We start from the raw sequence: 144,179 nt of genomic DNA, 5'->3' as shown, positions 1-144,179 counted from the left end.
CCACCACCACCACTGATCCCATCACCCCCACCATCACCACTGCCAGTGATCTTACCTCCTTCACAGCCACCACTTATCCCATCCCCCACCACCGCCACTGATCTCACCACCCCCCCTACTGATTCCACCACCACCACGATCCCACCACCCCGCCACTGATTCCACCACCACCACTGATCCCATCACCCCCACCATCACCACTGCCAGTGATCTTACCTCCTTCACAGCCACCATTGATCCCATCCCCCATCACCACCACTGATCTCACCACCCCCGCCACTGATTCCACCACCACCACTGATCCCACCACCACCACTGATCCTATCACCCCTCACCATCACCACTGCCAGTGATCTAACCCCCCTCACAGCCACCACTGATCCCACCCCCCCCACCACTGCTGCCACTCACCCCATCCAACCCGCCACCACTGATCCCATCCCATTACCCCATCACTGTTACCACCGTTCACTGTCACTCACTCCAGCCCCATGCTGCCAGTGATCTTACCTCCTTCACAGCCACCACTGATCCCATCCCCCCACCACCACCACTGATCCCACCACCCCTACGATCCCACCACCCCCTCCACTGATTCCACCACTGATCCCATCACCCCTCACCGTCACCACTGCCAGTGCTCTAACCCCCCTCACAGCCACCGCTGATCCCATTCCCCCACCACTTCTGCCACTCACCCCATCCAACCCATCACCACTGATCCCATCCCATCCCATTCCCCCATCACTGTTACCACCGCTCACTGTCACTCATCTCAGCCCCATGCTTCAGGGGACCCATGTCTCACCCCTGTACACCCGGATAGGAGGGGCAGCGGGCGGTATATAGAGGAACCAATACCCTCCATTTTCCTCCTGCAGCCGAGACTGCAGGAGGAAAATGGAGGGTACAGTGAGGCTGCATTCATTGGCACCGTAAAGGTGCATTTGATGGGCAGTGAGGCTGCATTGATGGACACAGTGAGGCTGCATTGATGGGCATAGTGAGGCCGCAATCATTGGCACCACAAAGCTACATTTGATGGGCACAGTGAGGCTGCATTGATGGGCGCAGTGAGTGTGCATTCATGTGCACCGTAAAGCTGCATTTGATGGGCACAGCGCGGCTGCATCTGATGGGCACAGTGGGGCTGCATTTGATGGGTACTGATATGCTTTATGTTAATATTGTTAAAGTTGTTGTTATTTATTTTTGGAACTTAATTCTGCTAAAAACATTTAACAGTGTAATTTCATGAGATAATTTACAAGAGCGTGTTTAGGGGTGGACTTAGGGGTGGGGCAAGGGAGAGGTTGGGTGGGGCAACTGGTGGCGAGTAACTCTTAAGGTCTGGCTAGTGGCCCAGAACTTGAAATTTTGAGCCCTGCTGTATGGGTATATGTCAAAAGTACACACTTTTTCGATAATAAATACTACTTTAAAAATGTATTTATTTCACTGCCCTGTTTTATCACAAGCGTGTGGACTAGAAAGCCTGCAAATGAGATAGCAGTGACCCCATCTATCCACGCTGTGTCAAGCTATCAGTTTCAGCTCCAGCTTTCTCACTCATTTGACATACTAACACAGGGCAGTGAAATTATCCATTTCCTAAATATTCTTTGTTATTTTGATGTATTCATGTCATTAATTTTAAGTCAATATAAAGTGTTGTTTTTAATGTTTTCTAATTTAGTTCAAGACTAAAAATAAAATGATCTGTTTTGATCAAATAGGTGTGAAATTTTGCGTAAGAATAATTTATATTTACCATTTGCAACCAGCAGGTGGTGTATTTAAAGGAGTTGACCACCACCTCTGTTAAATTGTTACTAAACCCAGGACCCTGCATTCACTATATCTTGTCTCCCACAGTACACAGAACATGGAAATTATTTTGGTAAATATAAACTGCTAAATACCCTTTCTCATCAGCAGTATATAGCAGTCTTGTGACTTCTATCAGTGCCTGGTTAAAGCGTGTAGGAGGAGTTTTCATACTACACTGGCTGTCCTATCAGAATGCAGGACCCCTGACCCTCTGTCTGGACAGTGCTAATTGGCCCTGTGCTGAGCACATGTACTCTCCCAAGAAAAATAAATACTCTCTAGAAATCACACCAAACTGAGCATGTGCAGCCTGACTCCATTGACCCAGTAACTCTGTCTTATTCGTACATGTTTTGGGGACAATGCAAGAAGGGGAGGATCTGTGCATACAGGATCAAACAGCCGTTATACACAATGCAGAGGAGTAACCCCTTAGGTTCCACAGTGAGTATAACAAGCATGCTTTACAGACTGATTTTACTGTTGCGGGTTTAGTAACACTTTAAAGTGGTTGTAACCCCCCCCCCCCCCCCCCCAAAAAAAAAAACCTGTAAGACAAAGGCATAACAAGCTAGTATGCATAGCATACTAGCTCATTATTAAATATTTGCCTTAGATCAAGACTGTTGCAGCGGCCCCGCACACCGCTGTGACCGGCAACATGTCTCCCGGAGTTATTTCTGGATTTGCGGCTCTGGCGATGTGATTGGCCAGAGCCGCAATGACGTCTTTCCCGTGCATGCACACGCGAGCCGCCAGTCACAGCACGCTGCTGAAGAAACGTGTGGGCTGTTTCTTCAGTGTGCATGCACCGATGATGCTGGCGCAAGCGTAGATGGTAAATATCTCCTAAACCGTGCAGGTTTAGGAGATATTCACAATACCTACAGGTAAGCCTTATTATAGGTGGTGTAACAGGGTTTACAACCACCGTAAGTAATTTACTACTATGCTGCTACTAGGTTATAATTTGTTTTCCTGCTATTGAGATCTATTTAAAATATATAGCTAAATATTCCTCTTAGCTCTTACAGCACATATGGCATTTCAATTAGACAGGGGAGATTTACTAAACTGGTACAGCTCTGCATAGTAACCAACCAGCTTCTAGGTTGTATTGTCAAAGCTTAACCACTTGAGACCCAGAGGACGTCCTGGGACGTCCTGGACTTTGTGCGGTGATATCTGAATGATGCCTGCAGCTGCAGGCATCATTCAGATATCGCCGTCTTCAGCCGGCGATTCTGTGCACCAGAAGAACGATCAAAGCGGCGGTTCCGCCGCTCGATCGTTCTTCTAGGCAGCGGGAGGGGACGTCCCCCCCCCTTCCGCCGCCATCCGGTGCTTCTCCGGGCTCTCCCGTGCCATCGGGGGCCTGGAGAGCGAATCGGCCGGCGCTCGTTGGTGAACCATAGAGATGACTGGTGACCTCACAGTTATCTCTATGACCATCGGAGGACCGGGCGCGACGTTATGACGTCACGCCCGGTACCCGGAAGTAAACAAAGCCGCAATCGCGGCTGTCGGCATGTAATCAGTGATTTTTTTCACCGATTTCATGCTTGTAAGCCTGTAGGAGAGATGTGGGGTCTTATTGACCCCACATCTCTCCATAAAGAGGACCTGTCACACTGATTCCTATTACAAGGGATGTGTACATTCCTTGTAATAGGAATAAAAGTGATCAAAAAAAAAAATGTCAAAAAAAGTGTAAAAATAAAAAAATTAAGTAAAAAAAAAATAAAAAATAAAATTTAAAACACCCCTGTCCCGGTCGCTCGCGTGCAGAAGCGAACGCGCATGCAAGTCCCGCCCACATATGTAAACACCGTTCAAACCCCACATGTGATTTACTAAAACTGCAAAATCTTGCAAAATCTTCAGCTTGTTCAAATAAAGGGGTTGTAAAGGTTCCTTTTTTATTTTCTAAATAGGTTCCTTTAAAGCGGAGGTTCCGCCAAAATTACAAATACAGCAGCTGCTTACTTTTTAATAAATGGACACTTACCTGTCCAGCACGCCCCCACGATGTTGTCAGCTGAGGGCGAGCAATCATTCGTTCCTCGGCTGCACCTGCCGCAATCCTCGGTTAGGGAATCGTGAAGCGAAGCGTTGCGGCTCACTGCCCGGTTCCCTACTGCGCACGCGCGAGTAGCGCGTCTTCTGTGTTTCCCAGAAGACAGCGGGGGCTGTGGGTAGAGGCGTGTTTGCCTCAGTCCTGTATTAATGGAAGTGGGTGCAAATACCTGTCTTAGACAGGTATCTGCACCCCCTCCCCCCTGAAAGGTGCCAAATGTGACACCGGAGGGGGGGAGGGTTCCAAAAAGCGGAAGCTCCATTTTTGGGTGGAGCTTCGCTTTAAGCTAATGCATTGTTGGTTCACTAACCTTTTCCTTCTAAAAAAAAAAATTCTTTGTCTGAATTACTAACTTCCTGTTTCTCCTCTGTAAGCTTGCCCCCATCATCTGGCTAGGGGTTAGTCAGCCAGAACAGCTTACTGAGGAGGAACAGGAAGTGATAAATTCAGACAAAGAAAAAACATCTGGAAGCTGATTGGTTTCTATGCAGAGCTGCACCAGATTTTACATTCTCCAGTCTTAGTAAATCAACCCCTTTGTCTTTTTAGGTCTACTCTGGCTGTTTGCTTAACACAGATATAATGCATTTTGCTATAAATAATTTGTATTACTTTTCTCATAAGTGCTGAATATTTCTGTACCCTCTGCACATTTTCTGTCCTCTTCCAAAGACAATGTAATCTGACTGAAAGCCAATATGTCTGTAACTACATTTTCTCCATCTTTTATTACGTTAATTATATTTAGGAAGAAAATGCGTTCATATGTGGAAAAATTGTCTTTTATCCGGCTTCCTCTGGCTGACAGATGGTTACATCCTATCGTGTAATGGGATTTAAGTCACAGGAAATGACACCAGTTCTTATCGGGGTGCTTTGCTGTGTAATCAGTTGACTTCCCCACATAAGGGGGCAGGGCACTAAAAGTAACGCTCACATTAATACATCAACGTCTAATAGATTTATTGCCGAAAAAATAGGCAATGTAATGTGCATAGTTTCAGTGTAAAGAGAAGCGATAATTCATTTGGGCTCATTCTAATTTACATTTTTGTTCATGTTTTACTGTATATTATTTTTACTGTATAATAAGTGCATTAACCCCTTATGCCGCGTACACATGATCGAATTTCTGATGGAATAAAATCTGATGGAACTTTTTGTCGGATATCCGATGAAGCTGACTTTCATCAGTCCTGCATGCACACTATTAGCTAGATTCAGGTAGAGTTAGGTCGGCGTATCAGTAGATACACCGACCTAACTCAGAATCTGCGCCGACCTATGTTTAAGTGTATTCTCAAGCAGAGATACGCTTAAACATATCTAAGATAGGACGGCTTGCGCCGTCCTATCTTAGGTTGCAATATTTAGGCTGGCAGTTAGGTGGCGCTTCCATTGCGGTCGGCGTAGAATATGTAAATCAGTAGATACGCCTATTCACGAACGTACGCGCGGCCACCACAGTACATTTACGCCGTTTACGTAAGAGATAGGCCGTCTAAAGTTAAAGCTGCCCCCTAGGTGGCGTAGCCAATGTTAAAGTATGGCCGTCGTTCCCGCTTCGAAATTCAAAAATTTGACGTCGTTTGCGTAAGTCGTCCGTGAATAGGGATTTACGTCGTTTACGTCCACGTCTAAATCAATAGGCCCGTGCAGCGGACTTAGCCGCAATGCACACTGGGAAATGCAGGCGCCCGGCGCATGCGCAGTTAATAAAGAACGTCAAACACGTCGGGTCAAGCCTCATTACCATAAAACACGCCCCCTCAGACAAATTTGAATTAGGCACCCTTACGCCCGCCCGCTTTAGGCTACGCCGCCGTAACTTAGCAGGCAAGTACTTTGAGAATCAAGGGCCAGATTCACGTAGAACTGCGGCGGTGTAACGTATCGTAGATACATTACACCGCTGCAAGTTTTCATCGCAGTGCCTTACGTGTGCTGTGTAAAGTTAGGGCACCCAAAACGACGACTAACTTTGCGACGGGAAACTAGACTAGCAGCGACGTAGCGAACGCGAAAAACCGTTGTGGATCGCCGTAACTCCTAATTTGCATACTAGACGCTGATTTACGACGCAAACTCCCCCCAGCGGCGGCCGCGGTATTGCATCCTAAGATCCGACAGTGTAAAACAATTACACCTGTCGGATCTTAGGGCTATGTATGCGTAACTGATTCTATGAATCAGTCGCATAGATACTCTGAGAGATACTCCGTCGTATCTCGGCTGTGAATCTGGGCCCAAGTACTTGCCTCGCTAACTTACGGCGGCGTAGCCTAAACACGCTAAGCTACGCCGCCGCAAAGTTGCGGCCATCTCTCTGAATCTGGCTATATCAGACTAAAATCTGACCGTGTGAAAACGCTGTGACGTAAAACACTATGACGAGCCGGAAAAAATGAAGTTCAATGCTTCCGAGCATGCGTCGACTTGATTCTGCGCATGCGTGGATGTTCTATTTTTCTACACCGATGGAAAAAAGCCCGATAGGGCCCACACACGATCGGTTTGTCCGATGAAAAAACTCCATCGGACTGTTTTCATAAAATAGTAAAAAAAAAAAAAAAATATGTATTTATTTTTTTACAATTTAGCTGTATATTTCTTGCTATTTCTATAGTTTACCACCAAAGAATAACCCTGACGATTGTAGCAATATCCCATATGTGTATGTTATTTGATGTTTGTATCCATGGTACTACCTAAAACACACTAACTGACACTAATTACATTTTTTTTTTTTTTACAAAATCTTACCAAAAATATGCTGACCCTGATCCTGACCTTTGATCCTTGCCGGGGCCCTAACACTGAGTGAGTGAGTGAGAAACTTGTATAGCGCAACACATGCAAACTGAATCACCTCTGGGCGCTGTATCCAATTCCCTGGGTAAACTTTTATTCCCTCAGAAGAGATGGGTTTTAACCACTTGAGACCCAGAGGACGTCCTGGGACGTCCTCGGCTTTGTGCGGTGATATCTGAATGATGCCTGCAGCTGCAGGCATCATTCAGATATCGCCGTCTTCAGTCGGCGATTCTGTGCACCAGAAGAATGATCAAAGCGGCAGTTCCGCCACTCGATCGTTCTTCTAGGCAGCGGGAGGGGACGTTCCCCCCCCCCCTCCCGCCGCCATCCGGTGCTTCTCCGGGCTCTCCCGTGCCATCGGGGGCCCGGAAAACGAATCGGCCGGTGCTCGTTGGTGAACCATAGAGATGACTGGTGACCAGACGGTCACAGTCATCTCTATGACCGTCGGAGGACCGGGCGCGACGTTATGACGTCACGCCCGGTACCCGAAAGTAAACAAAGCCGCTATCGCGGCTGTCGGCATGTAATCGGTGATTTTTTTTCCACCGATTTCATGCTTGTAAGCCTGTAGGAGAGATGTTGACCCCACATCTCTCCATAAAGAGGACCTGTCACAGTGATTCTTATTACAAGGGATGTTTACATTCCTTGTAATAGGAATAAAAGTGATCAAAAAAAAAATGTAAAAAAAAGTGTAAAAATAAAAAAATTAAGTAAAAAAAAATAATAAAGTAATAAATAAAAAAATTTAAAACGCCCCTGTCCCGGTCGCTCGCGTGCAGAAGCGAACGCGCATGCAAGTCCCGCCCACATATGTAAACACAGTTCAAACCCCACATGTGAGGTATCATCGCGTGCATTAGAGCGTGTGCAACAATTCTAGCACTAGACCTCCTCTGTAACTCAAAAATAGTAACCTGTAAAAAAAATTAAAGCGTCGCCTATGGAGATTTTTAAGTACCGAAGTTTGGCGCCATTCCATGAGTGTGCGCAATTTTAAAGCGTGACATGTTAGCTATCTATTTACTCGGCGTCACATCGTCTTTCACATTATACAAAAAAATTGGGCTAACTTTACTGTTTTGTTATTTTTTAACTCATGAAACTGTTTTTTTCCCTAAAAAAAGGCGTTTGAAAAATTATTGCGCAAATACCGTGCGAGAAAAAAAGTTTCAATGACTGCCATTTTATTACATAGGGTGTCTGCTAAAAAATATATATATAATGTTTGGGGGTTCTGATTAATTTTCTAGCAAACAAATTGTGATTTTTACATAAAGGAGAAAAGTGCCAAAATAGACCCGGTAACGAAGTGGTTAATATTTCTTCTGAAGGCCAAGTAGTTCACCTCTAATCGGATGCTGGTTGGTAGAGCGTTCCAAAGTCTAGGTCCTTGGACTGCAAATCTTCGTTCTCCTAACCCTAACACTAACCCTGGCTCTGACCTAAATCAAATCTTGATCTAGCTATTCATTTATTTATTTTTTACACACTTTTGTTTACATCTTCCTCTCCTGCAAGGAGGGGAAGATACAATGTATCTGCCTCTCTATTTAGAGGAGGAAGTAAACACAGGGGTGGGATCACAGCAATCAGGTGACCTGAAACCAGGTGTCCCGGGTCCCCATTGTTAGTACAAGGCCCAGGGCTCTCGATGAGGAGTGTTGGGAGTGCACTGTGCAGTGTGCTCTTAGCACAAAGAGAGGTACGCATATATGTGGCACCACGGAAAAAAAAAAAACAATTTAGTGAGGTTGCATATGTGTATACCTTCGACGGGAAGGGTAAACATTGGGGGCAACAAAGACATTAGTGTCAGAGCATTATGGTCTTTTCCAAGTAAAGCATGGCAGTAGCCGTTTTTTACAGAGCAGAGAGAGAGAGAGGGGTGCGTCACTTTTCTTATCCAGCTGTGTGTAAATCCTTACATATACACATTGAAGAGACTAGCCTCAGGTAATACACAGATATGAAACAAATTCTCCTACATATGTTGTACATGTTTATCTGCTGTCTTCTCTTCTCTACATCCATTGTAATTACAGAATTTATAAAGCTTGTCCAAGCCGTCAGAAAAAAGGGGGCGGAGAGCTGAAATTACAGTCTGCAGAGCTCAGTGAGCTGACTGGAGGGAAGGGACACGCCCCCTTCACACAGCACACAGAAACAGAGCTGAGGCTGACAATCAGCAGGAGGTCCCTCTTCTGTCACCATTTTACTCTTGATGTCAGGAAAACTTGTCAGGAGTGACTCATGCTGATAGCAGAGAGATGAAGAAGCAGACAGAAATGACACGTAGTGCACTGTATTAAGACAAGTACACACTCTAGAGCTTTGTTTATATTTCATGTCTGAGCTTTTCAACCACTTTCATTCTTTATTTAATATCAGAGATTACAGTAAAAAAAATGGGTCCAGCCCTATGAAAAAAGAATTGACTTGTAAAATGCAAAAACACAGCGCATATTACAGACAAAGTTTTCTGATTACCTGTGTAGCGCCTGTGTACTTATCAGTACAGGTGCTATGTTAAATCTAGTGGGATGAGAGACTTACTTGCTCTCATCTGTGTTTGATTTGGTTAAATTTGGCTGTCGCCAGCCCCGAGCTGTCCTGTAGGTCACTCTGTTCTCCAGAGATGCTGTCTCATCTCTGGACGGTAGGTGGCGCCAGAGGGGTTCGGGCGGAGCCGCTTCTTCCCAACAGCCAATTAGAGGAGTTTTCCCTCGCGGAGCATGCTGGGGAGGAGTATTTCTGTGGCGGAGGCCTTTGCTAGGGGTTCTTTGCGGGTTCCGGGTGCGGCACCCACCTTTAGGGTGTGCGCACAACACGGGCCCCGGCGATATGGCCTACTGGGCCGGGGCGCACGCGCTACATGAAGTTCCTGACTCTGGGCTCTCATGGCCCGGAGCATCTGATGCTACAAAGGGGCCCCAGTGACTTACTGGGTCCCCCAACTCTATTGAGAAGATCCCAAGCGAGTTGTGCTGTTCGATGGGGAGTTGGTCTGAGGTGAGCCCGGAGGCAGGTAATCCAACAGGGCTGGAACGAACCATCGGGGATCTGGGTGACCGGACACTGACAGGTTGTATGCGGCAAACTGCCGGTCGGTAACCCTAAAAGTATATACTGGGAGGATTCTCTCTACTATCTGAACTTTCAAGCACTAGGCCTGTGGCCTTGTACTAGGCCTGTGGCAGAGGTCTCATCTTTAAACCTTGTACTAGGCCTGTGGCAGAGGTCTCATCTTTAAACCTTGTACTAGGCCTGTGGCAGAGGTCTCATCTTTAAACCTTGTACTAGGCCTGTGGCAGAGGTCTCATCTTTAAACCTTAAATTCTTTAAGAGCCAAGTCTGTGGCAGAGACATTGTTCCTTTCCCAGAAATTTAAGTGGCGCTCGGGCTGCCAGGCCTGTGAGAGGTCTGTCCAGGGGCACTTTACCCACTCCGGCTCCGCCGAGTGGCGACGTGAGAAAGTATAACTATTGAAGGCAGGACTGCTTTATTTATCCAAGGCCTGAATATGTGAAGTTTATTCTTCTTTCACCAACCTATACTGTCTACCTCAAGTTGACTAGGAATAATAAAAGCATTGAAAACGTCGGTCAACTGTTTGGATATTCCGTCATTGCTCTCACTGCCATCATCACCCCTAGACACATCACAGAGGTAACTTAAATACGCCGATCCCAAATCTAATCAGCGGCTCCTCCGGGGGTAGCACTACACCTGCATCCACCCACTAGGGGTTGAAGACAAGTTCACCTTTTTGCTAGGTGGCTCTGATATCAAAGGTTTGTTTTTGCCTGTTATCTATAATGATGGTATAGTGAGCGATAATGAAGGGGGAAGCTTGGGGATAAGTGCACCTGGGAAGGGTCCATTATAAAAGGACAAAGAAATGGGGGTATAATTTTTACTTCAGCCATTGAGCTCCATAAACAATATACATTTTTTTAATCAAAATTGTTGTACTTTGCCAGTACACAAAGTAAAAGGAGTTTAGCGCTCCATCTGCTGGCTAGACAACCTACATACAAAACACACAAATGCTTTATTTGTGCGTTAACACTAAATTACAATATTACTTTTGTAGCAATTGCATATGCTACATTCTTTTTTTTTTATTTGCCATTTTGTTTCCCACAAAAGTGAAGTTACCCTTTAACTTGACTAAAAAAAGTTAACTTTTTTTAGTTCAGAAAAAGAAAAATGTACAAAACACAATAAATTTCCTTAAAAATAAGTCTCTGCATTGCCCATGCAATTTAATGCTACACTCCTCAGCAGCCCATACATACTCTCCCCCCCCTTCTACAGGAAGTGAGAAAAATAAGCCCAATGTCAGTTAAGCATCAGTTGTTTTTTTTGGAGCTTACACAGGTCTATAGCCTCTACCCTCCTCCCTCATGAGAGAACACTGGTGTTTGACAATTTATTTATTTACGTATTTATGTTTTTTTTTTTTTTACAGGTACTATAGCGCCATCAATTTATGCAGCACTTTACATATACAATGCTGTAAAAAGTAATTGTCCCCTAAACCTAATAACTGGTTGTGCCACCCTTGGCAGCAACAACTGCAATCAAGCGTTTGCGATAACTGGCAATGAGTCTTTCACATTGCTGTGGAGCAATTTTTTCACACTTCTTTGCAGAATTGTTTTAATTTAGCCACATTGGAGGGGTTTCCAGCATGAATGGCCTGTGTAAGGTCATGATACAGCATCTCAATTTGTGTTAAGTCCAGGCTTTGACTAGGCCATGCCAGAACCTACATTTTGCTTTGTTTGAACCATTTGAAGGTGGACTTGCTGTTGTGTTTCGGATCATCGTCCTGCTGTATAACCCAAGTGCACTTGAGCTTGAGGTCACAAACTGATGGCGGGACATTCTCCTTTAAGATTTTTTGGTAGAGCTCAGAATTCATAGTTCCATCAATTATGGCAAGTTGTCCAGGTCCTGAAGCTGCAAAGCAGCCCCAGACCATCACACTACCACCACCATGTCTGACTGTAGGTATTATGTTCTTGTTATGAAATGCTGTATTAGTTTTATACCAGATGTAACGGGACGCACCCCTTCCAAAAAGTAGAATTTTTGTCAGTCCACAGAATATTTGTCTAAAAGTCTTGGGGATAAGCAAGAAGTTTTTTTGGTCAATGTGAGATGATCCTTTGTGTTCTTTTTGGTCAGCAGTGGCTTTGGCCTTGGAACTCTGCCATTGATGCTATTTTTTCCCAGTCTCTTTCTTATTGTTGAATCATGAACACTGATCTTATCTGAGGCAAGTGAGGCCTGCAGTTCTTTAGATGTTGTTCTGGGTTCTTTTATGACCTGGATGAGACTTTGTCATGCTATTGGAGTCATTTGCAATGCAAAGCTTTCACCCTGGTGGGGGGAGGGGGCGAGCAGGCAAGTCAGGACGCTCTCTACTTTGCAGATAGAGAAAGGAGCTGTGTGTAAGGCCTCGTACACACGACCAAACATGTCCGATGAAAACGGTCCGCGGACCGTTTTCATCGGACATGTCTGCTGGGATCTTTTGGTCTGATGTGTGTACAATACGCGGTGACGATGACGCGGCGACGTGCGCGAACCAGGAAGTTCAATGCTTCCACGCATGCGTCAAATCACTTCGATGCATGCGTGGGATTTCGGGCCAGCGGACATGTCCGATGAGTCGTACTAACCATCGGACATGTCCGACGGACAAGCTTCCAGCGGACACGTTTCTTAGCATGCTAAGAAACTTTTGTCCGCTGGAAACCTGTCCGCTAGGCCGCAAAACTATCCGGTAGGCCCTACACACGGTCGGACATGTCCGCGGAAACTGGTCCGATGGACCAGTTTCAGCGGACATGTTCGGTCGTGTGTACAAGGCCTTAGTGGGCGTCCTGACACTCCTGCTCGCCCCCTCAAGAGGCTTTCTCCACACCAGGGAGAAAGCCTTGCATTACTGTGTGGAGTTACAGACAGAAGAACAGGAAGTGAGGATTTCTCAGAAGAAATAAGGACATTTAAAAGCAAAATGGAAGGATGAGGTAAGTGGAGGAGGACTGCACTAAGGTAAAGGAAACTATTTAGGGAAAAAAAATTCCTTTACAACCCCTTCAAGACGCCCATTCAGATGCATTGTGGGGCATTATTGTGCGTTGTGGTAAAGCAGCCTATTCGTTTAGAATGGGTTGCCAACACACCAAGGTGCAGGTTTTATTGGATATGCAGCATTTTTGTCACTCACTTCACTGTATGTTGCGTTGTGCTAAAATGCTTGTGCATTATCGTGTGCTAGAAAACTAGTAACATTGAATGGGCATTTCAAGGTGAAACCAAAAACGCAAAGGTGAATTAGTTCGAAAATAAGTATTTTATTGTATATACATTGTAAATACAAAATAAAAACCATCATTAATTTGTAAATGAAAATATTTGATACTTTTAAAAAGTACTTATAGAATGTGTTCGTTTACGAATTAAAAAAAAAAATCATTATTTATATACAATAAAAATATATTTTTTTAACAAAATTTGGTGTTGAAAGTTCCATTCTATTCAATGTTACTAGTTTACTTATATTGAATCATTGATAAATACAACCACATTGTGTTTTTTCCAAATTTATATATAAATATGTTGTATATATAACATTTGTCTGAGCTTGCAGAGGTATTATCTTCGAATATATCATTTTAATCCACTGGTAACATAATGACATTTTTGCTATCTAGCAGCTGTTATTTGCTTTTTTTAGTAAATAATAACATTATTTGGTCCACTTAATCTTGATTGTTCTATGCCCTCTAATAATTCCTCTGTAGTCATCTGTCTCCATAATAATATAAATTATAATGAACTGTGTGCTTTTGTTCATGGTCAAAACAATCAGGAAAACAAGGTTCTTACTTGTATAAAGTCTAGTAATCGTCCACGTTTTTTGGCACGCATGCAGATTTACTTATCGTCTATTATTCCAGTGATGTTGGTGTGTTGTTATTTTTTTTTAAAATGACTGTACAAATAAACATACCACTGTATCCACAACCAGTCACCCACTTTCAAATCATACCAGGGTACAAGTGAAAACAATAGTAAAACATCTCCCACTGTGCATTTCCTCTTTGGCTTACCCAAAATGACGATAAGCACTCCACCCAACAGAAATCGCTTGTGTTTCTCTGTTCCAGGGTCATGGCCCATTCGGATGCAGGGCATGGAAGATAGAAGCAGGAAGACACCTGGAAGCCCCAGGAAAGAGGCCGTTATCATCAGGGCACGAGCTGCTTGGATATGGGCTGTCAACAGAAAATGCATTTTATTGAGTGAAAAGCAACACATTTACAAACACACCTGTAAAGAGCAGTTCTTTGATATTGAATCATAAATAATAAACAGGATTACATCAGAACCAAAGCACAACGAATTATACGCACTTCTGTTATAGGAAAGACACTGTTGTATGTGAACTCACCACTACTCTTTTTCACAGGATGAACCCCCGATAGGCATAATTCACAAATGAGTAAAACGTACAAAAATAATAATAATGATAGGCGCAACTTATTTGTGTACAGCTCTGCGCATTAGGATGTGAACTCAAAATTGCACAACTTCAATGATGAAATACCATGGATAAAAGCAGCTGCTGAAAAGAAAACAGTCCAAAGAAAAATAGCAGAAAATGTAATGAATGACTCCCACAGAGTCCAATACAGTCCTGCAGCAGCGCTGCAAACTCTACGCTTGCTGTAATCCTAGTCAGTGTTGAGGTAAGAAAGATGTGCTCCAATCACCACTGTTGTTCACCACGTGGGGGATAAGAAAACCCCTTCAGGGGATACACTTACCAGATGGTAGATGTAAAACAGCATGTAATCCACCTCATTGGTATCCGTCAAACTTTCACCATATCAGTAATATTCAGCATGCATGAGGGAAAGAAAGCCCATATAGTGCAGTCCGGAAGTGACGAAACGCGTCAGGGCGTGACTCTCTAAGCACAGAAACCGGAAGTGACATTTGCGCTCCACAGGGAAGGAACCAGGAAGTCGCCGGGAGGAAACTGTGTACAGCGGTCTTCAGGGTCCAGAACCGTGAGGCAAACAACACCATTATACATGCCTGTTTTTTTCATTATTTGTGGTACACATAGCCATTGAAGGGGAAAGTCTATTTGGGGGATTTTGATAAATAAAATTTTCAAAACATTACTGCACTATATGGGCTTTCTTTCCCTCATGCATGCTGAATATTACTGATATGGTGAAAGTTTGACGGATACCAATGAGGTGGATTAAATGCTGTTTTACATCTACCGTCTGGTAAGTGCATCCCCTGAAGGGGTTTTCTTATCCCCCACGTGGTGAACAACAGTGGTGATTGGAGCACATCTTTCTTACCTCAACACTGACTAGGATTACAGCAAGCGTAGAGTTTGCAGCGCTGCTGCAAGACTGTATTGGACTCTGTGGGAGTCATTCATTACATTTTCTGCTATAATTCACAAATGAGTCCAGTGAGATTTGGAAACTACAGTCACATGACTGAATATAAAGATCATTATTTTTTGCATTAAAGGTTTTCTAACTACAAGTGTTATATGGTTGAACTGTTTACAAAAGAATGCCAATTTAATTACAGAGGAACCTGACTCCCACCACCTCCCATGCCACCATATTTGCTCATCATATCATCGGATGTTGGCTGTCTCTATCTGGTTCAGACAATCCGGCCACCTACATACATACATATCCCAGGAGGCTTCATAAAAAATATTTAAAGTAGTAGTAATAAATAAATATATTAATTTTAATTTTAAATAATAAAGATATGTTTATATTGTTAGAATTAAGTAGCTGTGCATATTTAAGCGGAGCTCCACCCTAAAGTGGAACTTCCACTCATCGGAACCATCCCCCCTCCGGTGTCACATTTGGCACCTTTCAGACAGGTATCACCTACTTCCGGGAACACAGTCTGCGGGGACCTGCGGGTATTGCGTCACTCAATCCTCCCCCCCGTTGTGTTCTGGGAAACACACGGCTCCCAGAACACAGCAGGGGATCAGTGAGGACGGTGCAGCGCGTCTCCCACATGCGCAGTAGGGAATCGGGCAGTGAAGCCGCAACGCTTCACTTCCTGATTCCCTCACCGAGCTGGAACTACAAGAGTGCAGAAGGTGAACAGCTGATCCATAGTAGAAAAGATAATTGAAGAGTCAAAAAATAAGGAGTTGTGTTTGAGTTGGCCTGACTCATTCTTGAGGTGAGCAAGTAAAAATAGCTGGTGGAGGTAAGCACATGTATACAGTGTTTAAAGAAAAGCACATGGTGATAGAATATCACAGAAAATCACAGCAATCAAGAATTGTGTTTTATAATAAGGACTTTTTTTGGTTATGTGATTTTGCAATGACTGATTATTTTTATTATTTGCGCAAGGTGTGATATTTGAGTTACCATTACAGCAGCACTGCACTATATATATTTTTATATTCACAATTGTATTAAAAGTGAAGTGAATCCACTTAGAGTGTACAGCAGCTGCGTTATTTGATTATATATACAGTGTCATATTATTTTTTGCACTTAGCACTTTAGTAAGAAGTAGGGTGGCACTGATTATCCTACACATATAAAGCTTGCCGTTGGCTGACATCAGAGAGCCGGTCCAGGCTTTTGCAGGGATCCTGACAGTAATGTCGGGATCCATCCATATGCTTGACCAGCAGCTGGCTCAGCTTCTCAGCAGGCCGCTGAGAGCCTGAGTCAGCCACTCCCCCCCCCCTGCACTGTCTTGCGCTCCAGTGAGCGCTGGAGGGTCAGAGCACAGAACAGTGACGGACAGTAAGCTCAAAACGGACCCAACAACTGAGCAATCAGTAGTCTTTGATCACTCAGTTCTTGATGTGGATCCAGTGGGGGACAGTTGCTGCATTGGATCAACGCTGCATCTACAAAGATGAGTATGTATGCTTGTTTTTTTTGTTTTTTTTTGGATCCCATACTTCTCTTTTAAGAAAATTAAGTAAACATAATATAGAACACAAAGAAAAAGCCCCTTAGTTCAGACTTTAGAGGCAGCCTTGGACCACATGATTAAAAAGCTATATTTTTTTATACATATAAAAGACATAAAATAGACAACCATAGACACAATTAAAAACATGTGTACACATGTGTGCAAAATACAGCCCTACATGGCCAAACATTAGCAAATTAGCATTACATAGTGTCAGGTGAGTGAGTACCCTGTGTCAACGCGTTTCATTGATCTGCTTCCTCAGGAGACACATAGGGGTGATATAAGAAAAAACAGGTCTCACTAAGTAAATAAAGAAACATACCAGTTTTAGTATATCTGCTTGTTATTCACACATAGCATTTATAATTGTGTCTATGGATGTCTCTTTTATGTCTTTTCTATGTATAAATAAAATATAGACTTTTATTTACAATTATGTGGTCCAAGTCTGCCTCTAAAGTCCAAATCAAGGGGGTTTTTCTTTGTTTCTATATTATAGTTACGGATGTGGCAAGGAAGTGATTTCATTATTTGTATCTATAGCAAACATATACCGTATTTATTGGGGTATCGCACGCTCCGGCATATAGCGCGTACCCCTAAAGTGGACCCCTATTCCTGTAAAAAAAACATTTTAGTACTTACAGTTTTGGTGTCTTGCGCGGCGTCCATCGGCAGCCTCGTCAGGTCCGGCGTCCGTCTGCGACTTCGGTGGTATCCTCCTCATCGGGTCCGGCGTCCTTCTGCGTTGTCCTCCCCGCTCGATCCCCGCTTCCCGCGCTGAGTTTGAACTACTGCGCCGGCATATACCGAGCGCAGTACACTCGTGTATAGTCGGGCAGGCTCGGCTCCTCTTGCGGTCACGTCCTGTGCGTCCTGTACGTCCAGGACGTGACTGCGAGAGGAGCCGAGCCTGCCCGACTATACACGAGTGTACTGCGCTCGGTATATGCCGGCGCAGTAGTTCAAACTCGGCGCGGGAAGCGGGTATCGGCGTATATCGCGCACCCACGATTTTGCCCTGAATTTCAGGGCAAAAAAGTGCGCGATATACGCCGATAAATACGGTACTTTATTCTGCCTCTTTAATTTCATTGATGAAAGCTTACCAGCTCTATTTTATTAGGGAAGTCTGGATTTTTTTTTTTTTTCAATGCTGCCTTTGAGAAATTGTAAAACAGACACATTTATCATACCTTTATTGATATTATGTCTGAAATTATGTTGCCAAAAACGTATTTTCAGCAGTCTATGATTATAATTATACATATTGACAAAGCATCTTGGCTGCTGTGTTTTGACAGTCCTAGTCAGCCTTCATTATATTCTCTCTGCATACAAACAAACAAAAATTATGCCAGGCTCTTGGATCTCCTGTCAGAATTCCTCGAAGGCCGTCTTATGAAATAGACTTCAATACTGCTTAGAACAACACATGTTTTATCAGTTATCATTGTATCTGAGAAGTCTTTGTTCGGTGATTTATTTCCCTTTGGATTGATTTCCCCTGGACTATTTACTGGAACAAAATCCTAGGCAGAAATTATTAAACTGTTGTGTCTCTCAGAGATGAAGAAAGAACACAGTGATCCTTTAAGGCACCAAGGGGATATCGACAGCATTATGGGAAGGTAAACTGGCAAAGGAAATGAAGCAAAGCAAAGGAAACTATTAGTTTGATGACAACGAACTGATGAAAAGTGATCTTTGACTACTTTGTAGCACAGTGGAATTTAATTTAACCACTTGCTTACTGGACACATATACCCCCCTCCTGCCCAGGTGAAATTTCAGCTTCCGGCACTGCGTCGCTTTAACTAACAATTGCGCGGTCGTGCGACGTGGCTCCCAAACAAAATTGACGTCCTTTTTTCCCCACAAATAGAGCTTTCTTTTGGTGGTATTTGATCGCCTGTGCGGTTTTTAATTTTTGCGCTATAAACAAAAAAGAGCGACAATTTTGAAAAAAATACAATATTTTTTACTTGTTGCTATAATAAATATCCCAATTTAAAAAAAAAAAAAAAAATTTTTCTCAGTTTAGGCCGATACGTATTCTTCTACATATTTTTGGTAAAAAAAAAAAAAAAATCGCAATAAGCGACTGGTTTGCGCAAAAGTTATAGCGCCTACAAAATAGGGGACATAATTATTATTTTTTATTTATTTTTTTAATAGAAATGGCGGCGATCTGCGATTTTTATTGGGACTGCAACGTTATGGCGGACACATCGGACACTTTTGACACATTTTTGGCGCCATTCACATTTATACTGCGATCGGTGCTATAAATATGCACTAATTACTGTATAAATGTGACTGGCATTGAAGGGGTTAACACTAGGGGGTGAGGAAGGGGTTAAATGTATCCCTGCATTGTGTTCTAACTGTAGGTGGAGGGGGTGTGACTGGGGGGGGGTGACCGATCTACAGTATGTCCCTATGGACAAGGGACACAGATCGATCTCCTCTCCAGAGACAGCACCGCTGTCTCTGTGTAAAACGGCAATGAGAGATGATCTCATATGTTTACATATGAGATCATCTCTCATTGGCCGCACAGATCGCATCGCAAACGGCCACTCTGATTGGCCGTTCGCGGCGATCTGTAATTGGCTGTGTCCAAGGGACACGACCAACACAGAGTTTCCCCGCTGCGCGCTCTGGAGCGCGCGGGGAACGCCCAAAGGGGCGGACGTCAATTGACGTCCTGTTGGATTTTGGGATCCGCGCTGTAGCCGTCATTTGACTATAGTGCGGGTCCCAGGAGGTTAAAGGAAATGCTAATCAAAGGGACAGAGCATATCTCAAAGTCATTTTGTCACGGAGACAATATTAATGCTGCGTACACACAATGGAATTTTCCGTCGGAATTCCAATGAAGCTGACTTCCATCAGTCTTGCAAACACACTGTCAGACCAAATTCAGACCGTCCAAAATGCGGTGACGTAAAACACTACGACGAGCCGAGAAAAATTAAGTTCAATGCTTCCGAGCATGCGTCGACTTGATTCTGAGCATGCGTGGGTTTTTTTCTCCGTCGGAGTTGCACACATATGATAGTAATTTCTGATCGTTTTTTCTTCCATCGGAAAAAAATTAAACATGTTTTATTTCTGAACACTGATGGGAAAAGTCAGATGGGGCCCACACGCGATCGGAATATCTGATGAAAAAAGTCCATCTGACTTTTTTCATCGGAAATTCTGATCGTGTGTACGCGGCATTAGAGTTTTATGTCTAAACAGCGCTTGCTATAATGTGCAAAAACATACCAATATGTATAACATATGTGCTCTTTAACCGCTTAAGGATCGCCCACGGTATATATACGTCGGCAGAGTGGCACGGACAGGCATAATCATGTACCTGTACGTGGCCCTTTAAATGCCTGCTGTGTTGTCCCGAGCGCGCTGCCGGTGGCGCGCTCGTGACCCTGCCGCCTTCCCTGTGAGTCGGACCGCGGGTCCCGTGGACGCGATCGTCTCACGGAGGTATAGAGCGGGGAGATGCTTGTGTAAACAAGCATCTCCCCGCTCTGCCTAGTGACAATGACACTGATCTCGGCTCCGTGTACTCGGAGCAGAGATCAGTGTCATGTGACACAGAGCCCATCCCTTCTACAGTAAGAAACACTATGCAGGGAACACTTAACCCCTAAAGCGCATAGGGGTTAACCCCTTCACTGCCGGTGTCATTTTCACAGTAACCAGTGCATTTTTTTATAGCACTGATCACTGTGAAAATGACAATGGTCTCAAAAATGTGTCAAAAGTGTCCGATGTGTCCGCCATAATGTCGCAGTCACAAAAAAAAAACACTGATTGCCGCCATTACTAGTAAAAAAAAAAAAAAAAATACCATAAAACTATCTCCTATTTTGTAAACGCTATAACTTTTGCGCAAATCAATCAATAAACGTTTATTGCGTTTTTTTTTTTACCAAAAATATGTAGAAGAATACGTATCGGCCTAAACTGAGGAAAAAAAACAATTATATATTTTTTGGGGATATTTATTATAGCAAAAAGTAAAAAATATAGAATTTTTCTCAAAATTGACGCTTTATTTTTGTTTATAGCGCAAAAACTAAAAACCGCAGAGGTGATCAAATACCACCAACAGAAAGCTCTATTTGTGGGAAAAAAGGACGTCAATTTTGTTTGGGAGCCACGTCGCAACGACTGCACAACTGTCAGTTAAAGCGATGCTGTGCCGAATAGCAAAAAGGGGCAAGGTCCTTTACCTGCATAATGGTCCGGGTCTTAAGTGGTTAAGAGCACATATTTAATACATATTGGTATGTTTTTGCACATTATAGCAAGCTCTGTTTAGGTATAATACTCTGCTTTAGACTTCTTGTTAGAGACATTAGACAGCTGTTTTTGAATCTTTGTGTAGTCATTCACAGGTGTTTTCTCAGTATATGTAATATTTAGAGTTGCTTTAGAGAGGACCTATTTATGAAGCTGTCCTCCAGAAAAAAGTAGCTGAGGTACAGTGGTAAAAGGACTAGTCACCAATATTGTCACTGGACTTCCTGCGGCTTCCTACCAATTACTGACTTACCATGCTGCATTCCAAAATGTGTCTGTCTGTGTGAGGGCCCCATTTAGGTAAAAGCAGGGCTTATCTTTCTCAAGTCAGAGCTGCCCACCTGATGACTGGTCATCTGATAACTACAGTAGTTAGCCAATACCCAAGAAGCAGCCAGTGAGATGAAGTATGCACAGATCCACAGAACAGATGAAGCAAAAGCAAGGAAGATCATAGCACCACTGGTCCTCAGGTACAGCTTTCTCTCCAGCAAGGAAAACAGTGAGCAGTACAGTAGTGACATCACCATATCTCACTCCAAATCTCACGAGACTAGTGCTCATAGGCAGCAGCGCCTTCGATAATTTTACGCTGCCGTTATACCGTTATAAGGCTCATGACACTGGAATGCCTATATGGTATTGCTATTTTTAGGGGCATTCACAACAAAACAGAAATCTCCTGGGGTGCTGCTTAGGCACAATAAACATTTCCAGATGTTCCCTATAAGGCATAAAATCTTCATGTTTTCATTTATATCCATTTTAAGAACAGACCTAATAGGCAGACAATAGATTATATATTACAACAATTAAATATTAAGCCCTTAAATCCAGGAATTCGACTACATATAACCTTGCAGTGGGCAACTCCCTGTTTGTTAATTCTAGGACAAGATGAAAAGGCTGTAGCACTTTTACCTTACCCCCGCTCCAGTCCACACAAGCACTCTCTTCCTTTCCCTCTGCCACTATAGGCTGTGGGCAGTCCCTCAAATCATCATGTACAATGCAAGGCTATTAAATCTACGGAGGGGGTTGGAGTGTGCAGGAGGCTTAGTGGACAGAATGAGCAGGTATCCCTTGCATTGTGGAACCAGTAGTGCAGCTTAGTAAAAAAAAATAAGTACCAAACTAATATATACTCCCATCCCATCTCCCAAATACACAGTTTAAAGAATTCACACTACATATATAAATGCCTATTGATCAACACATTGTAGACACCCTAGAAGTACAAAACCAATTTTAGGGTTAACTTTTTAAGTGAAGAAATGTAAAGTTTTAAAAGTGATTTTAAGCCACTCTAACCTGTATACACCATCAGCACTGCCTCCTATTGTAGTATCCCCCTCTGTGTGTGATTTATAAAAATAAATGCTGCAAATACCTAATTTCACTGCCAAGATTGCGATCACGTGACCAGCCAGCTTTCTCCTTTTCCTTTTCTCCTCTGAGAGATGCAGAGGGTGGGTCTGAGATTCCTCTGCTGCTGTCAGTTTGGAGGGGAGGAGGAGAGAGCTGGCTGCTCATCTGATCACAATCTCGGCTCTTAAATTAGGTATTTACAGCATTTATATTTATAAATCATTCACAGAGGGGGACACTGCAATAGGAGGCAGTGCTGATGGTGTATACATGTAAGTGTTATGAGAGAGCAGCAGGAGGGGGGAGGGGTGGCTCACACACAGACAGAGAGGGGAGCAGGGAGGAGAACACAGGAGAGAAGAGAGAAGAACAGAAAGCAGGCTGCTGATGGCGAAGGCATGTAAACTGACCACAGTGTTTGGTCTCAGCAGCCATGATACACCGTGGTCAGTTTACAGAGGGGAGAAACTGGCAGGATCAGCCAGGTTTTTTAGCTGTTACAGGGGGCCAAATGACACAGGACAAGCACTGTGTCATATAACACGCTTTAAAGGAGCAGGAGCCATTTTTTTGGGGGGGGTTAACAAACGCGTTAATGTGTTGCTGCTGTACCACTATCTAAAAAAAATAAAATAAGATTATATAACACATTGATGCGCCTTACAAATGTGCAGTGAGCTCCGCAACAGAATTGAAATACGTTTTGGTAAATAAATTAAAAAGAAGGGAGTAAAGCCCAGCCATGTAACTGGTCACATGACATGACCAGTTCTCCTCCAATCACACAGCTCTCAAATTAGCATCAATTTATACACTGTATTTATTGGCGTATAACACTCACTTTTTTACCCTGAAAATAAAGGGTAAACTGTGCCTGCGTGTTATACGCAGGGGGCTGTGGAAAGTTTTTTCCCTAAAACTTTCCTCTTAAAGTTAGGGTGCGTGGTATACGTTGATAAATACGGGTAACTTGTATATGTTGGTGTATTTACTGCAATTATGTATTTACTGATGCAGTGTGTAACAGAGAGCAAATAGCAATATACACTCTCCGTTATCTATATGCTACTTAAAGTGTTAAAGGAAGAAGGTCACTATGACATCGTAACACCTTGTATTTGGACTTCTTCCACAGTGAATGGACCTCAACTACTCCTTATTAAATGCAAGACAATATATCTCCACACACACACACAAAGATGAATTCCAGGCATGGTACATTTTTCCAGCTTAGACCAGTGTAACTGCATATAGATATCTATGGGATCCCAGTAGAAGCTGAAAAATCATCGATGTAGCCACTGTTGCTCCAGTGATCTCCACTAGCTTCCTGGTCCCATGCCGAATGGCTGCCCTGCTGTATTCCGTACACAGAAAATCTCCCACTTTGCAGAGGCACCAATCTGAAAAAACTTTGCATTTTCGCAAAATAAATGTAAAGCATTCTCTGATTGGATGAGGTGGAGAGGGCGGGTGGTGACATCACAATCTCCTTGTCCAATCAGAATGCCTTCATTTGAGGTGCTCTGATTAGCAGGTGACCTCCTGTGTTCAGTAAGCAGCAGGACAGCTGCTTGGCATGGGACCCAGAAGCTAGAGGAGATCACTAAAGTAGCGGTGTCTACTACAGTGATTTGCAGCTTCCACAAGGTTCCTATAGGTATGGTATATACATACCGTATTAATTGGCATATAGCGCCCCCCGGCGTATAGTGCGCACCCCCAACCTGGAAGGGAAATTTCCTGAAAAGAAGAAAAATACTTACAGTTTGAATGCCCCTCGTCGGTGTCTTGCCCGGCGTCCATCTGCGGCCCTGGTGGTGTCCTCCCCGCTTCTCCCGCGCTGTTTCTGAGTCGATCCCCGCTTCCCGTGCTGTGTTTGAACGCCGCCGCCGACATATACCGAGCGTAGTACACTCGGGCACGCTCGGCTCCTCTCGCATAAAGGCTAGGAGGCGGCACAGGGCGTGACCGCGAGGGAAGCCGAGCCTGGCCGAGTGTACCCAGCTAGGGGATCGGCGTATATCGCGCACCCACGATTTTCCCCTTATTTTAAGGGGGAAAAAGTGCACGGTATACGCCGATAAACGGTAGTTACATTGATGCAAGCAGGCCAATATAACTAGATAAAAATATCCACAACTGGGATTATTTTTTATTGTTTAACATGTGGCTCTAATTTCAGCTGTTTGGCATGAGTGGATGAAAATTGGTTAGATTTCTTTTATTTAGCCAGCAGAGAACAATATCTGCATGTATGGCCAAAGCCTGCCGGCCATTCCTGTGCATGTGGAGTCCTTCGTTAGCTCTGTTCTAATGACTCCAAATTCGAAAGAAAAGCCCTTGGATAACTATAGTAACCAAGATAACCCTGTGCAGATTGGCTGTCTTCAGTATTATTGATAGTCATAATTGAATATTATTATCTCCCAGGTTTTCTATTGTTCAATGCTATTGTCTGATAAGAGAGCAGCCTCACACTTTCTTCACATCACCCTGAACCTGACGAAATGTTTGTTCTTTGCTTCGGGGAAGAAATTTTGTTTACTCTAGAGCATTAGATATAAATGCGATGTTATCGGCATCAATAATGACACAGTAAATTAGGTGCACAAGCTTAGCATTGTGCAGAAATCACTAGGGGTATTGATTTTGTAATCCTTTTTATTCCAGTAGATATACCAGGAGGGTAACACAAGGAACAACAGAGACATCACACTAAAAGGATGAAATCTTGTCTTGCACAGACAGAAGAAAAGCTTCATTTGTACTTGTGGTCTCCTGACAGAAGAACATTAATGGTACTGTGCCATGCAGGCTGATAACGTCAGCCCTGACTGCTGCTAATGTAAGCCTTTGTTCTACTCATGCTGCACACAATACTGATGAAAACAGATACAACATTGACAGCTAATGTGTAAAATTAATGGCAGACAAAACACGCTATTAGTATGGGTTCTGCGCTATAGCTATATTTCAAAATCTAACAACCCATAGTGGTTGTCATGAAAAGAGATTTATGAGTGTGGGTGGCTGCATTTGTTATTTTTATACAAAGAAACACCCGCATGAAGCGCTACACCATAAGGACGGTAAACCACAGTGTGGTCAGTGGTTAAAGAAGTTTCACTAAAACACAATCCGTGCAGCTGTCAACCACTAAGGAGACATGGGCAAAAAGCAAAAGAACAAAAACATACAGCGCACAAGGGTTAAGTGAATGTCACTTTATAGTCTGTAATGTGTGGAAAAACATATATGCATGAAAAATTGAAAAGTTGAAAAAAAAAATTGAAATATTTTTTTTTTTTTTTTTTTTTTTTTTTTAAATAGAAGTAGCCACTAATAGCACACAGGAAAAAAGCACATTAAAATTTTTTAAAAATACTAATAACAATAGTCCGCATAACATAAGCAGCAGTTCACGTGGAGATGGTAGAGTGAAAACACATACACTTCGGGGGAGATGTTTAGGAGTGAATCCAAGTAGTGTGCATACACTTGTATGCAGAGGTAATGCAATACCTCAACAAAAGCAGCCGCTTCTACGTCTCAATGCAGGGAGATGGAATCCGTTGGTGGGATGATGACAGCCACACTGGGAGCAGATGTAGAAGTTATATCCATGCAGAGATGGATACTGCCGTTTAAAGACCACTAGCTCAGGGGCTGATGGAAAGGAAACCTTCCTCGCAAACAGAGATCTCCAGCGGCAGGGGAAGTCCTGGAGGGGAGCCACCAAGCCGGTTCAGTGACGCAGCCGCGTCACACGGGAGCGAGGAAAGGGGGATGGTAGCCTGATGGAGTCACACAGAAAGCAGGAGGTGTCCGGACACCTTCGATCCAGCGTCAGGTGACTCAAAGCACCAATCAGTGTGGGCAGAAAACGAGCAGTAGAGATGCTGGCGCTAGTGTCACTGAGAGGATTTCCCGAGTGTCGGCACTACACATCAGCTGCAGTGTGCTTGCTGCAAACATATAGGGGCATCAAAGATTGTACTGGTGAGCCGTGACTGACATGTTTCGCGTGCCAGGACGCTTTATCAAAGTCACGGACAGGCTCCACCATCTAGTTAATAAAGGGGAAGGAATAATCCCATTGGACAATAGCACGGGGAGGGGGAGGGGGAGGATTCATAGTCTTAACCCTACCATCACCACCACTTTAATGAAAACGTTTAAAAACATATAATAGAGTATATATAATATGTATAACATGACATATATGTATATAGTAATCTCTCTCATGGAAGAACATATGTACATACATAGAAGATAGTCTGACATACCTTCAATACAAAAATAATAATAATAATTAATAATAAAGGGAAAATAAATGAAAAAACTGGAAAAGAAAATGAAAAGAAAAAGAATGATAATAATGATGACGGTGAATAAAACTAAAATAAAACACTATACATACATACATTCGCTCCATATATACCGCCTATACCACAAAAATCAAAAAATAATAAATAAATAAATAAAATAAAATAAAATAAAATAAATCAAGTAAAATAAATAAAATAAATATAAATATAAATAATAATAAAAAAAAAAAAAAAAAAAATATATTAAGTAAAAATAAAATAAAAATAAAAATAATAATAATAAAAAGAAAAAGAAAAAAAAAAAAAAAAAAAAAAGAAAAAAAAGAGAAAAAAAGAAAGAAAAAATAATACTAATAAAAAGAAAAAATAGTGTGTGTACCCAGTGTACTAGGTTAATTAGTGATGCTGAGAATATCCAACTCCTCGTTAAGGCCACCGGGCGACAAAGTGCCCAGCCGAAAGATCCAGAAAGTTTCCCTCTTGCATAGGAGGGAAAATCTTTCGTTCTCAGTCAAAGAACCCAACGGGATGGACTCAATAGCAAAAACCTCCAAACACTTAAAATCTTTATTGTGGACATGCAAAAAATGTCTAGGGACACTATGCTTATCACAGCCCTTTTTGATCAGGCGTCTGTGTTCTCCGATACGTATGCGTAGGGTACGGATCGTACGTCCAACGTATAATAAATTGCATTGACAGCGTAGTATGTAAACAATATATTCCGTAGAGCAAGTAAGGAATTGGCTGATCGGGAACACACAATCTTTGGTTTTAATAGTATCAGGACCACCTTTTGGAATGGACTGACAAGTAAGGCAACCCCTTTTGCCGCATCTAAAAATGCCGGTTTTATTGTTAAAATAAGCCCGAATATCTAATGGGCGGGTGGGGTTGATCTTGGATACTTTACTGGGTGCAATGATGTTCCGGATGGTCCGGGACCTTCTAAAGGTAATCTCAGGTTTAGATGGAAGAATGGGAGACAAATATTGGTCAAGATGAAGAATATTGAAGTGTTTATTGATAATATTTATTATATTTTTATGTTTAGTGTTAAATGTCGAAATGAACCTTACATTATTCTCAACTTTATCCTTACTGACCTTATTAATTTTATTGATGGTGATACTAGCATTAAAAGCATCTTCTAATAATTCTGGAGGGTACCCCTTCTCTCTAAATTTAGTCTTCATAATAAGACCCTGGGTCATGTAGTCCTCAGTTTTGGAACAGTTTCTGCGCAACCTATTGAATTGGCCATATGGGATGTTGGATTTCCAAGACGAGTGGTGACAACTGTTAAAGTGTAGATATGAATTACCACTAGTAGGTTTAATATGATTGCTGGTGGTAATTACTTTCTGATCATGTGACAAAACCAGGTCCAAAAAAATTAAATTGTCCTCGTCATAGACATGTGTAAACGTTAAGCCTAGCGCATTGTCATTACAATGGCTTACAAATGAGGAGAACAAGTCAGCACCACCACTCCAAATAAGGACTACATCGTCTATATAACGACCATAAAAAACGATGTGTTCCAAAAATGGATTATTGTTCCAAATCTGCAAGGTTTCCCAATAACCCATAGTCAGATTAGCATACACCGGTGCGAAATTTGCCCCCATTGCGGTCCCCTTCCTTTGTAAAAAGAACTGATCACAAAAAGAAAAATAGTTGTGGGTAAGACAGAATTCTATACCTCTACTAATAAACTCAGACTGGAAAGAGTTGATATCGTTGTTCTTACTTAGGAAGTATTGTACTGCCGCTAATCCAATATTATGTGGTATCGACGTGTATAGAGAGGCCACGTCAAGTGATGCCCACGCATAGCTATCTTCCCAAGAGTAATTCTCTAGGGTCTTAATGATCTCACTAGAGTCTTTAATATATGAGGGTAATTCGCAAACAATGGGCTGTAAGGCATGGTCTATATAAGTAGATAAACCACTAGTAAGGCTATTGGTACTTGCAACGATAGGGCGACCCGGTGGATTCACCAAAGATTTGTGGACCTTCGGGAGATGGTAAAAGTGTGGGGTGCTGGAAATTTTGGGCAACAAAAATGCCTTCTCTCTCTTATTGATGACGCCCTTGCTAAAAGCCGCATCAACAAGAGTGACTAGTTCTGCTTGGTAGTCGGAAAAAGGATCTGCAATCAGTTTTTGGTAGGTGTCACCATCTGATAGCAAGCGATATGCTTCTCTCAGGTACTCAGTCCTGTCCTGCACGACAAGGCTGCCCTCCTTGTCAGCTTGTTTGACTACAATATTTTTGTTGGCCTTAAGATTTTTTAGTGCCTGGCGTTCGTCGTGACTTAAATTGGGGGTCCTTGACTTGGAGGGGTTGTCACATAATTTAGAAAAATCCTTGTACACCGCTTGGTAAAAAGTCTCGATGTAGGGCCCTTTGGATTGAGTAGGGTTGAAAACGGACTGTGGCCTAAAATTTGTGTGGACTATGTCAGGGTCTAGGTAAGGACAGAAAGTTTGACTCTCAACGTTACCCTCAATCCACAACTCCTCTAGGATTTGTAATAAACCATCGGGGTCGTGTTCCTTGACTAGATCCTCACTTTTACCCGTTGTGGCACTATCAGAATCCACAACCATATCGGTGTTGGTAGTGTCACGTTTGGCGAAAAATCTTTTGAGGGTGAGGAGTCGGACAAATTTGTTGAGATCTTTAAAAAGTCCAAATTTATTGGGTCCAGTGGAAGGGCAAAAACTTAACCCTTTGCGTAGAAGGATAAGTTCAACCGGAGATAACGTATGACTAGAAAGATTAAAAATTTTGATAGTACTCTCTTTTAGTTCAAATCTATTTTTTCTTTCTTGTTCAATCTTGGATCTAGATCCTCCTCTTCTACCTCTTCGAGTTTTCTTTTTTCTTTTTGTAGTGAAGTTCCCCTTGGAGGTAGGTCTAAAAAACCTTCATCAATACTATTTGCAGAAAGGGGCGGCCCATTGACCCTAGGGCGAGCCCCTTCTTTGATGTAAACATCTAGATCTTTAGATAGGGGGCTGTATTTATTAGAGGTACTAACTGAAAAACATATCGGTAGCTGTGAATATGACATGTTACACTCAGAATTGGCAGTGGCATTCACTGCTGGTGGGCTAGGATTAAGATCGACCAATATAGTGGGGGGATTAGGTACAAGAACAGGAACGTCCTTAAGTTGACCAGTTGGCCCCTCCGAGATAGGCAACATGGATTCAGAAACATAGCCATGGGGACAAGATGACATTTGGGATCTACCTTGTTTAATTCTAGTATTGTTAGGATTGTCTCTCACATTCCTTGTCCTTCTATTGCCTCTATATTTATTCCTATTCTTGTTCTGTCGTGGTTCTTTATCGTCATTAAAATAATTGGAACGGGTAGTCTGTGGGTTACTTCCCAAACTTGATTGTGTGTTGGGCTGTTTGGTTTCTAAAACTGGGCGTTTCCATTCAAAGACATTTCCAGTCTTGTAATCAGAAACATCTCTCTCAAGTTTATTGGTCTTTTTCTTTATAAGCTCATCTTCATCTTTTTTTATATTAGAATCCTGTATCGAGAGCCATTTTTGAAAAAGACAGGAGGAGCTAAAAAGTTCTACTGTCTGAGCCCTTTCAGCAACCTGTAGTTCAGCAAGTTTTAATTTTCTTTCTCGTTGCTGGACCAATATCCTTATCCACTTAGTGGTGCAGAACTCTGATAGGAGGCGCCATTCTTTCGAGAGGTCCTCATCAAGAAAACTGCATTGTTTCTTAATGCGAAGCCCCCGTGGCGTAATACCTAAATCCAAATATTTCTGCAAAAAGGCAAGATCCCACCACTGTGCATTCTCATACTGTTTAGCGTCCTGTAATTTCAAAAACGCTTTCCTCATCTGAATCTCATACGCCTCTGAATGTGGAGGATTGTCGGGCGCAGAAGCATTAGAACCAGAATTCGAAGGATCAGTGGTGGTGATGCCATATAAATCAATCTTATCAAAGATTGATTGCAATCTGCTGGATCTATCAGCAGCCATAAGAAACACTAATTATACAAGAGAACACACACACACTCACACATACACTCACTATCCCACGCACACACGCGCACACTCAAACACACACTCACAAACAGAAGGTGTGACAGACTATCTAAATAATCAGATGCTGGAGAATGAATAAAAATAAATATAAACAATAATGAATAATAAGAGAAAAACAACTAGAACAATAGCACTGGTAAGTCTAACATGTGCCTGAAGACATAATTCATGCAAGGTCTTGAAAAATATATGTATATATTGAACCGTAAACAAATGTGAGCTGCTCCGCGGGAAACCAACAGAAACAAAGTATACAAAGAAACACCCGCATGAAGCGCTACACCATAAGGACGGTAAACCACAGTGTGGTCAGTGGTTAAAGAAGTTTCACTAAAACACAATCCGTGCAGCTGTCAACCACTAAGGAGACATGGGCAAAAAGCAAAAGAACAAAAACATACAGCGCACAAGGGTTAAGTGAATGTCACTTTATAGTCTGTAATGTGTGGAAAAACATATATGCATGAAAAATTGAAAAGTTGAAAAAAAAATTTTCAAATTTTTTTTCAACTTTTCAATTTTTCATGCATATATGTTTTTCCACACATTACAGACTATAAAGTGACATTCACTTAACCCTTGTGCGCTGTATGTTTTTGTTCATTTGTTATTTTTAGGCTTTTTTTCTTTATTTTGCACCGGGGATCTGGCCAGGAAACACATCTCCTGATTTAGGGTGATTCCTCTCTGAATGAGGGATCAATGGAGACAGCATTGTCAAATGTAGGGGGAAAGTCGTGATTTGGATGTGCTAGCAGATTTCCATGAATTTCACTAATAAAGTCATACTCCAGCTAAAGCAGAGGTGCCCAACCAGTGGCCCGGGGGTCACATGTGCGCCGCGGAGCACTCTGATGTGGCCCGCAACTTCCTGCTCTAGGATGCAATAGAATAGAATACTGTTATTAAATGCCAGTTTATTACTAAAATCACAGGGGCAGATCCACATACATTTGCGTGGGCGCAGCGTATGTGAGATACGCTACGCCGCTGTAACTTACTTTGCAAATCTTTGAATCCTGAAAGAATTTGCGCCGTAAGTTACGGCGGCGTAGTGTATCTCTCACGGCGTAAGGGCGCGGAATTCAAATGCAGCGAGTAGGGGGCGTGTTTCATTTAAAAGACAAGACATGCTGGTAGGTAAATTGGATCTCATCCAAATTGGCCCAGTATATATGTATATATGTGTGTATGACTGTGTGTCCCTAGCGTGTCATGATCCTACGGGGTAAAAATGACCGCACCAACCAAGCAGATACTGGCTGGAAAAAGCGCCCAGAGGCGATTCAGTTCGCATGCGTTGCGCTATACAAGTCATTCATTCATTCATTCATTCATTTAAATGAAGCGCGTCCCCGCGCCGAACGAACTGCGCATGCCCCGTCCGTCAAAACTCCCAGGGGGCATTGCTTCAAATGACGTCGCAAGGACGTCATGGACGTAAATGGCGTCCACCCCCATTCACGGACAACTTACGCAAACGACGTAAAATTTTCAAATTTATACGCGGGAACGACGGCCATACTTAACATTGAGTACGCCACCAGATAGCAGCTTTAACTATACGCCGGAAAAAGCCGAACGGAAACGACGTAAAAGAATGCGATGGCCGCTCGTACGTTCGTGGATCGTCGAAAAAAGCTAATTTGCATACTCGACGTGGATTACAACGTGAGCGTCACCCAGCGGCCGCCGGAAAATTGCATCTTAGATCCGACGGCGTACTAAGGCGTACGCCTGTCTGATCTAACACAGATGCCGTTGTATCTTGTTTGGTGGATACCAAAACAAAGATACGACGCGCAAAATTTGAAATTACGCGGCGTATCAACAGACGTAATTTCTTTGAGGATCTGCCCCACAGTGTGTATATATGGGCATATGTGTTCTGCAGTGGTTACTGGGCTGCTTTCAAACTGATCCACAGGTGCAGAGTAGTTTACTTGCACTGAGCCATAGGCCCCGTACACACGACCAGTTTCCTCGGCAGAATTCAGCTTCCGACCGAGTTTCTGGCTGAATTCTGCCGAGAAACCCGGCCGTGTGTACGGGGCCAGAGACTTCTGTTATTACCTGCAAGTTTTGTGAGCTTTCTGAAAGTGCACCAATCCTGCAGAATGTAATAGAAGTCTATTGCAAAGTGCAGGAAAGCCAAAGATACACTGCGTTGCACCCGCGGTGTGGGTAAACCGCAGGATATGTGTGTGAAAGCGGCCTTTCACGCGGTCAGTCCAACAGTCCGACCAATTGGACCCTCCATTCACCTCTAATTAGTGGCAGACAAGAAACCGACTTGTGTCCTACCTCCAATCCGATCCACTAAACAAAAGAGTATAGCAGAGTAGACACGGACATGCCATCCACCTGCTCCACTCATTGTGGCCCGCGACCGGTTACCAAATCGCTTAAGTGGCCCTCGCTCTTCAAAGGGCTGGGCCCCCCTAAGCTAAAGCCTCAGGCCTCGTACACTCAACCGTTTTCCTCGGCAAAATCCATCAAGAAAAATGCTGGCAGAGCATTTTTGCAGAGAAAAACGGTTGTGTGTATGTTTTTCGTCGAGAAAACTTTCGTGAATCTCGGCGAGAAAAAAAGAGAACATGCTCTCTTTTTTCTCGTCTGGGGTCTCAATTTCCTTGTCGTGTTTCTCGTCAGGCTGGTTTACGACGAGAAACACGTTCGTGTGTGTGCTAAGAAACCCGCACATGCTCAGAATAAAGTATGAGACGGGAGCGCACCTTCGGTAAAAGTAGCGTTTGTAATGGAGATAGCACATTCGTCACGCTGTAACAGACTGTAAAGCACGAATCGTCTCTCACCACGTCTCTCACTAACACGCAGTAACATGAGATTAGCAAAAGCAGCTCCAAGGGTGGCGCCAGTGGAATGGAACTTCCCCTTTATAGTGCCGTCGTACGTGTTGTACGTCACCGCGTTTGAGAACAACGAGATTTTGTCTTGACAGTGTGTACGCAAAGAAAGCTTGACAAGATTCTCGTCAAGCCTGACAAAAACCTCGTTGAGGAAAACGACGTTTCCTTTACGATGAGATTCTCAGTCGTGTGTACGAGGCCTCAGACTTTCATCGGACAAATCCGTGAATTTTTGTCCGAAGGGTGTTGTCAGTGAACTAGTTCTGCATACAGACAGCTGAACATTTTCAGACAACATACACTAAACCACAGTTTTTTTCAGCTCTTTACCGCCACCCTTCTGCTATTGTTGTCTGATGTTCAGCATTGGTTCGGAGCATGCGTGTTTGTACTTTGGATTTTAGTCCGACGGGCTTGTGTACACACGATCGGATAATCCGACATAACACATTTATTGTCAGACAGTTGGTGAGCGTGAACAGCCAACATTTGTTGTCGTTAATTCCGCCAACAATTGTCTGATGGAGCATACACACGGTCGGATTATCCGACACAACACATCCATCAGACAAATATTGTCCTAAAATCCGATCGTGTCTACGGGTCTTAAGACTTTTTAGCAGTTACAGCAAAAGTTCCTTTTTTTTCACTTTTGGATTTATTTATTTTTTACATCGATTAATAAAAGCTAATCATTGTAAGCGCCCCTGTCAATAGTAAATGGTTTAATGCAAAAACGAGGCTAATGCTGCGCTAGAAAAGAGGAAATAAAAATTCAGCTACCAACACCTAAAGTCAGGATACAGACTCCACACATAATGATAAAATACAAATAGTGCAGCGCCAGACCAACAACATATGACTATAAACGCAAATGACAAATATACCATACTGAAATAAGTCTAATGAAAGTACCAAATCAAAAGTCCATATATTGAGGAATGGATACAAAAACCAACATCCGTGCTCAATGTGGATAAAAAGCTGTAAGTGAAGGGTGATGTTCCTTCACACCAGACAGAATCCACACCCAGTGATAGTAAGTATAACTTGCTTACCAGCTGTCCATGACCACAAAATTACACGTGGTCTCACCAAGCACAGGGAATTGGGTCTCCGAGAAACTTTATTAGCGTTAGTTCTGTATGATATCTTTGTCATTTCCTTTTATAGTCATATGTTGTTGGTTTAGCGCTGCACTTATTGTATTTTATCAATTGTAAATGGTTTGTCTCAACCCTGCATACTCAGTATGTGATTAAATCAGTTGCTGAAAGTGAGGGTTTAGTTCAGTGATCTCCAAACTGCGGGTGCCAGATGCAGGCCTTTGCTTGCTTTTATCTGACCCTTGAGGGACTATGCTTCCCACTGACACCAACAATGTAGCATCATTCCTCCCACTAATACCAACAATGGTGCACTATTCCTTCCCCCTGGCACCAACAATGGGGCACTATGCCTCCCACTGACACTAATTGTTTGGCACTATTCCTTCCATTGATACCAACACTGGGGCACTATTCCTTAGTCTGACACCAACGATGGGGGAATTTTCCTCCCAGTGATAATCATCTTGAGTCACTATTCCTTCCTCTGACACCAATGATGGGGCACTATTCCTCCCAGTGATACTAATTTTGAGGCACTATTCCTTACCCTGACACCAACTATGGGGTACTATGCCTCCCAGTGACACCAACGATGGGGCACTATTCCTTACAATGACTCCAACCATAGGTGTGCGCAGCCTATTGCATAAGGGTGTGCACCCCAAAGCTCAAACTCACATGTGTCTGTATATATATATACTGTGTGTGTGTATATATAAATAAATAAATATATATATATATATATATATATATATATATATATATATATATATATATATATATATATATATATTATATATATATACAGTGTCAGTATGGCAGAGATTGGTGTCAAAGGTTTATTTTAAATATTTGTTTATTTTTACTATTTTACAATTACATTTTTTATTATTATTATTATTTATTTACTTATTTTTGTATTATTTTTTTACAATGTTTTTTTTATTTTAATTTTTTTTTTTAGGAGCCTCATTGGGGGGCTTTGGTTTAATATCAGGGATCCAAACAGACCCCTGATGTCTCACTTTTGACACAAAGAAAGGGACAGAGGACAAAGATTCCCCAGTCTCTTTCTCTGCAGCAAAGCAGCAGGGGGAATCTGCACAGCACAGGGTGATTAGGGTGTGCCCAGGCACACCTGGCACACCCTGTGCGCACGCCTATGACTCCAACAATAGGGCATACTTTCTCCCACTGCCTCCAACAATAGGGCATAATTCCTCCCACTGACACCAACAATGTGACACAATTTCTTCCACTAATACCAACAATAAGGCACTATTCCTTCCCCTGGCACCAACAATGGAGAACTACGTCTCCCACTGACACTACTCCTTCCATTGACACCAAAAACGGGGCACTAATCCTTCCTCTGACCAACGATGAGGCGCAATGCCTCCTGTTGACAAAAAACGATGTGGCACCATTTCTCCCACTAATGCCAATAATGGGATAATATTTCTTCTTCTACTGACCACAGGCACTATGTAATCTTTTTACTGCCACTGACCACTAAGTCTGAGACATTGTCCACTCCCTCTGATGATGGGGCATTTTCTAATCCCACTAATGTCTGAAGGACAGAAAACTGTCACTTTAGAAAGTTTGGTTTAATATAATGTTAAGATCACTGAAAGAACCATGCAAGCAATGTAAGCATTTTGAGGATCACTTTGTAAAAAAGAAGAAATCTTGTACAGCACACTTATCCATCAGAAAACGTGGGTGGGTCTCAGAGGAGCATAACTCGTTTAACGATGAGCAGATGTGCCAGCACCCATGTTCTGCAAGCATAGGTGTGCGCAGCCTATTTTATTAGGGTGTGCACCATTGGCGGCGGCTCCATTAGAGGCGCAGGGGTGCCGCCACCCTGTCCATCCATCTGGCCGACTAATCTACACGCGGTGTACCGGACGCATGGATTACAATGTTTTTTTTTGTGTTTGTTTTTGAAACACATGATTAGGGCCTGATGCTCTAATAGGCTTTAAAAATGGGTGGGCTCGGGGCACAGAGCACTGCGCCCCGAGCCCACCCATTTGTGTGAAAATAGCAAATTAATATTTGCTGTTGTCACACTGATTCTCTTCCCAGCCAATCAGTAAGCAGGTCCTGAGACCCGATTGGCTGGAAGTCCAAAGACCAGATTGGCCGGGAGTCCTAAGACCTGATTGGCCGGGAGGAGAAGGGACCACCAGAACTTGGGAGGGGACCAGGTATGTTTGCCACCCCCCAAAACATGAGGGAGATGTCCCGCAGGGGAAACCGTGCCACCTTGAACCAGAGGAAGGAGGATGCAGTGTGAAGCCACTGCCTGCCATTCCTGGAGGTAGCCCGCGCCATAGATGGGGTTAGTTCTGCTGACCGACCGACTGGGGGGGTTCAGTGCACTGCCATACAGAGCAATAATGTTAATGCAAACTTGGGTGATTAGGGTGTGCCCAGGCACACCCAGCACACCCTGTGCGCACACCTATGTCTGCAAGTTAACATCTATGTATTGTTACCCAGAGAAAGCATCTAAGTATGAGCAAAGTGCTATATGGAGTCCCACCAACAGCAGTATGATGGTGTGTGGGGGTTATTTAGAGTGACACTAAAAAAATATTCTATTCAAGTATAGGTTCTCAACTCAAAAAGTTCCTTCCATTGCTCTCAGCCTGCTCCAAACCTCCAAATTCCTTTTTTTTGCTGCTGTGATCTGATGTCTTGTTAGAGGATGGCTACGTTTGTTCCCACTGTATGTAGGAATATACCACAGACAAAAACCCTAGACTGAAAATCTTAGTAGGTACCACACCAGGAGTATATTTAAAGTTATTATACTTTATCAAACCATTCCATTTTGGCATGCAACAACTTTTAGCCATACTACAACATTTGGTAGGACACTGACAGATAATATTGCCCCAAATATAATGTTTCATAGGAGATTCCAACAGATAGGATTCTTCTACATGTTTCGCAGGACAAAGCCTTCATTTTTCGGCATGAAAAAAACATTGTTTTTAAAAAATTTAATCTAAAATGATCGTGTGTGGGCTTCACATCATTTTTCGGCTTCTGAAAAACGACAAAAAAAAATTCGAGCATGCTGCATTTTTTAACAACGTTTTAAACTACGTTGTTTTTCGGGTTGTAAAAAATAATCGTGTGTGGGCTAAAACGACGTTAAAAACCTGCGCATGCTCAGAAGAAAGTTATGAGACGGGAGCGCTCGTTCTGGTAAAACTACCATTCGTAATGGAGCTAGCACATTCATCACGCTGTAACAGACAGAAAAGCGCGAATCGTCTTTTACTAACAGGAAATCAGCTAAAGCAGCCCCAAGGGTGGCGTCATCCGCATGGAACTTCCCCTTTAGAGTGCCGTCGTACGTGTTGTACGTCACCACGCTTTGCTAGAGCATTTTTTTTAAACGATGGTGTGTGGGCAACGTCGTTTTAATGATGAAGTTGGAAAAACGTTGTTTTTTCTACATGCCGAAAAACGTCGTTTTTTTTCATGCCGAAAAATGATCGTGTGTACGCGGCATAAGAATATCAATGAGTACTTTTAATTGCTTAAAGTATATCCTCAAAGGCCTACTGAATTCCCTCTATGTCATTTTAGGCCATTCACGTTTAAAATGAAGTAACTGCTCAGGATAGCTCTGCAAACTGTCTGCCAGCTGATGTTCCAACCAGATGGTAATGGCTAAGAAACTCAAAGTAGTAAAGTTGCACCATCAATCTGGAGGCTTGGCCTCGAAAGGAATGTCCCAGTTTAGAAATATAGAAGTTTTCAGTGATGGATATTTTAGAGTTGTTATTATACTGATCATTTAGTACTGCGTGAGTCACAGACCTGGAAAAATAATGAGGGACATTTATCAATGTTGTTGCATTCACTGTATTTATAATGCATTGTAGAAATTGGTCGCAATTTGGGACATTTTTACAATTTGAGAGCTTGTCACATTCAACCATTGTATACATATGAGACACCACATGTGACAGTGATATTTATGTGCAGATGAGTAAGCTCAGGAAGCCCAGAAAGGAGATAGTGTTGGAGCCCGTCCAGAAGACAGTTTAGGAGCACCGCCAGAAGACAGTTTAGGAACCCTGCCAAGAGACAGTTCAAGAGCCCAGCCAGAAGAAAGTTTAGCAACCCTGCCAAGAGACAGTTCAAGAGCCCAGCCAGAAGAAAGTTTAGTAACCCTGCCAAGAGACAGTTCAGGAGCACGGCCAGCAGAAAGTTCAGGAGACAGTTTAGGAACCCTGCCAGGAGACAGTTTAGCAACCCAGCCAGGAGACAGTTCAGGAGCACGGCCAGCAGAAAGTTCAGGAGACAGTTTAGGAACCCTGCCAGGAGACGGTTTAGCAACCCAGCCAGGAGACAGTTCAGGAGCCCGGCCAGCAGAAAGTTCAGGAGTCCTGCCAGGAGACAGTTTAGGAACCCTGCCAGGAGAAAGTTCAGGGGCCCTGCCAGGAGAAAGTTCAGGGGCCCTGCCAGGAGACAGTTCAGGAGCCCTGCCAGGAGACAGTTCAGGAGCCCTGCCAGGAGACAGTTCAGGAGCCCTGCCAGGAGACAGTTCAGGATCCCTGCCAGGAGACAGTTCAGGAGCCCGGCCAGCAGAAAGTTCAGGAGTCCTGCCAGGAGACAGTTTAGGAACCCTGCCAGGTGACAGTTCAGGAGCCCTGCCAGGAGACAGTTCAGGAGCCCTGCCAGGAGACAGTTTAGGAGTCCTGCCAGGAGACAGTTCAGGAGCTCAGCCAGGAGACAGTTTGGGAGTCCTGCCAGGAGACAGTTCAGGAGTCCAGACAGGAGACAGTTCAAGACCCCAGCCAAGAGATAGTTTAGGAACCCTACCAGTAGACAGTTTAGGACCCCAGACAGGAGACAGTTCAGGAGCCCAGCCAAGAGACAGTTTAGGAACCCTGCCAGGGGACAGTGTAGAAGCCTGGCCAGGAGACAGTTCAAGACACCAGACAGGAGACAGTTCAGAAAACCTGGACAAGAGACAGTTTAGGAGTCCTGCCAGGGGACATTGTAGAAGCCAGGCCAGGAGATAGTTCAGGAGTCCAAAAAAGGAGACCGTTCAGGAACCCTGCCAGGAGACAGTTCAGGAACCCTGCCAGGAGACAGGTTAGGAACCCTGCCAGGAGACAGTTTAGGAATCCTGCCAGGGGACAGTGTAGAAGCCCAACCAGGGGGCAGTTTAGGAGCTCAGAAAGGAAGTCTTTAACGATCAAAAACATGCCTAAACGCACATAGACATGGGAATGTGTTGTAAAAAAAACACTTATAAAAGCAAATGCCCATAAACTCTTGTGCAATATGAACCACCATGAGCATTTTAGCTACATTCAAACCACCTCTATTATGCAGGAGATTACACCAATGGTTGGCTGAGTACTGTGGACATCTTCTAATTTATATATATGTATATACACACATCTTCCCTCCTAACAATAATCTCAGAAGTTAGGGTTCGTTCACATAGAGGGCCTGGGGGGTGGTGAAATCAACCCCTAAAGGCTGTAGACATGCCATGACCATAATGCTTTGCAGCCAAATTTAAACAGCATGTTACATTTAACAAAATGACTATGGGCCATATTCTCAAAAAATATCCGCCTGCTGCGCTTAGGGCACTTACACTCCGCTGTCCCAACTTACTGGAGCAGGTGTTGTATTCCCCAAACACTTGCTCCATAAGTTGGGACAGCGGAGTGTAAGTGTCACGGCGTAGCCTGGCGGATCTCCAAGGGGGCGTCTTCTATTCAAATGAAGCGCGCCCCCGATGCGAAAGAACTGGGCATGCGCCGGGCTGCAAAAAGCCCAGTGCGCATGCTCCAGTTCTCGGCGGAAAACGTCAATGACGCCGACGTGTGCATCATTGACGTAAAGTCGTATTCAAGAACGACTTACGTAAACGACGTACTCGACGAAAAAACACGACGGGGACCCGACGCCATCCGTAACATGGCCTATGCGAGACTTGCGGAAATTTAATCCTCCATATAGCAGGACTAAATTTCCGCTTACGCAAACGACGTTAGCGACGGTTACGCGACGCGAACTCGTTCGGGAATCGGCGTAGAAGGATCATTTGCATATGCAAATGACTCCTTCACGTAAATGCCATCTAGCGGCGGCCGGCGTCATTGCATTTAAGATCCGCCAGTGTAAGTGACTTACAGATGGCGGATTTTAAGTGTATCTATGCAAAAATGATTCTGAGAATCAGGAGCATAGATACACTGGCCAAAAAAGGGAGTTACGATGGAGTATCTGACTTACTCCATCGTAACTTCACTGAGAATATGGCCCATAGTGCTTGCACAGCTGATGTCTAAATTCCCTCTTACACCTAGTGTCTAGAATCAATGTAATTCACTTCACAAAATTAAAAAGATAAAAAATAAATCTATTTATTATTTTAATTGTATTATTTATTTCTTTTTTGCGTGTCATCATTGGCTGGAGGTACAGGCACTGATAGTGACCCTATTAAGTTTATAGGACCCTGCCACAACCATCCTGCAGCCATGTGCCATTGTTCTATTGCAGTGGAACAGCATTTACAGGGTTAAAACAGGTGGTGAGGAGGTGACATATCTCCTAATCAATGTCTGTCAAATGCATCTGAAGAGCAATCCATCGAAGATCACCTTTCAGTGGGACAGCAAGGGCTGCTGCAAATAGCCCAAACACCTTAAGCTCACCACACAGATTATAATCTGACTTTACAATCGTCTTTATGGTGGCCATATATCCTTTTATTTTTTAATTTTTTATTGATGTGTGATTGGATCAAAGCGATCAAATCTGCAAACAATTGAATAGGCATTACTGCCCTTCAGACCGAGCTTAAACTCTGTTTAGAACGGATTTAATCAAACTGAGGTGTTTGCCGAGGGCAATCAAAAATGTTGGATATTGATTGGCAGCACTGAGATACTTTTTCATGAACGGAATCATGTTTTGATTGATCAGATTATGAGATTGCATAGGAAAAACAGGGATGTGATCAATAACTGAGCATCAGATCTATGAACAGACTTGCAGTCCAATCAACTTCCCCAATGGATACCAATTGATTGGATACTTTAAACACTGTGTTTCCCCAAAAATAAGACCGGGTCTTATATTAATTTTGGCTACAAAAAACACACTAGGGCTTATTTTCAGGGGATGTCCTATTTATTTACAGTATATACAATGACAGACTTCAGCCTCGCTCCGAGCACTGCAGAGGGAGAGGCCGAGATCCCTACTGACTTCAGCCCCAATCTGAGCACTGCAGAGGGAGAAGCCGAGATCCCTACTGACTTCAGCCCCGTTCCGAGCACTACAGAGGGAGGGGCCAAGATCCCTACTGACTTCAGCCTCGCTCTGAGCACTGCAGAGGGAGGGGCCGAGATCCCTACTGACTTCAGCCCCTATCTGAGCACTGCAGAGGGAGGGGCCGAGATCCCTACTGACTTCAGCCCTGTTCCGAGCACTACAGAGGGAGGGGCCGAGATCCCTACTGACTTCAGCCCTGTTCCGAGCACTACAGAGGGAGGGGCCGAGATCCCTACTGACTTCAGCCCCTATCTGAGCACTGCAGAGGGAGGGGCCGAGATCCCTACTGACTTCAGCCCTGTTCCGAGCACTACAGAGGGAGGGGCCGAGATCCCTACTGACTTCAGCCTCGCTCTGAGCACTGCAGAGGGAGGGGCCGAGATCCCTACTGACTTCAGCCCCGATCTGAGCACTGCAGAGGGAGGGGCCGAGATCCCTACTGACTTCAGCCCTGTTCCGAGCACTACAGAGGGAGGGGCCGAGATCCCTACTGACTTCAGTCTCGCTCTGAGCACTGCAGAGGGAGGGGTCGAGATCCCTACTGACTTCAGCCCCTATCTGAGCACTGCAGAGGGAGGGGCTGAAATCCCTACTGACTTCAGCCCCGTTCCGAGCACTACAGAGGGAGGGGCCGAGATCCCTACTGACTTCAGTCTCGCTCTGAGCAGTGCAGAGGGAGGGGCCGAGATCCCTACTGACTTCAGCCCCGATCTGAGCACTGCAGAGGGAGTGGCCGAGATTCCTACTGACTTCAGCCCTGTTCTGAGCACTACAGAGGGAGGGGCAGAGATCCCTACTGACTTCAGCCCCCCTCTGAGCACTGCAGAGGGAGGGGGCGAGATCTCTACTGACTTCAGCCCCCCTCGCACCCCCCCTCTCGACCCCCTCCGAGTACTGCAGAGGGAGGGGCCGAGATCCCTACTGACTTTTGCCCCGCTCCAAGCACTGAAGAAGGAGGGTCCACTGACATTACCTGGGAGGAGAGGAGAAGATCTGTGGTGGGTCACGTGATCGGCCAGTGGTGCTGTAAATAAGATATTTATCACAATAAAGTTACATAAGGTAACACTGCACAGTATATATTCTTTTTACAGAATGGATTACATGTTTTTACAAGGACTTAAACTAGGGCTTATTTAGGGCTTGTATTGCAGCCATCCCCAAAGATCGTGCTAGGTCTTATTTTTTGGGTAGGGCTTATTTTCAGGGGAAAAGGGTAGGTCATCAAATTACATCATTTTGGTAGATCTACAGTTGATTGTACAGAAATTGAATGACTTTAAAAAAGGCTCCTGCACTAATTTTCTGTTGAATGAAGTCACAAGCTGTAGTGAAATCGCACATCAAATTCGCACTGATCGGGGGCTTTGAAATCACGCTGAAGTAGCATGATTTCAAAGCCGCACTTTTGTGAACCAGAGCTAAGGGTTATCCTTATTCTCCAAAAATAATCCATACACAACCACTACTTATTGGCCCTGTAATATTTTTTTCATTAAATAGTTTCTTGCTGTGTTTTTCTGCCTCCTGGGAACATCTTCTGTGAGCTTCTGAACCTCTCTTTTTCCCCTCATTTCCATTTGCTTGAAACAAACAGTGCACATTAATTGCAGTAATGTGCAGTGCTCTATGAACACTACAAATCCCATAGGGGCAGATCCACAAAAGGATTACGCCGGCGTATCTATTGATACGCCGGCGTAATTTTAAAATTCCAGCGTCGTATCTTTGTTTTGTATCTACAAAACAAGATACGACGGCATCTGGGATCGATCCGACAGGCGTACGTCTTAGTACGCCGTCGGATCTTAGATGCAATTTTTCGGCGGCCGCTAGGTGGCGTTTCCGTTGAATTCCGTGTCGAGTATGTAAATTAGCTAGTTACAGCGATCCACAAACGTACGTCCGGCCGGCGCATTTTTTTACGTCTTTTGCGTTCTGCTTTTTCCGGCATATAGTTAAAGCTGCTATATGGTGGCGTACTCAATGTTAAGTATGGCCGGCGTTCCCGCGTACAATTTTGAATTTTTTACGTCGTTTGCGTATGTCGTTCGCGAATAGGGATTTGCGTAGAATGATGTCACCGTCGTGAGCATTGGCTTGTTCCGGGTTAATTTCGAGCATGGGCACTGGGATACCCCCACGGACGACGCATGCACAGTTAAAAAAACGTTGTTTACGTCGGGTCACGACGTATTAACATAAAACACGCCCCCATTACATCCATTTGAATTCCGCGCCCTTTCCCCGCCAAAGATACACTACGCCGCCGTAACTTACAGCGCAAATTCTTTGTGGATTTGAAATAAAAAAAATAAGTTGCGGCGGCGTAGTATATCTTAGATACGGTGCGCCCGGTGGAAGATTACGCGCAGGTACGTGGATCTGCCCCATAGTCTCTAGTCCATCTCAGGAGCAAGCAAGAAAGGGTGACTATGTTCCTACATACAGTGGGACCATGGGGAATGAACATAGTCACCCTCTAACAGGACATCAGACAGCAAAACAGGGTTTGGAGATTTCCAAGAGGCTGAGAGCAATAAAAAAGCATTTCTAAGAATACATACTTTTATTTTTATATTTAACCACTTCAGGACCTCTTTTTGAGGGATATCTCGGTAATGGCAGCAGCTGCTGCCACAACCGAGATATCCATCTCTTCAGGCACCGGTCCTGTAAACGATAATGGTGGTCTGCGCGGTGGATTCGCCACAAGATCATCGTTATCGGCGGCGGAAAAAGGCCCCCCCCCCGCTCTCCTGCGCCCTCTGCCGCTTACTGGAGCCGTCGGCAGCGTCGGAGGTGATCGGGTCCTTCTCCCTCTGTGGCATGGATACGAGTGAGGGCAAGATGGCCCCCACCCGTCTCCATACCATAGCAGGGCGGAAGCTGCGTCAAAACTTCACTTCCGCCCATACGTCTTAAAGGGCCAATTTATTTTTGTCATTTTTTCAAATTTTTTATTATTGCATTTTAGCCTAAATATGAGATCTGAGGTATTTTTGACCCCAGATCTCATATTTAAGAGGACCTGCCATGCTTTTTTCTATCACAAGGGATGTTTACATTCCTTGTAATAGGAATAAAAGTGATCCACATTATTATTTTTTTTTAAAAACAGTGTAAAAAAAAATCAAATAAAATAAATAAGAAAAAAAAATGTAAAGCGCCCCTGTCCCGACGAGCTGGCGCGCAGAAGCAAATGCATATGTGAGTAGCGCCCACATATGAAAACAGTGTTAAAACCACACATGTGAGGTATCGCCGCGATCGTTAGAGCGAGAGCAATAATTCTAGCCCTAGACCTCCTCTGTAACTTAAAGCATGCAACCTGTAGATTTTTTTTTTTAATGTCGCTTATGGAGATTTTGTAAGGGTAAAAGTTTGACGCCATTCCACGAGCAGGCGCAATTTTGAAGCATGACATGTTGGGTATCAATTTACTCGGCGTAACATTATCTTGTACAATATAAAAAAAAATGGGCTTATTTTTAAATTCAAAAAAGTTAATTTTTTCCCAAAAAAGTGCGCTTGTAAGACCGCTGCGCAAATACGGTGTGAGAAAAAGTATTGCAATGACCGCCATTTTATTCTCAAGGGTGTTAGAAAAAAAATTATAATGTTTGGGGGTTCTAAGTAATTTTTTAGCAAAAAAAATTGTTTTAAACGAGTAAACACAGAGGGGCAGATCCACAAAGATCTGCCCCGGCGCAGCGTATCTGAGATACGCTACGCCACCGTAACTTACTTTTGTTGGTTTGAATCTTGGAAGAATTTGCGCCGTAAGTTATGGCGGCGTAGTGTATCTCTCGCGGCGTAACGGCGCCTAATTCAAATTGGCGAGTAGGGGGCGTGTTTCATTGAAATGAAGCGCGTCCCCGCGCCGAACGAACTGCGCATGCGCCGTCCCTAAATTTCCCGCCGTGCATTGCGCTAAATGACGTCGCAAGGACGTCATTGTTTTGACGTGGACGTAAATTACGTCCAGCCCGATTCACGGACGACTTACGCAAACAATTTTTTTTTTTTAAATGATACGCAGGAACGACGGCCATACTTAACATTGAGTACGCCACCAAATAGCAGCTTTAACTATACGCCGAAAAAAGCCGACTAGAGACGACGTAAAAGAATGCGACGGCCGCTCGTACGTTCGTGGATCATCGGAAATAGCTAATTTGCATACTCGACGCGGAAAACGACGGGAACACCACCCAGCGGACGCCGAAGACGTACAAAGACGTACGCCTGTCGGATCTAACCCAGATGCCGTCGTATCTTGTTTTGAGGATTCAAAACAAAGATACGACGTGGAAAAAATTTGAAAGTATGCCGGCGTATTAGTAGATACGCTGGCGTACTCGCTTTGTGGATTTGCCCCAGAGTCTTAAAAACAGGCAAGGCCCTTAAGTGGTTAAACCAGAGTTTAGTGTCACTTTAAACACGGATCACTACAACCTAATTTACACAGAACCCATGTAACTTAAAAACAACTCTCTTTTGATATTTATCTTAATTATATATGATTATTACTATTCTTATTATTACTAAATATAAATACGAGAAATACAATATAATAAACTATCATAAAAAAAAAATCTGTAGTATTAATAGGAGTAATAATAATAATCAGTAGTAGTAGGCACAATAATAATAATAATGGTACATTAAATAAATAGTTTGAGAACATAACTAGTGCTGTATCAGTTTGCAGCTCAATTACATATGATTATTTCTACTATTATTATTATTTCTAAATATAAATAGAGAAAAAAATATAATATAAAAATTATATATATTAATAGGAGTAATAATAATAAGTATTAGCAGTAGTCAGAGCAATAATAATAATAATAATAATAATAATAATAATAATAATAATAATAATAATAATAATGGCACATTATTAAATAAATAAATAAAAAGTTTGAGAACATAACATACTGGTGCTGTGTCAGTTTGCAGCTCTATCATATATGATTCTTTCTATTATTATTATTATTATTATTATTATTATTATGAAAGATAAATAAGAGAAATTAAATATAATAAACTATAATATAATAATAATATGTAGTATTAATAGGAGTAATTATAATAATCAGTAGCAGTAGCAACAAACATAATAATAATGATACATGAAATAAATAGTTTGAGGTTATAACATTACAGTGCAGCTCAATCACGTATGAATATTATTTTTATTAGTAAATATAAATATAAAATCTATGATATAAAAATAATCAGTAGTTGTAATAGGAGTAATAATAATCAGTAGTAGTAGGAGCAATAATAACACTAATAATGATACATGAAATAGTTTGATCCTGATGCTGTGTCACTGTGCAGTAGGTGCCCGGGTTGGGAAGTACTTACCGGGCAGGGTGAGTATGTCGGCCAGGGGTTTGCAGTGGTAGAGCCCTATGGCGATGACACAGTCCGCCCAGAGCCCCCTGGAGCCCAGCTCATCCAGCTTTCTGCAGGTGTTGATGCTGTAGTCACAGGTCAGTACCCAGTCATTGGTGGAAGTGGCGATCAGAACCCCGATCCAGCCGACAAAACTTGTGATGAAGCCAAAAAACTGCAGACAAGTGCCGGCCATGTTCTGTGCGGTTCCCCGGAGCTCGCAGACCGGAGTGGAGAGGAGGATCGGAGTGATGAGAAGCTCCGGTCGGTCACTGCTACTGGATGATGCCCACTCTACACTCAGCGCATCCCATACCTCTGACCCCGCCCACTGTCACCCAAAATACACTCCTAGCCAATCACAGGACAGCAGGGGCAGCAACCAAGTGTCAGTGCTACTGGAGATCACAGAGTGGGGGCACTGGGGGGGTCACTGATCATGGGTACAAGTGTACAGATGTGTCTGCTCTGTATTCACCACACTCTGCTCTATAGGGAGCATCCGATTTATTCCACTACTGTTCATCAGAAATAAAATATCCCGGGTGTTCCTTCTCAGAAGCAGACATGAGTATTCAGATCATTTTATCTTCCTTCTTTATATAAAGCATTGCTAAACTCACAGAGGTGACAACGCCATGTGTGCTCAAGGAATGTCTATACACAGCTATGGACAAACAACGTGCAAGTGGAGACAACTAGTGGCCATTTTTTGTAATGCACATATGTCAAATAATTGTAATAATAATGTAAGAATAAATGTCAATAACTTGTAATAATAAATGTAATGTAATAGTAAATGAAATGTAAAAATAATTGTAACTTGTAATTCAATAATAAATATAATGTATCAATAAATGTAATAATATATGTAATGTGATAATAATTGTAATAATAATGTAATAATAGATGTCATTAAGTTGTAATGTAATAATAAATATAATTTAATAATAAATGTAATAATAATGTAATAATATAAGTCAATAACTTGTAATAATAAATGTATTGCAATAATAAATGTAATGATCATGTAATAATAAATGACAATAACGTGTAATGTAATAATAAATGTAATAATACTGCAATAATAAATATCAATAACGTGTAATAATAAATGTCATAATAATGTAATAATAAATGACAATAACTTGTAATGTAATAATCAATGTAATAATAATGTAAAAATAAATGTCAATAATGTGTAATAATAAATGTAATGTAATAATAAATGTCAATGACTTGTAATAATAAATGTAATAATAATGTAATAATAAAAATCAATAACGTGTAATAATAAATGTAATGTAATAATACATTCAATAACAAATGTCAACAGCTTGTAATGGTCAAATGTAAATAACTTGTAATGTAATAATAAATGTAATGTAATAATACATGTAAATAACTTGTAATGTAATAATAAATAAAATGTTATAATGAATGTCAATAACTTGCTAGTTGAATCAATTGGGGTTATGTACTGAGATAAACACTGCATAAATAAAATAAAAAATAAAAAATTAAAATAACTCATGCAGTATTAATGTCAAAAATAGTAAATTCACTAAAAGACATGCCTTTTTTTACCAAATGTGTTAAATATTTATGTTTAATTAATTAATATTTATTAATCGCTTAATCACTAAATTTAGCGTTATTTTTGCAATTTTAATTTTAATTTTTAATTTTAATTTTTTTTTGCAATTTCTTTTTTTTACATGCAACTCTGCACCAGAGGAAGATAGGGCCAGATTCACAGCGGAGATACGACGGAGTATCTCAGATACTCCGTCGTATCTCTCAGAGTATCTATGCGACTGATTCATAGAATCAGTTACGCATAGATAGCCCTAAGATCCGTCAGGTTTAATTGTTTTACACTGTCGGATCTTAGGATGCAGTACCGCGGCCGCCGCTGGGGAGAGTTTGCGTCGTATTCCAGCGTCGGGTATGCAAATTAGCAGTTACGGCGAACCACGATGGATTTTCGCATTCGGTACGTCGTCGCTAGTATAGTTTCCCGTCGCAATTTTAGGCGTCGTTTGACCTGCCCTAACTTTAGACAGCACACGTATGTGCTGTTTAAAGTATGGCCGTCGTTCCCGCGTCGAAATTAAAAAAAAATGTTGTCTTGCGTAAAACGTCCGGGAATACAAAAGTATGCTACGCACGTCGCACGTCGTCGCCATTTGAAAAAATGACGTCACTTCGCGCAAAGCACGGCGGGAATTTCGAAACGGAGCATGCGCAGTAGGTCCGGCGCGGGAGCGCGCCTAATTTAAATGGTACACGCCCATTTGAATTATGCAGGCTTACGCCGGAGGCCGCCAGCGTAGGTTTTCATTGCAAGTGCTTTGTGAATCAGGCACTTGCGATGAAAACTTGCGGCGGTGTAACGTGTCTACGATACGTTACGCAGCCGCTAGTCTATGTGAATCTGGCCCTTTGTTCTGTACATGGATGCACACAAAAATAATATGAAACCGTGAAAACTTTCTTGTGTGCTTTTATTCACAGAATGAATCTCCCTCTGCTGTAATTTATTTTCTTTCCTGAGCTCAGGGTAGAACATTTTCACTGATACATTGTATACTTTTAAAGTGGTAGTAAAGTCCGCTTCATGAGTTTTACCTGCAGGTAAGTCTATAATAAGGCTCACCTGCAGGTAAAATGAATATCTGATAGAGAGATATTCACATTGGATGCAGCCAGTGACATCACCAGTGCATGTGCTCTGAAGGTCCGGCACAATATGCCAATCTCTCCCACGTGCGTTTGCGGGAGTGACATCATCGCAGCTCAAGCCACTCCCACAGCTGGACCCGGGTGAAGATGGAATGTCACTATTTCATAATGTGCTAGTAAGCGATGGAGCGCATATTGTTTGTATTGATGCGCTGTCAGCTCGAGTATGTGAGTAGCTACTTTGTACATTGGTTTTAATTCATTTAATAAACTGTATTACCTTTTTAACATGTGCATGGGATGAAGAGGAGAAACGCATAAGAGGCTGATATGAACTTCTACCTTTTTTTGCAATGCGCTGATATATCATTTTTTCCGGTAAGTGAGGACATATAGGAGGGGAGCACAGAGTGTTGCACCTGGAGCACTGGATGTGTGCATACAGAAGCACTGAGCACTTTGTCATTATAGCACTTTCCAATTGCACCATATGAACTTTTAATGAATGTGGATGTTTTTTTTCCGCTCACAGCACAGAGCACTTTATTGTATTGTTGCACAGTATAAACGCGAATATCGCGTGAACAGTATTGTTTTTTTCAAATGTACCATGGAACACTTTGTTGTAATTCAGGCAGCACTGCACACATTTTTCATACTGTAAGAAGAAAGCCTAAAAAAGGAAAATGCAGCCATCACATCTAAGATTTGGTAAGTTGCAGTATCATGTTTGTTTTAGGGGTTAATATTACTTTAAGATAGATATCACAGTGTTTAACCATTCTTCCAGAAGCACATATGTGAGGTCAGGCACTGATGTTGGATGCGAAGGCCTGGCTCGCAGTATCCGCTCTTATTCATCCCAAGTTTCTTTTAGGTTGAGGTCAGGACTCTGTGCAGGTAAGTCAAGTTCCTCCACCCCAAACTCGCTCATCCATGTCTTTATGGACTTTGCTTTGTCCAAATCATTTGGTGGAGGGGGGATATTGGTGTGGGGTTGTTTTTCCAGGGGTTGGACTTGGCTCCTTAGTTCCAGTGAAGGGAACTCATACAAAGACATTTTGGACATTGCTCTCAACTTTGTGGGAACAGTTTGAGGATGAAAAATATTTCAAATGTGTCTAAACATTTTAGAACAGTTCGTGGTTGTAATCTGGAGTCTTTTTCTTTTTGTGGTCTGGAACAGCTGAGATCTTTTAAGGGGGAGGATACACCCCATACCTTCAGCGGGAGGTGTGGTGGATACACAGATTGAATACTCGATTTCCTAGTGGAATGAACAGTAGAATGGATGTGAACTTATTTTTAAAATAATATAATTTGATTCCACAGGGGGTTAATAATTGTTTGCTCTAGAATTTTAAGTCTGTTTCCATTTCTCTCTGGTTTACCAACCTCACATGATTTAAATTGTTAATTGATTTTAAATTTAATTGTACCGCCCCCTTTTCTGGAGGAATGGATACTTTTCCTATATAAACTTGGTTTTATTGTAAATCTGTATGCTATGAGGAAGGCTTTTGCCGAAACATGTTAGCCTTTTGATGTCACACTGCTGTTTGTGCTCAATAAAGATTTAAGAAGAAGCAATCGAGTTGCCGGCATTCTTTTTGCAAGTTTGGGGATAACCCCTTCCTGTTCCAACATGACTGTGCCAGTGCACAAAGCAAGTTCCATAAAGACATGGATGATCGAGTTTAGGGTGGAGAAACTTGACTGGCGTGCACAAATGCCCTTCTTGAAAAATAGTCAAACATTCCCATAGACACACTCCTAAACCTTGTGGACAGCCTTCCCAGAAGAGTTGAAGCTGTTATAGCTGCAAATGGTGGGCCAACTCAATATTGAACCCTAAAGACTAAGGCCGCGTACACACAGTCGAACATGTCCGCTGAAACTGGTCCGCGGACCAGTTTCCACGAACATGTCCGACCGTGTGTACGGCCTGGCGGACAGGTTTCCAGCGGACAAAAGTTTCTTAGCAAGCTAAGAAACTTGTCCGCTGGAAACATGTCCGTCGGACATGTCCAATGGTTAGTACACCTAATCGGACATGTCCGCTGGTTATAACGTGTAACCAGCATCCCGAAATCCCGCGCATGCGTCAACTTGATTCGACGCATGCATGGAAGCATTGCACTTCCGTGTTTGAGAACGTCGGTGTCTTCTATGTCACCGCGTTCTCTGTCCGCAGGGATTTTGGTCTGATGGTGTGTACACACATCAGACCAAAAGCTCCCAGGAGACATGTCCGATGAAAACAGTCCGCGGACCGTTTTCATCGGACATGTCTCCTCGTGTGTACGGGGCCTAAGACTAGGACGAAAGGTGTCACAATATTTTTGACAATATAGTGTATTTTCCTTTCTGCTCTCAGTGTCCTATTTATGACAGAGAGGGGAAAAAATGGGAATGCTTATTTTCCATCCGTCTGCGGATCGGATGAACACGGACAGACGGTTCGTGTTCATCCAATCCCCCCATAGAGGAGAGCGGCGAATTGACAGGGCGGTCCCTGCACAGTATGCAGGGACCGCCCTGTCATCTGCCGGCTCAGCAGGGATCAACAGAGCGATCCCCGCTGAGCAAGTGGGTGTTAAAGGAATGGATCCTCAAGGGATCCGTACGTGTGAAAGGGCCTTAAGACCCGCCAACTGACAATCAGTTGTACAGTAAGGGCCAGGGGAATGGGACTGAAGAAAATTGGCCCTGAATAAGGGAAAAATTAGGATCAGTAGTGAAGTAAAACTAAATCAGGTAGGGGCACAAAAGAGGCTTTTCTTGCTTAAACAAATTTAAAGTACATGTAGGCCTGTAAAGCAAAACTTACAGTGGGGTCAACCCTCAACCACACCACTAGCTTTAATAGTTTTTGAATCAGAGAAAGGTCAGAAGGCCTCATCTACATCACTGACTCAATGTATTGAAAAAAGGGGATCAGCATGTTCAATTTGCAAATCAAGGTCCCATGTGCTGTGAGCCACCACTTGCCACAAAATGCATTGATATGTGAAACATTATAGGACTTGAAATCACCTTGGCTGTTCCCAGACATGTATTTTGCAGTGATAGCTGAGTCTGGACTAGGGCTTCCACCTTTTCTTAGAGCCAAACCCAAACACTTTAGCTGCGCAGGGCTGTAGAATTTGGTGTAATGAGGAACTCTGATGTAAGGGGGTTTCTGGCCACCCAAGCCCCCACTTATATCAGAGTTTACAGCATCTCCCCTTAAAGGGGAGTTCCAGACTTTTTATGTTTATTAAAAGTCAGCAGCAACAAAAAGTGTAGCTGCTGATATTTAATAAACAGACACTTACCTGCTCCACAGTCCAGCGACGCGGCCGCCCGGAACTCCGCTCATCTCCCCCCCTTTCCGGCCGGCGTCTCCATTCATAGCGCTCTATGAATGGACAGGCGATCTCCTGGGACCTGTCACGTGTGCCTGGAGATCGCCTAAAGGGAGGGGCCGCCAAATGCGAGAAGAGAAGTCGCCGAGGCGGTCCCTGGGTGGAAGGAGGAAGTGGGACAGGAAGTCCCACTCCTACCGAAGCCCCCCCCCCCCAAAAAAATTATTGGCATGTAAGGGGGTGAGGAGTGCTTAAAAGCGGAAGTTCCACTTCGTACCTACTCAGCTGGGATAACGCCATAGTTCACCCCTGGACCCACCTGAGTGTTTTAGGTCTATTTAGACCCGAAAGGGGAATTAGGCAGCGACGAGTTCTTGGAACTGGGCAGGACGCTATCCGGCAGGTCCTGGGCCCCTCTTGTTTCCACCCCTCTGGCAATGAGGGATGCTCGGACGCTACTACACCCCCATTTAACTCTTGGATTGAATTTAAACTAATTAAAGGGGATCCACCTTTAATGACGGTTGTTAACAAGAAACGCGTCAGTATTACTTACATCACCCACTAGAAGAATGCTTTTTTGTTTTGCTTTTTTCTCACCATCTTTGGTACATGTATTGTTTTGGTGGCATTGTTTTTGTATTTTGTACATCGTTGCTTTTATATGCACTTAGGTGCGCATTGTGTGCTTTTATCAAGTGCCAAGTTGTGTATGTCTTGTCCCATTAAAGATCATGTTTTACATCAACACCATGTTTGGCCTGTAAAGTCCCACCCAGGGGGAATATTTTCTTCCACTTTAAATCAGGGTTCCCAAAGCCCTTCCTGACATCTGAGTCCCCCTTTCCTTAGTGTACTCATCCGCTTGTAGGCAGGAGAGAGTAGAGAGGGAGACTTCAGTCACAGACAGTGGATGGTGAACTCAATCGATTGGGGATGGAGGCATTGGCATCTTTAATCCATTATGTACAGTATCTGCTGGCTGCTGGGCTTCAAATTTCCCGGTTCGCAACCCTGGTGATTAGGGTGTGCCTCTGCATTCAGTGGCTGTGGTACTGATTTACATAGGTGTGCACCCCAAAGCTCAAACACACATGCATGTGTGTATATATATATATATATACACTTATAAATAAACAAACATTTATAAATATTTGTATTGTGTATTAAAACATGGACGGTGTTAGTAGAGCAGTGGATGTGTCAGTAGGACAGCAGGTGACATCAGTCAGTAGAGCAGTGGATGTGTCAGTAGGACAGCAGGTGACATCAGTCAGTAGAGCAGTGGATGAGGCAGTAGAACGGAGATTGGTGTCAGTGGGGTAGCGGACATGTCCGTCGTTTTTTATTTCTATTAATTAATTTCATTCTTTTAATATGTATTATTTTTAAAAAAGTACTTTTATTTATGCAATGTTTTTATTTATCTTTTTACAATTATTTCAGGGGCCCCCATTGGGGGGCTTTGGTGAAATATCATAGGTCTAGACCCCCAATGACCCACTTTTGAGAAAGGGACTGAGGACAGGGATTCCACAGTCTCTTTCTCGGCAGCCTCAGCTGCCCTGGACAGTGAATGAATGGAAAGTGCTCTATGCCAAGCTGCTTCCTGTTCATTCACAAACTAATTTACTATGCTTCAGTAATGATTGAACACAGTGAGTGCTTTCTAACAATCACTCACTGTGTTTATTCAGAAAAGGAAGGGGATGTAAATTGTTGCCTTGTGGGTTTATGTGAAACCTCCATTAATAGCTGTAAACTATTGTAATTATGAATATATTTCAGTTAGCTTTGTATCTATGTAACATAGCGTCCCAGAAGTTTCTGTTAGACAGAAGAGTTGATCCCTAGGTGTGTGTATCTAAACAATGGGACCCAAACCTCTTTGTTCTACACATATTCACTTCAAAGGATCCCATGTTTGGCTATGCAATGAAGGGCTGTGGCCAGTCTGTCATGAATACTTAAAGTGGAGGTTCACCCTCAAAAAAATTTCTGACATCACCTGGAGTCGAGCCATCCTACCAACAGAATGCCAGTGTTTTGTTTTTTTTTCTCAGCACATACCTCGTTTTTGCGATTTTCACCCCCCAGCAATCCCGCGGGACTGGGCGTTCCCAAGCACTGCCTGTGATTGACAGGCTTCCGAACGGCGCATACTGCGTGTCACAGGTTGCCGGAAAAACCCGAACGTCGGTGCGGCTCTATACGGCGCCTGCGCACCGACGTTCGGGTTCTGTCGGCAACCTGTGACGCGCAGTATGCGCCGTTCGGAAGCCTGTCAATCACAGGCAGTGCTTGGGAACGCCCAGTCCCGCGGGATTGCCGGGGGGTGAAAATCGTGATAACGAGGTGTGTGCTGAGAAAAAAAAAGAAAACCCCAGCATTCTGTTTTTAGGGTATCTTTTTAGGGTGAACCTCCACTTTAATTTCCCTGAAAATGTAATCTACTTACAAGTACAAGGTTAAGTTTCCTGCTCAAAATAGTCTGGGACAAGGTTTAGCATTAAAGGGAGCTTATTTATGCAAAGTATAGGGATTGGAGATGTAGCCAGTTCTTACCCAGGATTAGAGGCCCACCAATCAGAGCCACACCATGCCAACCAATGAGGCATCAGCCTGTAATGATATACACAGGGGAGAACACATACGCTATGGTAGAGCAGCGATCAGAATGGAACATTGGTGGAAATGGCCATGCATCCCCGCAGCTAGTGCAGTAACTATGGAAGGTCTGCCTTGTACCTGTAACTAAATAAGTTTGTCTTCTGTCTTTTATGTCCAACTGTTTGTAGATGAATGTTTTAAGGAATGTACTCTGTATTCCTTCATGTAATCCATGATTTTGAGCCTTTCTCTGTACAAATAGATAGATTGCGTGTATTAGTCTAGGCCTCTTTATTATATACCAATACATTTTTGTTATTGTGTTAAAGCTTTCATTCATGGTCAAAGAAATCATTTAACCCAAATCATATCTGAGAGATATTAAATCTCAAACATAGTAAATGGGTAATAAAATTATATATTTACCAACAACTTCCCCTGCTCTCCATCCTTAAACATGAGCAGTAGGGAACCGAGCAGCACTGCAGGGATAGAGGGTACACGGGGGAGGGGGTCCTTGGCAGCAGGAGGAATCTGCACTGCATGTGGTAATTAGGGTGTGCCCAGGCACACCCTGTGCACATGCCTATGCTTGAGGAGCTACAGTCCAGTCTGAATAATACGTCCAGGCATAGGTGTGCGCAGCCTATTGCATTAGGGTGTGCACCCCACTGCCAATAAATAACATCCCTGCAACAACAGCCAGCGGGAGAGGAGGGAAGCCAGCAGCGGTGCATGGGGTAGAGGGAGGAGCTAGGGCAGTAGGGAGAATCTATGCTGCACAGAGTGATTAGGGTGTGCCTGGGCACATCTGGCACACCCTGTGCGCACGCCTATGCGTCCAGGTTTTAGGCAGTCTGTAAACCCAGATACAGGATTCAAAACCCAGAGTGTCTGAGTGAATCCCATATAGGTGGCAACCCTAGTCTGGATCACAGCTCCTGGACTGACCACTCCCTATTATACAGTCATCTACTAGCAAATAGGAAAGCCTGTTTCAGATGGGCTTCAGGTTGTATAAGAGCAGTGTTAACAGCAAGTGTTTACAAAACTTTTGCAGAGCTTTCAGCAAGCTTTGTGGAAGCATTTAATGCGCCCTTCAGCTCCATTTTTTTTTAAGTATTGAACACAGATCTCAATGGAAGTGCCGATTGCCACTTTAAGCAAGCTGTTAGCCAGCTTCAGTACTACTTGAAGCTTGTTAAAAGCCTGGTGAAGACTGCTTCCCCTTCAGGCTGGGTTCACACTACTACACTACTTTCATCCTACTTTGCTCTGCTACATTGGTCCTACATTTATCCTACATTGGTCCTACATCCATCCTACTTTCATGAACAGGATACTACTTTGGTCCGACTTCAATGATATTCAATGGGCTGAAGTAGGATCAATGTAGGACCAAAAGTAGTACAGGGAGCATTTTAAAAGTCGGACCGACTTGTGTAGGACCAGTTAAGACAGCTCTCATAGGGAAACATTGATTTTCACACGTCATGCTACATGAGGCTCCCAATGTAGGACCGTTTGTCGGACAAGTGTGAACCCAGCCTCAAAGTGATAATCAGCACTCCTATTAAGATCTGTGTATAACATTTCCAAATAGGAGCTGAAGGGTGCTTTAAAGGCTTAGAGAAAGCCGCTTGAAGCTTGCCAAAAGCTTTGCACAAGCTTGCTGTTTACGCTGCTCTTATAGAAGCTGAAGCACATGTGAAACAGGCCCAAATATTATAGGTCTGCTTCAGTCTAGCCATCTGTTGTCCGATTGCCATGGGAAAGACCTGTCAAAGTGGGCCAGTCTGGATGAAGTCCAGGGCCAAATTTTTACCCCAGTCTAGCCCTGCAGAAAGTGTGGTGCTCTGCGCCGCAGCAAAAGTTGGGTGTGATTTTCATTGCACTGAATACTGGCTGTGGCTTAAAGGGACACAGAGTGCGGGGGTTCAGTGGTAAGTGATGCAAAGGTTCAGGAATAATTTTAACAAAGTTCCCAGAAGCTCAACATTAATTCCACAAACTGTAACCCGATTGTGTTTTTCTCAATCACAGGGAAATCCCTTCTTTCTGAGATTGGTAATGGCAATCTTCCTCCAGATAGTGGACAGGGCTAGCAGGACTGTGATTGGCTTAAGCAGTGGCTGTGACGGTATTACGATGATATCCCCGTCAACGTTCCCTTCTTTCCATAACGAAAATCACCCCAATATTCCACGAGGAGGAATATTCCTGGAGTCGCCCCAAAAAGCCACACATGAGACAAGCTTACTGCTGGAACAACACCTTTTAATGGTTTTCTTCTCAGCTTTTTATACAGTCCAAGACATTCAAGCAACAATGAAATCTCCACCCCCCCCCCCCCCCTAATCAAACACTAAGGCTAATTACTAAAACATTCTAGACAGGTCGGCACCGACCGACAATTATCATGTCTAATCACTGCACATTCCTTAAACAGCATAACAACAAACCACCTTCACACACTGAGTTTCCTAGGCAGACGTTTCGTCTGCATCCAGTTTGACACCTATTAACACCTCTGAGAATCACTAGGTTGTAGACAGCTTTGTCACACAATTAAAGGCCTTTCAAAAGCTAGCCTTATTTAACATATGAACAGTCTTTACAGAGAGAGATGAATCACACATGAAAACACCTGTTACCTCTAACACACAGCATTAAATTAGCAGGGAGAGAATTAGACTGAAGCATATAGGCAAAAAGTCCTTCACAGTGGCCAATAACAGCCCTCCCCCTCCTGGAAACAGGGACTGTGCCCTCTAGCAGAACCCAATCTCATCCCCATCACAAAAGCCGACGATCGCAACTACATCAAAGTTAGAGAACCAAACAATGTTTCCCATCTTTTACAATGTGTAGGGGCACAGTGCCTCCCACTCGGTGCAGGTGCAGCATGGGAAATTCAGAAATTTTAATGCATTAGTGTCTCGTTGACACTTCCTTCCTATCAGCAGAGCAGCGCAGGGGAGTCTAGTGCCGGCAAAAGAGGATTTGCGTGCCGCTTACGGCACCCATGCCGGGGGTTGCATACCCTTGTTCTAAAGCTCCTTAAATGCTTATAGTGCCAAGATGCTTTTAGAAACATATGTTTAGGCGTCAATTATAAAAGATGAAGGGGAGAAGGGAATGCATTTTAAGAACTTTGTTTTGGTAGTTTTAATACTCTCCAGGCACTGTGATCTTTTTGTGTCCTCCACCCTAGCACACCTACTGCAGTTTCCTGTTCTTCCGTGCCATGATCTTTTTTGCACAGCTATTGTAAACAAGTTTCTCATTCTGGATGCCTCAGTCAGCATTCCAATGATCAGAAGTTTGGCACAATTCATTGTAGTTTAAATCTTGCCATGGTTTTGGCAATATGAGCATCAAAATTCTTGTGAGATTTTGTACCAAATGGAAACTGTCTCTCCTGCGTGTAGTGTTGAAGATTTCCCAGAAGGCTGCAAATCAAAATCAGTCTCATATAAGCAATTACATTTTTTTGAGATTTTATTTTCAATACTTTATATCCAGCTAGCGACTTTGCAAGGAGTGAAGAGAGCTAGTAGCTAAGGGAAAGTATGTGTTTAGGTACAATCTAGAGCAGGGGTGTACAGCATGCTGCCCAAGAGAGTTTAGCATGCAGCCCGATCATGTCTGGAAGAAGGCCGTGCAAAAGCACCATGCAACTTCCCAGCCACTGCGGTTCAAAAATGGTGCAGCAACCTTTTTTCTACATGAAAATGCAGGCACAATAGCCAATTCAAATGAATGGACCGCCATGTGCAAGTAAATGTGGCTCAAGACAATTCCTCTTCCTTCAATGTGGTCCAGGAAGGTCAAAAGGTTGGACACCCCTGACCTGGAACCTGGTGGATGTCAAGTGGATCCAATTAGAACCTTCATGCTCCTGCAGTAAACCAGTGGAATAGCGCCACTGGTCAAAGCTCTGCACCCTATCACAAGGGAGGATGCACTTGTAGTTTTTTTTTAGTATGTGATGGGGTGGGTCATGCTAGTACAGACAATGCAGATGTGGTGGCTTCACTGTGCCTAGTACAACCCTTATGCCGCGTACACACGATCATTTTTCGGCTTGTAAAAAAACAAAGTTTTTCAGCCTCTAGAAAAAACAACGTTTTTCAGCCTCTAGAAAAAACAACGTTTTTTCAAACTTCATCATTAAAACGACGTTTGCCCACACGCAATCGTTAAAAAAAAAAAAAAAATGTTAAACACAGATCCTAATAGGAGTGGCGATTCCCACTTTAAAAACAAGCTGCGAGCAGGCTTCAACAAGCACTTCTTGAAGCCTTTTGAAAGCCTGCTAGCAGCTTGTTTTAAGTGGCAACCAGCACTCCTTAGTGCCCGTTCACACTATGCGACTTGGGATCCAACTTGTATCACTCCAAGTCGCGCGACATGAGAAATTATGTTAATGTGAATGAGAGCCGTCTTAATGTACACTACTGAGGTCGCTCCGACTTCAGAAAAGGTTCCTGTACTACTTCAAGGCGACGTGTACCCATTGATTTCAATGGAAGTCGCCTCCAAAGTCAGATCAGTGTCTTAACTGAAGCAACTTTACAGAAGAGAAAATAGTTGTCTCAGGTAAACCCCTCCCTCCCACAGAGCCGATTATTGTTTGATTGGTCACTGGCAAACTTGCCTGTCCTGGAGGCGACTTAAAGTTGCCTCGCAAACTCGTGCCGACTTTCACGTCGCTGTCGTGTGAACAGACACTTAAGATCTGTGGTCAATATTTACAAATTGGAGTTAAATGATACTACAACAAATCTTGCTGCTAATGCTTTGTCAAAGCTTGCTGTTTACACTGCTCTTATACAGTATACGCTGCAGCTCGTATGAAACAAGCCTTAATAATTAGTTAAGGAACAGAAGGATTTGCCCCCTTAATCACTTAAGACCCGGACCAATATGCAGGTTAAGGACCTTGCCCCTTTTTGCGATTCGGCACTGCGTCGCTTTAACTGACAATTGCGCAGTCGTGCGACGTGGCTCCCAAACAAAATTGGCGTCCTTTTTTTCCCACAAATAGAACTTTCTTTTGGTGGTATTTGATCACCTCTGCGGTTTTTATTTTTTGCGCTATAAACAAAAATAAAGCGACAATTTTGAAAAAAATTCAATATTTTTTACTTTTTGCTATAATAAATATCCCCCAAAAAGATATAAAAAAAACATTTTTTTCCTCAGTTTAGGTCGATACGTATACTTCTACCTATTTTTGGTAAAAAAAAAAAAATCGCAATAAGCGTTCAACGATTGGTTTGCGCCAAATTTATAGCGTTTACAAAATAGGGGATAGTTTTATGGCATTTTTATTAATAATTTTTTTTTTAGTACTAATGGTGGCGATCAGCGATTTTTTTCGTGACTGCGACATTATGGTGGACACATCGGACAATTTTGACACATTTTTGGGACCATTGTCATTTTCACAGCAAAAAGTGCTATAAAAATGCATTGATTACTTTGAAAATGACAATTGCAGTTTAGGAGTTAACCACTAGGGGACACTGTAGGGGTTAAGTGTGACCTCATATGTGTTTCTAACTGTAGGGGGGCGGGGCTGGACGTGTGACGTCATCGATCGTCTTTCCCTATATCAGGGAACAGACGATCAATGACAGTGCCACTGTGAAGAACGGGGAAGGTGTGTTTACAAACACCTCTCCCCGTTCTTCAGCTCCTGTGACCGATCGCGGCACACCGGCGGCGATCCGGTCCGCGGGTCCCACTACCGTGGTTACGGAGCATCAGACCGGGTCACGTGCATGCGCCAGTGACCCACATCTGTGCCTGTGCCCAGCCATGCCATTCTGCCGATGTATATGTGCAGGAGGCGGTCCTTAAGTGGTTAATGACCAGGCCATTCTTTTGGGATACAGCACTGCGTCGCTTTAACTGACAATTGCGCCGTCATACGACACTGTACCCAGACAAAATTTAATTTTTGGTATAAAAAAAAAAAAAAATCGCAATAAGCGAATATTGATTGGTTTGCGCGAAAGTTATAGCATCTACAAAATAGGGAATAGATTTATGACTTTATCATTTTTTTTTTTTTTACTAGTAATGGCGATGATCAGCAACATTGCGGCAGACAGATCTGACACTTTCGACACTTTTTGGGACCACTGAGATCTATACACCGATATGTAAATGTCACCGGCAGGGAAGGGGTTAACACTAGGGGGCGATCAAGGTGTTAAATGTTTTCCCTAACTGTGGGGGGATGGGATTGAACAGAAGAGGAGACATATCGCTGTTGCTAATCACTAAGAATAGCAGATCTGTTTCTCCTCCCCTGACAGAACGGAGATCTGTCTGTGTACATTGATGGACCCCAGTTCTGTCTCAGGAGTTGATCGTGGGTGGCTACGCGCATCAGCTCTAGCGTTGCGGGAGCCCCCTAGAGCTCTTAAAGCAGCCGACATATGACAGCAATTCGCCCAGGAAAGCCAACCTGCCGCAGTGCAACTGCGGCGGCTGGTCTTTAAAGCGGAGGTTCACCCAAAATAGCAACTATAGTCCATCCTTATCATTGCACCATATACAAACACATATGGCTAATATTTTTTATAGTGCTGTTTTAATTACCCTGATTCAGATGTCTGTAAGATGCACTTCCAAGTTTTCTTCCCGCGGGAGTGGGCGTTTCTGCCGTTTTCTCCCGACGCCGCTGTATTTGCTGGGATGCCTCCTGGGAGCAGTGTCATCATTCCCAGGAGACAATGCGTAATGCTGTCCAGCGAAATCTCTCAAGATTTCACTTGTCACGTGACTCATCAAGCCGGTCACGTGACGAGGGCGAATCCAATTCCGCCATCTTAAATCAGGGCACACAGTTGAATAGATGGCAATAGGAAGTGTTGACTGTGAGTGCGCGAGATAGAGCGGTGACGTGCATTCACCGCATCCCGGAAGTCCGTGCTTGTGGGCTTCACAATGCACACAAGCAAAATGGAAAATGGCAAGATCGTTTTTTAAAAGTTAATATTTCATACGAAAAACGGACGGGGGATGATTTACAGCGCCAAACTAGTGAGCACTAAAATGTAATCAGGAACACCATTGAATAAATATAAAGAAAAAAAAACGACGGACCGCGGAACCTCCGCTTTAAGTGGTAAATGTATTTTTGAATTTGAAAGGATGGAGGAGGCAAAAGCAGATACCTTTCCTAGGGCTCCATTCTGCCTTAATCCATCTCTGGGTCTGAGTTTACAGCTGCTTGACTTGCCTGAAGCAAAGGGTCCAGTGTGCTAAAAGAATACCAGCCAACACCTCAGTGCACACAAATGGGAAACAACTTTCCAGACTATAATGGCAGGGCATCGAAGTGTCTACGGAATTGCCATTATAGTTTATAGGAAGCTCACCCTTCATTACCAGGTATTATCCAGATGCAAAGTCTTTGAGGAAGAAGTGAAAGCTGCATACCAAGTTAATGTGATCTTGAAGTGGGGACTGGTCCAATTCTGTGGGATAAACTTAGGGCCAGATTCACGTAGCCCGGGCGCAGCGCAACTTAACCGATTTAGGTTACACCGCCGCAAATTTTCTGGCTAAGTGCCCGATCCACAAAGCACTTACCTGGAAATTTGCGGCGTTGTATCCTAAATCCGTCCGGCGCAAGGCGGGCCAATTCAAATGGGGCGGGTACCATTTAAATTAGGCGCGCTCCCGCGCCGGACGTACTGCGCATGCTCCCGACTCAAATTTTCCGACGTGCTTTGCGCGAAATTACGACGCGTCGACGTTTTGTGAATCGCGACGTGAAAAAAAGACTTGCGCCGGGAAAAAAAAAAGTTAAAAAATTCAAAAGCGACGCAGGAAAGACGGGTATACTTTTACATGGTGTACTAATTTTACACTTTGTAAAAGGTGCCCTATCTTTGCGACGGCAAACTAACACTTGCGGCGACGTAACAACAGGAAAAAGTTTTGTGGATCGCCCTAACTGCAAATTTGCATACCCGACGCTGGTTTACGACGCGAACTCCCCCCAGCGGCGGCCGCGGTACTGCATCCTAAGATCCGACAGTGTAAAACTATTACACCTGTCAGATCTTAGGGATATCTATGCGTAACTGATTCTATGAATCAGTCGCATAGATAGAAACAGAGATACGACGGCGTATCAGCAGATACGCCGTCGTATCCCTTTTGTGAATCTGGCCCTTTATGTATACATTTAAGAAATTTCCTTTCACCTTCTCTTCCATAACAGGGGGACAGGAAGTGAAGGAATGTGCCCCCCAACTGGGAACAGAGGTTAGTCTGGAGCTGAGCTGGTGCATTTTTAGTTATGTGGACTGTATGAAATAAATAATAAAAATACAACAAAGTCATCACATCATGTTTTATTAAGATTTTAATCCAACATTGGTCTTTATTATGTACAGGAATGACAATGGAAAACAACACAAAAATACATTTTGAGGTATAAGCAGAAAGCACAGTATGTAATGTTGCAATATATATATATATATTTTATTTTTTTCCCACATTTTGTAAACTGATTGACCAGATAAATGCATTTTGTCATTTCAAACCATATAAAAACACCTGTTAGTTTCTTGTGAGGTAGAGGACAGTTCTGAGTCATGTAATTCACAATCACAGTTACTTAAAGCATGATATCTATTTACATCATTGGCAAATATTCTAAACCGCAGAATTCCGCCGCCAGCGAGCAGCATTCTTCGTTTTAGACATTTTGCAGTCATCACAAAGTCTGCAATTTTATTTTATTTTTATACATGCTCTTTATTCAGTAGTTCACATTTTACATTATGTTATCATGCAACATAAATAACTTTGAGGAGTATGCATGAGAACTTAATATAGGCTTACGGAAAAATAACATCTTTCTTTATCTTCACTCTGGAATAGGTCTCTTTTGCTAAAAGGCATACACATTGAAATAATTTATGATGAGCTACTGAGTAATTCTATATGTGCATTATTTAATGCAGGAGTGCCAAGTACTTGTGCAAATGTGCGTTAATCTGCAGGTTTAATGGGATTTTTAGGCTGCATAAAATAAAATAAAAATAATGAGAAGGAAGGTCTGTCATTGTTCATGGAACACAAAATATGATAAGTTTTGTTCAGCAAGTAGCTATATAGAGGAGCACCCTGCTGCAAATGATCTGTGCTCTCCCTGGCAAGCAATATAGTACTACTTTTCCTATGATCAAAGCAAATAGGAAGGAGAGAACTGGAATCTGGCTTCATGGGATACACAGACACTACTAATATTTTCATTGATTTATCTTATAAACCAACAAACCATCTTTATGGTAATCACAGTATGATCTCTATACAGCCAGCTGCTGAACAAAGATCAGGTTGCGCACAAATGCCAACCAGCTACTGTGCGTGCACAATATAAAAGCAAGAAAGCAGCAAATGTATCCATAACTTAACTCTTTAAGAATAGCAAGGAAAAGGAGGGGGGTGTGAACTATGTGGTCATATTGCACATCCATATTTATACACAAAATCCTGTAACTACCATAATATAAATCAAATAATATCTTCAAATCAGAAAAAAATATACATTAATTAAAATAATATGCCTTTGTTTTTCAAAAGGTAAAACGCCAAACTACATTGAGATAAAATAAATAAACTAAATTACACATTCGATATATTCTATAATAAAATACACAAGGAAAAAAAACAAAAAACATACAACCTCCTCTAATTTGAATTATGGCTTTAAATTTAGGTGTGCCACTCCATGTCAAGTCTGGTAATTTTTCTCTAATAGAGCAGCGTTGTGAACATGCATGCATGTATGTGATGTGTTCAGTTCATGTGAATAGCCTAGCTGCCCTAGATCATATCTGCAGACCTTCTGTGAAGCTGGCATACGTTTAAATGTTAATTCTGTTGAAGTCGGTGTAGCTATTTATACCTATTTGATAGCTAGCTTTCTGAGAAGTAGCAGAAGAGGGTCAGCAGAAAAGGAACAGCCTGATTCAATAAGGCAACTCATAGAAAATGATGATGTGCAAGACGCAGTAATGCAGGACAACCAGCTTCCATTATGCTATGCGCATAATCTGATTCTTTCTGGCTGGCTGCTATGCGGCACATTGCATTGTGCTATATGCTATTATGAAAACCCACTTGTGGTCCTGGCTGGTACGCTGCTAGATTTTTTATTTAACCACTGGCTTTCATACAGTAGTTGCCAGTTCCAAATAGCACCATGTTATGTACACAGCCCAAAAGCAATTCTGTCTATTTGTTTTGTGTCATTTGCTGATGAACAAGAAAGAAACAGCACCATGTTTTGGTGGAAAGGTTCAAAAAGGGTAGCTCATTAAGGCAGGGCAAACAAGCAATGCAGTTGGCCATAGCAACCAATCAGAAATTGTTTATCAGACAGAGATGGCTTCCTGAACTTTCATCATTAGTCCTAGCACACCTAATCAAACGATGTTATCCAAACACTCAACAATGCAAACACAATTTTAGTAGCTTGAACTGAATAATGCACTTGTACTGTATACATTAGAAAATCATGTAATTTTCTTGATGTTAAATCTAGAACACACAAGCTGACAATATAGCATATTTTTTATTTTATTTGTTTTTTTTGTTTTGTTTTTATACTGAATCATCCTAAATTTTAGAACCATTTAAGCGGAGATATGCAGTACGAACTACTTAAATTTAATTAAATTTCTACAACTGTGTTCCGTTTCACAGTCCTACCCTGTAAGCTTCACCAACAAGCCTACAAAATTACTGTCATGTAGCAAGACTGAATGAGCACTGTATCTTGAGTCACACTAACTGAGGTACAAGACAAGCATATGACTGGATGTCACGAATTAGGGGGAAAAACATTCTTGCAACAAACGTAATGCCTAAACATAGGCAAGCAAATGCACAAAACTCATTTGTGATCACACTGCTTTTGAAAATGGAAGCACAGCTCAAAAAGGGAGTAAATGTAAATTAAAAAGATGTTTCATCTCTTAGCAGCACATACAGCATCTATAGCTTTAATAGCAGAGTATTCGTCTCTGGTATAGTCCTGCATTTCCTATTTTCATTCGTATTTGAATAAAAGACCACTGTGCAAGAACACGTACTATGAAGCGTCTGCTATTTGTACGATGCCCCACAGTGGCATTCTATGGTATAACGATGAAAGAAGTATAAAAGATATAATTCTTCATATACCAATCTTCAATAATATGGAAAATAAATGTTATATTCTGGCTTACTCGTGTTTAAAAGCCAACAGGGGGATTAATACATTCTCCGCTTTAGGAATCTTTGTCTTTTCACAAAACGACATAAACTAAGTATTAAGAATAAAATGTATAGAATTGCATATTGTGAAACCTTACTACAAAGATCGGAACATTGTGAATTCTGGAGCAAACATGGTGCCAATACCTAAATTCCTTGTTCCACTTGGCAAATGATACCTTGCTGCATGCTATAAGGAGTAGCTCCACTCTCCACATTTGCTCCATGGAATTCAATGATATATGCCAATTTTCACAGGCCATAATTATTATAAATTCAGAAATTAAAAAATCAAAAACACCAGTACAACTTAAAAGCAACATATTAAAATAGAAATAAGCGAGCTACCTTGCTGAATTGTTTTTCAAGCTAAAAGGAGACAATCATTGCAAATCCTTCGCATCTCACCTAGAACAATCTGTACATATCAGTTGTGTTAATGCTTCACGGGATGCATGCTGGTTCAGAATGAGTGACTAAATATGTAAGTAGTAAGGAGAAAAAATGACAGCCCTGCAGCTCGCACTTGCGAAACAGCAGCTGTAAGACCCCTATTTTAAAAGAGTCACTTAAAAAAAAAAAAAGTACAAAATATATAAAAAAAGGTTAATAAATCATGTCAACATATGTTAGTTTTTGTTTTAACTTTTTTCTTTTAAGTTTATCTGCTGAAGGCTTGTAATTAACTGTTCTGTCTATGCCTTTGTAACCAGCGCATTGATAATTTAATTAAGCCAGAAAGCATTAATAAAATAATTGAACACAAAATCATGTCAATTAAGAAAGAAAATGTGGCCCGAGCTGCTGTGTAATCCATGTTGTAGTTTAGTGAAACAAAATGTACATACTGTACCAAACTAAGGCCTCGTACACACAATATGTCTTCTAAGCTCGCCTGAAAATGTGATGTTACAGTTCCATTTAGCACAACATAAATCGGCCGTTCTCAACCAACGTTCCCTTGAATCCTAGGGTTCCTCTTGAGGTTGCTGGGGATTCCTAGAGCAAAAAAGGGGCAATTTTCCACTGACCAAAAAACTAAGGTGTTATCTCTACATGGGCCACCAAACCAGTGTTTGAGGACACAGTTTTTGCTATCTGCATTTCATTTCTGTTATTATTTAATTTTAGTAATAATTGGTTATACAATTAATGTATGTGAGTGTTTAAAAAGTGATCTGTCCTGGGTATCAAATACTCAAGGTTATTATTTTTAATTAAAACTTGCTACCTCCCTTACTAATGCTAATTTACCACGAGCAATACGTCAATTTTTAGCAGGGATTAACAGAGACCTCAATTTTTTTTTTAGGGGTTTGTACAGGGTAAAAAGGTTGAGAAAGGCTTACATAAAGCAAGCTTGTGCAGTAGGGAGTTGACCACAAGTAGAAGGACTAGTACCAAGAGCTCCAAACTCTATAGAAAAATGCACAAGACACCAGTTTTGGTGTACAAGGCCTACCAGTTCTTGAAATAATCCAATTATTCTAAAAGTCTACAACCACTACAGATAAAATAGTGACGACGTATCAAAAGACAAACATTGCTTTGTGTACAGACCTCAAATATATCCATTGTCTCCTATAAATATTGTATCTGCCTAAAGCAGGAGCTTTTGAGTTTGCGCTACAGATTTTATGCTATAGGGAAAAGCATAGTCATACAAAAATAAGTACATTTCATTCCCCCCCTATTCTTCTTAGCGTGCATAGTTGTATTTCTAAAATATTGGCTAGAAAAATTATAGCTGGGGGGTAGCAGCCATTTCACTTAATTGGAGATATCAGCTCAGGCAGTGTCATTTGTAGAAGTAGAACTAGTTAGCACTACATGTGTAACATATGCATTTATATCATACTATTTGGCCAATAAAAAAACAGCCACGTAACGTTACATATGTAACAAGAGCATTGTGAAGCTCCGAAGCTGAAAGACTTGGCTTATTCAATTTGTGGCTCCCAAGATTTTTCATTTTACTGGTCCTAGTGTGGCCTATGACAAGAGGAATAGCTCAGATGTACACCGTTGCGTGCAGCACAAAACAGGAGACGTAAGAGAGACAAAAGCTCTGCTACTAGTGAGCCTGAGGTTGATCAGTGGCTAGGCACCAATTGTAACACAACCTACTTGTGTCTAAATTAGTGAAAAGTCACTAAAAACTTTCCTTCAGTGTACAGAACAGTAGGCCTAAGCAGGAGCTAGCTGTAAACTAGCGGGCCCTGACTACGCTACAAGAGGGTACGGCTGGGAGCACAGACCCTATAAAAAGTATGCAGCTTATATCTCAAGTGAAAAAAGGATACTACTTGCACTCATTCTACAAGATTACATAAAACGCTGAATAAAAATTTTGTTTTGGTATTAATGTAAAAACTACAAACAACCAAGTATTAGCAGCAAGGGCTTGTTCATACAGCCCCATTATACTAAATCAGTTTCAAACGCTTGCACAACTATCTATTCTTCAGGTCTCCACCTTACAAAAAGGAATCCTTCGAGAAGAATTTCAGAAGCAGGAGGGACAAGGGCTGACTGGCCATGGGAAGCTCTGACGTTACATTGGTGCCAACAACTAATTGTCAAGTGATTTTAGTGGGCATCAGTCATGGGGCAGTTTTGATACCATCGCAGCCCAAGATTCATAGTTTTATTATAACATTACAACATCCAATATGGTTTTCCTTTTAATAGAATATTAATATGGCTAATCTAGATCCAAATAATTTTCACATTAATATTTTTTTTTATATAGAAGTATAATTTTGAGGACACAAAACGCCTCACTGAATTATAGAAAAATAACTGACTTTACAACATAGCAGACAACAGATCTGTCCTATATTATTATCTGAAGCCTTCAAAGGCCAGTATTTAGGATGTTGGAACATCTGAAAGTGCTTATTTCCTGCTTCCCTGAGTAAATAAGTCAGTCCGCACACTGCACAGCCTCTGATTAACACATATTGCAGTGCTTTATTGCCATTGCCACCAATGGTGACGTCATTTCTTTTTATATATTTTTTTTAGTTTTTTATTCCCTAAGTGAACTCACGTCCATTAGGCCTGTTAAGATTTCTCTTCTAATCTAAATGTCTGGCCAGAAAACAATTAGAATACCCAACTTTTAATGGGCAAAATTACATTTCGCAATCAAGCAAGCTTATTCATACATTTCATATAAACGCGTAAAACTAAAATATGCATACAAGCATACTGCCAGAAAAGTATATGAGGTGGTCTTTAATACCCAGCAATAATAAATCTCAATAAAAAAAACACAAATGGCCCAGTTAGCCAAAAGTATATAATGTGTCAATTGATTTTATCAAATCAGTGGCTAAAGTTGAAGTTCTGGGGTGCAACAATAGCCACAGTGAATCTCCACAACACGCTTAAGGGTCCTAACTACACAGAGTACATAAAAAAGGGCCCAGTGGGGTAACTTCTTCAATGTTGTAAGGGATGTGAAAGGCACTAAAGCCTTATGATCACATGTGTCTAAAGAAATATTCTTGTTGCCCATATTAACCAGGTTCTCATTTTCACTTTGTTACTTCAATAGAGTAGAGTAAACAGAGGAATACGTTGGTTGCTACAGACAACAAAAACAGAAAGGCCTCCAAGAGGCCCACTGTAATATGTGGACAAAAGGATGAGAAGGTTGGGATTTCATTTATTTCCAGCATGATTATAAAAATGAAAATGGTTGTGTATCCTTCTTCCTACCTAGTCACCTACAAAGAAGACAAAATTATCATAACATTTCAAGCCCCTTACTAATTCGGGCTCGTCAAACCAAACCATTTTATAAAACAAAACAAAAGCACTGACAGAACTTTGCATCGGTCTCAAAAATACTGAATAAAACCATTATCACTTTACACAAATATACAAAAAGAAGCATGCTATAACAAATACACCACATAACAATATAGCAGATAGTGTCTTTACAGCTGGCATATAAATGTGCCTGAGGCGAATAAACACATAAGCGGTCATCGTATGGTCTGACGCTTTAAGAACAACGTCATCTCAATCCAGATAAAACTTTATAATATATACAATTTTACAAAAGCAAATAAAATGTTAATCAACAAAGAAATTAAAACAATGACACCTACATAAGTTCAAAAGGATCATTTGTAAAAATAAAATAATGACAATAATTCACATTATTATGCTACAATAAATTATTGTGTATATACAGAACTTATTGTAATAAATAGTACAAAAAAATATTATTCATATTTGAAAAGGGAAACAATGCACTGTCTAATATTATAAATAGACTCATAATATTTAATCAAAGCAGTAATTAAAGAAAAAAAAGAAAAACTGGACTGGGTATATAATTAAACTTATGTGAAAAGCAACCATTGGAAATATTGATTATATTTTTTCTTAGCAGCAAAACACCGCTTAGCAATATTTCAGCAGTCAAATCAGGTTTGGTTCATAAAATTCTGGTCTTGGGTAATGAAAGCAAAACAAATGGGTTGGTATTGGCGACCATTTTTTTTTGTTGTTTACGTATAATATAAAGTAATAATAGGGTCTTTATGCTGGTCCAAATAATTATCTTAAAGGGAATAAATATATATACATTTTTTTGTAATTGTATTCAAAGCTAAAAGTAAAATGTTAAAAGATTTTTTTTTTTTTCAAATGGATAAAATGTGTAATATTTCACATTAGTTTATATTTACCCCTTTGAAAACAGCAGGCAAGCAGCTACTTTCTCCGGTTCATTATAGAGCTTTGCTTTGAAATAGCCAGGAGATAAGAAGACACATTTTAAAGTTAGTGGCAGCAAGGACACACACCTTCTCTGTACTAGCAGAATAAGGCTGTTTGGCCTGGTCCGATTTATGCAAAACGTTCCTTATTACACAGCATGCTTTGCTAAGTGTAGCCAGCAAAATGCCCATCCGATATCACCCTGGAGTTTAAACCTAGTTGTACACAGATCTAGAGCTTTCCAGAGACAGTATTGCAATGAGTAGGAGAACGGCCAATAACCAAGTACTAAAGAGTTGAGGTTTGGCAAGGTAGAATATTAAGGGACGACAAATTTAGCATAGGTCTACACTGGAGTCAGGAAACTTAGGTATATTTTATCTAAATCTAACTACTAGTTGATTACACCCCAAACCTCAGAGTACCTGTCTTTTATGGTACCCACAAACACAAGACAACAATCTTCTGACCTGGTTGTCTTTTGCCAAACTGGGTGACTTTTTCTTGTTTATGACCAGCTGCTCACTGCTGTAGAAAAACAGTTGATGTAGCAGGTTAGAAAACCCATCCCATTCCCTAAAGTTCCATTGCTGCTAACTTGGGCTCAGCTCTCACTCCCCTCCAACCCACTCTGAAGAGGATAATTAATCGAGTTCCATTGAGCTGAACCTGCAAGTATGGAAAGCAAGTTACAGGTGTCGCTAAATTTGATTTGATCATGCCTGCATGATCAAACACCCGAAGGCTATTAACAGAAGAGCCATTTTGTGACTTGAAATATTATTCAAAATATTAAATCAATTTACGTAAAGTATAACTGAAGACAACACTTTTTTGGGGGGGATAGAGTGGAGAGGGATAAAAGCCCCTATCAGTTTTATTGCTGTCTGTGCCCTCGTTGAGGAGACTTACAGTCTCAGTTTGTCCCGTTTACCATTAAACGTGAAATTAAAGAAAATCCCACATTTTGGGTTGTCTTCAGAAAAGAAATAGAGTAGAATCCTTCCAATTGGGACACTTGTTCTGGGGGGTTCCCAGGGGATTCTCTTAATTTTGAGGTATTTCCTCCCACTTCCTGTTTGAATATGGAACACAAAGTGAAGGGAAACCTACGAAATGGGACACAGATGGCGAAAATCCATCCATCCAAAAATAAAATAAAAAGTTTTGCCTATAGTTCTACTTTAATAAACTTATTTTATGAGGCATGATAAATATTAATAAATCATCAGTTTATGCTGACCTATCAAGCTACCACCCAATTCCAACAAAATGACCTCAAGGTGCATGTAAAAAACAGGTGCTCCTTAAGGTGTCACTTGTTTCCTTGTGCTAAGAGACTGGTAATTGCGATCTGGTTACAGTGATGGCCAGATGATAACATGTAGTAGCAGCACAACTCATCTTTAACAAGAAAGCAATTAAAGAAGGCTGTTATAATCTCTAAATATATGCCTGTTTTTGGTTTATTGGCTCTGGGAGAGCAGGTAATGTCCAATTTAACATCTCTAGTACAAAACACCACTACAAAAAAAGTGTGTGTGTGCCACTACACCTGTGTATCTGGATGACTGTCAGCAGATCAGTGAAGCACAAAATAAGGTAAGGAAAATCCAATTTTGTGAATTTGGCATGTCCAGCATATCCCATTACACAGTTATAATTATCTGATGGAGCTGGAATTGTCATTTGCAGAGACACTGTCACTTTGCTTTGCAATGTCTCTTTAAACATAACCGGTAAAGGCATGCACTAAAGCATAATCAATATAGATTACTTCAATTATTAAGTAAACAATTTTACATAAAAAATAAAAAATATGTCTATAGCTGTACTATATATTGTCAAAAAAAACTGCAAAGATTGGCCATAAATTATAGATGCATTTTTTTTCCCTAGAACACAATTCAAAGCAGAATACCTGCGTGGCACCCCATCATCAATGCACTTGTATAAATTTTGTGTTCCCCGTTATGTTTATAGGTTTACTAAATTGGGCAGAGCGGTCCCAAAATAGCCATAACATAAATTTCACTCTGTTATTTATTGCTAACTTCAGTGCAGCGGTGACAATGAACTGGTTCTGCAGACAGTCTTCCCATACGCAGCACTTCAGCGATACATTACTCCATGTATGTGTTCAGCACATCAGGCTAAAGGCAGGGATTTTCTTTGTAAATCAGAGTAATCCTGGGGCTACATGGCCAATTTCTATTCTTGGAAACTGAAGAAAATCTTCTAGCACAAAAAAAATACTCTTTTGTGCTACTATAGAATACGTTGGGTGATAAGTGTCATGGGATTGATCTCATTGTATACACTTAAGTGTCAAAAATCGCCCAAGAATCTCCTAAATGAGCGATTGGTGAGCAACATTGTGCAATCGCAAGAGACCAATTGATCAGTCGTCGGGATACTAAAAACCTAATATGTAGCAGCCCTCATTAAATTGATTGTGATAAAAGCAGAGATCAATCTAAATCAGATTTTAGTAGTGTGACCGAGCTAATAAAAGACCATCCATGTAGCCCTAGGCTAAATCTTCAAGAAGTTCTCAATTTAAAGAGTGAATCCTTGCTCACATGTCCTCCATATGAAGGGGTCCCCACCTGCCACATGCCACATGTTTCATAATTCAAGAGTGGCACCATTTTCTGGAGAAAAAAACATTTGAACCTAGTTAACTCTCCATTGAAAACACAGATATAGAGTGTCAATAATCTATAGGAGTAGACAAGTTTTGATACAGGAGATGATGATGCTGGCGCACACGAGTGCTACTCTAGGGGCCCCCTGCATATTGTTACAGGAAGAGTTATTTTTCTATTTTTTGCAGTACATTTTTTTAAAGCTAAACTCCAAACAGATTTTATATATATAATTATATAAACACCAGATTACGATTTATTTTTCATTACAGCACACGGATTGGAATATAAAGGGGCAGCACTAGGAGCAAATCATGCTCTGCTGTGGAGCACAAGTGCTGACAGTAGGAGAAAGCAAATAGATGTCTTCAATTTGTTTCCAAATTTTTCATTGTGCTATTAGCAGGGTTTTTTTTTTTTTTTTCGAAACTAAGCCAAGGTGTTGCTGCTGTAGTGGACAAGCATCTGGTTGGGCCATGTGGCATTTGTGAGTGGATTACAAGACAGGCTGAATGGAATTACAAATCATTTGGCAGGTAAACAGTTTGCATATAAATGCATTTTAATTGTGTATATAACCTCTGTCCCTGGAGTTCAGCTTTAAAAAGTGCAACCTCTGTTAAAATAAGTCACTGAGCATAAATTAATACATTTGTCTAAAAAGTTCAGGACTGCAACAGTAACCATAAAATATAAAAACCTAAGTTACTGCATGATAGAAGGAACCTGTGGCAAACAAGTTGTTGAGCACTACATTATAACATCTGAATGTGAAGGTTTATGGGGTTAGTATGGCCTGCTCCTAGCTGTCAATATAAAACATTGGAAGATATCTATTGTACTTTTATAAATGCATACAAGCCCATTTGGCTTTCTGAGCTGGAGAAGAACATGTTTCAAAGAGAACATTAAAGCACCCCACACATTTGGACAGTCAATGAAAATTTTTAGGACTTCTTATATGAGGACGAAAAAATTAGATCAGCAAAAAAAAAAAAAATCTAGTAGCAGCAATATGTAATGGCTGGTCTAAAAAAAAAAAAAAAGTGGGACTGTCCAGTAGCTGCCACACATATGGAAAAAGTGCACACAGGATGCAATGCTGGAGTATATGGATCCTAAGTCTCATCTGGAGAGTACAAACCAGTAGTCGACCATTTGAACTATGTTGGGTCTTGCAAGCCGTTAAACAACTCTGACAATATTCAGGATAGACTTGTGATGCCAGAACTTTACTGCACATTACAAAGAGCAACACGAAGAGAAAAAGTGGACAAGGTTCTTTAGCCAAGAAGATGAGATGAAAAGTACTCATGAACCTGGCAGGTATGCCAGTCTTAGAATAGTTAAGATCCGTGTATGTTTCTGATGTCTTATTTCTAAGTGGCAGTAACCCCTCTATTACGGTACACAGCGGAAAAAAAATATGCTCATATCTTAGTCCACATCAAAATATAAACCCTGTTTCAAATATGACTGGTCTGTAGGCTGTGCATCTACTCCCCATTAAACAGTCTTAGCTGATTTCAATATCTGGAGCTTCAGCTCTTTTATCATGAGCTCGAGCTTCTCCCTGGCTTCCCGTTCTCGTCGCAGCTCATCCTGCAGCTCTCTCCGATCAGCTTCAGCTTGGTCCAGTCTTTGTCGCAATTCTAAAAGCTAAAAGGAAGATACAAAAAGTGTTATTTTAAGTAACCATAAAAGTTTCTAGCTTGTATATTAGGCAAGAGTCTTAAAAAAACATTACTATTTACAATGGTAACAGTAAAGGGTTAAGTGCTAGCTTATCAGTTACCTTTCAAATCAGAATGAGCCTCATTTAGCAACAAAACTGAAAATAGCAGCTGCCCATAGGAACCAGACAGACAGTCTCATTCTTCCAGTCCACGGAGAAGAATGAAGAATAAACTGGCTTGGTTGCTATAGGCAGACTCTTAAAGAAGGCTCACTGTCATGCATTTTCACAAGTAAGCTTTTCAATTGTAAATATGGGAATATAGATAGCATAATAAAAGCATAAGACAAAAGAAATCCTAACCACAGTATGCAGCTTTAATATTTGACACTTCCATGCATGTGCATGCAGCTCCTTATAAAATGACCCCTCTAGTGGACAGAAATAGGCACTGCACCAATTTAAAACTGCATATGACCTAATGTAATGATTAAATTGTAATTTAAGTTAAATTATAATTCAATTTAATTCATTACAATATTTCACTCATGAACTAATCCAACTGTATGGTAATTTTAACTTATATGGTCATCGTTTCACTTTGCTCAATAGCAATGGCTGTATTGTATTGACTGATATTGCATTTATTTTGGAAGAAAATAAAATAAAAAATAAAAATCACATTTAGGGATATTGTTTTCTTTAGTTCTATCACATTCAATTGTGTGTGACCAGACCATACAATTATATTAAATATTCTCAGACTTAAAATATTTTTTTTAACCGAGTGTATGAAAATCATCCATGTTTAAAAAAAAAAAAAAAAAAAAAAAAAAAAAGAAAAAGATTAGTTAAAAAGAAAACGGGGCGACCAATTTAGTCGGACTATCAGTTTTTTTAGGTGGACCCAAATCAGACCTTCCAGTCTCCTCTATGGAGCGGCAGGTGTCAACGGACATGCGATCCTATCCGCTAAAACATCGGGCAGATTGGATGGCAGTTGTAAACCAAAAAGCGGTCCGTTTACATCCAACTGAACATAGAGGAGAGCAAGCTGTGTCTGTGTCCGCTCTGCATAAGCAGAACGGACCAGCAGACAGATTCCCCGCTGAGCAGGGGGACTAAAGCGAAGCCCACCCCATGTGGAAGGGGTCCAAGAGTTAGAGTAGACAAAGGAATATCCCAGATTTAGATGAGAAGGTGTTTTTTGTAAAGCTGATTTGTTTTTGTAGCAAGTTGAGATTCCACGGAGCCACTGGAGACAGGTGAAGCAATTTGTGTGACATCCTCGAAGATTGGGTTCATCATAGAATGAAAGGCAAGCGGTCTTTGAAAAGAATGACTAGGGTAGAAACTTGACCTTTGAGGGTACTCCTAGCCAAAAGCTATTCTACATCAGACTAGTCTGAGTCCCCCACTTTGCAGCCAGAGTTCCCCCACAATTGCAGCCAGAGTCCCCCCCGCACATTGCAGCCAGAGTCCACCCCCCACATTGCAGCCAGAGTCCCCCCTCCCCCACACTGCAGCCAGAGTCCCCCCACATTGCAGCCTACCTGTGCTGGGTAGGAGAGGAGCTGGACCTGGAGCCGCCGCGTTGTTCAAACCGTGGGGAACATTACAGCTTTCAATTCAATAGCTGTGTTCCCCGCAGCACACGTCATATACAGCCCCTCCACCTTGTCCAGGAAACGTTGATAGACAGATCACCCATCCAAGTTCATTGTTATTGTCTATATGGACTCTTGTGAGGCCAAGAAGTTACTTAGCTTTATTTTTATTTATATTCTATTTTGTCTCACTGCCCTGCTCAAAAGTGGGCTGGAATGCATGCTGGCCCTCGGGACTAGGGCCAGAACTTTGGGCCAAAGATGCATTCCAGCTGTCATTTCCGGTTCGTTGAGACGTGACTTCTGATGTGGCAGCCATCTTGGAGTAGTTTCCTGCTAGAGGCCCTGAGAGTGATTTGAGGGGACATCACATCTGGTGTGACCCACTGTGATAGGAAGTGAACATACAGTGCTTTGCAGCCAACATTACAGAATGGTCTGGAAAGTGCCACAATGCTGAGTCTAGTGCCCAAAGGTCACATTTCAGACTAGCCCCACAATCTTCCAGTCTAGCAGCGTCAAGGCAAGGTCTTAAGGGCTGCAGCTGAGGATACACTGATCCATATAGCCACTATGAAAAGACCAGCTTAAGCAGAGGTGTCAAAGTCTTGAATGAAATTAAGGGGCATTGCATCAAGGATCTTCACTGAAGTCATTAAAGAAAATGAAATCATGAAAATAAAAGCAAAAATGCAGTTTAATTTTCTTTCAGCAGAACCAAGGAAAAGATATCCAACCCTGTAGAACACTAGTAAAAAATCCAGGCATGCTGGGTAGAGGAGAGAAGTTACATGGCTGGCTTACAGCATTTTTTCTGTTTTCCACTGTTTCAAACTCCTGTGTCCCTCAATGGACAATAAAAAAAAAATAAAAAAAACAACAACATTGTTCTCTAAAGGAGAATTTCCACATTTTCATTACGAAAAGTCAGACAAGCTTGTAAAATCATTCAGTGGAATTATAGAAAACACTGCAGCTGTGCTAAAGTCTACTTGGCCTTAAATATGCGTTTCACATAAACCCTTCAATCAGATTCAATGTGCATTTCAGGGAAACAAAATATAGGGCTGTCATAACTGACCTTGTGAAAATGCTAGTTGGAAGTCACACAAATTAATTGTTACGAATACTTTGAGTCCCTGAGCAAGAAGAAGTAGGAAGATCAGAAGCCTTTACTTCACACGAATATTCCAATCTGCATACTTGTTTGGGGCAGAACATATTGAAGGGAGAGGCCTAAAGTTTCCTGTAATACATCAGTCTCCAAAACGGCAAATTCAAAAATAGGAGACTACATCTTCAACATTTCCAATTTGTAAGTAATATAATTAATTCTCTGTAACAGCTTCTCCAAGTTCTGCAACGTGTATAATTTACATGTGATTCAAATGTACACATCTCCAAGCAGTTGAGTCAAACTCTGCATTAACACTCCCGAGGTTACAGTTTCACACACTGTCAGCTGTTCAGAAAGTGTAATAAGTAGAATTGAATTCTAAGATGCAAACCCAACAAAAAAAAGACAAGTATTGTAGTGCAGCTCTAAAGCAAAGCTGTACTCAATTTCTAGTAGTGGCAGTACATCTAAAATCTTATATTGACGCCCAAAAACTGATGCTGTGGTGGGGAAACAAAAAATATATAAGATATAACAGATGCCACTGTGTTTGTACACTTAAGCCAGCTATAGATGGATCGAAATTCAGGCAGCTCAGCGGGGACCAGTCAAATTTCAATCCATCGGTGGCCATTACCGCTCAAGAGGAGTCCATCTAATGATCGACGCCCTTCGAACAGGACCGTTGGTAAATCTTTATTTGATCAGAACTTGTAGTCAAATCGTCTGCAGCGCTGATCAGGGTATTCTGACTGTGGAGGAGTCCTGCTGTCAGAATACATCATGACATACAACAGCCCTCAAAATTTCACTCATCTGCTCGCATTTTGCGAGTAAATTTTGAGGGCTGGCGAGTGTGGCAAGGGAGGGCGAGCAGAGAGAGGAGAGTCGCGTCGCCGCCGCCTGTTTGTTAATAGCGCGGGAACATTACAGCTTTCAATTCAATAGCTGTGTTCCCCGCGGCGCGTGTCATATACAGCGCCTCCCCCTTTTACGGGCACTTTTTTCATAGACAGATCACAGGATTGGATGGGTGATCTGTCTATCAAAGTTTCCCAGATAAGGGGGAGGGGTTGTATACGACGCTCGCGGCGGCGGCAGCTATTGATTTGAAAGCTGTAATGTTCCCCGCGGTTTGAACGCGGTGGCTCCGGCTCCTCTCCTACCCTACTCAGCACATGTAGGCACAGGTAGGCTGCTATTGTGGGGGGGGAACTCCTGGCTGCTATTGTGGGGGCAACTCCTGGCTGCTATTGTGGGGGCAACTCCTGGCTGCTATTGTGGGGGCAACTCCTGGCTGCTATTGTGGGGGCAACTCCTGGCTGCTATTGTGGGGGCAACTCCTGGCTGCTATTGTGGGGGCAACTCCTGGCTGCTATTGTGGGGGCAACTCCTGGCTGCTATTGTGGGGGCAACTCCTGGCTGCTATTGTGGGGGCAACTCCTGGCTGCTATTGTGGGGGCAACTCCTGGCTGCTATTGTGGGGGCAACTCCTGGCTGCTATTGTGGGGGCAACTCCTGGCTGCTATTGTGGGGGCAACTCCTGGCTGCAAAATGGGGACATTTTGCTGCACTGGGGACACATGCTGCATTGGTAGACATGTGCAGGCTGCATTTTTGGACACGGATAAAGTTGTTGTTAATATTTATTTTTATAACTTAATTCTGCATAAAAGTGCCATTGCATGAGATTTATGAGGGCGTGTCTAGGGGCGGGATTGGGGACGGGACATTGTAGGGGTTGGACGGGGCAACTGGTGGCGAGTACGCCTTGAGGCCTGGCTAGTAGCTCAGGACTTGAAATTTTGAGCCCTGCATACAACATGTAATCTGGTGCATGATTTAAAACACCAACATCTAAGAACAACAATACCATTTTGGGAAGATTAACCTTTTAATACATTTTCTGCTTGGAACATAAAAGGACCTGTTTATAGAGGAGACGCTATCCCCTGGACTCACAGACTATATTTTAACACCCGTTCATAAAATACAGGCTGTGGTAGGAAGCATGTCGTGTCCTTTGAAGCTCTCTCTGCTTAATGCTGAAAAGGCGAAATTTGTAATTGGAGAAGAGGCCAGTTATACATGAGTTTGACAGATTATGTGATCAGGCTTTCGTCCTCCCAGCTTCCCCACCCCCCATGCATTCATTCAAATGATGCTTTTGTAATAATTGCACATTTGGAAAGCACACAACTGTTTTTGTGGTGTGTTTTTTGTTTTGTTTTTAAAAGCAGCAGTCTGGCCACGGAAAAGCCATATTGCTGCTTTATAAAATGGAATCTTCCGAATTGTTGTAGTTTTTTCCTGCTCTCTCACCTGGTTTGCATATTGTGTTTCCTTATCCCTCTCGAAACTGGAATCACACAAGCATTTCTGCTTCTTTACTTGTTTTAGTTTTTCCTCCAAGTCCCGCTGCTCATTATACAATTCCTCCATCTTTTGCATATGTTCAGTCTGCAAGCATTCAAACTCCTTTTGCAAATTTTGCTGCTCAGTCGTCAGTTCTTTCATAGTTTTTGAGCTGCTCAGCATTTCAACCTCCTGCAACAAAGGTGACAACCAAAACAGTGAAGATGCATGCTCACAAGAATTGCTACTGGCAAAGAAATATTGCACATGCAGGTCAGATTTAGCCAAACACACAACACAAGTAACAGTGATGTTTTCTACATATCCTTCATTGATGCCTCTTCCTGCACAATTCCAACCTGATTTGTCATGTGCACCAACAGGCAAACACTTGCCTATGTGTTCCAAAACAAGTGGGCATCAATGAAAAAAATGATAAATTCCCCCTAAGCAGCCATTTTAAGCTGGCCCTAGATTGTTTGAGTCCCAGCAAGTTCAGCAGAGACCAGTCGAGATTCAAACCATCTATGAGCAGGCTGATTGTGCACAACCAGCATGCCGGATATTTACATGTGACTATTGCCAGCGGCTATAGCCACGTGTTGCAGGAAAGAAAAGGTATTCTAAAAGATCCGACTAGATCTGAATTTGGTTTCATTAGAAAGATTGTTCCAGAATGCGGGGCAATACTATTTCTTGTCGTCTGTAAATGCTCTCCACTAAGATACAATACGTTCAAATGTATATTATTGTGAACTGAACACCCCAAACTCTTATAAGCTTCTAGTTCAGAACACATCAGACGTCATCACCAGACGCTGCCCATGTGACCTGTCCATGTGACCTAATTCAAACCAGGAAGGAACACGGAGGAACGCGAGACGGAGACGGCGATTGAGGCGCTACACCGGGCTATTCAGCCCACGCTCTGGATACGGGGTAACCTAACTCCTGTCTCAACCGAGTTACTTGTACTCTCGACACATCACTTGTAACAATCAACCAGAGGTTTGCAATAATGGACTTATCATTACCCTGATCATTTCATAGAATGAGTGAAGCTCAACAAAGGTCTGTAACCAACTTTTATTTTGAATGTTACCACTTGGAGCCACTTGAATGACTATATCCTCCGAACTTTTATTAACATCCAACTTGCTATTGTCAGATATATTTGGGGATCCAGCTGCTTTAATTTGAAAAGCAACATAATTCATATGACTCCCGGTTATTGAGTCACACTAACCATCCTGTCTTGACACATAGCAGTATTGTCATGGCTCCGCCTACCTAGGGTAAATGTATTCAAAATTGGCGGTGTGAGACCTACATACACCACCATTATTCATACTATTTAAATCAATATATCTGTGCATTTGCAGATATTGAATGTTCCCTTCATTGATAGCTTGTGCACTGCATCAATGTCATTCAAATCATTGAATACTTACCCTGACTGTCAAGGCCTTATAGTACATATCCTTATTCCAGACCAAGTGAATTATCATTCACCTGAATGATCATTGATTCATTACCATCTAATATAGACTGAGAATTTTGAGATAAGGTGCATTTGTGCACCCTTCACGTGAGAACGCCACACCGTCACCAACGATGAACTTATTCATAGTCCATTACCCAATTCTTCAGTCTAAGTGATACCTATTGCAACATCATCGCCTCAATCCCCATACTCCCCCCTCCCCGTCTCCCTCACACACCTTCCCCTCCCTTCCTCCTATCCTTAGGGTTCAGTCATTGGTCAGTATACTATTAGGGCCACAATTGGCAGTCCCATGTCAATCTGTTATTGAACATCATATATCCCACTACTTAACATAACTGTTCATAGTGACTAAAACCAATGACTGACCCCGACAGAGTCCGGACAGCGTCCTGTGTCAATGTTTGTCTACTGTATGTCCTGTATGTTATGTGTGCTCATGGCTTAATGTACCCAATACTATGCTTTTTTTTTAATTGTGTTGTGGAATTCAATGTGATCCAACTGATTAAATTATTATCAGAATAAACTCTTTGATATTATCTCCTGGGTTTATTATTATTTGGATCGGGATCATTTTAAGTGCAGCCTGTAGTAACCCCTTTTCTTTTCCCATGATCTTATCTAAGATCAATTTCTATCTTACCTTACCCCTGATCTTTGTTATCTGCTAATTTTGATAGTTCAGAACACAGCCCACTCTTCGTTGATTCAGTTTTTGTGTGCCTCCTCTAAATTAAAGGAAGCACGATTTATTTTAGCAGCTCAGCAGTATGTTCTGGAGCCAACACACATTTCCCTTTTTGTCTTTTAACAGTTGGGCTCATTAAGACCCATGGTTTCACTTCCTCAACGGTGTCTGAGGGATTAGAGGCTTTCAGTTTGACAATAGTGTAACCAGACAGCCTCACTTCAAGGCTGCCAAGGTATTAGTGACTGAGTCTTTTAGTCCGAGGTCCAATATACCTTCAAAATAAACCCGTGGCCGGGCTATGTACATTCCATTATGTACACATTCTTAAGAAGTATTAAAATTCGTTTTAAGCCCCGTACACACAGGTCGAATTAAGGGAGGCATCGGGCAGTTTCAATAAAAACCGGCCAACATTTGGCTTGTGTGTATGTCAGCTGGTCAAACAGAAGCTGGCAGTTTGGCCAGCTTCTGCCGGACAAGCATGCTGGAAAACCAGCATCCGACCGGCTCCCGATCAGCATTCTCAGCCAATGGCTGCGAGTGCTGACCGGAGTGTTCTGGCGGGGGGGAGGCTGTCCCCCTGTCAAAAACCAACAGCTCAGTGGGGGGAGATTGCTGTATTAATGTTGAATAGTTAGTACAGCGGCTCTGGCCAGAGCTGTGTTTTTTTTTTCTGTTCATCCCAGAGAAAAAACTATTAGTGCGTACCAGGCTATCAAACAAGCCCTCATTGACCTCCTAGTGGACAGGCACTGTAGAGCAGTAATTCAAAGTGACGAGGTCCTTCAAGCCTTTTTTTCCAGGCAGCTCAGCTTAGCCTGCTCTCCCTCCACATAGTGACTCTGCAACCTTCTCACCTCTAATTTAAATACAGAGCAGTTACTCTTCCTAATTGTAACAAGATTGGATCAGCTACCTTGCCAAGTCACTGTTCCGACAAACGGAATATGGGCAAAATCAGGTACAATGGTATCAGCAAAAAGTAAGGCAGCCCATAGATAACTCGGTTTTATTCATCCAACCAGCAGGTTGAACGAAAACAATTGACCCAATTTCCCCATCCACACATTCAATGTGGATGGGGAAATCCTCCCTGCTGAGTCACTGTATTCAGAACACACAGATCAGCTTTGCAGCTATAGCCTGTAGTGCTGATCGAGTAGGGAAAATCCAACAGGGCGGATGTACATACATCAAATCGAAGGGATTGACTTCTGTACAAACACAGTACCCATACATAAATCGAAATTTGTTTGGTCTCTGCTCAACTGGCAAAATTTCAATTCATATATGGCGTCTTAAGTGTTTCAGTGGAGTTCTGCAGTGATAGGATACCAAATATACAGATAGTCTGCTCTATAATTGTCCCTCTAAGGATGTATACCAGACACATAAATTGCAGATGATTGGCTCAGCTGTTTTAGCACAATAAAGCTCAAACTCCCACAGAATAATATAGCACCTGGTAAAATTACTATGCATTTACACAAGCTTTCTTACCATCTGGATTTGTTGTTTCTTCTGTAAAATGTAATTCAATTTTTCTTGCTGCTTGAGAAAGGTTTTCACTACCTCTTCCATGATGTGACCCTTGTCATCCTCACACAGTTTGTCCTTGCAGGGTGTCTCATCTTTCTCTGCCTCTCCACAGTCAGGTTCTGTGGTAGGTAAAACAAACTTGGTTTTAATATATTGTAATACAGAATTGTAATACATTTCCATATAAAAGTAGCATAACGGTAGAAAGGGCCTGGTGTTTAAAAAGGTGTCTGAATGCGCCTTTATTACCATCAGCAACTGATATCACTATTCCGTTGCCATATGCAATCCAAATTTTACTTAAAAGATTATCTGCTATGTAAAGTAAAGCAGACTTTAAAGCGGGGGTTCATCCTAAAAAAAAAAAAAATTCTACCATGCCATCCAGCATACTAGCACAAGCTACAGTATGCCTTTATTTTTATTTTATTTGCGCCGTACTCAAAGTTTAATCCCTTAGTTAAGTTTCAGGCGTTACTAGGCAGAGGGGAACATGATTGACGGCCGGTTATGGCACGTCACGCTTCCCGAAAATAGCCGAAATAGGACTTGGCTCTTCACGGCGCCTACGCAGTCAGCTCCTAGTCTGTACGCAGGCGCCGTATAGCGCCGTGAAGAGCCGAGTCCTACTCTGGCTATTTTCGGGAAGCGTGACGCGCCGTAGCCGGCCGTCAATCATGTTCCCCTCTGCATAAAAACGCCCATTCCCCGCGGGGAGTCTGAAATTTAACCAAGGGATTAAACTGTGAGTACGGCGCAAAAAAAATAAAATAAAGGCATACTTTAGCTGACGCTAGTATGCTGAATGGCTTGGTAGAAACTTGAACGGTGAACCTCCGCTTTAAGGTTTCAGACCAAATAATTGAAAATTTCAGGACAATCTTTCTGCACAGTTGTACATTATGCATACACATGCTCTGTATCAACAAAAGTTATATACAATGTTACAACACTTGACTCTTGCGTTGAACATTTTAAAATAGTGTAAACCAGGCCAGGGAGGTAGGGTAATCGTGCAAAAAAAGTCAAAAGCTCTTTACCTCCCTGGTAATATGTCAGACGTTTGAATCTCAAAGCGGTACACTGTTTTGTATTGAAATTTGGCGTTTTATATTGTAGGTCTGTAATTCTTAGTAATAACACACTTAAATCTGTCCAAACAAGAGTCTAGTAGGCATCGCAGATAAGATAAAGTTTGAAACACGAAATCATAAATAATATAAAAAAGAACTATAAATAATTATTAAAAAATAAATTAAACTTCCCCCACGATTCACTAATCGCTCAATTCTGCAAGTGTTCCAATTTATTATCGCTGTTTTCTAGCTGGTCTAAAAAACACTTTTGATGTAAAGGGACACTTTTTGGTTGCTATGGGCAATCTCAAGCTTCCAGACAGAAAGAACAGTATATATATATATTATATATATATATATATATATATATATATATATATATTATAAAAGTGCATGCAGGGCACTGGACAGACCACTAGGGACAAAAGGGATTTGAAACCGTAATGTAATGTGCAAGATTACAGTGTACTGTAGGTGTATTGTCTTTTGTACTTTTTGAATTTGCCGCCGGATACACAGAGCTTTAGCAAACTAAACGTTGTCCCTCCAGTGTTTACATGCAAACATTAAAAGGGAAACTACAGAAATTCTATGCTAATAAATTATACTTTATAGTTCCCTTATTGGGCAATAAAGAAGTAGCAACACACAGATACGTTATCAACTCTGTTCACAAAATTCTCTTCTGCTGTCCGCATGCGCACTGTCAGAACATGTGCACGCAGCAGAGGCCGATTGACTCCCAGTGCTGCCCCATCTCTCTCCCAGATTGAGTGATGCTAAGCAAGGATCAACAGAGGCTGATATACAGAGAGATTAGATATACCGTAGATGTCAATCATATCATAATATATATTATATATATATATATATATATATATATATATATATATATATATATATATATATATATATATACACACATATACACACACATACATATATACACACATACATACACACACACACACACACTGTATGTATTACATCACATATATTTAGCCGTTTGGCTGCAGTTAAACATAAAGGGGCAGATCCACAAAAGGATTACGCCGGCGTATCTATTGATACGCCGGCGTAATTTTAAAATTCCCGCATCGTATCTTTGTTTTGTATCTACAAAACAAGATACGACGGCATCTCGGAGGGATCCGACAGGCGTACGTCTTAGTACGCCGTCGGATCTTAAGGTGCAATATTTCGGCGGCCGCTAGGTGGCGTTTCCGTCTAATTCCGCGTCGAGTATGCAAATTGGCTATTTACGGCGATCCACGAACGTACGTCCGGCGCATTTTTTTACTTTGTTTTCGTTCGGCTTTTTCCGGCGTATAGTTAAAGCTGCTATATGGTGGCGTACTCAATGTTAAGTATGGCCGTCGTTCCCGCGTCCAATTTTGAATTTTTTACGTCGTTTGCGTAAGTCGTTCGCAAATAGGGATTTGCGTAGAATGACGTCACCGTCGGAAGCATTGGCTTTTTCCAGGTTAATTTCGAGCATGCGCACTGGGATACACCCACGGACGGCGCATGCGCAGTTAAAAAAAATGTTGTTTACGTCGGGTCATGACGTATTTACATAAAACACGCCCCCATTACATCCATTTGAATTCCGCGCCCTTACACCGCCAAAGATACACTATGCCGCCGTAACTTACGGCGCAAATTCGTTGAGGATTCAAAAAAAAATAAGTTGCGGCGGCGTAGTGTATCTTAGATACGCTGCGCCCGGCGGATTCTTACGCGCAGGTACGTGGATCTGCCCCAAAATGTTTTATAGGGTTCCGATTTTTAAGTGATTACTATGGACATAAAGGGCCACTCAAAGCAGCACATTTGAAACAAATGCTTCTAAATAACCATTTTTTATCAAAGTAATTTGATAATCCTGCATTGGTTGGGAAGCAAGGCTGAGCAGCGGCTGTGCTTGAGAAGGAAATATCGGGAAGGCAATAAAGGAGAGATGTTGGGAGCAATACATTCTCTTCATCTTTTATAGCCTGTGATTGTTTAATAAATCTTTTTCAGACACATGCCCGAGATCATAAAATGACCACAGACTATGAAACATGTATTTTATCGTTTAGTATTGCGAAAGGTACAAGAGGACAGCAATAATGCAGGCAAGGCTGTGAGGCCAGAACAAGGCACTAGAATCAGCAGGCAGCTTATACTCAGCCATTTCACATAATCTCTGCTAACTACTCAGACAAACAGCATTTGTGTTTCATCATTACGTTTTATCATTTGTGAGCCTAGGATGTTCGAATGGTTATTTTTGCTGCCAGAGAACTCACAATACCTCTGCTACGACATAACACTGCTAAACCATTTCATTGTTCCCAGATCAGGACAAACCCTGGCCATAATCAGGACACATCACTTGCCAGATCCAACAAAAGGTCATATTAACCCGTTCTCTAAATATACAATATATAGAGGTAGTGAAACATTCTTCCTGATCTTCAAGTTTTTACTGATTAATATACTGTTAAAGGCCCATTTAAAGGGCAACATACAGTGGTTTGTCTATATTGTTATTACTGATAAAGCTAAAAAATGCATCAACTTTTTTTTTCCTCAGGTAAATACAAACTATTACAAAAGGTTAATGTTGTCTTTTATAGAGCCAGAGTTTCGCAGACCTGCAAGAAGCCTGTTTACTTGATGGGAAATCACAGGAATGACTTATACCTTATTAGGTGGCTTATGCTGCATTCATGTGACATTATTATTATTATACAGGATTTGTATAGCGCCAAAAGTCGACTCAGCGCTTTACAATCTAAACACCATTAGCTTGGTACTTTCTGCATTTGATATATCATTCCATTTACGCGCACTTCCTGTGAGAATCTGTCTAACCAATCACTGTGCTTGGTGGAGAAGAAACGCAATGCTTGTTAAAGCTAAGGGGTCGAGGAATAAGGTGTAATATCTACCTCACTATCGCACTCTCCTCATCTACCGCATTCTCCTTTAATATCTACCTCACTCTGGCACTCTCCTTTTCTCACATATACTCCTGGTGGTGGGCAGTCCCTCTCCATCCCTACAAAGCAGGGCTATGTCCAATGATCCCCACTCGGCAGGTAGATGGCTGATCCATGTCCGTTCTGCTTATGCAGAGCACACAGCCCCACCCTCTGCTTTGGGCGGTCAGATGAAGGTTTGTGTACACCCGACTGCCATCTGATCCGATCCGCCAGATGAATGGGTAACATCTGTCTGTTTTTAGCAGATCGGATTGAATGTTGGCAGGTGTAAACGGACACATCCGCCACTACATAGAGCAGGGATCCTCAAACTACAGCCATCCAGCTGTTGCGGAACTACACATCCCATGAGGCATTGTAAAACTGACATTCACAGACATGACTAGGCATTATGGAGGGCCATAGTTTGAAGACCCATGCAGGGCTGATCCTCCCTATAGGCTCACTATGCAAGCCGCTTAGGGCCCCGCAAAGCTGCGGAGGGCACCCCAAATTCCAAATTACTAGAGGCCCCGCCTGGTGAGAAATCAATTTCGGCCCCTCACCCCGCTTCTCAACTCGCTGGCTGCATGGGAGGTAAGAAGTCAGCATCCCCGGCTTCTGACTTTAATGATGTAAGAAGTCACTTCCGACAGACAGCAGAACAACCCCTCCCCTCTCTTAAATGTGACATGTCATTTTTGGCAGCCCCCCACTTCTCAACTTTAATGTGACATGTCATTTTGCTTAGGGCCCCAGGGAGGTCAGGATCGGCACTGGACCCATGACATAGAGGATAATGGATGGTCCGATCGAGTCCGCCTGAAAAACTGGCAGGCGGACCCGTTCCGTCCGTGTAAAAGGGGGTTTAACAGAAAAGGCTTTGGGGGACCGGTCACACAGATTAGGTATACACATGGTTCCTCTACCCATTATCCACCATTTAACCCTCACAATGCATAGGCACCTGACTACCAAGGTAATTCCCAGGGTTGGAATTTAACAGTGTTGTGACAACAATGAATTTCGTATTTTTTTTTAATAGCATATGAGTGCGGCAAATAAACAAAATTGTAATCAAACAAAAGGAGACCGAAAGCAATCTTCATCTGCTGTGCTGGCTCTTTAACTAACGCATAGAGCTTTAGGAAACTATTGTCAACATAGTGTGATGGTGGGAAGTGACCTGTATTGCAGAGGACAAGTTATGTTAGATCAGAGAATGCACAGGGCAATGCAGTCATTCTGGTGCCTATTGGACTGCACAGTAACTTTCAACACATAAATCAAATGTTATAACAGGGACATAAAATTAAGACTATGAAAATGAAGGCCATTGGTAAAATGCATTTCTGCGACAAACTAAAATTACAACTAAGACACCGACAGAAAAGATTAATATTAACATCTGATCTCTCATACATGCGTATCTTAAAAAATGGCTGTCCAGCGAAAGCATTACACCTTCACCTAAAGATGAACTCCAAATAAACAGGCATTTCCTGATGTGATGAGATGGAAATCATGACATCATAGTGAGAAAATCCCACTATGGGGTTGATTTACTAAAGGCAAATCCACTTTGCACTACAAGTGCACTTGGAAGTGCAGTCGCTTTAGATCTGCGGGGAAGATCTGAAATGAGGGGAAGCTCTGCTGATTTTTATCATCCAATCATGTACAAGCAAAAATGCTTTTTTTTATTTTCTTTGCATGTACCCCTCCGATCTACAGCTTCTGCATTACCAAGTGCACTTGTAGTGCAAAGTGGATTTGCCTTTAGTAAATAAACCCCTATGAGTGTTCTTATTTTTGTGCACATTCGTTTTTCATTTCTTACCTTTGAGATGTTTCTCAAAAAAAGGTGCTATAGCTGAATACAATGTTTCTTGAACAATGTCAGAGTGAGTCTATCCCAGGTCGGTCTTCATTAAAGGATAGGTTCACCTTTTGGAACATGTTAAATAGGGTGGAACGTGTAGCATGTTCCAGCAGCTGCAGCCTCTCCTCCCTTTCCCAGTGACAGCAAGTGGGCACCTTCTCCAGGCAAAGGATCATAAATTCACAATGCTCTACCGACAGCCTTTGCGGCTGTCAGCTTGGAGTTTCAATGAACTACCATGGTGCCGTTTAGCGCTTTGATCGTTAATTTTCTCTTCCTGTCAGTGTATACCTGCCTGTCTATACGAGGTACGAGCAGACAGATACGCTGGCATGTCTACAGGAGTTCTGCATGGCACCAGCAATCTGCTGATTGTGGGTGCAATGAATGATGCAGCGTACACACCATCACTTTATGTGATGAAAAAAAACGACATTTTCTGTGAAGTAAAAAACAACGTTTTTGAAACTTCAATTTTCAAAAACGATGTTGCCTACACACCATCGTTTTTTTCACAATGCTCTAGCAAAGCGAGGTTACGTTCCACCACGTTTTTCCATAACTAGCTTCTGGGCATGCGCGGGTGTAAAAAACTTTGTTTTAAACGTTGTTTTTTGCTACACACGGTCAATTTCTGTGAAGTAAAAAACGACGTTTTGAAAAACGACACATAAAATTGAAGCATGCTTCAATTTTTTTTTGTCGTTTTTCACAAGACATAAAACAACGTTTTCCCCCACACACGGTCATTTAAAGTGACGTTTTTAAAAACGTAGTTTTTTTTCATCACATAAAGTGATGGTGTGTACATGGCATGAGGCGCTGAGTAAAAAAAAATAAAAAAATAAAATACAGGTTTTTTTTTACCTGCAAAAAGATGTGCATTTATTTATTTATTTCTAAAAGGTGAACTTATCCTTTAATATACAGTGCAAGAAGCCTAGCCCCTAAACCTTGAACAGTTTTTGTTAAAGTTACAACTGATAATGAAGATCTGGCTGCCCAGTACAGACAAGGTTAATTATGACAAACACAGCTGCCCTGCCTCCTCAAACAAAAGAAAAACTACCTAGAATTCTTCCTTGTTGGAGGGTCCAGGAAAAAACATCTATAAAAAAGGAAGCTGCAATTTTGTAGCATTTTTTTTTTATGCTATGTGAATGGTGACATAGCAAATATAAAGTAGGTGGAATCCCAATTTGGCTGCAAAAGTGAAAATACATTTAACCCATTGCCGCCCGCACAACTTACTTATATAAAATTAAAAAATATATATATATTTTTTCAATTGTCTGTCTTTTTTTGTTTAAAGTGCAAAAAAAAAAAAAAACTGCAGAGGTGATCAAATACCACAAAAAAACTAGTGGGGAAAAAAGGACATACATTTTAATTGGGTACAACGTAGCACGACCGCGCAATTGTTAGTTTAAATAACGCTGTGCTGTAGTGCTGGCCATGAAGGGGGATAAATCTTCCGGAGGTCAAGTGGTTAAAGCACTTATTTATGCATGGCATCTAGGGCAACTATATCCACCAACATTTTCCATGATAACCGGATCAGGTTCTTTTTTCTTACATTCAAAATGTATTACAAAATAAATACAAACACAGTAAGGAATATAAAAAAAATCCATTTGGAAGAGAACTGCAGATATCCTTTAGTTGTGTTACAGTGTCTCTGGGACAGCTGTACAGCAGGTTTAGTCTTATCATAGCGTTTTATCACATCCCCAAGGACAACAACACAATTAGGGAGATAATTCCACATATCAACAGAAAACTAAGCAGTTTATCAGGACATCTTGCCTTAGTCCTGGCAGGCGGAAAGGTTCACATGCTTTACTTACGTTGTCTATAACTGCTTTCTGTATCGTATTTGTGATCTACTCTCTCCTGTTCCTCTATGGAGAGGTCAGGGTGTGAGGTAACAGATTTATGTTTGGTGCTTCGGGCCTGAATCTCCGACTCTGCCACAGATTGCTTACTTGTCTCAGTCTCTCTTCTTACAGGCTTGGAGTCCTTGTTTTGTGATAATGCAGCAGAAAGAGACACATTTGGTGCCACCACTTTGTCGTACATGTAGAGATAGTAACTGCATAAACAAACAAAGAAAAATATATGAGAAATATAGGATGAGAAATCAATAGCAAGAACAGAATCAAAAGGTCAACTTTGCAGTTCACACATACAAGTACGTGAATGTTCTTTATCAAAATTTGCCTTAATAGACTCCAGAAATTTTCTTTTCGCCGGATGACAGATCCGTGTTCGTTCCACTTATTGCAGAGCAGACACTGTTCTGATCTATGGACAGCTGAATATAAACGGACCCGGCTGCCTTCCGAACCGATCCAGCCAGCCGGGAACATATCCCCTTTTTTTTGCCAGATTGGACCTGGCGGTAGCTGGGTGTAAACGGACACAAGTTTGTTTACATCTGGAGCTCCATAGAGGAGAATTGAAGGTCTGATTGGGTTCAGTTGAAAAACAAACAGCCAGACCCAATGGGACCTCTCACGTGAAAAGGGGCCTTACTGCGCTTCACCGCGTTTATGGAGCTCAGTGAATGTTTGCTTTACTATTTAAAGAAACACGTGGGAATAGCCCATGCAAATCATGTATACTATAATTATGCATGGGGTTTACAATAGCCGCCATGCAATTTCTCTAAGGCCTCGTACAGACGGGCAAACATGTACGATGAAAACGGTCCGCCGGACCGTTTTCAGTGTATATGTCCGCCCGGAGATTTCTGTATGATGGCTGTACACACCATCATACAGAAATCCGCGCGTACACGATACGCGGCGACGAGGCCGCGCCGTCGCCGCGAAGATGACGCGGCGACGTGCGCGGCCCTGGCAGTTTAATGCTTCCACGCATGTGTCAAAGTCATTCGATGCATGCGAGGGATGGCGGCCGCTCGGACATGTACGGTAAGTCTGTACAGACGACCGAACATGTCCGACGGACAGGATTCCAGCTGACATGTTTCTAAACAAGTTTAGAAAGAAACAAGTTTAGAAACATTTGCCCGCTCGAAAAAGGCCCGGCGGGCAAATGTACGCTGGAATCCTGTCCGCTCGGCTGTACAGACGACCGAACATGTCTGCTGAAACTGGTCCGCGGACCAGTTTCAGCAAACATGTTCGGTCGTGTGTACGGGGCCTTAGAGAAAGAAAACCGCCGCTCCAGACAAATGCACTTCAGCGGTGAGTATGGTTCAAAACCCTAAGGGTGCAGGCAATGCACAAAGCATAAATAAGAGGGAGGAGATGATGGACAGCCGCACTCCAATAAAGTGTAAAAAATGGTGCCTTTTATTCCAGTAAAACGAAAACTACAACAGCGTGTTACCCCACTGCTTGCGTTTTTTTTTTGCTGTTGTAGTTTTCGTTTTACTGGAATAAAAGGCACCATTTTTTACACTTTATTGGAGTGCGGCTGACCATCTCCTCCCTCTTATTTATGCAATTTCTCTTACACTTTATGTGCATATGAAAAGAAAATATGTGCAAATCTTTGCAAGGAAAATATTTTTGGAAAACAAAAATATAAAATCTTCACCCTACAATTGCCAAAACAAATCAGTGGCCAGCAGCATGCAGTAAACTGCATTTTGCGAGTACTGCTTTACTCTGCAGGAGGGGCTGTAACTTTGACATTGTTGGTTATTCAGCCTCCCTGTTGTTTGAAAAGCTTTCACTGTGATGAGGCAGCTTTTAGAAAGCATAGATGAGAACCTTGGTGGCAATGGTAATGTTTTCACAGGTGGGGGTGTTATACTATATCTTTATCATGGATACAAGAGAATCAAAGGCCATCCCAGAAAACCACAAACATATCAACTCTTGCAAATACAATACTGTACATGTAGAAAGAAAAACTATAGTAGTAAAAATAGAAAAAGATTATTTGAAAAAGAAAAAATAATAAATTAGAATCGTCTGTCCAACAAGAATCGCTGCACCCTAGCTGATGACACACAAGTGACTGCCATTGGTGATCCTGTGGATGATAATTTGTCCAAATCTCCAGCTGCAGGATCACTAAACCTGGCCATAGGCCGTTTGAATCTCAGCCTTTTCCTGCTGAATTGTCTGAGGCCCCATACACACGATAGAATTTATCCGCGAATACGGTCCAGCGGACCGTTTCCGCGGATAAATCCTCTCGAGGATTTCTGCAGATTTTAATGCGATGGAGTGTACTCACCATCGCATTGAAATCCGCGCCGAAATCCTCTGGCGATGACGTGTCGCGCCGTCGCCGCGATAATGACGCAGCGACGTGCGCGACGCTGTCATATAAGGAATTCCACGCATGCGTCAAATCATTACGACGCATGCGGGGGATCCCTTCGGACGGATGGATCCGGTGAGTCTGTACAGACCAGCGGATCCATCCGTTGGGATGGACTCCAGCAGATGGATTTGTTGAGCATGTCAGCAAATATTCGATCTGCTGGAATCCATCCCAGGGGAGATATATCCGCGGAAACAGATCCGCTGGCGTGTACACACCATAGGATCTATCCGCTGAAACCCATTTGCTGGGATTTATCTGCGGATGGATTCTATGGTGTGTACGGGGCCTGAGAGTCGAACCATGTATGGGCAGGCTGAATGTCCCCAAGTTTATGGATCAATCCATCAACTTGGGTATAACCAGCCTGCCAAATTCTCTTGTGGTTATCGCTAGTGGCTGCTAGCGATAATGACTGTTTTCTCCAGGCTGGGATAACTTCCCCTGCCCCCCACCGAGAGCAGACAATTGCTCGGCAGGAGGGATTCCCCTGTCTGTATTGATGGGAGTAAGGCTGCATTCACACCTGAGCGTAGGTCGTTCGGTCGTTTTTTTCCGGCGTGTTTTTTTTTCCGGCTTTTTGTCACGCGTATTCATGCTTATTTGCGCGTTTGCATACAGCGTCGTCTGACGTTTTTGTACTTTGAAGTTTTTTTATTTTAGCCAATAGGAAAAATGATCATCTTTTCATCACTTGTTGCTATGTTGGTAGATTTTTTTTATCTTCTGCCTGGGTGAAATGTTCTATTGATTAAAGCGACAAAACGCCCGTAGCAAACGCTGGTTGTCGCGCTAGTCGCTTGAATCAAGCGTTTCCATTACTTTCTATGGGAAATAGAAACGCTCAAAAATGCCCAAATCGCGACAAAAAAGGGTCCGGAACTTGTTTGAGCTTCAGGCGTTCGGCGTCAGGCATTTTGGAGTGGAGATGTGAACCATCTCCATAGGGAATAATGTATTTTTTCCCCTCTAGCGTTTTTGAGCGTCGCGCTTCAGACGACAAAACGCTCAGGTGTGAATGCAGCCCAATAGTGGTTGCTGGAAAGAAATTGGCACTGTTTTGGCCAGACTAAGGCCCCGTACAGACGACCGAACATGTCTGCTGAAACAGGTCCGCGGACCAGTTTCAGCAGACATGTTCGGTCGTCTGCACAGCCGAGCAGACAGGATTCCAGCGTACATTCGCCCGCCGGGCCTTTTTCCAGCGGGCAAATATTTCCAAACTTGTTTAGAAACAGCCCGCTGGAATCCTGTCCGTCGGACATGTTCGGTCGTCTGTACAGACCTACCGTACAAGTCTGAGCGGCCGCCATCCCTCGCATGCGTCGAATGACTTTGACGCATGCGTGGAAGCATTGAACTGGCAGGGCCGCGTCATCGTCGCAGCGACGGCACGGCCTCGTCGCCGCGTATCGAGTACGCGCGGATTTCTGTATGATGGTGAGTACAGCCATCATACAGAAATCCCCGGGCAGACATGTACGCTAAAGCGGTCCGGCGGACCGTTTTCATCGTACATGTTTGCCCGTGTGTACAAGGCCTAAGAGGCCGTAGATTGTCCCCAAGAAACTGCTCCTTTTGTAGCTGAGGCGGCAAGATGTCACACCTGTCGCCAGCAATGGAGATTCAGCAGTGTTAAGGCCAGTGACACAGCAACATCTCCCTGCATCTGGCTATAGAAGAAGCATTTCCATAGGGTCACAGTCAGTCAGTCTCTTTAGTACTCCTGGTGCTGGCAAATTGTCTCTAGTGGCAGAATCACCCTTCTATGACATCAGCAAGTACTAGTTATCTTCTGTATCTTTATTGTATGCCCAGATGCAGTTACCTAAAATGTAGCAAACAGAGGGCATCCGAAAGAAAATTGATTTTAAAATATTGGCAAAACCATTTGCGTCCACTTTCATAGACACAGCAGACAGGTGAATATAGAATATCAATCACAGCAGCCCGTAACAAACATCCCTAAGGCTGCTTTCACACAAAGCCCCCGGGCATCGGCGGTAAAGCGCCAATATTTTTAGCGGCACTTTACTGTCCTTTTGCTGAGCTTTTCAGCTGCTAGCGGGGCGCTTTTAAACCCCGCTAGTGGCCGAAAAAGGATTTGGCGGTGCTGCCCAGGAGTTCACCGCTCCTAAAGCGCTGCAAAGAAGCTGCTGGCAGGACTTTTCTTGATGCCCTGCCAGCGCAGCACCCCAGTGTGAAAGCACTCAGGCTTTCACACTGGATTTGCAGATGAGGTTTTCTGAGGCGCTTTACAGGTGCTATTTTTAGCACTAAAGTGCCTGAAAAATGCCTCCAGTGTGAAAGGGGTCTCAAACATACAATAACACTTGAAACATGCAGCCACATGTTGGATAAATACAGGTAAACAGTAATTTCTTCCCCAGACATCTCCAAAAAACATGATTCACAATTGTATTATGTTCGAATGAAGAGGAAGGTATTCATATGCCTTTTAAACATGTAATCATATTTAAATATTCATTCAACCCATTATAGGTACAAGAAAACATTTCTTCCAAAGCGTTTGTATCACTTCAGGTGGTCAGATGTAGAAGCTTACGCATCATTTACCAAGGGAAACAAAGGGAGGGGGGAGGGGGGAGATAAAGCAGACGTGGACTGAAAAAGGAAGAACAAGGTTTAGGACAGAGGAGGATACAGAATATTATATGGACGGTGGGAAAAGGGCCAAAAAGCGGGTACCGCCAGTGTTTTTTTTACCAACATCAAAATAGATAGTTAAAGACTGTGCAAAGTGGAGTTTTATTATACTTTTTTTTTTAGCTTTTATAAATTAATTTCTTGGGGGGGCGGATGAAAAACTTTATAAAGAAGCCTGTCATGTAGCTCCCTTTGTTAGTACATTACCTACATGTTTTTAACATTTCCAATAAATTACGTATTTACTACGCTTAGAAGGCGCCGCCTCATTTGATCCAGCACTGTGTCTGGGCTGCATCTTTTCTCTCCCGTCTCCACTCCCCCTCTACTCACAAGGACTGAGGCAGCAGTGGGAGCCTTTGGCTCCTACTGCTGCCAATTAAACGCTGTGAGGAGAGGCAAAGCCGAGATGTGCCGTGCGTCTATAGACACACACAGCCTGGCTCAGGATCAAGTTTGAAACAAGCTTGTTGTGATGTCGACCTCTCCTATCCATGTTCTGCAGTCAAAAGTCTGTGTCATAGGAAAATACTGCATCTTCTACTAAATGGGCACCCTAAAGCCAGCCATAATCACAGTACTCCGTTAAAGCCGAATTGCAAGCAGTTAAAATACATAGATGAAATACATATATGAAAGCGGTTTTACTTGCCAAAGGATTTGCATTTTCAGCCATCCATTCCCCCGTCTCTACTCTCCCTCTACTCACAGGGACCCAGGCAGCAGTGGGAGCCATTGGCTCCTACTGCTGACAATTAAACGCTGTAAGGAAAGGCAAAGCCGAGATGTGCCGTGCGTCTATAGACACGCACAGCCTGGCTCAGGATCAAGCCCACATGTCTGGCCTCATAGTAAGTGGCTTGCTACGGTGGCAGACACAGCAGAAGAAAAAAACAAGATCGCTGGCAGGGGACCCAAGAAGAACAGGTTCGGGGGCCACACCATTGTACAGAGCAGGCATGTATAAAATGTTTATTACTTTAAATAAAAAAAATGTGGCCCGGATTCTCAGAGGACTTACGACGGTGTACATGGCGCTACGTCGTCGTAAGTCCGAATCCGAGCCGTCGTATCTATGCGCCTGATTCTTAGAATCAGTTATGCATAGATTTCTATTACATCCGACTGGCGTAAGTCTCTTACGCCGTCGGAGTCCAACTGCATTTTTACGCTGGCCGCTAGGGGCGTGTAAGCGGATTTACGTGTCAAAATATGTCAATTATCTAGATACGCAAATTCCCAAACGTACGCGTGGCCGACGCAGTAAAGATACGCCGTTTACGTTAGGCTTTTTCTGGCGTAATGTTGCCCCTGCTATATGAGGCATAACTGTGGCGTACCAATGTTAAGTATGGCCGTCGTTCCCGCGTCGAAATTTGAAAATTTTACGTCGTTTGCGTAAGTCGTCCGTGAATGGGGCTGGACGTCATTTACGTACACGTCGAAACAAATACGTCCTTGCGGCGTACTTTGACGCAAAGCACACTGGGATATTCCACGGACGGCGCATGCGCCGTAAGTGAAAAACGTCAATCACGCCGGGTCACAGCACATTAACATAAAACACGCCACCCTGTTCAACATTTGAATTAGGCGGCCTTACGCCGGCCGAATAACGCTACGCCGCCGCAACTTACGGAGCAAGTGCTTTGAGAATACAGCACTTGCCCGTCTAAGTTGCGGAGGCGTAACGTAAATCGGATACGTTACGCCGCCGCAAGGATACGCCGTTCTATGAGAATCTGGCCCACTGCCTTTAGAAATGCTTTAAGGTCATTTACACAAGATAGATGATAGAAATTCACCAAGAAATCTGAACACTGGTATATCTTGTCACTGCCTGCCTGCATACGATGCATGCAGCATACAGAAGAAAACAGGCATTAGGCTAACTGGTGCAATAATCAGCAGCCACATCTTATTAACCCCATCCACTTGACAGGGAATTGTTCAGACCAGTGACAGGACTGCAGTGATCAGGGGAGGTGCAGCTGTATCTGGGGCCCTGAGGCTGAAGTTGGACCAGGCTGATGTCTCCTCTGTGGCACAAGGACAGTCTGGGAGCACAATAATAGTAAAGCAGCTATACTGGGGCCCATCAGGCAGACTGAACACTACGGATTTTCACACATCAGTGAGCTATACTAATCCTGACAACTAGAAATGTGTCAATGCAATTATTTACATATATACATGACTCCTACTATTTCCAAACTGAAGGGCTTGTATCATGCAACAGAATTAGAAGTATGCCATTCTAAGAGAAAAAAAAAGTCACATGTGAAAGCTCGGAGACATGCCATGCCCCCAATTTAGTACAGGTTTAATAAGGCATTCCTTGCAGAAGACATTGATGGACTAGCAACTTCTCTATCAGTTTTGACAGGTATTGCTCATTTTCCCTAATGCATTTTAATGCATGATCTAAATATATGACAATGTGTGCGTAGAGGAGAGATTAAATTATAGCAAGCACAGCAGTTACAAAAGGAGAAGTGTTATCCCACATAACATTGTTTTACCAGAGATCAGACATTTGACACATACCTTGCAATTTGTAAAATGTGTGCTGTGTAACTACCGAGGTTCAACGTTTTGAGAAACAAATGCAGGCTTGATGACCCCGTTGAAAGAAAAAGCGCAGGAGCAAACATTATTAAAATACTCCCCAGGCACATTATGCAAATAAGCCAGTCCTGATCTAGAGAACAGGCTTCTGGGTAATGCCATTTACCTACGGCTTCCCACAAGCACAAAACATTTTGTGCAGAAATGTTGCTGTTCCCCGTCAATGCAGTAATCGCTGTGGGTAGCCTGCAGAGTGCAATGCTACAGCAAAAGATAGAGAGAGAGACACACTGGGATGCCAGGGGACATTGGATGTACTGATGGACATTAAAAAAAAAAAAAAAAAAAGATTTAAAAATGTAAATGCATCTAGTCTTTTTTTTGTTTTTTACACTCTAAGCTGCCTTGGATTTGTCAAACCCTGCTAAAATCATATTATAGCTAAACAGAAAAAATAAGTAATTTATCAGGACTTTCCCACACAGGAGCTTTTGAAAGCAGAAGAAATTTTAGAATGCTAGTGAAAATTCAATGGTCTGCCTATCAAAAAGGGATTGTTACATTTTTAGCAGATACTGGTCAACCCATTCACCCACAATTGCTGTCTGCCTTGTTTTTCTCATTAAAGTGATTGTAAACCCTTGCAACCCATTCAGTTTAAAATGGAGATGAAGGCGTTTACCTTTTTTCCCCTTTATTTATAGGTGATCACATAATCTCTGTTCTCAGCTGCATAAGAGTGGAGGAGAGGAGAAACAGCAGAACACTGATCTTCCCAGTAAAAGGCTGTGCAGGTAGGGGTGGAGGGGTGCATACCTCCCAACTTTTTGAGATGGGAATGAGGTATAATTGGCATTGTCTGATGTTTTTTCACCTTCATGCATAGGAAACAACTAGGGTTGTCCCGATACCAGTATCGGTATCGGGACCGATACCGAGTATTTGCGGGAGTACTCGTACTCCCGCAAATACCCCCAATACTGAAATAGAATACTTGTTTCCCCCCCCCGCCGCAAACCCGTCACCGCAAACCGCAAAGCCGCCGCCGCCATTAATCAGCGTGCGGGGAACATTACAGCTTTCGTTTGAATAGCTGTATCCCCGCCGCGTATAGACACTCCCCCTTGCGCGGGATTGGACGGATTGAACGGCGGCACCATCAAGGTATGTAGGACATGGCTGCATTATGTGGGGGACATGGCTGCATTATGTGGGGGACATGGCTGGAATATGTGGGGGACATGGCTGGAATATGTGGGGGGACATGGCTGGAATATGTGGGGGGACATGGCTGCATTATGTGGGGGACATGGCTGCATTATGTGGGGGACATGGCTGGAATATGTGGGGGACATGGCTGCAATACGTGGGGGACATGGCTGCAATACGTGGGGGACATGGCTGCAATACGTGGGGGACATGGCTGCAATACGTGGGGGACATGGCTGCAATACGTGGGGGACATGGCTGCAATACGTGGGGGACATGGCTGCAATACGTGGGGGACATGGCTGCAATACGTGGGGGACATGGCTGCAATACGTGGGGGACATGGCTGCAATACGTGGGGGACATGGCTGCAATACGTGGGGGACATGGCTGCAATACGTGGGGGACATGGCTGCAATACGTGTGGGACATGGCTGCAATACGTGTGGGACATGGCTGCAATACGTGTGGGGCATGGCTGCAATACGTGTGGGGCATGGCTGCAATACGTGTGGGGCATGGCTGCAATACGTGGGGGACATGGCTGCAATACGTGGGGGACATGGCTGCAATACGTGGGGGACATGGCTGCAATACGTGGGGGACATGGCTGCAATACGTGGGGGACATGGCTGCAATACGTGGGGGACATGGCTGCAATACGTGGGGGACATGGCTGCAATACGTGGGGGACATGGCTGCAATACGTGGGGGACATGGCTGCAATACGTGGGGGACATGGCTGCAATACGTGGGGGACATGGCTGCAATACGTGGGGGACATGGCTGCAATACGTGGGGGACATGGCTGCAATATGTGGGGGACATGGCTGCAATACGTGGGGGACATGGCTGCATTTGGGGACACATTTAAAAAAAGTATCGGTATTCGGTATCAGCGAGTACATAAAAAAAAGTATCGGTACTTGTACTCAGTCCTAAAAAAGTGGTATCGGGACAACCCTAGAAACAACCATAAACCTTTACAACCCCTTTAATCGAGTTGAAGAAAAAAAAAAGGAAGGGAAAATGCACAGGAATGCAAAAACACACACCAGCATGCATCACAAATGTGCATGTAGAAAAGCATAAATTGTGGTGTGAACCGGCCCTAAATCTTTATTACAATATAACCAGTTAGAGTAGGAAGGGCTGAGAAATACATGATATACCATCGCTGATCTTATACTAGATGGTCATAAGGTAAGGCTGCCATACTGAACCTCTGCAACCAATACTTTGAGCGAGTCAAAGCACTGTAGCCAGAGATAGCCATGCAGAATTTCCGCGAGGCGTTCAGAAATGGCAGTTTGACATATTTCTGTCCATCCAGGTTTCCTTTACCGCAACCTTTCTTTGTTCACAGAAGAGACAAAGCTCAAAAGGTAGCATCTCCTATGACATGGTGCCTAGAGCTCTGCCAGGCTTCCTAGCAGCTGATGCAAAACTCCCTAGAGTAAAGTCATCCACGGCTCGCCTAGCCAATGGGCTACTTGCCGATATTCTTAGCTTGACAAAAGGTAATGAGTTGGGGGAACTTGGGAGGTAAGCAGAGACAAAAGAAAAAAATCTTCCATACTCTACTCCTTTTAAAAGAAAGCAGCAACTTCATGAATAAAAATACACTCAATATAAATAAAAACACTCAAAAAAACAGGGACCAAATCATTCTGCATTTAGAATATATTAAGCTTTATTATTTTTTCTATACCTGGGATGCAGCACTTGTTGTCGATTGGTGCCATCGTCTTCCTGTTTGATTAACGGGTACCAAGCCGGCAACTCCAAGGCCTGTATATGTTCTGTCTGAAAATGAACACATGAAACAACTGAATGATCTCCAAAGAATTGAAAGAAAGAAAGAAATCAAAGAGATGCCATACACTACTACACACGGCTTGAATCTGAGGCATTGGCAGTTATGTGTGGACCGAGTCACAACATAATTCAGTGGTTTTACTTTGAGTCGCAAAAAAATAAACATGTGGAGATTATTTCAAAAACAGGCAAGCTTATAGGTTGGTCAAAAGAATATGTTTACACAGATACAAAGGTGTCAAATTAAAAAAAAGGAAGTGGCAAAAGAAAATAGGTAAAGAGAATTTATATATATATATATATATATATATATATATATATATATATATATATATATATATATATATATATATATATATACACATACATACACACACACACACACATACACACATATACATACACACACACATATACACACACACAGTGGATATAAAAAGTCTACACACCCCTTTTAAAATGTTTAGGTTTCTGTGATGTAAAAAGAGAGACAAATCATTTCAGAACTTTTTCCACCTTTAATGTGACCTATAAACTGTACAACTCAATTGAACAACAAACTGAAATCTTTTAGGCGAAGGGAAGTAAAACTAAAAAACTAAAGTAATATGGTTACATAAGTGTGCACGCCCTTAAACAAATACTTTGTTAAAGCATCTTTTGATTTTTATTACAGCACTCAGTCTTTTTGGGTATGAGTCCATCAGCATGGCTCACCTTGACTTGGCAATATTTGCAAACTCTTCTTTGCAAAAATAAGCCAAATCTGTCAGATTGCGAGAGCAATTCTTCATTCTTCATCTCACCCCACAGATTTTCAAATCGGATTCAAGTCTAGGCTCTGGCTGGGCCATTCCAAAATGTATCTTCTTCTGGTGAGGCCATTCCTTTGGATGTATGCTTTGGGTCGTTGTCATGCTGAAAGATGAAGTTCCTTTTCATGTTCAGCTTTCTAGCAGAAGCCTGAAGGTTTTGTGCCAATATTGACTGGTATTTGGAACTGTTCATAATTGCCTCTACCATGACTAAAGCCCCTGTTCCAGCTGCAGAAAAACAGCTCCAAAGTGCAAGCATGATGCTGCCACCACCATGCTTCACGGTGGGTATGGTGTTCTTTTGGTGATGTGCACTGTTTTTGCACCAAAACATATCTTTTGGAATTATGTCCAAAAAGTTCAATCTTGGTTTCACCTGACCAGAACACATTTTCCCCACATGCTTTTGGGAGACTTCAGATGTGTTTTTGCAAAATTTAGCCAGGCTTGAATGTTTTTCCTGGTAAGAAACCCCATAGCCCAGACGTATGAAGAATATGGGTTTGTTGTCACATGTACCACACAGACAGTATTTGCCAGATATTCCTTCAGCTTCTTTAATGTTGCTGTAGGCCTCCTGGCAGCCTCCCTGACCAGTTTTCTTCTGGTCTTTTCATAAATTTTGGAGGGACGTCCAGTTCTTGGTAATGTCACTGTTGTCCCATATTTTCTCCACTTGATAAAGACTGTCTTCACTGTGTTTCATGGCATATCTAATTCCTTGGAAATTATTTTGTACCCTTTTCCTAACTGACACCTTTTAACAATGAGATCCCTCTGATGCTTTGGAAGGGCTCTGCGCACCATGGCTTTTGGTGTAGGATGCAACCAAGAAAATGTCAGGAAAGACCTACTAGAACAGCTGAACTTTATTTGGGGTTAATCAGAGGCACTTTAAAATGATGGCAGGTGTGTACTGACTCCTATTTAACATGAGCTTAAATGTGATTTCTTAATTCTACATCCCTAGTTATAAGAAGGTGTGCCCATCCCTAAAAGATTTCAGTTTGTTTTTCAACTGAGTAGTACAGTTTATAGGTCACATTAAAAAGGTGGAAAAAGTTCTGAAATTATGTATCTTGGTCTCATTTTTTTTACAAAAACAGTTTATCTTAATGTAAGCATCCTTATTAAAACTTTTAATTAAAAAAACACAGTTTCTATGTATAGTTTGAAGTTTATATGTTCGTGGTTGCAGCCATATTTTTGTATTATTAGATTTAAATGCTCTGCTCCCTGCTTGTTCGTGCACTGCTTGTGCTTTCTTCTCATCGTGGAAATCTGCTGACTTTCGGAAAACGATGCACACTCCATGTGGCTGAATCCCAAAGTCAAAGAGAAACAATAAGGCTACATTTACTGAGGCGGCTAGAGCCACATCTGTATGCAGCACCACTCTGCTATGGCTGCATACAAACTGATCCAGTAGTTGTGTCCAGTTTGTGTGCAGCCAGAAATGCTGACCCTGGGCACAAACAAAAAGCAGGTACATGCAAACAGCTGCGAGAGCAGCCATTGATATCCAACATGCACAAATCTGTACGTGTGGCTGCAACTGACCACACACAGCTTGTGCATTTGGCAAAGCTTCTCTGCCTGCCAGCAAATATGTCTGGCATCTCAGATGTGAATGTAGCCTAATCATATAAAATATTTGTTTTACACATAAACATTTAATACATGACATTAGATTCAGAAATTATGGGACTTCAAGAGAGAGCAGTAAAAAGCGATGGCGATTATTCACTGCTCACTTTTTTTCACAATTTTGTGTGTAATTTTCATATTCATCTACTGAACTTTGTAAACAATTTTTTTTCCCAACATCCTAGTTATCCATGTGAGAAAAATAGCATGCCACATGCTGAAGTGACACGAAAATACAAAATATTCATATGCAATATTTCATATTTACCAAACACAAAACATTACTATGCCAGTATTAAAAATCAGAAAAGAAGATTTGGTTTCCAGGATACTGTTTCCAAGACAAAGAGGACCCCCAATTCCTTTTCCCTGATTTTCAATCTGCTTTAAATCTCCAATCAAATTAATTATTTAGTTATCTACAAAAATGAAAGACTATTATGCCAATTCCATTCAAAAAAACTTGTTGACCCCATTCAGGGTTCTTTGTCTAGAAGGCCTCACACATAAACATTTTATATGAGACACGTATAGACATTTAAACATTATTCTTACTGACCACTTTTTCATTAACCTAAATATATGCGCAAATAGGAACGCTCTCTACATCATACTCTAGACCAGGGATATGTAATTAGCGGACCTCCAGCTGTTACAGAACTACAAGTCCCATGAGGCTAGCAAGACTCTGACAGCCACAAGCATGAGTCCCATAGGCAGAGGCATGATGGGGCTTGTAGTTTTGCAACAGCTGGAGGTCCGCTTATTGCATATCCCTGCTCTAGACTTTGAGGAATGACAGGAGATAAGGAATAATGGCAACAAAATCTCTATCAAAACATACATTATAGAAACAAAATCAATATAAAATATTCAATCATTGGCATCATGCTCCAGAGCTTTTCCAGACAATTAACCCTGCAACCCTATGTGTTAGAGATGCAACATTTATACAGGTATCTCACATCACATTTTTTAAACCATTTGGAAAATCGCTGTTTGATATACTATGCTGCCAGCCATGTAGGGTCCCTTACACAGGCCATCCATTTGTTTCATCAGTTCAGTCACTCTTTTCAAAGAAAAAAGGGATCCCACAATCAAAGACTCCAAAACCAGAAACTGGGCGAAGTTGGAAGCACAGTGATGCAGCAATGAGGGGGACACATTGCCAGAAAACAACACTTTTGCAAGATAAATCTGCCACAATGTGAAATAAACCAAGCACATTATTGCAAAGGCTCCAAGCAATTTATTTTTACTTCCAAAGCTGGAACAGCGAGCCTTGCAACACTCCAGACCAAACCCCCCCCCCCCCAAAAAAAAAACCTTTCATGACCTGTAGCTGCAGATGTTTAGTAGTTTTGCAATGGACGCTGGTTGGGGTGATGGTATCAGCGCGATTACAACCCCAGGACACAGATGGTGAGCTTATGAATAACCAGCCACACATTCAAACCAAGGGAGGTGGATTACTAGTGAACAACATTACCTCAAATGTGGAATTTTTGGCAGCCATTGGGCCCAATACATAGCAGCAAACCCCTGGATGTCATCTCCTAGACCCAAAATCTAAGTGGCTTCCCACCCCAGATGGCCATAATGAACCTACCTGGAAGTCACTTTTCCCATATTCATCAAGCCTGGTCACCTTCAAGCGATGTTTAATAAATGGTTTTATGTAAACTAGTATTACATTCTAGGTCAACATGACCTAATTATGGAAATTGCCTGCATCAGACATCATCTACATAGTGTGACTTTGTGCTGCAGATGAAGGTAAATGCTGAAGAACCATATGGAGGTTTATTGTGCCCATTTTTCTCATCAATGTTTAGAATGTGCAGCTCTTAACAGAAGAAAGATATGCTTATATTAAAAGGAAAAAGTCACTAAAGTAACACAATGTGACACTAGTTAAATTGCTTCAAAGTCAAAATGACCTTTTCAGGCACCTCTAGATCTTTCGCAGCCCTCAGTGAGCACAGCAGTCCTATGGGAGGAGAGAAAGGGGGCTGCAGCTCTATGACTCTGAATCACACGCTTTCAGCTACCGACAGGGAACATATGCTCACAAAACCAATTCTCTCCCTATACTGTACAACTGCTATAGCATAGTCAGGATTGGAATATCCTTGCCTAATGATTTGGGACAATAGCACAGAGTTTGCCAGAATAATTCCTGTATTTAGGAAACTCTTCTTTCTCTTTTTGTAAAGTTGAGAAATAACGTAGATATACAGTATACATATGCACACATGAGATACTTGGCATGTGGAAATTTATTTATATATATATATATATATATATATATATATATATATATATATATATATATATATATATATATATATATATATATATATATATATATATATATATATATATATATATATATATATACACACATATATACATATACACATATATACATACACACACACACACACACACACACACACACACATATATATATATATATATACACACACACACACACACACATACACATACACACACACTAAAAATCTTGTGCCCACATACAGCATCATTAGCTGTATTAGCTCTCCCTTGACTCCTGAGTGGAGACCTTCTTTCACTTAAGTTCAGTCCTGAACGGTTACCGACAGGGCTGTGCACACCTGTACAGTGCATATGCTGGTCGACAACAAAACATGGACCCAATATCCCCCTCAGGTTTTTTCGAAGCCTCCGAGCTCCAGGAAACATACCAGAAGACACTGAACAACCAGTTTCCTTTGCACCAAACATACAGGGGTTGGACAAAAATATGGAAACACTACAGGGTTTGCAGGTGTGAAAGTGACGAAATGTTGCGTGTTGAAAGCAGAATTGTTGCAACATGCTTTTGCTTCCACTGTGTGAAGAGACACCTAGCCAACAGGTGGGAAGCCGCACTTTCATCATTCGCTATGTGTGTTTCTAGTAATATGGAGTCATGTCAAAGCTTACAGAAGTTTCAAAGAGCAAATTGTTGCTGCCCGCTTAGCTGGTGCCCCTGTGACTGAAGTTATTATTTTATTTGCAGTGTCATGAGGTACGGTATCAAAGGTTACAAAGGCATATACAGTTTCCCGGAATAAGCTATCTGAAAAGCAAAAGTCGTCGTCATGCTCAACTGACTTAAAGAGACAAAAAGGACATTGCGCAGGATTGTGACCCGGATTCTTTCATGAAGAATGGTATCAGATTCCATTATCCACCATCCAAGACTTATATGGGCCTAAGGAGATCAACACCCTATATCAAGGTGTGCAAAATTATTAGGCAGCTTCTTTTCCTCAGACAAAATGGGCCAAAAAAAAAAAAAAAAGTCTTTCAGAGGGATGTAGCACACAAGCAGTGGTACAGGAAAAACTCTGCATCTTTCAAGAAGACCATGATATTTATGCAAGACAATGCTAAATCGCATGCATCAAAGTACTCCACTATGTGGCTAGCCAGTAAAGGCCTTAAAGCGGTAGTTCACCCCCCCCCCCGACACATTTTACCATCGAGACAGGCATTGTAGCGCGAGCTACAGTATGCCTGTCCCGATTTCTTTAACCCCGTACTCACCTTGTAGTCGTCCATCGTAGATTTCGGCTCCCGCGGGGAATGGGCGTGCCTATGGAGAGGGAGGATGATTGACGGCCGGCCCTGGCACGTCACTCTCCCCGAAGACAGCCGGAGTAGGTCTCGGCTCTTCACGGCGCCTGCGCACAGGCTATGCGCACGCGTCGTGAAGACCAAGCCTATTTCGGCTATTTCCGGAGAAGCGTGACGCGCCAGAGCCGGCCGTCAATCATCCTCCGTCTCCATAGGCACGCCCATTCCCCGGTATCTTCGATGGACGACTACAAGGCGAGTACGGGGGTAAAAAATTCGGGACAGGCATACTGTAGCTCGCGCTACAATGCCTGATTTTAAGGTAAAAGAAAAAAAAAATGTTTTTTTCCCGTCGATAGGGTGAACCCCCGCTTTAAAGATGAAAGAATAATGACATGGCCCTCTTCCTCGTCTGACCTAAACCCTTTTGGAGAACTTGTGGGCCCTTCTTAAATGGGAGATTTACGGTGAAGGAAAACAGTACACCTCTCTGAACAGTGTCTGGGAGGCTGTGGTTGCTGCTGCACAAAAAGTTGATTGTCAACAGATCAGGAAACTGACAGATTCCATGAATGGAAGGCTTATGACTGTTATTGAAAAGAAGGGTGGCTATATAGGTCATAGATTTTTTTTTATGTCAGGATTATTTACAGTATTTGTAAATTTTGAGTTGTTTGTTTATTATCCTCACAATAAGGCCGGGTTCACACTGGTACGATACGACTGTGGATCAGACTTTGCGCTGCGACTTCAATGATATATGTCTCTCCCCGCCAAGACCATACCAAACCCTTCAGATTAAAAAAATAAATAAAAAAAAAAAACACGTTCTGGGACGAGCGAGCGTCAATCCCGGACCATACCAGACCGCATGCCCTCAACATGGGGCATAATGGGGCAGTGACGTCACAAGGAGCGTGGTCTCTGGATGACGTCAGTGGGTGGCCACGCCCCCATGGCTATAAAAAAACCTGCAAAGAGAGGAGCTCGCACAATTGGGGGAGATAGCATCGGGTGACGATCGGAGAAAGAACCGGCAGAAGAAGACATCACTGGAGGGAGAAAAGATGCTGGAGCTGCTTCAATAAAGGACTTTGTCAATAACCTGAGTGCTGGTTTTATTTCTTTGACACTTTTTTGGGGTGAATGGGTAGGGGGTACAATGCACCCTATACTTATTCACATAGGCTGGGAGGCCGCGATACCAGATTTCAATAAGCCCGCCCGCAGCCCCCCTGACAATCACGACCCAGGATTGTCGGGAAGAGGCCCTTGTCCCCAGAGGGACAAGAACTTCTTTTGGGCAACAGGCGTCCCGCAATTTTGTTTGCGTAATTTTACAGTGATTCGTCGGGCAACAATCGCTGCAAAATTGCACCACGATCAGGGTGCCACTGGAAGGGGTGGGGATTTGCTGCCATTTCAAATCACGGAGCCTGCCAGATGAAAAAAAACAAACAAGTGAGATGGGAACATTTTTGTTAGTTTTTCCTTTTTTGTTGCATAATTCTGCACAATAATAGTTGCCCAAAAAATTGCTCCCACATTTTCGCATAAGAAAGCCAAAACCTCACTTTTACTTTCTTCAATATTCAGGTTTGAGGTTTAATTATGAAATGAATCCTCAAAACAACAACTTGCCTAATAATCGTGCATACAGTGTGTCAAGAATCACCAGCACAACAGAAACAGACATTTTTCTCAAAAAGGCAAACCAATAATGCTTCCAGCAGCAAATGGAAATGTCTTTTCTACAGAACACCATAAGGTCTACTTGTTCTTCAACATAATTCCATAAGACAGTGTCCCACCTACTCAATGATTTTACCCACAGGAGGGATATCAGTCCCAGAATTTTTGGATATAGTACTCAATTCAGCAGGTCAAACAGGTTTTCCTCATACACTGGTCTCCTCCTCAACTCCTACAACACTGCTCTGTAGAGTCTCCTATATTTAAAAATCCCTCATACAGGTCCATTAGCCCCCTACCATACTAAATAATATGATACTCCGCCTAAACCAAATTAGGGTTTGGGGTGTACACCTGTGGCCTTTAATACTATATCAAGAGAGCAGCCTAGGAAGAAACCATGGCTCCCTCCAGAGAAACAGTGGACAAGTGACACAACCATCCAGGGATAGAAAGTATGTTATTTATAGAATTACCAGGTAAAAATAAAGCAAAAACAACCTTAAAGTGGTAGTGAGCCCCATTCATAAAATTTGACCTAAGCACATATATCTGTAGTGTTTACTTATCTCTCTCCAAAGCTCCAGGGTCAGTTCTGACACACAAGAGAACAGCAGCAGAAAATGTGTGTAGGGTAGGGAGCTTAGAGGTAGATAAGCAGAGAGCTTGTCTATTCACAGTACAGCTTTGCATGTTCCTTCGTTCCTATGTGAAAGGGGGGGGTGTCTTTCCTCAAATCAGCTCTTACACAGCGTAAGCCTAGATTACACACCTAGTGCCGAATGAGGAAACAAGATTTGTAACACGATATACGTTTTCTAAAGAATGTAGAAAGGGAAAGACAGCAGATATACAGTTGTGTTCAAAATTATTCAACCCCCCAATGCTGTAAAGGGTTTTAGGGAATTTAGTGTACATTTGTAATTGTATTCAGAATGAAATCCTACAAGGACTTCTTAAAGAACCATATGCAACTAAAATGACATCAATTGGTTTTGTAATACAGTAGTAAATGTTTATTTTGTGAATTCTTCATTTACACAATTATTCAACCCCTTAAAGACTACCACTCTGAAGAACAGAGGTTCATTGAAGTGTTTTCAATCAGGTATTGAAAACACCTGTGGATGTCAGGGAGCAGCAATAAAGCATAATAAGCACCAATCAGGCAGCTTTAAAATGACTGTGATACTCAGCTCCTTCTAGACATTTACTGGTGTGGTTACAAACATGGGGAAGTCAAGAGAATGGTCCAGGAAGACAAGAGAAGAGGTGATTACTCTTCACAGGAAGGGCAATGGCTATAAGAAGATTGCAAAGATGTTCAACATACCAAGAGACACCATAGGAAGCATCATTCGCAAATTCAAGGCAAAGGGCACTGTTGAAACGCTACCTGGTCGTGGCAGAAAGAAGATGCTGACTTTGACTGCTGAGCGCTACCTGAAGCGTAGAGTGGAGAAAAGTCCGTGTGACTGCTGAGGAACTGAGAAAAGATTTGTCAGATGTGGGTACTGAAGTTTCTGCTCAGACAATACGGCGCACACTGCTTAATGAAGGCCTCCATGCCAGAACTTCCAGGCGCATCCCCTTGCTGTCTCCAAAGAATAAGAAGAGTCGACTGCAGTATGCCAAAAGTCATGTGGACAAACCACAGAAGTTTTGGGATTGTGTTCTGTGGACTGATGAAACTGTTTGGGCCCATGGATCAACGCTATGTTTGGAGGAGGAAGAACAAGGCCTATGATGAAAAGAACACCTTGCCCACTGTGAAGCATGGCGGGGGTCAATCATGCTTTGGGGCTGTTTTGCTTCTGCAGGTACAGGGAAGCTTCAGCATGTGCAAGGTACCATGAATTCTCTTCAGTACCAGGAGATATTGGATAACAATGTGATGCAGTCCGTCACAAACCTGAGGCTTGGGTGACGTTGGACCTTTCAACAGGACAATGATCCCAAGCATACCTCCAAGTCCACTAGAGCATGGTTGCAGATTAAAGGCTGGAACATTTTGGAGTGGCCATCGCAGTCACCAGACTTAAATCCGATTGAGAACCTCTGGTGGGACTTAAAGAAAGCAGTTGCAGTGCGCAAGCCTAAGAATGTGACTGAACTGGAGGCTTTTGCCCATGATGAATGGGCGAAGATACCCATAGATCGCTGCAAGACATTTGTGTCAAGCTATGCTTCACGTTTAAAAGCTGTTATAACTGTAAAAGGATGTTGTACTAAGTACTCAGATTGAATGTCACTTGGGGGTTGAATAAAACTGATAATGATGTGAGCACAGAAAAGACATTTGTGGTTATTTCATTATAAATGTTATGTTATATTTGTCTGACCTACACGTGCCTCTTTGATTTAATTGTAAGCAGGATGACTGAATGATCAAAATCAATGTCAAACTGGCCAAAACAATCAATTTCAGTGGGGGTTGAATAATTTTGAATACAACTGTACATGTAAAACTTATGTAGGGAGATTTGTTTCATCTCTGTATATCATCTGAGGCTGTTCACTCCACTGGGTATAGGAGATGATTTACAACAATTTTAAAGCGGAAGTAAACCCATCTATGAAACAGTTTCATTTCTGTCACATTCCGGAAATGTAACACTCCCATTGGTTGTGCTCTCAACCAAACTGTCAAACCATCCAATGGCTGGTGTCATAACTGATCACCTGTGCAGCACCATGGCAGTTGTAGATTAAACGGAGGCAAAGATGGCAGCTTCCTTGGCTGAAAACAATAGAGGGGGTTTACTTACACTTTAAAGTACAGAAAATACACAGCCACCAAGCCCAGGACTAGTATACTGCAATATATGTAATTTTTGTTTTTGGGGTAAGATGACATAGAAAATAATGTGTGGCTGAAAAAAATATACAAGAAAACAAGAAAATAAATACCTATCTGGCCTATTATGCTTAATAATAAGTGTGGCCCTGAAACATGATGAAAACGTCTACAAGGGTTTTCCCAAAAACAGATACATTAGAAATTTTCCCAAAAAATACTCTCACAAATAAGAACATTCTATTCACTTAAGCCTCATACACAAGATCGGATTTTCCCGCAGACAAAGCGTCTGACTTTTTGGCCAGGAATTTATCTTCCATACAAACGGCAAAGAATTGTCGGCCAACAAACATGAACGTAGTGACGTACTAGCGTTTTTTCAGCTCTTTAGCACCACCCTTTGGGAACCTTCTGCTAATGTTGTGTTTGGGGAGTATTGCTTCCGAGCACGCATGTTTGTACTTTGGACTTTTGTACACACGATCGGAAAATTCGACAACAGAACATTGTCCACGGAAAATTTTAAAGCCTGCCATCCAACATTTGTCCGTGGAAAATCAGACAATTGTCCGATGGAGCAAACAAGCGGTCGGATTTTCGGCCAACAGGCTGTCAACACACAATTAAAATTGGAAAATTCGATTGTGTGCAACAATAACAATTGTTAAGGCAAATACTCCATGTGCTGTAGCTTAGTGAATTAAGCCGAATGTGAAGTTCTGTGCAGAGTAACTTGTTAAATAGAACATAAAAGTACTAGCGTAGGCAGGGGAATTCAGCAAGATCTCTCCTTACTAACAGCATGATTTCACACAGACAGGTAAGTGCGAAAATTATTTTCAAAGCTACCCTCTGCTGCAAATGAGCAATTAAAAGTCAACTACAATTTTAAATATAGACCCAACATAATGAACAAACACTGCTCATTAATTAGCATGGGAATATAAATCACCTACATGCTGCAGGCAAATGAACTAGAAATGCCAGGTAAGAAACAAAACCAGCAGCTCACCTGTAGTTAAAAGACGAATAAGAGAATGGGCTGGAACGCTTGAAAACAGAGTATTGCAGCAGCCATTACAGGGCGCAGACCTTTAATCTAGGTACACGGTAGCAGCATTACACATCTGATCACACCTAAAAAAATCAGCTCTTGGTACATTCATTAGCTCAGCATCTTAGGATAAGCTGAAGAAGCTTTATTTTAGAAGTGCATAATGTGTGTCTATCTGCAATCGTTTCTGCGGGCTTTGAGGAATATCTTCCCCGGGTGAAGGAAGCGTGCACAGGCAAAGGCTCTTTATATACACAATCGCCACAGCTTGCTCTCCCCATCAATTTTAGAAATCACAGATATGATCGAACAAACGTTCAGGTGTGTTTTGTGCTAGGATTAATGTTCCCCATTTGTGAATCGTAAATACGGAATGACACATTTTATTGGCAGCCAGGATCTCGGCTTTAATATTTTTGATATCTAATAAGAGAATATCTGAACGTTACACTTCTATGAATTATGTTGTACCTTTTATATTGCTGCTCTAACTCATTATGTTTTATTAAAGGATGTTTCATCTAAAGATTTTTAATCTATTTTAACATTTCTTTTACTTTGATTGAATGGCAAAGTATAATCAGAGATAAGGGCTTCTGAATGACCTTGGGAGGATGAAACGTGTAGTATCAAACTGGTATTTAACCCAACAGCAAACAGCTTACCAATTCTTATGTGATGGCTGCATTTGTTTTCTCTCTTTTATGGTCACCTGGTGATCTGGCCAGCAAGTCTGTTTTGCAACAGAACAGGCTGTGCTGCAGTCGTAGACGTAGTAGGAGGCTTTAGATAAACCATTTAAAGTGGATGTAAACCCTCCATACACCCAGTGAAGTGAACAGCCTCGGATGATACATAGAGATTAACCAAATCTTCCTATATAGGTTTTATATGTATATCTGCTGTCTTCACATTTATATACTGTTTAGAAAGTTGAGATCCTGTTAGGAGATTTTCTCTTCCTAATTAACACAGAGTGTAATGTCTGGGTATACAGCCAAGATGGATAACATTGCTGATTGGAGGAAAGGCACACACCCCCTCTCATCATAGGCAGAGACTCTCAGAGCTGTTTGGTAATAAGAGCTGCTCTCTGCTAAACTATTTTAGCAACCTCCTTTGACAAAAGATTCAGGCTGCTTTTGTCTAAAAAAAAATCTAAAAATATGTCAGGAGTTCTCAGGCTGATAACAGAGGAACCGTTCAGAAGAGAGCAATAAGACTTGGCTCATTGAAAAGAGATAACAAAATACTCCAGATATATGTGCCCAGCTCAAATTTCAAGAATCGGGTTTACATCCACCCGATGTAAACGTTTTTTTATGGACTTAAAATGCAGCAAATCAGGAGTGCAGGAGTCAAGTGTGCTTAACGTACAGCTCGCAGGGGTCAGGAGTCGGCACCAGAGAGTGCAGGTACCACAAAGAGTGCAGGGGTCAGCAGTCGGTACCACAGAGTGCAGGGGTCCGGAGTCGGTACCACAAAGAGTGCAGGGGTCCGGAGTCGGTACAACAAAGAGTGCAGGGGTCAGGAGTCGGTACCACAAAGAGTGCAGGGGTCAGGAGTCGGTACCACAGAGAGTGCAGGGGTCACTGTGGTCCGAGGTGTGTAAAATACAGAGGAGTGCAGGGGTTCAGAATATTTTATCACACAGAGCACAAGGGTCAGATGGGCCTAACACACAAAGTGCAGGAGTATGTAATGCACAGAGTACATGGGTCAGGAGTATGTCATGCACAGAATGCAGGGGTCCAGAGTACATAACACACTGTGGGCAGAGGTCAGGACTGTGCAATACAAGAGTGCACAATCAAGACCACCTCACTCAGGGAGTTAGGAATACTTAGCACACAAAGTCCAAGAGGTTGGGGGGAGAACACGCAGTCTGCGGGGGTAAGGAATGAGTAACGCAAGCATGCAGAGGTGCAACACACAAACACACACACACGGGCCAGGAGTACTTAATGCAAAAAGTGCAGGGGTCAGACATACATACCACAGCTTTGTCACACTCCCTCCTGCAGGCCTATGTCCCTTCCTAATGGGTGGCACTCATGTGTGGCCCAATAGATGCACAATTATTCTTTTTTTACATGCTGCCCTTACCTTTGGGTGGGTAGTGACAAGACTGCTTTTTAACATGATCAATTTGTTTGTTATATGTATACATATTTTACTGAGAACCTGAATGTGGCAATACAAAATCTCTCACATGAAGGCACTGTCCATAAAGACCAATCAGAATTCAGGAACAATTATTTTACGTCTAATTAAAATTTAAAAGCAAATAATTTTTATTTCTTTTTTTCTTCAATTAACAATGAGCTTGTTCTTTGGTCTTGTCTTTATAGTTTGAAAAAATAAAAAAGGAAATTTCTATACATCTTTATTATACAAGTTGACCAAACCTTTTGTTTTTTGATGGATCTCTTCTAAATTTACTCGATTCAAAGTAACAATAACCAAGGGAACACTTTAACTACAACATTTATATATAAGATTATCTGTGCCAGATACCTGCTGGGTATTTATTTAGCTCAATTTTACCCACTGCAATATGAAAACAATAAACGCCCCTCTAGTAAACGCTGCTAAAAAAGGGGGGAAAAAATCCAACCAGTGCCTTTGATACACAAATGTATAGACTTCCCTGCGATTGTGCAAGGCTACTGCTTGTGACTATATAATTAATATTTCAATCACAATGCAAACAGAATAGTTCACATGGCACTCCTTACCTGTAGTGAGTGACAGATTATGAATATATTTTGCTTGCTAGAAATCCCTCCAGATTACTAAAGGAATATTTACAATAATTACAATACTGTAGTAGATAAAAATAAAAAAATAAAACACTAAGACACAAAAATATTTAGACACAAAGATTATTTTTACATTTCAGATAGAGTAGGCGATTGGTAAAGAGACACAACAGGAAGTCCTTTCAAAGAAAAGGAAATCCTCTCCTAAAGGGCACGTTCACACTACGTGCGTTTTCCTGAACCTGTTCAGTGTAGGGTCTCTGCAAGAGTACATAGAAAACAATTGATCTCTATGTGCCCTATTTTCACCAAAAAGGAGCAGATTGTTGTGGGAAAAATGGAACTAGCGTGAAGTCTTCTTCCGTTCCCGCTGTAGTGCATAGAAATTAATAAAATGTCACCTTATGAAATTCCAATAAAGTTTAAAAAAACAAAAAAAAGTGGCCTGCGTTGTAAAAACACAAGGCAGTTTATACAGCAGCCTGCATGTTAAAATTAATTAATTGTGCAGGCTGGTGTGAACAAGCCCTTAAAAAGAGAAGTATGGGATTTAGATTTATACTCTCCTATAAATCGTTGCTGCATCTGTCCACCACTGGATCTGTACTGAGAGCTGAACGATCAAAGACCGCTGATCGCTAATTTCTCAGCATTTTGTGAGCAGAGAGCCGGGGACTGACAGGCTGTCTGCAGACCGCCGAGAGGCTGAGCCAGCCGTCGGTCCTGGTTTCTGGGAGGATACGATCGGGATCTTTTCAGGGCCTGGATCGGCTCTGTGACGTCAGCCGACAGCGGGCATCAACGTGCTGTTGGCTGCAAATGGTTCACAAAAGTGTAGAACGAACTGCACTCCTGTGATCCCTAGGATAAATACAGCCAAAGTAGCTTTAGCTATACGGAGATCCATCCAAAAGTGTAACTTTTGCTTCGCCCCCTGACATGCTACATTTGGCATGTCATTTTTTTTTGGGGGGGTGTTTACCTTATTTTTGTCCTACTTCCCCCTTCCATTTCTGGCCTGCCTAGGAGACTCCTCCTCTTACCCTAGACGGCCCCTCCCTGACAGCGATCTTCTGAGACATAACACAGGTCCCAGAAGATTGGCTGCCCAATAGCAGAGCGCAGCGTGACTCGCGCACGGCACACCCACAGTTGCTAGGACGGTGCAGAGGAGAGGAGGGGGAGAGGTGTAAGCCTTCGAGCAGCCACATCGCTGGACCATGGGACAGGCAGGGGCAGACTGACAACTCATGGGGCCCCCGGGCACAGGTAAGTAAAGGGAGTAAACCCTGACTTCCTCTTTTTTTAATTGCAAACCTTGCAAAGTACTCCAGCTGTGTGATTGGCCGGAGCCGCAGGTTTAGGAGATATGGAGATATGTACAGTACCTATAGGTAAGCCTTATTCTAGGCTTACCTATAGGTACACGTTCTAAAAAGGGGTTTACAACCACTTTATGAATGTTGTCACTGGATTTGATGTCCCCTTAGAAATACTCTTGTAAACCCATGCTGTGTGAATACGCACCCCCAGGGGGTGAGCCTAGGATGGCAGCTTGGGACCAGAGGAAATTGATTGAATGACTCTAGGCAGGATCAGTTGCCAGCGTGTGGGAGTGGCACGGTAGCCTAGAAATGAAGAGTAGTGCTTTGGAAACTTTGGATTTTTTTTCCCCTTTTCCTAAAGTGAAGCCGATCCCTTCTAATATTTTACAGCCAATGAAACTACCTTCTTAGCCTTTGATCTGCAGTTGCCATGGTGCTTCACATGTGATCAGTTATGACACCAGCCATTTGATATTTGACACAAGCAAATGTGACAGTTATTCACAGCATGCTTTAAATGCAACTGTTTTGGGAAATTGTTAAAGTGATGGGTTTAGTTCCGCTTTAAGATAAAAGCTAAAACTCACTATCATAATTTCACTTATATTCCCATTTTATTGCCCCAGCTTTAAAAAAAAATACTTAATTTGTACTTGTATCAGTTACTGTAAAGTAGCCATTTTACCAATTAACTGCCCTTTCGTTGTAAAGAATGTAGAAAAAAAAAATCTCTTTGCAAGTTAGGCAGGGCCGGATTTACTACTGGGCACACTTGGCCAATAGGTGGCAGAAGGGGCAGCTTTTCGCAGCAGAGTTATCAGATTCTCCCCAGTATCAGCAGAAATCCAATAATTTCATATAATACCACAGGTTCCAATGATGGAAATGTGGCCCCAGTTTATAACGGTATTAAACCCAAAAGCAAAGACTTATTACAAATCTCCCAACTTTTTTGAGATGGGAATGAGGGACACCTATTAGCAAAACTATGTAGGCATAGGACACGCCCCTGCCACTCCCCCTTAAAGGAGAATAATACACAAAAAAACAAGATTAGTTAAAGCGGGGGTTCACCCGGACATACAACTTTTTACCCTTAGATTCCTGCTCATTTTGTCTAGGGGAATCGGCTATTTTTTTTTAAAATCAAAGCTATACTTACCTTTTTAGAGAGCGATCTTCTCCGCCGCTTCCGGGTATGGGCTGTGGGACTGGGCGTTCCTATTTTGATTGACAGTCTTCCGACAGGCTTCTGACGGTCGCATCCATCGCATCACGATTTTCCGAAAGTAGCCGAACGTCGGTGCGCAGGCGCAGAATAGCGCCGCACCGACGTTCGGCTTCTTTCGGCTACTCGTGACGCGATGGATGCGACCGTCGGAAGCCTGTCGGAAGACTGTCAATCAAAATAGGAACGCCCAGTCCCGAAGACCCATACCCGGAAGCGGCGGAGAGGATCGCTCTCTAAAACGGTAAGTACAGCTTCGATTTTAAAAATACTAGCCGATTCCCCTAGACAAAATGAGCATCAATCTAAGGTTAAAAGTTATTTTTAGGGTGAACTCCCTCTTTAAACCAGGGGTGTCCAAACTTTTTTCAAAGAGGGCCAGATTTGATGAAGTGAACATGCGTGAGGGACGACCCATTTGGCCTGACATTCTGTGAACCATTAAAATTCGGTCTAAGTGTGTTCGTCCGAGCACTAATACACTGCCCAACAAGAATTATCTTCCCTTTGTGGCTGTGTGTAAGTAAAGAGATGAGCTCGGGCGTATTATTTGGATATACCGTATTTATTGGTGTAGAACACGCACATTCACTTTAAGAGGGAAGTTTCAGGAAGAATGAGTGCTGCATTTCATGGCAATCATGGGTGCTGCATTCCTGGCAGTCATGGGTGCTGCATTTCTGGCAATCACGGGTGCTGCATTCCTGGCCATTTCTAGGAATGCGGCACCCACCATTGCCAGGAATGCGGCACCCACCATTGCCATTAGTGCAGCCTTGGAGGTGACATGGAGGAGGCAGGATGAGCACCAAAGATATCCAGGAGAATGTCCTGTTTACCCAGCAGCCTCTTTAAAGCGGGAGTTCACCCGAAAAACAATTTTTAACATTAGATTGAGGCTCATTTTGGGAAGCAGAATCGGGTGTTTTTTTTTTAAATCGAAGCAGTACTTACCGTTTTAGAGATAGATCTTCTCCGCCGCTTCCGGGTATGGTCTTCGGGACTGGGCATTCCTATTTGATTGACAGGCTTCCGATGGTCGCATACATCGCGTCACGAGTAGCCGAAAGATGCTGAACGTCGGTACGGCACCTGCGCACCGACGTTCGGCTACTTTTCGGAAAATCATGACGCGCTGTATGCGACCGTCGGAAGCCTGTCAATCAAATAGAAACGCCCAGTCCCGCAGCCCATACCCGGAAGCGGCGGAGAAGATCTATCTCTAAAACGGTAAGTACTGCTTCGATTTAAAAAAAAAACACCCGATTCTGCTTCCCAAAATGAGCCTCAATCTAATGTTAAAAATTGAGTTTTTGGGTGAACCTCCACTTTAAGAGAAAGTCCTGCCTCCTTTGATGGACAGAACAGTCGTCCAATGACAGCGCCGGAGACAGGACTTCCTATTAGCAGAGGCTGCAGTGTAAACAGGAAATAATCCTCCTGTGTGCACGGCACTAGTCCCGCCTCCTTGCTCCGAGGCAGCCAGCCTAATACCTATATATCTTTTGTGGCCCCGACGCTGGGAGATTGTCGGGGGCCACAAAAGATATACATGTTTAGGTAACCAGGCGGGCTATTCAAAACCGGACCGCAAATGGCCCGCGGGCCGGACTTTGGACATGCCTGGGTTAAACCCAAAAGGGCTTTATATTAGCTTTTGGTATTTACAAGTGCAGCAATTTAGAAATCATATGAAAGGTTTAGCACTGGAAAACACGCTGGAAAACACCTTTTTAATGATAAAAAGTGCATTTTATATACAACTATATAGATCAGACCAAAATGAGGGAAAATTGAGGAGGAATGAGGGACAGATGGACATTGTTCCAAATCAGGGACAGTCCCTCGAAATCAGGGACAGTCGGGAGCCATGTTATTATATTGCAGCTTACCATATCTTAGATCTGATGGCTGCATTTGTTTTTGTTTTTTAGGCTTTCTTCTATTTTCATCTAATGATCCAGCCAGCAAGTCTGTTTTTTAAAAGAACAAGCTCTCCAGCAGAATGTATGTAGAGTATATAGGCAAATTATTTACCACAGGCAGGGGTGTTTACAATAATCAGAATTTTATGTAAAAACCTTTAAAAAAGGGAAAAACTCTTTGCAGTAACTGCTTATAAAGTATAAGATGGCGTTTGGCTTCAATTTGTTAGTGTATCTGCTAGTACATCTAAAGCCACGTACACACGATCGGAATTTCTGATGGAATTTTCCGTTGGAATTCCGATGAAGCTGACTTCCATCAGTCTTGCATACATACACACCGTCAGACTAAATTCCGACTGTCTGTCACAGTTTTACGCGGTGACGTAAAACACTACGACGAGCCGAGCATGCGTAGACTTGATTCGGAGCATGCATGTTTTTTTTCTCTGTCAGAGTTGCACACAGACAATAGGAATTTCCTATCGTTTTTTTTTCCCCATCGTAAAAAAATAAAACATGTTCTATTTCTAAACACCGGACGGAAAAAAGTCCGATGGGGCCCACGCACGATCGGAATTTCTGATGAAAAACGTCCATCTGATTTTTTTTCATCGGAAATTCCCATCGTGTGTACGCGGCATTACACTCCCCACCCCCTAGACTGACAATGCTGCTGCCCAAACATGTCCCCTATGTCCCGTCATCCGGGATGGGGGCACTCTAATAAAGGGGGTATGTCACTGGCCAGATCACCAGGTAAAATCAGAGGGGGAAAAGCCAAAAAAAGAAAAAAAAAAGAAAAAACGGTTTCAGCCGCCAATTAACGATTGCTAAGCTGCAATATATTACATTTTTGGTTTTGGGTTTAATACTGCTTTAAGGATTTCAACAGCTACCTTTTTTTTAAAAACATCTTTAAATGCTATTTTCTGTGGTAGAATGTAAGCATTGAACATCATGCTGTGCTGCAGAATGAAAAGCATATACTGTATAAATGTTATTTCCAGCAAACTAGCTTCTACCTTGCATCATAAGCAGCAGACATTGCTATGGATACAGTCATAGACTGCACTGCTGGACAGAAGGTTACCGTGCAGACAGACACTAGGGGTTACTCACCTCGCTCTGTCTGTTCTAGTGCATCATATACATTATGAAACAGGCGAGTACAGTCTCCACCGGCAGAACACAGAGGACACAGGGAGCACTGGGACAGCCAGACATGTAATTAGCAGGTGATTCACACATGCTTTGTTGTCTTTTCCATTCTGATTTGTCGGCCTCTAAATCCCGGGCTATTAGCCAGTGCGTCACTACCGATAGAACACGAAAAACTTTTCTCACAAAGCTATATATAAAATTCACAGGGATTTCTAGCATGAGTTCACCATGTTGCTTCCAATGTGATTGGTTTTTAATTTCCTTTGCTGCCGTCTCACTGTGCTATGCGGGATGCTAAGTCATATATCATGGATTCTACATACACGACTCCCTGAGAGAGAGTACAGCTGGTACATAAGAAGCTGTGGATGGCGGGCTGCGGCAAGCAATGCAAACAGAATGCTGACCGCGCCAGGCGATGCTTTCAACAAAATACTAACAGGATCAAATTTGTTAATTAAATCCAAAAGATGAAGTTCACATAATGCCCCTTCAGCCTTCTTGCCTTGAATCAGGCAGGATGTTTTTTTTTTTTTTTTTTTAATAAATAACAGTGATTATTTGAGAAAAAAAATCCAACCATAAGAAATGTTGGGCAGGGGGGAACATCTACCATGGTTGGGTAATGATCATCGTCATAACGTTTTCTGATGTTATCCGATAGCTGCTGGAACCTTCAGATCTTCAACCTACACAGGCTTTGTTTTAGATTGAAAACAGCACAAGAGCTGCTTTGCTATCACTGTGTAATCTAGTGTGACCTTCCCATTCCAAAAAAACGTATATATATATATATATATATATATATATATATATATATATATATATATATATATATATATATATATATATATATATATATATATATATATATATATATACACACACACACACACACTTTTCTAGGCTTTCAAGGTTTCATTACAAACAGCATTTTTACCATTAATATTATAAATAAATGTACCACTTTTTAGCTGGAGTTTTTTTTACTAAAAGTATGTAGCGCCCCTTTACCTTCAGAACGGGTGCTATGTTAAATTTAGTGGGAGAATGAGAGCGTTATGTTGCTCTCATTCTTGATTTTGGTAAATTTGGCTGTTGCCAAATTCTGGATTGTCCTGTGGGTCAGTCTATGCGTCCAGAGATACGGTTTCATCTCTGGACGGCAGATGTCACCAGAGGGATCCAGGCGGAGCCGCTTCTTCCCAGCAGCCAATAAGAAGAATTGGGCCTCGATGTGCATGCTGGGGAGGGGTATTTCTGTGGCGGAGGCCGTTGTTTTGCGTTCTTCGCGGGTTCCTGGTTCCGGGTGTGGGACCTACCTTTCGGGTGTGCGCACATCGCGGCCCCGACCACTATGGCCGACCTGGCCTGGAGTCGCACGCTACGCGGAGTTCCAGACTCTGGGCCCTCCTGGCCTGGAGCGACTGATGCTGCAAAGGTGCACTAGTGACTTACTGGGTCCCCACTTCTACTGAGGAGATCCCAGGCTGTATGCCGTTCGGTGGGGGATCGGTTTGAGGAGAACCCGGAGGCAGGTTATCCAAAAGGGCTTGAACGAACCATCGGGGATCTAGTGACCGGAACATTGACAGGTACACTTGCACTGTCAACCGATGACCCCAATGTAATTTACTGGGAGGATTCGCTCTGCCGTTCAACTTGCACTAGGCCTGTGGCAGAGGCCTCAATATTCAATCAGAGCCAAGTCTGTGGCAGAGACTTGTTCCTCCCATCAACCTTAAGAGGCACTCCGGCTGCCAGGCCTGTGGCAGAGGCCTGTCCGGAGGCACTTCACCCACTCTGACTGGAGTGGGGACGCATTGATACAACTACAGAATAGCAGGATTGCTTTTCTCTATCCAGAGCCTGATACTGCAGAGTTCCTTTATTTCATCAACCTTTTCTGTCTTCCCCAAGTTGATGTGTTGGTCGTGTTGGACCAAGAAATAAAGCATTCAGAAAACTTCATCTGCAGACTGGACATTCAATTACTGCTCTACTCACTACCTTCACCCCTAGACATCACATAGAGGTAACTTAATACGCCAATCTCAAATCAATCAGCGGCTCCTGAGGGGGTAGCGCTACAAGTAGAAGATCACTCCTGCTCACTTTTGTTACTACATGTCCATACTCTGAGTCCCAGTCATCCTGGACCTGCCCCAGATTAAGGCTACCCATAGAGGAGTAAATTTTCATTCAACAAGTGGGTTGAACAAAGAAAACCGATTCCCACATTCAATGTCGATGGGGAAATCTCCGCTGCGTTATTGTATTCTGACAGCAAGGAGACTTTCATGCTGTCAGAATGCACAGATCGGTGCTGCAGGCTATAGCTGGCAGTGCTGATAAAGTGAGGAAAATCCAACAGCGCAGTTGTACAGAAGTTGATTGGCAGATGGACTTCTGTACAACCACAGTCCCCATACGTGGATCAAAATTTTAGCTAGCCCCTGCTGAACCAGACAAATTTCGATCCATGTATGGCTGGCTTAAAGCAGATCTTCACTACATCCGAGACCCACAAACCAAAAGCATTATTTAAATCATTATTTAAATCATTTTTATTATTCAACGCAAACTCAACCGTCCATCCATGTCTCTATGCTTTATTTACTTTGAAAAAGAACCCTCCAGCATTTCTGCCCATGGCCATCATAAATAAGGGCAAATGATTCATGAAGCATTAAAGAGGGGGTTCACCCTATAACATTTTTTTTTTCTAGCATTAAATTAAGCATAGTAGCACGAGCTACAGTATGCCTTTATTTTTTTTGCCCCGTACTCACCGTTTAATCCTATAGTGAAGATTCAGACTCCCCGCGGGGAATGGGCGTTCCTATCCAGAGGGAAGATGATTGACGGCCGGCTATGGCGCATCACGCTTCCCACGGAAATAGCCGAAATAGGACTTGGCTCTTCACGGCGCCTGCGCCTAGTCTGTGCGCAGGCGCCGTATAGCGCCGTGAAGAGCCGAGACCTACTCCGGCTATCTTCGGGGAGCGTGACGCGCCATAGCCGGCCGTCAATCATCTTCCCTCTGAATAGGAACGCCCATTCCCCGCGGGGAGTCTGAATCTTCACTATAGGATTAAACAGTGAGTACGGGGCAAAATAAATAAATAAAAGGCATACTGTAGCTCGCGCTACTATGCTTAATTTAATGCTAGAATGTTGTTATTGAGGGTGAACCACCGCTTTAACTACCTGGAATCCATCTGCGCTTAGCTCAAGCATGAATACAGAGAAGTGTGCTTAGCTGAGAAAACCCTTCCTCCCCTCCCAAAGACTCATGTGATGTATGTTTTATTTGCCTAGACTAGAAACCAGGAAGTAACTAAAGAAATAAAAAAATAAAAAAACACACACAAGTATGATTTACTTTACTTTCTATTTACTAGCAGCATGAGGAGTCAATATACTTAATGTTGTTTGGGAAAGCGAAGTTCCACTTTAAGACTGGACAGTGAAAGGAGAAGCAGCACAGTGATAAGCCCATCTTTGTCACTCTGATTACTTCTCCCATCAGCATACTCGTTGTCAATACATGATTGGCTCATTTTACTACTGCTTCCTCTCACTCTCCAGTCCTTCTATACATTGACAACAAGATACTAATACCAGGTCAACTTCAGGAACCTATACTGCGTGTGTTTAAAATGGTGTATTGAGGAATACAGTGCTGCCTTAATGTCTTTTCTATCAGCCTTGAGTTCAGCTTTACAACAACAACAACAAAAAAGATGATCGATCGATATTTAGATGAATGCAAGCTAATATGAATCTAAGCAAATACATTTTATTTGGGTAAACATATATGCAGGAGTAGGTTATGTTCTCTGCTTATGTCACATTTAATTTTCAGATGAATTCAATTTAAAGAACATGCTCTAATAAATATTTACACTTTTATTATTCCTCCTAATTACAGATCTATAGAAAAATCGGGAGCTTTTTTTTTTGTACAAATATTGCTTGAGCTTAACAAATAAATCTCTGACAAGCTTCAATCTGAATGGAGCACCTTGGACAGCTAAATCCATCATGATTAGTAATGAAATCTTAAGAGGTTAACTAACATAATACAGACATCGATCTGGTTTGTTCAGATGACAAGCAGAACATTGTCAACAAACAGGTTAAAGGGGATTTCTCACGTGTGTGCAATGCATTGGGTAGCATGTAGAAAAGAACGAAGGCCAATAAGTGGGCAATTTCTGCTGCTTTACCATGAAAATCAGTATAACAAACCAGTAAAATGATCTTTTACTAATGATTTTAGCGCAGCTATTCACTGTTTCAGTAAAATGATCAACTGAACTATAAAATAAGGCACAATTTGAAAAAAAACGCAAAAGCAGAATTTTAGAGTCTTCTAGTAGAAAATGTAGGTAATTTTTTGGAGAGTTACCCAATGGAAATATTTAAGCATTTACGTAGACAGTGTGTAAGGTGCTAAAATATATATATAATCCAAGACACGCAATGACATTTGGCTAATAATTCTATGCCTAAGGGCAAGCAGGTGACTGTTGACCATCACTGGCGTTCAGTTAGGCTGTAAAGTACATGAAAAAAAAAAAAAAAAAAGATTGTCCCAATTGTTACTGTTTGCACCCAAGATAAGCAATGGCACAATAATTTGCCAAGATTGTGCACGTGGGTCAACGTGCCCTCATCAGTTCATGAACGCCTTAACAATGCCATTGTGTCTGAACATTACCCGCCAATATCAGTGGGTCAATTCCAGATAAACTGGAAAAGCATTTACAAGATGTTGGTAGATCCTGAGCCTTTGCTTGTTCATGGTCAACGTGTATCAAATCTTGATGCAAATATAAAAGTATTAGGCACCGTGCACAGCATAGATTAAAAAAAAAAAAAAAACGCCAGTGCTATTGACAGGTAAAAAAAAAAAAATATATATACGTTTTGAGTTTAAGTGTTTAGCATTTTTTTGCCAGAAAAACACTCTCAAAAAACAGAAGGTTTTTTTTTTCTGCCTCTAAAAGCCAAGCTTAAAAAAAATGCCTCCAGGCCAGGTGTTTCTCAACTCCAGTCCTTAAGGCGCCCCAACAGGTCATGTTTTCAGGATTTGCATTATTTTGTACAGGTGATTTGATCAGTTTCACTGCCTTAGTAATTACCACAGTCGTTTCATCTGAGGGGAATCCTGAAAACATGACCCTTTGGGGTGCCTTGTTGACTGCAGTTGAGAAACACTGCTCCAGACTAACTAATGTGCATAGACACATAGGATAACATTAGGTGCTTCTACAGACAAAATGCTAAAACTACTTTAGGAGCAGAGTTGTTTTTTTTATAAGCCTCCTCACCTATCACCAATTTACTAACAGACATCAAAGCCTGGATGTCACACAACTTCCTCAAACTTAATATATCAAAAACTGAGCTCATGATTTTTTTTCTCCCTCACGTGCCTCTTCCCCCGATTTCTCTGTCAAGATCGATAGCACTACTATGAGCCCATCCCCGCATTCCAAGGTTCTGGGTGTAACCCTAGACTATGAACTCTCCTTTCGGCCCCACGTCCAAATACTTTCCAAAACCTCTGCAACATCTCCAAAATAGGCCCCTTACTAACCAAGGACATCTCTCGCCTCGACTACTGCAACTCCCTCCTCACGGGATTACCTTTATATAGACTATCCCCCCCTTCAGTCCATCATGAATACTGCTGCCAGACTCATCCACCTTACCAACCGCTCTGTGTCTGCTACTCCTCCCTGTCAATCCCTTCACTGGCTTCCGCTCACCCAACAAATTTAATTCAAAACTCTAACAACAACTTAAAAAGTTGTCTCAAAATACCAGACCGCCTGCCCTCTAGTTCCCTCGCCTCCAGGACTTTTCCCGAGCCTCTCCTATGGAACTTCCTACCCCTATCTGTCCAACTATCTTCTACTCCACTTGCTTTTAGACAATTCCTAAAAAACTCTCTCTTCAGAGAAATCTATTCTGCCTTCACAAAACAACTGTACTTTTACTTTCTCCATCAGATCATCCCCCCCACAGTTATTACCACTTCTATCCTTGACCCTCCCTTTTAGATTATAAGCTCTAATAAGCAGGGCCCTCTAATTCCTTCCATTTTTTTTATATTGTCTTGTAACTGTACTGTCTGCCCTCATGTTGTAAAGCGCTGCACAAACTGCTGGCGCTATACAAATCCTGTATAATAATAATAATAATAATAATAATAATAATAATAATAAGCAAATGTATATGGAGCCTTAAAGGGGTTGTAAAGGGAAAAAAATGTTTTCATAATAAGCATCCTTTACCTGCAGACATTCCTCTTTGTTCGTTTTTTCACAGAAGTTGCTCTATTTATTCTCTGTTCTGTTCACTTCCTGCTTGTCTGATTTTACTGACCACCGTGATGGGAGGGTTTACTGCGGTGGTCAGTAACGTGCTCACCCCCTCCTGGGAACTACATCTGTGTGGCAGGATGCTCTCTACGTGTTAGAGACTTCAAGGAGGTGTGAATTACTGGGCGTGCCGCAGTTCATACTGGGAAATGTAGTTCTTACATGAACGAACACCGCAAACCAGGAAGTGAATGAGAGAACAGAAACTAGAATGCCGGAGGTGATATAGATGAAGGAATTTAATAGGTATTTACTCGTTTTTTTAACAGAATCATTACACTATTCTGTCTGTCTAGATTGCAGACATTCATTTAGTGACCCTTTAATCTTGCATCACAGTTGCCCGCTACCTCGGAGTACTTACAGAACTAACATGGTGTCGATTTTATTACAAGGGCCCATACACACCATGTGCATCGAGCTGCGCAGGGCAGCCTTTGCCGAAACAATCCCAAAGCACAGACAAGGAAATTTGCCTTGAGCCCTAACAGTTTAGGTAACACCACTGTGATGCACGGAAAAAAAAGAAAAAAAGTAGGACATGCTCTTCTTTTTTCAGTACAGCATGTTGCTACATGATTATAACACACTGCAGTGAATAAAGATGAATTAAGTGTCACTTTGTGACATTTCAATAAAGTTGTTAAAAAAGAAAAGGCAAATAGTGCAACGCGTCATTACAACACATTGGAAGCACACACACACACACACACTAGTGCCCATGGTATAATGCAGCCATTGGCATAAACGAGCCCTTAGGGCATGATCCTCTATAGGTTTAGGGGTTCCACAACAAACAACAGGCTTAACACAAAGTCAAATGCCAGGTCCCCAACGGGTAGTGCACACACAGAACCAAAGAAACTCCCACAAAAAACTGGATGAGGATCGACACGCAGAAACCACAGTGAGTGCTTTCACACTATTGCTTGGTATAGTTGCCCTCAGCAACCAATAGGTTCACCAGAAGCCCTATTGAGGGCAAAAATGACTCCCCTCCCCCTTGTGTACCTTCTAATCCATCCTGCAAGGTTATACAAGTCCCTCACTGATGCAGTTTCTGGGTGTGGGGGACCGCAAAGCCAAGTCTGCAGATTGTCCCTCATGATCACCTTGCAGGGACATCGCTCATCTTCAGGATCCTAAGAGCACCCCACACTGCTTTACAGCCTATAGAAGTGTCCATGTCACACAGACAGCGATATGGACACCTGAAGACGGATTCCGATGGATGTAAACAAAAAGGTAAAGGGAGGACTCACATGACTGTAGCATTAGGCAAGTAAAATGGGTATTTACATAAAAGGTTTTTCTTACTGCCAGCAATCAGTAAGAGAGGGTTGGGAGATTTAGGAAAGTTCATTATATTTGAAAATTGCTGAACTACTAAGTAATTGCTCCTAAATTCTTGTTTGTGTGCCCAAGAGCCCCGCCAATCCTGGGCACACACTACAGAGTATGGAGGCCCCAACTTTACTAACAAGGAGCTCTTCCCAAGGGCTCAACATCCTCTACTTCTGGGCCACATCTCACTTTCCTGTTAACCATAGTGGCTTCTAATGGACAAGGTAAAAGAAAATGCAGAATTCAGGAATCAATTAACGAAAATCCTGAGATGGCCTGACATTTTTAACTAGAAACATACATATCTATTGATATGAGGAATAAATATGACTAGCTCCCAGAAGCTATTTACATGCAATGATTTTTAAGTGAAATAGTGTTGCGCCGCTCTCACATCAAACTACACTTGCACAAATTGTAAGTGTTGATTGCCTGTCATTTTGTCTAGCCCTGACTTAAATATAAATGTAATATACCGCAGCTTACCAGTCTTTGAATGGGTTGGCTGCATTAGTTTCCTTTTACAAGGCGTTTTCCTCCCTAAGGCACAGATGGAGAAAATGTCTTTCTGGCAACCACAGGGGAAGCTGTAAAATCCAGCAGGCTGGTTGTAGCCAAGTTGATTGATCAATCAAATTGGGAACATTCAGTCTTCCCATACATGGTACGAACCGGCCAAGATTCAAACCGTCTATGGCCAGCTTTATTCTCACGTGATCTTTGCAGTAACACACATCCTGTTCTAGGGTGACAGCAATCACATGCTGTTCCTCTGTGGAGGAAGCCGGCTTGTCCCCCTAGGCTGCTTTCCTGATTTGGACTATAAATCACCTACCCATCTCTATTTAATAGAAAGAAGGGGGTTTGCAGTTTACAGAAAATAACTTAAAGAGCTGATAACACTTAGATTTGAGTCAGTGGACAGGAAGTTACAAGGATAATGAACAGCATGATTGGAGAAATCCCCCCTGACGACTACTGTATTCCAACAGCCAGCACCCGTGGCTGTCAGAAAACCCAAACAGTGGCCGCACCTAATTGGGTGCCGCCGCTTTTCAGAAGACAATTTGCAAAGGATGTTGGGTGAGAGAGTGCCAACAGGGGCACCTCCCAAAACTCACTGCGTATGTCCAGCTTTATTACACCAGCACAGACGGGGGGGTGAACCTATTATTTCTGCAGCACCACTAATCTCAGGGCTTCACTTGTATCACTGTAGTACACAGTATACACAATTATGTGAGAGCTGTTAAGAAAGAATAAAGATTACATTGGTTACGAAAGCAAAAGTCTCACTACAAGCTGTCTACGGGCCCATTAAGGCTAAGTTCATGCTATAGCCGTCTCCAAAAAGCAATCCACATTGGCCCACTTTTCAGAGGGAAGCTAATCTGTGGCTTCTAGGTGCTCAGGAGGGGATCCTTCTGCCCCATGGATTCTTTTTTTTTTTTTTTGTCAAATTGCAGTTTTGAATGAAATGAACGTGGTGCAATCAACTTGCAATTGTGGCATGCTCCCACTGACTTGAATAGGAGAGTTTGACTAAAGCCCCATACACACCATCAGATTATCTGCAGATTTTTGTCTTCAGATTTACCAAAACCATGTAGTACAAGGGCCTGCCTGATTGCATACAAATTGAAACTCTTAAGGTTTGACCTCATATTATATGGTTTTGGTAAATCTGAAGACAAAAATCTGCAGATAATCTGATGGTGTGTATGGGGCTTTAGAATGGTTGAATTGGACAAGCCGCGGTAAATTTGGCATGGCATGTGTACAGTCCTGTCCAGCTGTATGCAATATTTTAGTGGGCGGCCTGAAGCAGCTCAACCTCTGGTTTTCCTGTTCCCTGGCCATCAACCATGTGAAAGAGGCCTTAAAAGAACAGACGTTGAAGACTTATTTTGAGCAACTCCATCAACTATTTCACATACAATTCAGCATTCAATATTAAAAATCATACTAAAATAGTACACGTACATTGAGCACGTTTTGTAATAATCAGCTTTTTTACTAAGGATATCAAAACAAGAACAAACTGCAACTTACTTTGGGTTGAATTCTCTTGGGTTGGTTCTTCTTTCTGAACTTCTCCTTCATTTCTTCTAGAAGACCTTTCATTTTTTTGCCTTCGGGAGAGTTCAGATATTTTGGGCTCAAATGAAGATAACAATGCCAATTGGCAGAATCAAAGCCCCAATGGCAGGTCCTCTTATCTGGCGATCGGTGAGAGTGCATGACAAAAGTCTGTGTTGAAAACATCCCGTAGCACTCCAAACACTGAATGCAAGGGGCGTCTGGCTGGGCGTAAAGTTGAGGTGCAAACAAACCCTGGCACTTTCCTAAACAATCGTGTTCAACTTCAAAGGCACTACCTGTTTCCTTTAACTGAGCCAAAGAGTTTTTTGCAGGCAGCAAGCTGCCATTTTGTGGGAAAGTATGCGGCCGCAGAAGAGCATTGCATAGTCTCTGAGCGTCTGTCAAAGTGATCAGTCCACAGGACGGAGCATTGAAAGGAAGAATCCCCAAAACCTTTAAAATGTGAAGCTGGTCTGATGTACAGCGCGAGCAGTATATGTACATTTCATCGCACACAATATTAATCTGCTGGAGAGAGAAATCCCGCAGTACAGAGTTCAAGACTTGGGGCAGGCACAGTCTCTTTTCACCTCCCACCATGAAACATGAGATTGATTCTCCCTCCAGTTCAGTCTGACTGAGCTCTGTTGAACTGTCCGATGGTATAAGAAGCGGCCCGGGGTGAATTTGCGGGGATGGGAGAGGCAAGAACACTGTTGGCGACATGTTTTCTTGAGAAAAACGGGCAGAGAACGCAGCAGGCCCACCCAGTGAACTCCGGCTGCTTAAATTGAACTGTGCCAACGTGTGCTTGAGTCCAGGGTTCAGCTCAGAAGACCCGCTAAGCGGTACACTACTCAGCTTGACAATGCTCTCTTTGTTTTCCTCTACAGCTGTCTCTTTATAGTCATCCACTTCCATTTTGATTGCTACAACCTTGTTTGCAACATTGGGAACATCTAAGTTAACTTCGCTTTCTTTAGCCAGTTTCTTTAAAGGGGGGCTTCCGTCTTCCCCCATATTTGCACTTTGTCCAAATATCAAAATTCCAAATTTTGAAGCCAATAAAATTTTTATGCATTAAAAGCTGCCATCATATCAAAATGAAATGTCATTACCAAAATGCTAGCAAGCTAGAAAGAACATGTATGCTACATAACAGACTTATATACATATGTAGTTAACCTTTCTTCACTTAAAAAAAAAATTGCATATATTTAAGGGCCTTCCAAAAATGTAAAAAAAAAAACGAGTTCAGATACCTTCAACCAGCTGAGAGTGCAATGTGCAAGATACTGTAAAAGGTGTCCATGTCATGTACTATTGACCTTACTCCCACCCATGAAAATGGTTTACTTTCTTTTTTTGGTCACAATCTGTTACAAAATTGCATCCAGGTTATGGCTATAGTAAAAAGAAAAAACGTAGCCAGCTGATGAAACCAAGATCTAATGGCGACAGTGTTTTGAGCGATGAGTTATCTAGGAGGCAGTTAACGTGAGTTATATCTAAACATATATCCAGGAACGATCAGCCTTCTGCCTCTGCTGGTGTGTTATTTCAATAAGCCATCTCCTCATCTAGAAAAGAAGAAAAGCATAGATGTTCTTTAACACAGTCAAGGTCAAATTCTTAAAATGTACATGGGCTTATCACCTTTTCATAAAATGATTACATTCCAAAAAAAAAATAAAAAATCTTCCCTTCGGACACGCTGCCACGCAATATAGGTTAGGGCTTAGAATCTGGAAAAAAAAAACGGGGGCTTGGAACAGAAGGTCATCCCGATTATCCTTTGTGCTGGCTTTTTAAATGATCTCAGGCATATCAATCGCTATGCCAAGCCTTGCTTGCTCTAATCTAAAAAGCCATGCTCCAGATCACCGGAGGTGCTGCAAGCTGGATTTCAAACATACAATAAAGACCCGTTTAATGACAAATGGTAAAACGTGACTGCAAGCCTAAACACATGAAAAAGACTTGACTGGACCCAATAAGTGGGAAGGGGGGGGGTGGAAGAGAAATCTCCCCGAAGACTGTCATGTGATAATCCTTATGTAGTCAGCTTACAGTTCACTGCAGTCCAGCAAGAGGCTGAGAACTCGGCTGGAGATGCTGATGGCAGGACCCCAGGATGGAGCTTCCTCCATCCTCTCCTGACTGTGCAACTGTAAACATCGCCCCTGTGCTATGCTAGCCCCCCCAAGGTGCTTAACCCTTCCGCGCCACCACTTCTACACCAATCGGTGACAGGACTGACAGGGATGGACTTGCCTTGGGTTGGAAGTAGCTATAAAATATAATAAAAAAAAAATACAAACGCCAAAACAATACAAATAAAGCCACAATGCCAGAAAAACAAATAATGCCAAACAAAAAAATATATATAAATAATACCACAACAACAAGAAAACCCCTGAAAAATGATGGTTGTGTTGTGGATGAATGGTGGTAATTTGTTGAAGCAGCACGCAAAAAAAAAAAAAAACACAAATGGTACCACAATAACAAGAAAACCCCAAAATAATTATAGTTTTCCGTGTGTTGGATGGATAGGGGTAATTTGCCGAAGCAGCACGCTACAAAATAACATAATGGGAAAAAAGAAAAATACACACACACATATTAATATATATATATATACACATATACATATACACACACACACACACACACACACACACACACATACACATATATATATATATATATATATATATATATATATATATATATATATATATATTTTTTTTTTTTATTTATTTTTTTTAACCACAAGAAAACCTTAAAACAATGATAGCTATCCGTGTGCTGGATGAACGGTGATAATTTGCCGAAGCAGCATGCTACATGTGCGCGCTTTATCCAATACGCTTATCTAGGAGACAAGAATGCAGCAACAACAAATTGGACATCTTATCAACATGTACAATCCACATATTAAGACATACTCCAGCCACAGGGCAAAGTTACAAGGAATGTAAAAGGGGGAGAAAAACATGGATGTCAACGGGGGGGTGTTAATATAATAAGACGGGTACAAACAATAGACGCCAAATAAATGCGCCTTACGTTGCGATTTACCATGATGTATAATACTATGGGAAGCGTGCTCAGGCTGACAGTGCTCTGCTCACATTATAGTGTCATTAATAAAGCAGAGAGGAAACAATGGGCTAGGGAATTCCCATGGCATCCAGGCATTTAATTTCACCAGCAAATCAATGACTGATGGCTGGAAGTCTAATGTGATGGGTGTCACAACAAAGAGCGGCCAATCGCTGACCACGGACAGGACCACTCGGTGGTCACTCACTCACACACACTTCTTTCATGCTGTACTGCGCTACACCCCCTGGCAGCATCATTGACAGTGATCCTGTGTGATCAGATTGCTGAGCCTCTCTAGAAAAGCCCAGCACTGCATTGTAGGGGCAATGCCAGCCTGAGCCCAGGAAATGCCATCAGCTGGGGACACAGGGCCAGACTGGTATAGAGAGATCCTGCCAGCCTCTGTGCCCTCCTGCTTGTCCCTCCTCCACCCTTGGCCTCTGCCTGTTACCTGCTGTCCAGGTGTCCCAGCAGTGACAGACACACAACTGTCCCACTGTCACCTCCAGGGATCCCCCTACTGTACTGCCTACACTCGGTGCCACTCTGTGCCTATGATCAGCTGTTACCTTGGCATCTCCGGTCACTCCGATCCTGCCTGGGTGCCATCGTTGCTCTGGCTCGATGTCAGCCTGTCTCTACCCCCCCTTTCCTCCCTCCCTCCCCAGTCTACGGCCCGTGACGTCACCACTGCACACGAGCCGCCTCCCTCCTGCCGTCTGTCGGCTCAGTCTGCGGAGAGCAGGAAGCGGTGACGTCACCAGGAGGGGGAGGAGCGGGGGCGAGGAGGGTGATGAGAGGGGCAGACGCGCCTGTCACGTGATGTGTGTGTGTCTGTGTGTCGGTGGAAGTGTGGAGGTGCTGCGATCACACGCTGAGTGTAGGAGGATGAGCTCTACATTAATCTCACCAATCACAAGTGCCAGACTGGGGGCATCCAACCAAGGGACTCTCCATGATAGACACTGGAACCTGCTCTCTGCTATATAGATTGCACAATGTCTTCCTATGTAAGCTGCCTGGATAGTGACAGTCCCTGGAATTCAGTGTCAACAGATATCTGGCACATGACTGATTCATGGGATTGTACACCATGCATGTCCTCCCAAAACTAATTAGGATATGATCATACATATTTCAAGTCATTCAATAACAACCTTTTCATGCCTTAGCCTATGTCTGACATTTGTTGCTTACAAGTTAAAATCTGTATTTTTTGCTAGAAATTTACTTAGAATCCCCAAACATATTATATATATATCATAGGTGTGCGCAGCCTATGACATTAGGGTGTGTACACCAAAGCTCAAACACACATGCGTGTGTAATATATCGTATATGGCAGTGGGCAAGTCAGTAGGGCTTTGTCAGCAGGGCAAAGATTGGTGTCAGTGTCTTTATTTGTATTATTATTTTTTTTATAATTTTTTTTTTTTATAATTTTTTTTTAAATATATATATATTTTTTTTAGGAGCCGTGTTGGGGGGCTTTGGTGAAATATTTGTGGTCTAAACAGACCCCTGATGTCTAACTTTTGAGACAGAGAAAGGGACTGAGGACAGAGATTCCCCAGTCCCTTTCTCTGCAGCCAGGCAGCAGGGGGAATCTGCACAGTACAGGGTGATTAGGGTGTGCCGAGGCACACTTTACACCCTATGTGCGCACGCCTATGATATATTTATATATATATATATATATATATATATATTGTACAGAACACCAAGGTTGGGTCCTGGACGGGTGCTATACAGTATTTGGGTTGTGGTCCCTTTAAGGCCGGATTCACACTAGTGTTGTGCGAATTTCAGCTCTCTTATCTCTGCAGAGAGATAAGAGAACTGTTCAGCAGATCAGCTCCATTTTAGATGTGAATTTGGAGACCTGGGAGAAGGGGGAAGTGTATTGAGCTGATTGAGAGAAATCCTGAAGAGAAATTAACACAGATGCGAATTACCACAGCTGTCCGGGCTCAGAGGGTGCATCGCTGGCGGTACAAATCTGACAGACCACCCAGGTCCCAAATGCACAAACTGGTACAGCTGGTCCAAAAATGGCTGCAGCCAGAAAAGTTGTCCGGTCCACAAATGGTGGAACGGGTGGTGATGGACTGGTACATGCGGTCCCTGCCAGATGACCTACAGCACTGGGTAAGCCACGGAAACCCTGCAACTGCTGACCAACTGGTTGAGTTGGTCGAAAGGTATACCGTGGTAGAGGGCCTGCCAAGCGACGGGAACCCACACCAAGGCCAACCAGACCGGCCACAGCACCTAGGAGAGAGGCACTACCAGACATTGGAACCCACAAACCTGCGTCAGCTTCCGCAGAAACACGAAGCTTGGCACCTGTCCCAAAGATGGGGGACCTACAGTGTTGGTGATGTCGGTACTGGGGGCATACCCGGGCACAATGCCCACTGCAGGAGGAGCCTATGGACTGCTGGACTGGTCGGAGAAGCTCCTTCTATGTGAAAAGAGTGTGTGCCACTCATTTTGATCTGGCTGCAGGACGGTTCGTGTGTGAAGTGTGGGTGAACCACCTTCCTACCAGGGCTCTACTGGACTCCAGTAGCATGGTAACACTTGTACATGCCAGGGCGGTCGGGAGACTTGGCCCAGTAAATAAGACTTTACGGGTAGTGTGTATCCATGGGGACATCGGGGAGTACCCCCTGGTCCGGTGACTGTTTCCTATGGCCGTACCTCAGTTACACAGGAGGTTGGGGTGATAAAAAGTTTATTACATGACATTATAGTGGGGCACGACTGTCCACTATTTCTTGAACTATGGAACCAGGTACAGATGGGGCTGCCAGGAGAACTGGGGACACTGGGCCTGGAAGGGACAGGGTCTGAGAGGTCCAGACCTGAAACCTCCACAACACACCCCCCCTGATATGGAGATACCCCGTCACTAATAATGAAATTGCAGAGAATGCTAATTTGGATGATAATGCTGCTGTTCCCGGTCGCAAAACCGAGTTGATCTCTGAGGGGGGAGTCTTCCCATTACAAGTTATGCTGGAGGAGGATGATGAGCTCTCCCCGGTTGAGGAGGTTAAAGGGGAAACATCCTCAAGGCCAGTGCATCCAGACCTGGATGTATCCAGGGGTGCATTTGGCACCGCTAAATTACAGGATCCTACCTTGGTCAATGCTCGAGAGCAAGTTTCTGTTATTGATGGGGTCTCACAAATACCAGTTGCAAATCAGAGGTTTCCTCATTTTGCGTTGAAGGGGGACTTGGTTTATCGAGTGGCTGAGAGCCAAGAGGAAACTGTAGAGCAGTTGCTGGTTCCCCAACCGTATAGGCGGATGCTCCTTGATCTGGCACACGACGCACTGGGGGTGAAGAAAACAGAGGCCAGGATAACCAACCGGTTTTAATGGCCAGGGATGAAGGCCGAGGTTAAAAGATATTGTGCATCTTCTCCCATTTGCCAGTTAACTGCCCCTTTTGCCAATTATTGGGGTCCCATTCGAGCGGATCGCTATGGATCTTGTGGGACCCCTGGTAAAGTCGGCAAGGGGGGCACCAATACATATTAGTCATCCTAGATCACGCAACCAAGTATCCAGAAGCGGTCTCTTTGAGGAAAACTTCCTCTAATGCCGCGTACACACCATCACTTTATGTGATGGGAAAAAACGTAATTTTCTGTGAAGTTTTTGAAATTTCAATTTTCAAAAACGACGTTGCCTACACACCATCGTTTTTTCACAATGCTCTAGTAAAGCGAGGTTGCGTTCACCACTTTTTTCCATGGAAGCTCGCTTCATAACTAGCTTCTGGGCATGCGCGGTTTTAAACGTCGTTTTTTGCTACACACGGTCAATTTTTGTGAAACAAAAAACGACGTTTTGAAAAACGACACATAAAATTGAAGCATGCTTCAATTTTTTTTTTGTCGTTTTTCACAAGACATAAAACAACGCTTTCCCCCACACACGGTCATTTAAATTGATGTTTTTAAAAATGTCGTTTTTTTTTCATCACATAAAGTGATGGTGTGTACGCGGCATAAGGCCATTGCCAGGGAATTATTTCAAATGTTCTCATGAACTGGGTTCCCCAAAGAGATACTGATGGACCAGGGCACCTATTTTATGTCAAAGGTGATGGTAGACTTGTGCAAACTTTTTCACATTAAGCAGTTGCGGACGTCCCGTCTATCACCCGCAGACTGATGGCCTAGTTGAGAGGTTTAATAAAACTCTAAAATCCATGTTGAAAAGAGTGGTCCAGACAGATGGAAAGGATTGGGATATGTTACTCCCTGCCCTGTTGTTTGCCATCCGGGAGGTTCCACAAGCATCCATGGGCTTCTCACCGTTTGAGCTAGTGTATGTATCGATCTAGTAAAAGAAACGTGGGAAAGCGAGTCCTCACCGCATAAAACTGTGGTAGAGCATATCTCTCAAATGCGAGAGAAGGTGATGCCGCTGGTGAGGGAGCACATGCAGAATGTTCAGGATGCCCAAAGAAGAGTGTTTAACCGGTCGGCTAAAATTAGACAGTTTCAAATAGGAGACCGGGTGGCTGTTCTAATACCCACAGTGGAGAGCAAATTCTTGGCCAAGTGGCAAGGACCGTTTGAGGTAGTAGAGAAAGTGGGTGAGGTGAATTACAAGGTACACCAGCCAGGAAAAAGAAAACCATACCAGATCTATCACGTAAATTTGTTGAAACCCTGGAGGGACAGAGAACAGGTATCCGCGGTGGTAGGGGTACAGTCAGGGGACCATGCAGGGATTGATCTGGTGCAGGTTGCTGCTACCCTGACTAGGCCCCAAACCCAGCAAGCAAAATAGTTTCTGCAAAGAAATAGGGACATGTTTTCAGGGTTGCCCGGTCTCACCAACGTCATCGAGCATGACATTGTAACTGAGCTCAATGTAAAAATCAGGTTAAAGCCTTACCGTATTCCAGAAGGCCAAAGGGTGGCAGTATCTGTAGAGGTTAAAAGAATGCTTGAGCTTGGAGTCATTGAAGAGTCACAGAGCGAGTGGTTGAGTCCAATCTTGTTGGTACCCAAACCCAACGGCACCCTCCGCTTCTGCAACGACTTCAGAAAACTTAATGAAGTCTCCAAGTTTGATGCATATACCATGCCACGGGTAGATGAGTTAATTGAGAGGTTGGGTCCTGCCAGGTATATCACCACGCTGGACCTCACAAAAGGGTACTGGCAGATTCCACTGACCAAGGAAGCCAGGGAGAAAACAGCCTTCTCTACCCCGGAAGGCCACTTCCAATATAAGGATGCCATTTGGTCTACACTCTGCCCCCGCCATGTTCCAAAGGGACATGGACAAGACTTTACATCCACGGTACGCTTCTGTCTACCTAGATGACATAGTCATCTTCAGCACTGATTGGGAGTCCCATCTTCCCCGGGTTCAGGCACTCATAGACTCCTTGAGAAGAGCAGGGTTCACCATCAATCCTGGGAAGTGTGCCATTGGGGTGGAGGAAGCCAAATACCTAGGGTATATTGTGGGTAGAGGGCTGGTGAAGCACCAAATGAGTAAGGTGGAAGCCATACAGGACTGGCCCCGTCCCCTAACCAAGAAGCAGGTCAGAGCTTTTTTGGGCATAGTTGGCTATTATAGGAGGTTTGTCCCCAACTTCACCACCACCGCTGACTGACTTGACCAAAAGCAGAAAGTCGGTGATCATAAAGTGGAATGCCGAGGCCGAGAAAGCTTTTCAAAAGCTTAAGATGGCATTGTGCCAGGATCCGGTGCTTGTAGCTCCAGATTTTGCAAAGGATTTCGTAGTGCAGATAGATGCTTCAAGTGAAGGGTTGGGAGCGGTCCTGTCTCAGGAAATCAATGGGGAGGAGCACCCCGTGGTTTTTCTTAGTAGGAAGCTGACGGCAGTTGAGAAAAACCATGCGGTGGTGGAGCGGGAGGGTCTGGCCATCAAGTGGGCTTTGGACTCCCTACGATATTTCCTCCTAGGTAAGAAGTTTTGCTTGGTGTCAGACCATGCTCCCCTTACCTGGATGAGACAGAACAAGCAAACCAATGCCAGGGTAACAAGGTGGTTTCTTTCTCTCCAGAAGTTCAATTTCGTGGTAGAGCACAGACCCGAGAGACAACATCAGAATGCCGATGCCCTCTCCCGAGTCCATTGTATGATGTCAAGTGGTGCCTCCAACACCTCTGCGTTGAGGCAGAGGGGGGGTTATGTACAGGACGCCAAGTTTGGGTCCTAGACGGGTGCTATACAGCACCAGTATTTGGGTTGTGGTCCCTTTAAAGAGAGCTGTAAGGCCCCATACATACGACCGAGTTTCTCGGCAGAATTCAGCCAGAAACTCGGTCGGAGCTGGATTCTGCCGAGAAACTCGGTCGTGTGTACACTTTTCAGCAAGGAAGCCGACGAGGAACGAAAAATGTTCTCTATTTCCTCGTTGTTCAATGAGGAAAGTCGGCCCGCCGAGATCCTCGGCGGCTTCCACACTGAACTCGACGAGGAACTCGATGTGTTTGGCACGTCGAGTTCCTCGGACGTGTGTACGGGGCCTAAGAGTGTTCAGGGGGTCACCCAAAATGGGTGAGGGATTCCAGGTGAAAGAGTTAATCCAGGAAGGACTGACTCGCAGTCCTCTCTGTCTTGATAGAGTCATTTGGGGCCCAGAATTTCAGAGGCTCTAAAGTGCTATTCGGGGGGGAAAGAGCCTCTGCCCCTGACCACAAATAGAGCTTTCTTTTGGTGGTATTTGATCACCTCTGCGGTTTTAATTTTTTTGCGCTATAAACAAAAATAGAGCGACAATTTAAAAAAAAATCTAAATTTTTATATCTATAATAAATATCCCCAAACTTTTTCCTCAGATTAGGCCGATACGTATTCTTCTACCTATTTTTACAAAAAAAAATCGTAATAAGCGTTTATCGATTAGTTTGCGCAAAATGTATAGCGTTTACAAAATAGGGGATAGTTTTACTGTGAAAATGACAATGGCAGTGAAGGAGTTAACCACTAGGGGGCGCTAAGGGGTTAAGTGTGCCCTAAGGGAGTGATTCCTACTGTAGGGGGGCGTGGCTGTAGGTGTGATGTCACTGATCATCATTCCCTATATCAGGGAACAGACGATCAGTGTCACTGCCACACAGAAGAACAGGGAAGGTGAGTTTACACACACCTCTCCCCGTTCTTCAGCTCCTGTGACCGATCGCGGGACACCGGCGGTGATCGGGTCCCGCAGGCACGCTCACGGAGCTTCGGACCGGGTCGCGAGAGCGCCACCGCACGGCTGCGCTTTTAAAGGCAACGTATATCGGCGTGAAGGGGTCCTTAAGTGGTTAAACGGTTCATGCACTTAGTCCTG

At 42.6% G+C, this 144,179-nt stretch overlaps 2 protein-coding genes across 2 annotated transcripts in view; both read right to left on the bottom strand.

The window, feature by feature from the left end:
* CLDN11 (claudin 11) overlaps window positions 1–47,884 on the bottom strand; it is a 63,263-nt gene extending 15,379 nt beyond the window's left edge. The window contains exons 1-2 of the mRNA XM_040349334.1: window positions 47,547–47,884; window positions 13,855–14,019 (exon numbers count right to left, since the gene is read on the bottom strand). Of these exons, the coding sequence (XP_040205268.1) occupies window positions 13,855–14,019; window positions 47,547–47,772 (391 nt within the window). The 5' untranslated portion in view covers window positions 47,773–47,884. The remainder of the gene's footprint in view (window positions 1–13,854; window positions 14,020–47,546) is intronic.
* Window positions 47,885–64,584: 16,700 nt separating this feature from the next.
* Window positions 64,585–137,509, bottom strand: SKIL (SKI like proto-oncogene). Its single transcript, XM_040349333.1, has 7 exons — window positions 137,409–137,509; window positions 133,699–135,308; window positions 103,780–103,874; window positions 93,167–93,411; window positions 85,351–85,508; window positions 81,620–81,844; window positions 64,585–76,557 (listed from the first exon to the last, which is right to left on the bottom strand). Exons 2-7 carry the CDS (start codon window positions 134,746–134,748, stop codon window positions 76,405–76,407), a joined length of 1,926 nt encoding a protein of 641 aa, XP_040205267.1. The 5' UTR covers window positions 134,749–135,308; window positions 137,409–137,509; the 3' UTR covers window positions 64,585–76,404.
* Window positions 137,510–144,179: the final 6,670 nt, after the last annotated feature.

Source organism: Rana temporaria, chromosome 4 (genome assembly GCF_905171775.1).
Source record: "Rana temporaria chromosome 4, aRanTem1.1, whole genome shotgun sequence".
Taxonomy (NCBI): domain Eukaryota; kingdom Metazoa; phylum Chordata; class Amphibia; order Anura; family Ranidae; genus Rana; species Rana temporaria.
This window is presented reverse-complemented; position numbering and strand designations above follow the sequence as displayed.

Excerpts from the sequence above, each read along its gene's own strand:
- SKIL (XM_040349333.1), bottom strand. The coding sequence starts at position 134,748 with ATGGGGGAAGACGGAAGCCCCCCTTTAAAGAAACTGGCTAAAGAAAGC. Across the intron at positions 85,509-93,166 it reads AGAAAGCAGTTATAGACAAC|AACCTGACTGTGGAGAGGCA; the intron begins GTAAGTAAAGCA and ends TACCTACCACAG. Across the intron at positions 76,558-81,619 it reads AAACACAATATGCAAACCAG|CTTTTAGAATTGCGACAAAG; the intron begins GTGAGAGAGCAG and ends TCTTCCTTTTAG.